We start from the raw sequence: 123,469 nt of genomic DNA, 5'->3' as shown, positions 1-123,469 counted from the left end.
CCTTTATCACCCTGTGTCACCTCCCGTCGCTGCCCCAGGGTCCTTCCCTGCTCGGGGTCCCAGGGTGACAGGCAGGCTGGGGACCTCTGCTGTGGCCAGCCTTGCAGGCACAGCTCCATCTCCAGCGGACCCCCTTGGCACGAAGCACCAGTGGTTTAATACCAAATTACTCTCCCTTTTTGAGCAGTGTCTCACAAAAAGCCCTCTCTGGATCTCTGGATTCAGACTCCAGAAGCAATTAATAAATTATTTTTTTCCAAAGCAAAACAAAGCTGGAGAGCAGTACCAGCCTCTCTCCCTGTGTCCATCCCTGCAGACCTGGGGTCAGGGCCATGCACTCCATGGCTGGGATGTACCCTTATTTTCCCCTTGTTTTGTACCCAGACAGGTAGAGAAATAGCACCTGTGCCCCAGGGGGAGAGCACAGGACCTGACCCAGGCTGAGAAGGAGGAGGAGGGTGAGTCTTCACACTTCCACAAGCCATCTGCAATCTCAGGTCCATGAGTTTTGAGGTGGCAGCAGGAGGGGACCCTGCTGGCACTGGGCTGGCAGCAGGTGCCCTCCAACACCCTCCCAGCTCTGCTTCCACCCATGGCGGCAACACCTGGGCTGTGGTGCTACACAGGCAACGTGAAACCCTGCTCCTGCCCAGCCAGTCAGGTTTGTCAGGATCCTTTGAGGAGCCCTGCAGGAGCGGCTGGCGTGAAGCACCATCCCAGAGATGGGCTGGGGTGTGCAACCTGCTCCTGCCTGGTTGCCGTGGGGCTCTGTGAGCTTTGCTGGGTTCACCAGCCTTGCAGGGGCCAGCACCAGCTGGAGGTAAGGAGAGGAGAAAAGAGTTCATGGCGATGTTTAAAAGATGCCATATTAGTAAGCGCTAATTAGTATGTGGAGCCTGCTGCATCATGGGCACCTGAATCATCCAAGAGGGGATGATTCCCCAGACAGCAGCACATGCGATGAGATCCCTCCGGCTCCCCATTGCTGGGGGCTGGCAGGCTATTTTTGGGAAGCGTGGCTGCAGGATTTCGCTGGTCACATGCCTTTCCTGGGGCTGGCTCTCCAGGCGGCTCAGCCCAGCCTCTCCCGTGTCCCCGTGGCACCTACACCACGTCATTCTTCCCAGGCTGCTGCTGCATCCAAGTTGCCACAACTTGTCCTGTCACTACATTTGGCAGAGTGCCCCTAGTACCACCCAAAATGGGCTGATTGGTGGCACAGGGTGGACTGGCAGGGCCTGGAGATGTGGAGTCCCTGGAAAATTAGGAAGCGGGGGGTCACAAAGCATCAGCTGGATTTGGACATGGCCTAGGGAAGAGGGTAGAAGGCAGAGGTTAGAGCCCAGTGTGCTGGGAGCAGAGCGGGACCACACGCTGCTGCCGGGCTGGGATGCGCTCAGCCCCCACAGACGTTTGGCCATCCAAAAGAGCAGGATTTTCGCTGGAAGAGCAGGGCCTGATCAGAGCAGGGATGCAGGTGTGAGCCAGGCTGAGCCTGAAACTATAATACATCCAGGCGAGCGAAGGACTCAAAATGTACTTGGCTTTTATTAACTCCACTAACTACCTGAGACATGATTCCTGATTTACAAGTGTGCACTGGCAAACACTCCCATGAAAATGTCAGGCAGAAAAGTCTGCAGCTTTCTAATTGCACAAGGACTGAGCTGGGGATGCAACTCTGCTTTAAACAGAAACTGGGCACAAGTGGGTGCCCAGCTCAGCATAGCACTGAGGTCGTTTTTCTGCCTGCTCACCAACAGGGAGAAAGGTTTCTGTGATCTTAGCTTAAAGTATGAGAAGTCATTGCTGAAAACAGACCGAAGGCAGTGGAGGCAGCCAGTGGCAGACTGCTTAAAAATCAAGGGATTTAAAAATCTTGTCCCGTCTCCCAGAAGATGAGGATGTGTATGGTCATCTGGAGTTCACACCGTAAATCCCACACTTAATGGCAGCATCCTCTGTCACCTATTGCATCTCTTGGTCCTCCTCATACATCCCCCAAACTCTTCTACTGGGATTTTTTGAATGCTTTGTATGAATTGGTGCTGATTCAGCCACTGTGTTTCCCAGTGTGACATCCCCAGATTCAAAGCCAGAACAACCATAATTTTGATTCCCTTCCCTTCCCTTCCAACTTAGTTCCAAGATTTGGGTTTTTTTCTTTAAAGTTACCCCTACAGAGGAAAGCAATCTGAATTGTAAGTCTCTCCAAACAACTTGCCCTGGAAGGGTTTGAGCATCCCTGCCATGGTTGGACAGACTACAGGATGTCTCAGACACCCTCAAGAACTGTGGTGAGTCTGGCCCAGCTTTGAGCTCTAGATACCATCCCCAGAGCTCCTGTCTGGGTGGGAGCCATGCCCTAGACCCTTCGATACTCTGTTTCTTCTAACATTTTTCTCTGGGTGCCCATCTTTGGCTGCTGGTGACAGGAGGCTGAATTGGCCTGGCTGGCTTCATCCTTTGCTGTAGCAACCCCAAATCACAGCTCCTGTCTGAATCCTGGGTGTCCATACATGGTCCATGAAATGTTGGAGGCTGCACTTGGAGACCTTCCATGAGGATGGTCCTTGTTGAGGTTTGTTCTCAGACAAGGCACAGCTCAGGCTTTCACATGTCAATGACGCCGGCAGGTGTCACAAGCAGGCAGGTGTCACAAGCAGGAACACTTGCCTGTCCTGTCTGCTCCTGGCACAGCAAAGGGTTACAGTGTTTGTTAGGGAATGGGGTAGACAGATACCAGCATTTCCAAGGGAATGATCCAAGGGCAGGATTTCCAAGGGAACTGGCTCAGGAGAAATTGAGTTTCTAAGGGATATGAGGTGGGGGGGTACATTGCAAAAAAAAGGGGTAGGCAGGGAAGAGCACATGGACAGGTCATAGAATCGTAGAATCACAGAATGTCCTGAGTTGGAAGGGACCCACAAGGATCATTGAGTCCAGCTCCTGTCCCTGCATATGACAACCCCAAAGTTCACACCATGTGTCTGAGGGTGTTCTTCGATTGCTTCTTGAAGAAGAAGATTGCAGAGGCAACACAAAAGGAGGGATAGGGCAGGAGATTCTGCAGTGTCACCAGATCTGTACATTCAGCAGCTGTGGTCCAGCACCTTCACCCACAGCAGCCTTCTAAACACAGCCAGGTAAGAGTGTGCTCTCTTTATTTGCTTTCTCTTTTATTTTGTTTAACCTTTGAGCTCAACCTGAAGTCTCATTGCCATTTTTTTCTCTACAAAGTGGTGGCAGAGCTGCTTCTTGGACAGAAGCAGAAGGATGGGGTGCAGCCCCATGGCAGCAGGAACCAGGGTGAGCTGGGGTGTGCCGGGGTGAGCTGCCGGCACAGCCCCATGGCTCACACCATCGGTACGGCCTCTCCTGCCTGGGCACCTTGCCAAAGCATCACTCACCACATGGAACATCCCTGGACTTTTTATCAGCAGCCTACGACCATGTGCTGCCTTTGGCACAGAACAGTGAGAGGATGGCCTTGGGGTGCAGAAGTTGGGTGCTCATGGTGCCACTGCCAAATTCACACTCGTGGAAGTGGGAAAAATATATACCTCATCCTTTTGGGATTGGGCCAGCTGAGAAGTAAGATTGCTGAAGTGCTTTTGTTTTACAGTGCTCCATTACACAGCAAGGAGTGTGGGTTTAGGTGCAAAGCTGCCTGGCAGTGTGATTTGCCATGAGAAACCCCCAGTTTGAGAGTGAGCATCCCACTCGGCTCTGCAGCGGGTATCTCGTGTGTGTGTCATGCCCTTGTCGGGCTGAACAGTGAAAAACGGAGCCACTGCTCTGAGCATGAATGGTGAGTCCCCTTCGGTGGGTGTATTTTGACATTGTTCTGCTGGTATCATGCACTCGCAGCTGCTATTTCCCCACATTGCAGTTGTTATCTGTTCAGTTTGCTCCAGTGGCAGCACCACTGTAAATCACTCCCTGGACAGACCTGACAGGGTCTGGAGAGGGTTTGAAAGGATAGGTGACAGGACAAACCTGGGTTTCAGTCTGCAAAGGCTCCTGGAGGCACCTGCTCTCTCCTTTCTGACTAATCCCATTGTAATCCTTTCATAAAATTTCACCTGCCTTTAAAAGACTGCTGCTGTCCTTTCAGAAGGACAAACCTGTTTTCCAAACAGTAATTACACTGCCCATCTGCCAAGGGCAGGCATTTCTCACTGCACAAGAGTGATATCAATATATTAAAAAATTGTTTGGAGGGCTATCACATCTCTCTCTCTCTTCTATTTTTTTTTTTTTAATGAACACAGTTGTTGTGGTGGTGACGGGCTAGAGCGGGTCTGGAGCACTTGTACCCTGGATGGCAGCAGATCTCTGATAAATCCTGGGTGATTCCTAAAGGCTTGACTTTGCCGTTGGACCTGGGAAGTTTATGAGCTCAGGCCCAAGCCAAGAAGCTGCTGCAGCTGCCAGGTTATTCCAGCAGCGCTAGTGGGCACCATTAGCTCTCATAGCCCATTTGGGTGCCTGTGTGGGGTGCCCAGCAGTGCCTCAGTAGCTGTTATGTGCAGGTTGGGATCTTCCCACACCATCACCTTCACCAGGACAAGCCATAGTTTGCAGCAGGGAAGCAGAAAGCCTCTATCCATGCCAAGAATCATGGTTATGAGGAACAGCATTTTGTTTTTCAGCATTTCTTTCCCAGCTCTGATACCAGCCTTTCCATTTCCAGATATCCAGGCACTCGTTTTATCATTTGCAACCCAGTTTGGAAAAATAATCAGCCCCTGGCCTTGGCACTCAGCCGAGTGTCAGGCTGTAGGGGCTTGCTTTGCAGGGGAGCTCCATCCCTGGAGATGTGTTATTGGCCTTGCTATTTGTGGTCAGCCAAGAGGTCCCAGCCCAGTGGTGAGCACAGGTGGGGCCCAGCTCCTCACACAGGTGCCCAGCCACTGTTTTGTCAGGATACAGACATCTGCCAACACAGAGCGATGTACAGAGTTCAGTGAAATCTTGTATTTCATCTTTCCTGTTTCACATCTTTGTTGGACACAATTCATAATTCTCCTAATGCCACCACTGAAAGTCTGCTCCATCATCAGAGGTCCAGAGTGTGCTCTCTATGGGGTCGCCAAAACCAGCCTTGGGGGCTGACTGCCAACATGTTTGGGCTTTAAGAGGTCAGGGAAGAAGTGGTGACCAGTCCTCTGTCCCCTCTGTGCCCACAGCACATCCATCAAACAGCTCCTGAGACGCTGGGTGGGGGTGCAATGGTCCGTCAAAGCACCAACGATTCTCCAGATGTTGAAGGCCCAGCCAGCTCTCAGACACTTCCCAGCATTCCCTCTTCCCTGATGACACTTATTCCATCAGTGGGTTATTTATGGGGAAGAATCCAGCATTTCCCTTGTTCAAAGAAAAAAGGGAAAAGGCTTATGGCAAGAAGAAAACCTGAGAAGAGGTTTAAAGAAGATGTATTACTTCATATTTAAATCAGATCATTCTTTCACTTTTTCAAAGCATGGGTAAACCGCATGGGCCATCAAAAGCCTATCTTTATCTTGAAGAGGAAGGGCCAAAGAGGAGGAATGTTGCTATTTTCATTTCCTCTATGATATTCATCTGATTTGTTTCAAATTTCTAGATGAAAGTTTCCAATTCAACCCATGGATTTTGCAAGGACTCATCTGGGAAGTTTTGTAGTCAACATTTGAATGGCTTGTGAGTATCTCTGCTCCTGAGCATCCTTCATTAGAGAGAAGTTAATGAGCTAAACTCTCCCCAGCATCAGCTGCAGGGCTTCCCTCCAGGCCCTCGGCTGCCACCCGTTATTGCTGCTTGTTGTCCCTGGTCCTGAGCTGTGACATGGGACAAGGATTTGCAGCAAGGCCACACGTCCTTCTGTGAGGCAGGTAGATGTTTGCAGCCAAGGGTTGTGTCCTCCTTAGAGATTCTGTCAGAGCTAGAAATTGTGTTGGTGTTCCCTCCTGCTGCTCCTGTCCTGTCCAGCCACACCATTCATCTCAGATCTGTTTATGCTGCTACTTCTTAGAGTTTCATCCTTCTAGTATCCCTAAAGCTTCTACTTTATTTCCTTTGAAATCCCTCCTTACAGGCTACCTATGTGGTGCCTCCTGATCTCCTCCAGCATTCATTAAGCAAACCTGAGCCATGATCTCTCCTTTTACAATGAGGACTTTTTTATTCCCCTCCAAGCCTCCTAATTGCCCTTCCCCACTCTCCATCTTTGCAATTTATAGTTTTCTGTTTGGAGGCCGTGAGCTGGAACAAGCTCTTCTTGGCTTTTACTAGATCTTCACCGTTCACGCTTGGCCTTGCACAGTAGTTGCTACACAGTACTGATATAAAAATAATATAGAATTTTTTCTTGCCCACCCTTAAGGGAAAACACACATATGGTCTAAAACTGCGTTGTGCCAGCAGAAAAAAGCGCATCTCTTGGTGGGTGGATTCACTGCTGAATAAACTTGTCTGGTTTGTGTGGCTCCATGAGGGATGGATGGGATCTGCCGAGGTGGGTGGGGGGATGGATGCAGGGAACAGCCCGAGAGCATGGCCCTGGTGACATGTGCAAGTGGAGGATCTAGTTCTCCAGCTGTTGAACCGAAAACTTTACACCACTCCTAGGAATATACTGACTGATCCTCAGGTTTAGGCTGGTGGATGAAGAGAAGATCGTTTAACATTGCTCCAGGCAGGAAGAACTTACGACATTCGCAGTGTGCGATTTTGTGTGCGCTGGCTTTGGGTTTTTATGTTAAACTCGAGATCTGTGACATCCAACACATTGCTGAGATTTGTGCTTTCTGGCCCGGGGCTGTTAAGATGAGCCTTGCAGGATGCACTGGGGGAAGACCTTAGAAAGAGGGACCCACACTTCCCAAGGGATGGTAGTTTGAGCCTCTTCGGACTTTTGATTACCTTGTGTCACTCCCTGCAAATGGCCTTTCAACTGATTTGATAGGAAATATCCTTTGGATCCCCCTGTGTTTTGATGCGTTAGCTCAGGATGGGCTTCCCAAGGTGCTGACAGTGATGAAACCGCGCATCCCTGGGACCATGCACATATTTTAGCTACTCTGGTGCTTTGTTTTCCCCTTTCATCTCCCTGGGTGTCATGTCTCAGTGAGCTGCCGAAAATAAAGCCCAGAGGAAGAGAAAGGTGGCAGCTTTATGAGGAGAAATGTCCAGAGAGGTTTCAAGCTGTTCTCCCAGAAGATGACAGAGCATGTGGAAATACTGCACGGGGATATATTTGGAGGGACAGGGCTTTGGTTTCACCCTCCCCAGGGCTGTCCCTTCAACAATACCTTATTTCTGCTTTGCCAGATCTTTCAGAGCTTGGACTCATCACACAGTCTGTACAAAGAGGAGATCCCAGCTTATGCACACATTAGTTTCCTGGATTTTTCTAGCTAAACTGGGCTTCACAATAGCTAGAGCTGGTGTTAAGGTGGGGAAATCCATCAGGACACAGCTGACACTTGACTTCGGTAATGGCAGTAATAAAATAATAGTGAAAAATTACCCACTGCTCTTCAAAGGGGCTCCTCAGTTATTCTGAATAAAAGGGTGGATAAAGGTTTAATTTTTAAAATTAATCAAATTTTAGAAGAAATGTTGTGTGCTGAATGGGTCATGCCCAGACCTGGTGTTATTGGTCGCCTGCAGCCAGGAGAAGGGGTCAGTGCCCAGGGAAAGACCACTGGAGCCTGAGGGGCACGGGCTGCTGGGGCAGTTTTTGGGCTGGGGGGACACAAGGATGCTGCTCTTGGCCCCACACTGTGTCATGGCAGGCAGGGGAAATCAGTCCCTGGCCACAGTGCCAGCAGTGACAGAGACTGGCTGGGGAAGGGACCAGGTGACCTGGAGGTGACAGCACTTTTGGGAGGAGCTCCAGTTCGGGAGGAACCTCAGGAGCAGCTGGCGCCACCAGCCACCAGTTCTGCTGGGTTAGTGTGGGAGCAATGCATTGGGAGACAACTCGTGCTGTAATTACAGTTGCCTAATGATTTCCTTCATTTCTCACCAGCATTTTCCTCCAACACCTCCATGACCTGTGGCTCGGCTCACTGGACTTCTGTGGGGCATTGGCAGGCAGGGTTTGACCCCCGGAGCTGATGTAGGAAGGTTTCCCAGCACATCCTAAGAAAAGAAGAAGGACAGCAGTGCCGGGATGCCGTTTTTCTCATCTTTACTTTCTTGGCATCATAATATTCAGATACAAACAGATGGGACCTACTGCTACTCAGAGCACCTGGTGTTGCAAGGGGAGGGTGAACCCAGAGAAGATCTGCTGGGTCATTTAGTCCAACTCCTGCTATTCTGAGCAGCCACGTCATATAATCCCCGTCACAAATTTCCCAGCCTCCCGGCAGCCCCTACCAGTTAATACCTATTTGTTCGTGTGCCAACATTATCTGCGGTTTAAAAGCTGTACTCTCTCCCCAGTATTTCCCTGGGGCTTCCCCGTCTCACTGTAATTAAGGAGCAGGATTGTGACCCTGCCCGGGATCCCTGCCTTCACCCCGGACACCGATGATCATTGTGCTGGCACCACTGGCAAGTCACAGCAGCTCGGCTGCCGTTGTGCCACCCACAGCTGTGCTGCACAGATGGTTTCTCATTTCTCTCCAGACGACTGAGATCCCCACATCTTACACCCACCATATCACAGAAGAACCTGCTGTTGCTGGTCCTGACTCCCATTGTTTGGGGGGAGGATGATGTCCACAGCCCCTTGGCTCCCCTGGGCCAGCATGGTACCCGTTTTGCAGCTCATTTACTAATCCTCACCTGTTCCAGTTCCACTAACAACTTCTTGCATGGCACTGCCAGATACGTCTGAAGAAGAGATATGATCTGTTGCATCACTTGGCCTAGAAAAATAACTGGCTGTAAAGGAAAAACATCAGTGTGATCTGTTCATTGCACTTCTAACCTTCTTCCCGTCCTCTCCACGCCTCTGACGGTTGTTTACCCCAGAACCACAAATGCTGTGGGATCCCCCAAAGAGCAAACTGCTTGCAGAGTAAAAAAAAGATACAATGCCTTGCAATGCCCTGGCTGCCCCCAGCCCAATGTGCCAGAGAGTGGCGAATGACTGCGGGTCCCTGGCAGGGCCAGCCAGGCAGCACCTCCAGCAGGAACCTGTTTGTTCCGTGTCATTGACTTGCTGCCCTGCGTTGGGTATTTCCCTTCCTGGGCACTCCTACAGCCACTGTTCATTCAGGGCTTGCAAAACACTTACAAACCTGTGTGTGTTGACTTCAGAAAGCCAGTGACAAAGAGGAATACAAATTATCTGCTCTGGTTTTCAGACTGCTGAACTTGGTGGGAGATGACTCAGTCCAGACCAGCCAGTTAAATCCGTGGCTGTCATGAGACTCCGACACCAATTTTCTCATCGCCGGCTTCAGCTGCCAGACTGCCTCACCATGAGCTTCACTTTGGCAGTGCTTAAAAGTGCTGTTTTCAAAGGTTCCCATCTAAATGTTCCCTTCAATGCTCCCAGCACCTGGAGGAAGCTGATCCCAGAGATCCTGGTTCAAACCTACCCTTGTTTATTTGGCTAACATAGAGAAAACACTCCGTCCCACAGAGAGTTGGCTCCACCCCTCAGAGCACTCACAGCTTCTGGGGAATGGAGAAAAAGGGATTTATTGGGGTGCCCAGGATTAGCAACAGGATTCGCTGTCTTCAGAACACTTGGGGTGATTCAGTGTTGGAGGCTGAAGGAGGGAGACGTGACCGTGCTGCAGGTCGTGGTGGGTGAAGCAGGATGGGGACAGCAAATCCCGCCCAGGGATGGTGCAAGAGGCTGGTGGTGGAACAGCACTGGCACAAGCTCGATGCCAGGAGCTGGGACACATGGGCGCTGGAGAAGACACCATAGAAAACCAGGGCTGATTTGATGAGAAGCCAAGCTGAAGCAGTGAATCATATTGGGGATGTACAGGACATGGTCACCCAGTGCCACTGCCAGCAGGAACAACCCGCAGTGGCTGGAAAGCACCAGAGAAAAGCAGAGGCAGGGCTGCAGAGGGAAACCAAAGAGTCCTGTGGTCACTGGTGAGCTGACCCAGCAGTGCACAGGGTGAGCATTGCCAGCCATTCAGGGTGAAGCCAAACTGGTGAAAACTCCCTGGATCCAGGCGCCATCCCTGCCGTGTGCCGGTGTCACCCAGCTGGGCAGCCAGACACGGCGGAGGGCAGAGCAAAGACATAATAAATAAAAAGGTTAATGTTTTCCACCCGTCTGTCCCAGCTGCCATGCAGATTGCAGCTGTTTCTCCCCAGTCACGTTGGCCGCAATACTCGTTGGGTTGGTATTTAATTGCCTCTCCCTAACGACACATTAGGCAGGGTGTAATTTGCCAGTGTTGGTCAAACAATACAGATAAACCCGGTTTGCACACAAAGGCAGCGGAGCGAGGAAACTTCACCATCTGATTCTGCTCCCCTTTGGAGCTGGTGGCTCCAGACATGGGCGGGATGTGAAACAACAGACGTCTCGGCCTTCGGGAGGAGGAAGGAAAATGTCAAATAACAGGAGACACCCTCTTGTGCTGGAGTGAGCCGGGGTGAAGCTGTGAGTGCCCCCAACATCACCGGGGCTGGGCTGCCGGGTGCCAGCTCAGCTCAGGGGCTGGCTAAGTGCTGTTACAGCTCAGCACATCCCTTCATTTGGACTTTCCTTTCTTCTTCTTCTTCTTCGTCCCAAATTTCAGGTGTAAGGATATTTTAAGGTTCCTCTCTTTGCTACTTTTTAACCTCTCTGGTGTGAGTGTATATATGTGACATGGCAACTTTGTTCTTGCATGGGCATCACCCAGCTGGAGACTAAAAACCCAACAGGTCTTTAATTGAGGAGGCAGAACAGCTGCCGTAACACCAATGTGGGCCCTCGGTGTTTCTCGGTGTTTGCCTTCAGCAGAACCAGGTGAAAAACGAACAAAAAGGAAAGGCTTCATTCCACAGCCATAAGTTCTTGTTCTGGCTCTGCAGCACCATGATCTCAGAGCACCTCTGCCCTCCTTTGGTTTCCTTCGCACCTCAGGCTGTGGCCGGGGGAAAGAGATTTCACCCAGATGCTATAAATAAATGAGAAGAAGAGGGTTAAAAGTCAGCCTGGCCTCGCAATGCACGTGTTGAAAAAGCAAAGCACAGCACACCCTTCCTTGTACAGGCCCAGACCTGTGTTTATGACCATGTCTAGCACAGCCACACATTACAAAAGAACATAGAAATGGGCAATCACCAATATTGATACAATGAGAAGGGCAGTTCCACAGATCATGGGCGGATTTTAGTGTTCCTTAAATATTTACACAATCTACATTGTTAGTCAGAGTCACTTTTAAAGGACTGCAAATCTCCCACATGCAGTAAGCTTTAAAACACTCAGAAATGAAGTATCGTCATTACAATTAACTGAGGAATCACCTGATTTTGGGCACCCTGAGTGTTTTTAGGGTGGTAGGTACATAATCCTGCCTGTGCAGCAGTGATTCCTGTGGGTCACTCACTTCGTGTGTGGGTCTGTGGGAGCTCTGCTTCACCCCACAGAGGGAAGATTTATTCAGGATGTCACTAGGCTACTGCATCCCATCCCTGGACCACTCAGCATCCTCCTCCCATTTCTAACATGCCACATGCACGGGATGAAACTGGCTGCTTCGTCACTAAGTTGCACATTAACATCCACACCTACAGCACAGGGCAATTTATGGAAAATTGTCAGATAACCTTGTCGTGGCGCCCGGCATCCTGGCACCTGGTAGCTGGGGTGCGCCCGGGCACAGGGGACGCCACCGGCGCCTGTTCGGGCACAATCTGGGGGGAAGCAAACAAACAAACAACAACAAAAAAGGGGCTGCTTGTTTGAAGGTCTCTGGAACAGGAGGAAATCAAAGGTGCGTCAAAATGGAAAAGCACAAAGCCAGCAGGGAAACGAGGTTTATTTATAAACTTCTAGACGGACGGAAACAATGGGGTGGGAGATTTTTATCCCACCCAGAAATGGAAAAAAAATCTGGCACAGTGGGAGAAGCTTGCTGTGGAGCTCCAGCTGAGTGCTTGGCCTGCGGCATCCGGGGGCTGTCCAGGATGCGGCTCTGCTGCCTGTCCAGGGCTGTACCCTTGGCGGCTGGGCATGAGATGCTTGTGGCTTCTTCCAAAGCTCCATCACAACAAGCTCTGCACTGGTGATGGTAAAGAGCTACACAGCACCGTGGTGCATCGTTCCTCCCTGAAGTGGCAGGGAGCACCCACAGGTGGGCTGGTTTGGCAGTAGGTTCCTGTTCCTGAGCAGCAGCAGCCCTGAGTGTGTTTTGGAGCAGGCAGTGCAACAGCAAAACCGCACTCCTGCTCATCAGGTGTCTGGGAACTGTTTGTAACTTACTGCATGTCCTCATTTCTCCTGAGTACAGGGAGTGTACAGTGAGCCACGGCCGGTGGCAAGTCACAGCCTGGTCTTAGTTCTGGCTGCCTCCACCTGCCTGTGCCCCAGAGCAGCTCATAAAGGACAGCGGCATGCCCAGTGCTCCTCCTGCAGCCGCTAAGCTTCGGCGCCTGTATCAGCCAAGATGTGATGATGATGAGACCTGGGCACAGCAGCTCCTGCTCTAACTCTTCTCCAGCCATCCCATAGAGCTTAGGCAGCACTTGCATGGTGTATGACGCTCAGCCACCCCTGACAGCTCTATTGCAGATCTTGGACTTCTGTTCAAAGTTAATTACAGTAAGAATGACTTTTTCGAAGATTGCCAGAGCCAGGATCACAATGGAGGGATAATTTGCAGCCTCTTTTTCAAGCACCCACTGGGCCCAAGGAGGTTCCAGGTGAGCAACATCAGCTCCTGTCCAGCTGAGCGGGAGGAAGGCTCAGAGCTGCCTCTTGCAGCATCCCCTTGTGTTATTAACAATGGAAGTCAGAGCACTAAAGATGCTCAAGATCACAAGTTCGTGTTAAAACATAACAGCATTTCATGATCTTGCCACTGCAGAGCTCCACCTGATTTATTGACCTGTGGGAACAAGACTCTGCGAGCCCATGTCCTCCACAAGCTTGGCATGCTGTTTGCATTGCATATGTACCATGTGTTTCTTTAACAGCCTTTACTCAGTGTGTAGGGCTGCCAGAGGCAGGTGCTACTTTGTGGGCAGTGCAGACGGCATTTACATGGACACCGAGGGAGCACAGTGATGTGTTTCCATTCACCTGGATGCCGCTTTGGCTCTTTCACGTAATATCAGTTTTTCTGAGGAAATGTTTTTTTGTTGTCTGTTTGTTTGTTTGTTTTTTTTTTCTTTTTCTGATTGTCCAGTAAATCAGTGGTATTGACAGCCTTGATTAGATCTAAAGGAGGGCAGGGGCCGTATTTTGGGTCACCCTGCTTTAGGCAGCAGTGCTTCCCTGCTCTGGGGGCAGCACCAGCATGCACGGGGATTAAAGGCTGGATCCACATGTCACAAGGGTGTAATGCAGCATGTGTGGCTTGCCAAAATCCACCCCAAAAAGGCACTTGTGGTCCATGATGAGTCTCAGCAAGCTGTGCCATGTTGATTTGGGGTTCGAGGTGGCTGGAGGTGCCAGCTGGGAGCCCGGTCCCACCAGAGGAGCCTTTGACCTGCTCACACAGACCCTCTGCAGGTCAAAGGCTCAGATGAGATTATTTTCACACAGACGAAGGTGCTGATCCTGTATAAAATACACTGATCTCTCCAGCTACATTGGCTGCCTGTCACTACCCTGCGCAGCATGCGATGGTGTGCACATCCTGGTGTTCACACCAGCACCCACCTGGGTTTCACTGGAGGAGGATGCTGAAAGGAAAAGTGAAGGTTTTTGCACTTGTACCTTGCTTTTAAGCCTAAAATGCTCAACATAAGAAAATCATCAAGAATATTTCCTCTTGTCCCCCCAGTTCACAGAAAGCTTATTTTAAATGAGGGATGCTGTCATTTATTGAAGTGTTTATAAGAGGGTCAGCAGCCCCAGCGAGTGGCTGGTACCCCAGGAATCCTCACCAGACCAGCAGGCACAAGGGTGCTGGCAGGACAGTCCAGCTAACACTGACAATGAGCCTCCATCCTCATTCCAAGAAGACATCTGGGGCATCTCTAGTGCCATAAAGCAGCTGGAGAGGCAGAAATAAAGCCAAATAGAGTAAGTCAGCCCAAAACATCTGGTTATAAGAAAAATCATTGCAATAACCAAATACTCTCCCATTGCACAGACCATGGCAGTGAAAAGTCTGCTCACGGTGCCTCTTGCAGGTAACTTGTGAAGCTGATCCCATTAAATAAATCCAGGAAGGACCAGATGCTCCAGCTGAAGGTGAGTGATCGCATTTAGGTGACTTGTCAGCCAGAAAATCAATGCCTAAATGGATGTGATTACTTATTAGATGTAAACACTGTTGAATAAATCTGAATAAACTCTAATTATTTATACAGCATATTCCTAATGCTCGCTGAATGTTGATTCTTACCAGCTTTAATACAGAACTGAAGCAAGGCAAGGTAAATGATTTCATATCTCTGTAGATATGATTAGCATGTGTAATATGTATATACAAATGTATGTAATTAAAGGTATTGGTGTTTGAGAGAGTTGTCTGGCCAGTGGAAAGAGTAAGTACTAGCAACACTTTGCACTACCTACTAGAGAGGGAAGGACATTTAAAAATCACTGAATAAGAAAGGGGTAGTTCATATTTGGGGAAAGGAGTTACTGCCCCACGTTCTGCCTCTGCTGAGTGGGTTTGACAGCCAACTTCTCAATTTTATTTGTTGAGCTAAAGAATTGGGGCTGGAAGTGTCTGACTGCCAAGGGCAAAGCACTGTGTATGAGCCACAGCTGCTGCAGCATGTTCACACCGTCTTCTGTAGGTCATTTTTGGCATCCAGTGAAGATGTAACTGACAAAATGGTGAGGCTTTGGTCCTCTGGAGCGTCTCTAAGGCCCCAGCACAGCTCCCACCTGGGTACACATCTGCACCCACATCCAGGTGATAAGGCAGAGTCAGGGCTGTGTTTATCACCCCTGCTCTGCCAGGCTCCTGCTCAGCTCACACATCCTCTGCACAGGTGGCTTGCACTGCAGGTCTTGGAGATGCTGCCAGATAACAGGACCTGAGAAAGGCTCACCTGCCACAGCTGCCTGCCCTTCTCCATCCCAAGTGCCTGGCAGGTGGCACACAAGGTAAATGTCCTCCATTTTACGACTTGTCTGGGCTTCAGGTTGGAGTTTTTTAGTCTGGTAAAAGCAAGAATTAGTCCTTGCGTCTGGTCTTGCACAGAGGGAGGCACCACGCAATTGCCTGTCCGGCTGATGCACATGCAACTGCACCTTAATTGCATTTATTTTCCAGTTTTATCAAGGCACTGGCTGCAGTTTCTCTTCACTCAAGTTTGATGTTTGGAGTTGGTGTCAAAGGGAGCAGGTTTTGTGCTCCTGGAGCCTGCAGGCAGATGGCACCTCAGCACGTGGAGGGACAGGGTGATGGCCTCTGACATGCAGGCAATGGTGAGTCCATCCCACTGCCTCAGGGTAGAGCTGGATTTCTTTATACAAATTATTTTTAAAGCAAGCTAACTTCACAGGCACACACAGCTTGGGACTGAGTTTATACAAGTTTAGTGAAGTTTTGAATGTTTGCAGCTCCTCTGTTACTTTGCTGTTACAACAGAGGGAAAAGGAAGGAGGTGATGTCCCAGCAGCTGCTCTGTCGTACCATGAAGCCATCTGTATGGGGACTCAAAACGTCCCCAAGCCTTAGTGCTGTCATGCCAAGCACCCGCTTGAGAGACACAGGGGCAGGTCCCTGCACTGCCATTAACACTCAGAGACCCTTAACATGAAGGCATATTCATTAACAGTCAATTAGCTGCTCTCAACACCCTGGAGACAGAAAACCAGCCATCCATAGCAATCTCCCTTTCCCCATCCCCACGGGAGCATGGAGGAGTGGGGAAGGGCTTGGAAATTGGGATGTTTACTGAGGAACTCAATCCCCGTGAGCTCTTCAAGCACGCCAGCCGGTTGCCATGCTGCTTTTCCCCCTGCAGCTCGGGGGTGATTTGGCTCTTGCTGCATCAAGCCAAGGGCTGAACAAGCAACTTGTTCTTCTGTGGTTCCCCCGGGCACTGGTGAGTGTGCTCAACCCTTTGAGAGAAATCAGGCTGTTAATTCAAGAACATCATTTGAGGCAATGTTTGAACTTTCCATACCTTTGGGAGGAGAAGGATCAGCCTGTTCTTGATGAGAAGGTCAGGGAGCAGCCAGCAGCTGACGTGCCAAAGGTCAAAACCAGAACTAGCTGGCAGAATCTGCTGGGGAGCAGACGGCTCCTGTTTAAAGCTGTGCTGGGGACAACACTGCCACCCCAGAGCATTTCACTTATTCCTTACAGAGTTCAACTACTTGCTGTCCTGATAACCCACAGCACAAGTTTTGTTTTTTCAAATTAGAAGTTTGCAAAAGCTACAGCAGCATCCAGAGACATGCAGTCACACCAATCTATTGCTGCAAATGCAAAATGAAAGGCGCCTGGAAATTACAACACTGATGTAGGCAAGACAGAAAAGTGCAGGATCCTTCAGCACTGGTGGGTACAGGGTATCTCCCACTGGAGAGATGGGGAGCCCTGGGAAGGGTCTTCAGCAGCCCCTCACTCCTCTGTCTGGGGGAGGTGAGGGGCCTGGCAGCTCTGGCACAGCTGGGACATACAAATGTTGACCAGAGATAGGAAGGAGAAGCTAGAAAAGGTCAGGAAAGAAAGATCAAAAAGGAAGTTCTGCTAAACACATGCTGCAAATGTTTTCAGCTGTCACTTCCCCACCCCCACCCATCTTTATGTGCTTCATTTACAGGCAGTTCCCAAGTAAGAAACACATGGAGAACACCTTCCACTTTCTCAAAGTCGAATGTGTCTTTTTCATTCTTGGAGACAATTTGGAGCATCTGTCCCTTTGACCACCATATATGAGAGATATAATACACGAATATATCTATATTATGTATCTATAATGTATATTTTAAAATACATAATAATGTATCTATCTCCATCCTCTCCCTCCTTTCTCGGATTTTCTGTGCACAACAGTTAACAGCACAAACAGCTGAGTCTTTCCATTTCTAAGTTTGACTAATCCAGAAAAACTACTGTAGCAAATCAGGACAAAGGTCCATCTTGTCTAATATCCTGTTTTCCACAAAGATGAAGGGAAGGCACTTGAAGGAAAGCATAAAAACAGGGTGAGCATGCAGTGGTGCTTCCGAGTCCTTGCCCTCAGCCTCCAGCAATGTGGAGTTCAGAGACCAAGATGCCAAGTGTGCCTTTGGTAGAACTTCCCTGCTGAAGAGCAAGCGGACACAAATGGGTTGGCAGTAGCAGAGCACCCTGTTCCCTTTTAAAGAGTTATGAAAATATAGTACAACTCACCGAACTGTCGCAGTTGAACTTCCAAATCAGCAGGTTTTTCTAATGTTTTAAAGTATCCTTCTTCACTGTAGACCTTACCAGAGACAGGTGCTGTGATTTCTAGCTCTCCACTCACACCCCTGCAGCTCACCTGAGGGGCAGATCAGAGAGACCCTGCCCTGACCCTGAGACACCTCTGCAGCTCCTCAGCCCTGTCCCTGTCCTCCAGACCTTCCACCGGGGTCTCCTGCCTTTTCTGCCCCCATCATCCAGGGATGCTGAGAGCTCTCTGACCTGTTGGCAAGGTTGCTGGAGAAAATACTGAACATACAGATATGCTTCTGCTCAGTGGAGCGAGCTTACAAGTGAAAAAAACAATAAAATATTCTTAGCTAGTTGCAACAGTGTGAGCGGATCAAGGGGAGCGGAGGAGTCTTGCCTCCCGGACGCAGCCTGCTCCATTGCTGGATTTTGAAATGAATCAATAAAGAAAATGAGTCCGGCAGCCAGATGTCTGCTTTCATCTTGCTGCGCTGGAACTGGAATAAAGTCCACAAAATCTCCACCAAAATACTTTCTTGGAAAGTTCTTTGTTAATGGCTTTCTGACTGCAGGGAATGAAGGCAGCAAACGCGAAGGTCTGATGCCATCTAATGGCCGCTTGCATTTTTACCGCTCACAGGCTGTGTTTGGGACTTCCAACCACAATTGCAGAGTGTGAACTCTTAAATTTACGTTGCTCCCTGCGGACACAGAAAGAAGAAAGGCACAACCAGTTGTAAAGGGACTTTGGGAACGCATCTAAGGAAATATTTTCTCTCCCCGGCTCAGCATAATTGCCCTGTGTAGCTCCCACCACTGATGAGGTAGCAGGGTTAAATACCTACATGGATGATATCAGAGCCAGGATGGAGACATGATCTATGATCAGGTTTGCCCTCCAGTTCTCATCATCAGGCTTTGTTCTGTTGGCTTACAAGTTGATCACACTTGACTGAAACTTTCCATGCTGTGTGCTGGTCCAAGTGAAAACTGCTTGGGTGTGTTTGCACATACTATCGGCATGCATAGAATATAAAGCTAATGTAATCAAGGCTGTAGAAAAACACAAGTTTCTCCACATTACATTCTGGCAATCTTATCTTCAGAAACCTAAATTGCTGCTGCCTTCACAACTGAGATTAGAAATTGTGGCAAAGGGATGAGTAACCTTTATATAAGGGATGTGCTTTCTGGTATTCCTTTAAGAGTCTGTGTAAGCTCAGCCAATATTCAAGTCTCTAAAAATAGGAGTTTATACAGGCTCTGTGACAGATAAAATGTCAGAAGCGCCCATCTGCACTGATCGCCCTCCTGCCCTTCCTCGTCGGCTGCTCGTGCCGTCTGAGCCGCACACAAGGCAGCGCCCGCAGACAGATGGACCGCGCTCCAGCTGCCCGCGCACACATCCCCGGGCAGACTCTAATCAGTGCTTTTCAATGAGTCCTCCACCTCATTTAGCATACCGGACCTTTGAAAGAACAAACATGAACCCAGGCAACCACCCTGTGGCGAGGGGATGCATCTCCCCACCAGTCCACAGGGAGAGGAAGAACATCGGTGCCCACATCAAAAGTTGCCACCAGACCCGCACGCCTGGACTGGGCCAACACTGGCCCTTTCTCCCTGTCGTTGGCTACTTAGCAGTATGTTGGATTTGAGAAGCTTCCACAGGCTGAAACAGTGAAAACTCAACAGTCTTGCAAACTAGACTTCCAGAAAATACAAAATCCTCAACTACTGAACACCAGAGAAAACAGCAAGATATGCTACATGCTCAATAGTGGACAATAACTCAGCTGGCAAGCAGGAAAATATTGGTCAAAATGGCCTACTACAGCCTTCACCAGGACATTCTCCTATCTAAATCAGCATCTAAATCCTGATCTAAAGTATACCTTGTTCTGCAGTTTTCACAAATTGAGCAAAATCTGGTTTGCCATGTAACACTTGACTCCAGAACAGGTGAGAGTCCATAAAAGAAGTCAGCATGTGATCACCTGGATCACAACACAGATTTTAGTACGGCCATACCTACACAAAAGTGCGGTAGAAAGATGCACAACTTTATAAATCCCTTGTTTTCCATTACAAGGTTCTTGGGTGATAGCTTGCAAGTAACTGCCTCTTCTCTGTATTGCTCTTTCTTGGATTAAGCATCCTAATGGTAATAATTATTTCCTATCGTGTCAATGATCTGTTTTGAAGCTCATCTTTCCAAGGGCTCCCTCTTCCCAAGATTTAAGCCTTAATATATGTTATGCCTGCTATGAACATCTATTTGACTTGCAGAATCTCAGATCCTTCTTGTTAACACTTGAAAGAGCCAGATCTAAGTGAAAACAAAGGGTCTGCTGTGGTTCATATGCTCTGGCGAACAGAGTTCAAAGCAGAAAACTAGAGATGCACTTAACCTCACAGTGTCAGCCCCTCCGTGTTCATCGAGTGTCCGCTTTCATGTTAGTGCAGCACTAAGCAGACTGATTCTGGAGACAAACGATAGTAAGAAAATTACTTGAAGCTTGGTTAAGATTTATTGAAATGCTGAACCAAAATTGTCCTCCCACACAGGGACTGAGTTCATGGAACTGTCTCCAGACTCGGGGGGCTGAATTTTGACTTTCTTGTAAACAGAAACAAAAGGCTGATTTACAGGAAGACAATGAAAATAAACATTTGTGAAGTCCTTAAAGACATTTCACAGAGTTGATATAGCTATAAAAGCACAACACTGCAACTTCTGCAGCCTCAGGGACTCCGAGATACACCATATGCTGGCAGAGCACGACACAGATGTCTTCCAATAACTTTGCATTAAAAGTCTTCTCTACAAAATAACTTTGTTTTCATTAATAGAATTAAAAATAGTAATTTCCACAAGCTATTTCCCTGCTCTGTACTTACACAGACCTTAAACCATCCAAGTCCCACATCTCGGGCCATCACACGTAAACCCACGCTGCAGGGCAGAACACACAACCCAAGGAGCCGGGGAAGCAGCCACGGTGAGAAAACCCTGTGGCATGGACGCAAAACAACCACCTGACAATGCCGCCTGTTTTACCACAGGCCCGTCCTCCTTCATCTCCGGGATCTGTGACACAGAAAACAATTGTTCTCTAACAAGATCAGACTATTTTCTTGCATAGCTTTCAGAATAAGCATAAGCAAGAATCCATCTTTAGAATAAACTCTTGAGAAGTAACACGCATAATCAAAGCATCTTTTCTACAAGCGAGAGACTCAAGAACACTGTTACAAACAAAAGGCTGCTACACAAAATCTATCTATTTAAAATACTGTTTATTTGTGATTTAACATTAATTAGCATTACATCTATGAGCAATTTCAGATAACATTTATATATTTTCCACAGGACACAAGAGTTGGCTGGCTCATTCTTTATGCCAAAGCAAGTAAATAGAGGCATTAGCAAAAGGTGCAAATAGTTCACGGTTGCATTTTAAAAAATATTTATGCACATTGCATTCATTTAGATATATTTTTTAAAAAGTTATGAAAAGCGTAGTTCACAGGTTACTGTTTCTACATATGTTGTAATACAACACAAATAATGTAGAACATAAAAAATAAAGTAAGCAACTGAAAGTTTCCACTATGATTAAAAACACTGATTCCAGTATTTAGTGATAGCTAGAAAATTGTTTCCAGGATCCATTCCAACATTGCATTATCACACTGACACGGTCAAAGCTAACCAGCCCCCAAACATGCTATAATCAACATTTTTGCATGCCAAACCACTCTCCAGCCATATTTAACAATTATATATTGTATAATATTTCAACCGGCAATTTGGGAATCACATGGATCTTTAAAATGTACTTCCTATTGCAATGACTGATTTACAGACAGTTTGACACAGCGAAGAAAACCCTATGTAAAGTTCTATGTTTAGTTTGTATTTACAATACAGTAAAAGTACTAAAATGACAATATCAGTAAAAATGAGCAAGTGGCGGTACCGCCCTTACCCGTGGCACTAGGCTCTGATTTGCTCTGGGTTCATCCAAAGGACAACACAGATTCACGAGACCCTTTTACAATCCAAATGAAAGTGAAGGAAAAAACCCAAAGTGTTGCACTCTGCATGAATCCATACAAATTATTTAAAATGTCTAACATGGAAATGTCACTTTGCTGATTTAATAAAAATACCCCACAATCCATATCATATATTTAAAAAAAATAATCAAACTTTTACTTTCTTTGTCTCCTCCTATTTTCTTACTATTTCACTTTCCCTTTTAACAGTTTTGTTTCCTTCATTTGGTTAAGAGATTATTTTTCTTCATTCATTAGCAATACCATGAGAGAAAAAGAAAACAAACCACAAGTAATTTTTAAACATGAATCCAGTTCAATTTTATATGCTTTTATCCTTTGATTTCTAAGTCCCTGGATTCCTGACTTATATTTAAGTATACTCTAAACCAAGCATTCTTAAATACACTCTACTATTAAATGCTTGGTTCACATGCTTATAATACCTTTATACTGAATGGTATACAAACATTTGAACATATAAAATCTTCTTTTTGTTTTGCCAGTTAAACTAAATTATCAATGTTAAGTGTATAAAAGCCCCTTTCTTGAAAAATAAGGGTTTTCCCCTCCCCAACTGATAGAATAAAAAAGAAGTCTTCAAAAATTATATTTCACTAAAATGAAATATTTGGCAAAAAAGTTATTGAAGAATGGAATTCTTTAGACATCTTGTATAATTCCAAATAAACTTTCTCTTACACAGTTTTTCCCCTAATATTATGTGCCAGTGTATAATATTTCTATATGATCTAGTCTTAAAAAAGATTTAAAGGTGTGCTGTTACTATGCACCCACTCAAAGAGGGGTACAGAAACATAAAATATATGGTCAAAAATCACAATACAAAAATGTATGCTCTGGTTATGAAATGAGACAGCAGTTTTAAAAAGTCGTATGATCACTCAACAGTAACTTCAATAAAGACTTTAACTGTACTGAAAATTTTAAGGTCGGCAAAATACTCCAAGCAGAACTCGCTGCTGCATACTGTGATGGTATTTGATCTTGCTATGATGGTAATTGAGCACCTGCCAGTGTAGTTCTACATGAAACTAATGAGCGTTTCCAACCCTCATAGCAATTTTGGGCACAGTTAGGTGAGAGATGAATTAATTTTCCACTAACATGAAAGGTTTGATTTTTTTTGTCTGTTTGGTTGGGTTTTTTTTAAAGCAAAACCTCTTCCAGTTCCTTTTTGTGTAGGTTAAAAGTCCAGTTACTGCACACCCCTAACACTACGCTGTTAATGGTCAACTGAAACGTTTCAAATGTGCAACGTCTCCTCACTGCAGAACTGCACTTACGCTTCTACTTTCTCCTTCTTTTTACTCTTTTTCAGGAAAGATGGCGTGCGGAACTTCTTCTTCTTCTTTGATGGGGATTTGGAAGGCGAACCTTCAGGGGACAGGGTCTCTTCTATCTTTTCGGAGCTTTTAATTGTGATCTCTACGCTCTCCACAGTACTCGTCGTTAACTGACTGACCCTCCTGGTGAGATCTTCTTCCACATCATGTGCATCTTCCTTGCCGTTCACCACCACAACTGGCAACTCCACTGATATTAGCTTAGCGTTCTGGGTATAAAGATCTTCATGATTTTCTGAAAGAACAGACAATTTTGCAATTATTTATGTCCACTATAATGCAAAAAAACCCAGAATTGAAACAAAATCCACGGGGTCTGGATTGTGATGCAAAGAATGAAACTTAAAGTGCTTAGATGTGCTTTTTTCTCCCTTTATCTGTATTCATTGTAAACAGACAAATGTTGTGAAAATGTCATTAAAGCAAAATGGGCTGGCAAAGCTAACCTTATATCCGTCAGTACACATATAGTTGAAGCTGGATACACTATATACAAATACAGTCTACACAGCATATATGTATATAGTCCCAAGCGATCAGAATTACTCTTGACTGCATTAGACTAATTTAGGAAAATGCAGCCATTTCATACAGAAGTCTTTAGAAAATTACCCTTTCTAAATGCCTTCTTAGACTTCACTGGAAAAGTCTTGGGCAAGAAATCTAATCTTAATGCTTTCAATAAATTTGAAATAATATATCTATTTCCCCTACTCCAGTAATATCTAAGTTTCAGTCTGCCCTGCATTATTTTCAGTTTGTAAGAATTATGTACTAGAAAAAAATGGGAAAAGTAGTTTTGGTAAAAGAGGTCTCTTTTTGGATCAATGGACTTCATGCAAGTGTAAAGAAAGCAGCAGATGACTCAGGTTATCAGAGCCATTGGCATTGTACAGAAAGTGCTTGGAATACCTTCTAATTTGTCTGGGACATTTTGCGGGGATTGAGTTTGTGACTGCATTTGTGACACAGATGAACCGTCATCTGAGAATAATTCCTGTTCAGCATCTGCAGGACAAGATTTGAATTAGTCGCCATGCAAAAGTCAAAAACAAGCAAGAATGTCAGTGCTAGTGCCACAAGATTAACAGCTCTGCTAGCATCGCGTTGCTCATGCTGACAACATCAGGAAGTTACAATACACAGTTTAAACTCTATAGAACTACGGATTTAAACATTTTATTTGCTAGCAAACATTATATATTAGTTCTTTAATAGAAAGAATTGAAAAAAGTGGCAAGGTTGCATTCCAAGTAGCATGCCCTATGGTTTTATCTAGCTGTAAGTCACACAGTTTGCTGTTATAGTAAGGTATTATGCTACACCCTGACTGTGATATATAGGAAAATTTTTTCATTACACAATATTAGTGAAGAAAGAATGCATAGTAGATGTTATTGTTAAAAAACAAAGCAAACCCCCTATGTATAAGGAATTATGAATTATGGAATAATAGTGTTGGAAGAAGATTTAAAAAGTGAAAATAGATGAGTCCTGCACATTGGAAGAACAGAAGAAAAATTAAAGCCGCCAAGACCAAGCATCTCAGCAAACTTTTGCTCAGCTGCGCACAGACCTGAGCAACTTGATTTAACTTTGATATCAACTTTGAGGATGAGGTTGGATTAAGATGACCTTCTCAGGGCTCCTCCAATCTAAGTTATTCTATGATTCTGACAAAAAAGTCATTCTGTTACAGTGCGTTTTTGTTAACCCCATTTCTGAGCAAACCTTTCATTTTAGCACTAAGCAAAGTAAAAAACAAAAGAAAAAAAACACAAAACAAACCAAAAATCCAAAACAAAGAATTCCACCATCTCAAGAATTATTAGCTCTAAAGTAGTTGCCAACAGTATATACTAATAATTAACATATATACATTTTTTACAGTTGATATTTTCAAACTAAACCCTCATTATTAAAATGCAAACTCCAACACTTAGAAGCACATCACGGACCTTCCAACCCTTGCTGTTTGCGCTCAATTGTTTTCTTATACTCTTCCAGTTCCTTTTCTGTGAGATGGCTGAACGGGTTGGGTGGTGCCGGTGGCGCGTGTTCATCATCTTCAAATTGCATTGGCTGGAAAAGAGAAAACCACAAAATATAACAGTTAAAAAAAGCAGCAAGCAAACAAGATGTATATGGTTAATGTCTCTGTTTTGCCCAAAGTTTGGTGACACCAGATTGGTAGGGAATACAGAAGAAAACCACAGATGCATCCAGATGAAAATAACCCCATTTAATAGGCATTCACACAGTAATGAGCACTGAGCTGTAAATCATCATCCTTTTGCAGCAGCACAACTATTATTTGAGGGGTTTTTTTTCTTGTATCAAGGAGAACAGCTTCATAGTAGAGAGCTGCCTCAACAGCTTACACTTCAGGGACTAATATATTCTTCAGAGAAGTGGAAGTTCTTTAACAACAGGAGTTAAAAAATAAGGTTCCCCTTATTTTCTGCAAACATCCCAAATTCTAGGAATTTTTGTGTAGGAAAGTGACTATGCTCACGGTCCAGGTTGAGCAATCTAACTGAAAGAGCTCTTCTGAGACTATTCTTACAATGACAAAGCTAAAATTATACTCACGTTGAAAGAAAACTCATTTTGAAAATATTCTTTTTGCCTGAAGTAAACAAGCAAACTCCATAGTATCTCAAAAGAATACTGGAAACCAAAATGGGAAAACAGATGCACTAATCCGTGGCTGGTTGGAAACTCTCAGGACTACAGAGTCCCAATTAATCACAGTTTGTTATATAACTTTATTAGGGGTATCTGCACTGTTTGGAAGTATTTTTTATTAATGAAAATATTAATGTGGACAGGTAAGAAACTGCAAACCCTCCCAATAAGAAGCCAGTTTCCAATGCAAAGTGCCTTCTACACAGTCCCATCCCAGCTTTTAAACTCGGTTATTTATGGGTGTCAACCACTTTCTTTAGCAGGGGTTCCACAGATGGGTAAACAGATTATTTCTCGCACCATGTATTGCAAAGTTCATCACTCTTTAGCTGAAATGGTTTTAGACAGGGGTCCTACCTCATTGATTTCAATGGCAGGCAAACTTACTATTCATATTTCCATTTGAAACATTTTAAACCTCTGAAGTGAAACATGAATAAAATGTATCATATATGTCATTAAAATAATCAGTTCTAACAAAGCATTTAGAAAGAAAATGGCCCAAACTGATGTTTGAAAGACAGGCAGCCAAATAACCCAAATATTTGTAAATAAATCAATTATGTTCTACTCACTGGACTTGGCTTTTTATCCACAACAATCCCAGCAAGAAGCTGAGACTGTGGTCCTGCTGTCTTTAGGTCATATCGGTTTTGCTCCCTTATCTATAGAGAGAGAGGATAAACAGGGTTAAAACCAGATATTTCTCTTTAGCAAATCCTATGCCCATCAGTTTGCAAAGCCAGTAACACAGGTAGCAGCGAGTGGCTGGAGGATCAAGCTGTATCCTGCTGCACCTACAAATAAATGTCTCTCCTTCTACCTTTGAATGCACTGTATATCTCATTTAGCAACTTCAGATACTCCCAAATACCCAACCTAGTCCCAGCTCCTGCACCTCATAGAATCACAGAATCATTCCAGTTGGAAGAGACCCTCAGGATCATCAAGTCCAATCATAACCTAACTCTAGCACTAAACCATGTCCCTAAGAACCTCATTTAAATGCCGTTTAAGCACCTTCAGGGATGGTGACTCCATAATTTCCCTGGGCAGCCTGTTCCAATGCTTCACAACCCTCTCCATTAATATTTTTTTCCTAATATCCAGCCTAAACCTTCCCTGGTGCAACTCGAGGTCATTTCCTCTTGTCTTGTCACTTGCTACTTGGGAGAAGAGACCAACACCCTCCATGCTAGGACCTCCTTTCAGGTAGTTGTAGAGAGTGAGAAGGTCTCCCCTCAGCCTATGCAAACCAGCCCATGCAAACCAGTATTTAGAAATAAGCTCCAAGGAACAGTATGTCCCTGAAACTGTTCTCTCCATTCCATAAATGACCTATGTTAAGCTATTGGAGAGATCTCTGCAGTCACAAAGTTTGGTAAAGTTTTCCTCTCTGTGAATAGCTCACTATTTTCCCCAAACCAATTAGGCTGGCTTCACATTGTCAGTGCTTAAGAGACTGATAGATCAGATATAAATACAAATACAGATAATTAAAAAAATAATACAGAGCAGAAAAATAGGAATAAACCATCTAATGAGACAGTGACATGCATGAATTTAAATGTAATTGTCTGGGACTTGTATTATTAATCTCTAGATGATTAGACGGTCCCTTTCCAGTTCTAAGGAAGGGAGTTGCTCCTTCTGACTCCAGTTCAGTCCCCACGGATACTGATACGGTGCTTTCCAAGAAAGAAAAAAAATGTAATCAAATGGAAAGTGTCCTGAATATCTGTTAATACAGTTATGCCTAGGGTGGAGTATTTGGCCAGTCTGACAGTCAGCATCTTGTGTGCTGGAAGGGAAAAGCATTGAGATACTTGTGTTTACAAAGAGGTCCAACAATACCTCACATTTTTTTTTTTTCTGCTATTAGGAGGAGGATGGGACCATAGAAACTCCAGCTTAATAAGTGCTAGGAGAATTAATATAGAATGGAGTGAGATTACAGTCTGAGACAGAATCATGCTGTAGATGATACATCACAATTCAGTTCATGTTGATCCCTAATTATCCACTAAATGTAATGCTAAATAGCTGGGACTACTATTTCCCATCTATCATTTCCAGAGTTAATACTCATCCTTCATTAAACTATTGCATTCAAAATTTATATATATGTATACATAGCATATGTATCTACAGACTTCATGTTTATCATACATTTAAATACGTGCCTTTTTGTGCCAAAATCACATACTAAGAAACTTCTTAGCAAGATGAGAACATGTGAAAACATTATTTTACTGCTGTGTTGAATTATTACTTGAACATATAATTTGGAAAAATTACCATTTGCATTTAATTACACTTATTTTACCTTATTTCTCTTTTCCAACACTTCACTTGGGTTTGTGTTTAGAGGAACAAATTGGTTTGGATCTTCAATTTTGATTGGTGTCCCTCCACTAGTCTTGGAGGAGTCATCAGCTTTCATCCACTTAGAGAAAAAAAAGAAAAAAGCTAAAAACACCAACATGATGGGGAGGAACAATCCTCAGTGTTGTCTTACTGCTAAACAGAAGGTATAAAGACAGGACTTTCTGACTTTATTCTCAATTCTACATGACATCCACGAAAGGATCCCAATTCCTTACAAGTCTGTTTGCCCAAGAGGATTTAAGTTGTCTTGATCACGTACCATTACTTTTTGTAAACACTGAAATACATTCCTGAAAAACGCAGTACTAACTGTGCACTAGTGAAGTCATATTTAGAAAGCATCATGCTTTCTAGTAACTGGCACACAGATCCACCAGCTCCAAAGCTCTGGTTCATGCAATTAGCTTCCACCTCTGCTAACCACACATTTTGTCTGTAGTTTTTCCCCTTTGTAAGCAAGGTTCGACATCAGCGGCCGAGTGTTTCTCCCAAACTTCAGTTTAGAAACTCGCTAGCCTGCCAGCAGGAGGAGCTGGTGCTTTTACAGTTGTACTGTGTGACTGGGAGTAGCCCGATAGCAAATAACACGCTTTGTGGTGCCATGAGAGCGACTTCTCTCCAGGCTGCAAACACATCTTGGTGAGTTGAATGAGGAGGAAAAAAAAATCTTGATCATCACTAAGAGTAGTGGCATGAACAGACTCTTTAAAGTCTGTTTTCAGTAGGCTCCCAAAGAGGAAAGGGGCAGTTTGAGATTCATTCACAGAATCACAGAATGTTAGGGATTGGAAGGGACCTCAAAAGATCATTCAGTCCAATCCCCCCGCCAGAGCAGGAACACTCAGATGAGGTTACATAGGAAGGTGTCCAGGTGGTTTTGAATGTCTCCAGAGAAGGAGACTCCACAACCCCCCTGGGCAGCCTATTCCGGTGCTCTGTTACCCTTGTTGAGAAGAAGTTTCTTCTCAAATTTAAGTGGAATCTCTTGTGTTCCGGTTTGTACCCACTGTCCCTTGACCTACCATTGGTTGTCACCGAGAAGAGCCTGGCTCCATCCTCATGACACTCACCCTTTATATATTTGTAAACATTAATAAGGTCACCCCTCAGTCTCCTCTTCTCCAAACTAAAGAGCCCCAGCTCTCTCAGCCTTTCCGCATAAGGGAGATGCTCCACTCCCTTAATCATCTTTGTTGCCCTGCACTGGACCCTCTCCAGCAGTTCCCTGTCCTTCTGGAACTGAGGGGTCCAGAACTGGACACAATATTCCAGGTGTGGCCTCACCAGGGCAGAGTAGAGGGGAAGGAGAACCTCTCTGGACCTACTAACCACCCCCCTTCTAATACACCCCAGCTTGTGTTTCCCTGGTGTAGAGAAGAGAACAACCTATGGGTTATTAAAAACCTTACTATGTTTGGTGGGTAATTAATAGCACAAAACGATATGGTAGAAAAACTGTTTTCTACTTCAGGCATCAGAAGGGCTAGTAACAAAACAGAAATCATTGTGAAAATTTATCATAAACTCTTCCAAACAGTCAATCCCTCTTTTTTCTGAACAAAGGAGGCCCTTAGTACTGATATCACTAAGTCTCCCCAAAGCCTGTTTTTATTTGTTTGATAAACTTCTTTGGTAGTCCTCATATAAACTGTGCATAATTTACTTCCAAGTAGTGCAAAAACTAAGCAACCGTCTAAAGTATCTACCTACCGTGATCTTAGTCCTAGGACTGGTTTCCCCGTTCCAGGACTCCTCAGGCACATTAACTTTCAAGTATGTGTTTGGAGAGTTCAGCCACCTTGTCTTTTCCCTCTGTTGCTTCTGCGCCAGGAATTTCAGGGGGGAAAGTGGGACTGTATCATCTTCAAAGGAAAAGGCAGTCACAGTGGCTGGGATCTCAACGTCACTCTTATGTCTGGGTTTTTCTCTGACTAATGGTTGCCTATAGGCATAGCCAGTTCTATACCCCTATGGAAAAGGAAAAAAATAGATTAAAAAAAAAACACCAAAAAAAAACCATTTTAAAATCAGAAAAATCTATCCAAAGTAGTCATGGAAGTTTTGTGCTGCTCTATATGCTTTAAGCAGGTACACTGAGCTCTTCAGAGAACAGGCTACTGGTGTTGTCCATCATTCTTTCATACTATTAACATTCAAGAGACACATTTAAAATACAGCATAGCAGCAGCTGGGCAGGACCCCACTCACACTTCACCTTCCTCTCATCTTCATGAACACGTGGCCATCAAATGACCCCCTTGCTCAGGTTATGACCTCAGCAGCTTGCATGAGCACATTTCTATCTGCCTTGCACAATGGCACATCCTAGACCATGACACTCCCCGCTTCGTCACTATTTGTATTAAAGGCTGTTCCAGAATTCACACTGCAGTGAATCAGACATTTCAGACAAATAATAAATCATCACCTTATTTCCTAATATTAGAGTTAATAACAAAATACAGAGGGAATCTGGTATGTCAATTTACTACGTGGTGGTTAACATACATTTTTACTACTAAGCTACTATAAAAAGCAAATATGTTTGTGAGATGGGCTGGACAAAATTTAAATTCAAAACATTATAAATTCTTTTCAAGACAGCATACTATTGTCAGATAAAGTGACATAATAGAAACTAAACCAAGCAGAAGAGATTTCACATACAATAAAATTTACTTTGCCTTCATTTTCACACTCACAAAGAAATCAGAAAAAATAATTTGGTTTACAGAAGATAATCCTACACTCTCAGAAGCTTACAAACACCATATGGACAAGGCCATCGACGTGCTCTCACCAGGTTGTCCAGCATCCGCATGAGCGCTTCAAATTCTTGCTCCCCAACTTTCCATTTGTGTTGCAAAGCCATATTAACTCCACCTCCTCCAGTCGCTGCCACGGCGTGTGTGGAAGGCTTGAACTTCTGCAGATCCAGCAGCAGGAGATTGTCTATCCCACCTGCTCCAGCTAATGCATGAACCTACAGACAGCAATGAGTATTACATTCATGGAAAAGCTTTCGGATTTGACAGGAGGAACTAACACATGCTGCAGTTATTTCTCAGGCTAGTTTTCTACTATGCGAAAATGTATTAAAATATATAGCAAGTGATGTTATTGAAAGGGTGATAATGTCTGCTAACAACTGCACTTTTAAAGGAATAGACTCAAACACTAGCTATCAGAGTACCTTAAAAAGGTCTTTCTGCATCACACGACTAAAAATATTATGCTTTTAAATCCATTTCAAAACAAACGAGTGATTGAACGCAAAATGAATGGCAGGGTAAGGAAGCAAAGGAAAGAAGAGGGAGACTGACATTTGCATTACCAAATGCCCACATGGGAGGACAGGATGACTGGGTGAACAAATAAGAGCAAAGTGATGAAGTTTCTGGGTGTGGGCTTAAGAGTTATGGAAGGTGAGGACACTTTCAGGAGTCTTTTGCCACAAGTTATAAATAATACCTAGACACCTAATTAAAGTTAAGACAAAACTGAAACAAGTGATTTGGGGAGTTAAGGTATGTTTAAGTCCCCTACCCTCCACCATTGCTCCAAAGATCTTTTGTTTATTTGGTTTTACGAATCTTTGTGATCATAGATAGAAGCATCTTTCCTTGTCACAACATTCAGCTTTGATAAGATCTCTTGACATCCAGCTTGTTTGAGTCACACTTTCACGTGCAGCAAGTACCACTGAATCTACTGTCTGACAGATTCCCTGCCTGAAGCTCACTCTCCACAGCATGGAGCAAAACCTGTACCCTTTGGAGTGTAACAACACTGACACTCATTCTAGGACGAGTGATACAGTATTTGTGCTGTTCCTTCTATGCTTTCCTGATTATTCCAGTTTCTCTGACTTTGAACTAGCATATGATTACTGCATCCCACAACTTTGAATATTTTGTAATATTAGAGTTCTTCCCATCTGGGATGTAATCTATAACTCAGCAGCATTAATATTTGAAATTAAATACAGATAAAACTCTCACCTGTGTTTCACAGGCCAGTTGAACATTAAAAATATAGTGGAATGCTTCTTCCAGTGTCTCTCCCAGTGCCACCACACCATGGTTTCTCAAGACTAATACCTAGTAAATGAAGACACTACTGTTAAATGGTAGAAACTGGAGCAGTACATGAAAATTGTTTATGAAGTGCGTGAATGAGGTTGAATACCTTGCAACTGGGCCCAAGAACTTTCTGAAGCTGAATTCTCTCTTCCTGTTCATCAAGAGATCCCTGGTAGTTGTAATAAGCAACATCCCCCAGAATCAGTGCCTCCTGTGATATGGGAAGGATGCCACACTTCATAGATGAAACCTGTTTCATGAAAATCGAGTACTGATAATTAGGAAAAAATAAAACTCTTAAACCCCACATCTCAAACACACAGGCCTTAGCAGGATGTACTTTGTATCTTTGCTAGTAGACAGACAAAGTCTCCATAGTGAAAGCTTAGAAGCAATACCTTTTTCTTTTTCAGATTCATTATAAAAAAAGACAAATTATCCCAACTGTGTTAATTTTTGTGAATTTTACCCATGTTTAATTCTCAGCATAAGCTTACTTAGTGGTTTTTCCTTCTTTCCCACATTTACAACTACAAAAATCTAGTATAAAAGCAGTTATCCATTCCTTTTTTTTTTTTTGTCTGTAGTTAAGGAATTAATATATTTGCATTTATACATAAAATAGTATTAAGTTATCTATTTATCTCAGACCAATTCTTTCATTTCTCCTTGCACTTTTATTATTGTTATATAGACCATTATTTACTTCTATATCAACTATGACTTTTTAATAGTGAGGCAAATCCAAACTGAATGTAACTACTAATACTAAGCCACTTAAAAATGGAGTCGCATAATGCAAACGACAATGTATACAGCACGCTATATCGTCTAAAATGCTATAAATGAAGCCCCAGTAAATTATGTACTTTACAGCCTCCTCAACCTGAGCACAATCTTAGGCGAGCTTCAGGTTATTCCTACCCATTTTAGTGCAGTGGCCCAGCCCTCTTTCTCTGCTTATTTGTTAACCTCACACCTTTCTTTACCAGTTAAAAACCAAAATAAAACTGGCATGAGCAGTGATTCAGATTCAGAAATGTGCTCTAAGCTCATAAGGCAAACCTGTTTTCTTTTAATGCCAGAAGGAAGACTTACAGCTGCCGTTGCAGGGGTGTGTATGTGTATTACACATCTGACATCAGGGCGTGTAGAGTAGATGGCCACATGTGGACTGAATCCTGCATTGTCAATACTTAGAGCTGTGCTTCCCTGGTCAACGACATCTCCTAGGATGTTTACTTTAACCTGGAAAAGTTAAACAAAGGAACCATATTCAAAATGTTTGTAAGAACTGCCATTATCTACAAACCACCCTCCCTTTCTTTCTTGGTACCAAATTTCCTTCCCCATATTTAGGGCTCGGAGCACGAAAAAAAGTAGGAGAACAGACAGGAATCTGTGTGTCAATCAGCCCCCCTGCTACCCACATCCTTGATAGTTGTTGGAAGCCCAGGTGTGGAGAAAGTAAAGACAAGACCCTGATGCAACATATATTCATTCCTCTTTGGTCTAGCTGACCTTTTTATTTTTTTTTTACTTTCAAAAATCAATTTTGTTAACATTTCTTACATTTTAAATATGAAGAAAAAACAGCCTCTGAAAAATTTCCTGTAAGAAAACTAAATGCATAGGGAATTTTCAGTTTCACAGGAACATTAAAATAATAATTCCAGGATCAACAAAAAACAACAGCAGGGGCATATCAGGTCTTGTTCTCATGTTTGTATTTTGGTTCTGTGTTTGCTGGTGTAATGCTATCAGTCTCGATGCGCTAGCCCTTCCAACTGGAGGTAGTTTCTATACAGAATCATACTGACATGAAGAACATATGGCAGGTTCTGCACCAAAAGATGAGTGATTTAGCAGCTACCGTTGCCTAAATGCCAATCTGTAACTTCACCCAACTCCTTTGTTGAGCCTGGGGAAGATTATTCAACTTTATTTCCCTGCTTACAAAGATAAGAGCAGATTCTACTAACACTACTCCTACAGAGTCATTTCATATGTATTACCATATTGTCAGGTTATAGGAGGTTGCTGTTACACTGAGGTTATTTGATGAGCTGCACCAGACAGGAAAACAAAACTTTGCTGCTCCACGTTGAAGCTGAAGGCAACGCAACAGAAAGCAAAGCTAAACCCAAAAAGAAATGCTGAGGATAAAGGATGCTAATGTCCAAATCTCTAAATAGTTAATCAGCTTTTCATCTGGCGGGTAAACAATAAAAACCAAAACCTAGCATGATTATAGTTTAGAAGTCCATTTCAGCAGCCACAAACGGATTTAGCCTTGCTGGTTATTACAGCAGGTGAATCACGTACCAAATTAGAAGCTGAAGCTTCAGAAAAGGACAGACCTCTTGGAATGATTAGAATATGGTCATGTTCTTTGCTCACTCTTACCTGGAAAGGAGGAAAAAAAATGGATTACTGATCTATTTTTGAATTTATATCAATCAGGGGGAAAATTAATTTGAATGAATAGGTAAGATTCCAAATAAAGTTTTTAGTTCTCTAAAATACTTACTGAAATATAGGCATTTGGCAAATGTGCCCACCCAAATAAGTCGGCCAACCTATATAAGCTGGCTAACTTGCAACGAGTAAGTTTTTCTCCCTTAACAAACGAGGAGGTATCTATCCCAGGTAGATCGTTGATGGGTGTAATCATTCCATGGCCTGAAAAACATATAAAAAAAAGATGATGGCCATTCAGAAAACTAAATAACTTCTAGCTATATCATGATCTGCCAGAAGTAGTGTATTTAAATTGTTAGCACAGCAGTACCAGCAATTCTTAGACTGGAACTGCACTGCTGGAATTTCTAAGATCTTTACTGAAACCTCCGTTACATTAAGACAGTAAGAACCATACTCAGAATTTAAGTCTTCATCTCTCTTTCAAACACAAGAGAGGTGAAATACAGGCTTCCTTTGGAGTACCACTTGGATTTTGAGCTTTCTCCTGATTCAAGATCCTATATAGGACTGGAACTGCGCTTAAGACATTTGCCACTGATTAAGTTATTTTAACATGTTTGAAAATTACAGGAGAACACATTCCTGCTGGAATTCCAACACCAGTATAACTATTTGAAGAGATGTCTCAGTCTGAGCACTCTAATTTAGTCCTAATGAAGAAGTTACAATTAGTGCAAGAGTTCTCAAACTGCTGGAGAGACCACCTCTTCACAGAGAAGGCACAAAGATCAGTTTATCTCTTTTGACTTGCAACTACACAAACATATGCTTCTCCCCTTCACGAATGCACAATATGCCTTCGAGTGCTACAGCCTTTGCTTACATGAAAGTTAAGACCAGAAGAAGTAAAAGTGATTTTGGTTTTCAGCAGAAAGAGTCTGTACTTTGAGATTAGTCACCCTGTCCGAGTCTCCGAGCAAATGCAGCAGAGACAGCAGTGGGACCTGCAGCCTCAATAACCAGCCAGAGACACAGAGATAAGAGTATCTGGGCTCTCTGTTTTTCTCTTCCACTCATTTTGTTAAATGAACTATGAAAAGCCATTTTGGGACCAGTTCTCAAAAGGTGCTGAATACTGACAGCTGCCACTGTACTTCAGGCTTGTGAGCTCCCATATGATGTCCACCCACAGGACTCACGTCGACTTTAACATTTCAGTGCTTCACAACTTGGAAAGAAGAACTTGGGTGTTAATTGAAAGATCCTCGTGACATCTTTATGACTAGAGTGCATACTACAAGCTGTTTTTAACTGTGGGAGCTGTTTGTGGAACTATCCACCCACTCCTTTTTAAAAATAATAATTTATATGCAAGAGTAGAAAAATAATTTAAATTGTCATGTATTTCACATCTTGTTTTATGCTCATGTTAAAGTGCTAATAGTAACAGGGTGCAGCATTTTTTTTGTTTCCTACCTCAGTTAAACTTCTATAGGCAAATTCTACAATAACTGAGTGTGAAGACTCCAAACATTTTCGATATGATTATATAAATCAAAGAATTCAAAAGAAAGAAGCCTAAAAAGGAAAGTTAAGGTCACCATCTGTTCTACTTCACAGCTGAATCACGCTCTGACAGAACTTTTATTCAAAGAAAGGGGAGATCCCAGCCTGAGGCCTGGTGATAATAAAAGAAAGAGGAAAAAGTGCAATTATATGCATAATTCACTTACTGAGTGGAGATGAGGAAAAACCTGCAAAAGAGCTTGCTGTAATGTATTCAGCAATCTGCTGTAATGCAAGCAGTCCAGTGGGGTTATTGCCCTTCTTCATCTGTTCTTGAATAAGGCATTCCAGATCTTCTCTAAAAGCCTGTAGAAACATTTGAGAATCAAGGAAACCTGGCTTTGACAGAAATAAGATTACTGTAAGTGGGGATGGTAGCTTCACCTGTTGTTAATGTTATACTGTACTTCGCCTCAGACCTTGTTTTTAGCTGCTTATAACTTTGCCAAACTTTAATTATCTGACCTAAACTTTGTGTGCTAAATATTGGCAATTTGGGGGGCAGGAGGAAGGAGTTTGGTCACAGAGGGTTAACTAGTTCCCAGAACAAAACAAGATGAAGTGTATTTTTTTTGTAAATAATAACAAAACCCCATTTTTATCAATAACCTCCATATTTTGGAAGAGGTATTCGAAATTCAATCACAATGTGTTGCTTTTAGTGCTAGATATTTTTTAATTCTGAAAATCCATCTAAATGTGATAAAGTTATAAACAACTGGAAAACTGGAGCTCATCCATGCTCAAGTAGTATCACAGACACGCAAAAACTCAAAAGAACACTGGGATGTCATCTCCTCTCTATTTCTTTCCTTCTCCCAAAGCAAAAAACAAAACAAACAAAGAAACAACAACAAAATAAAAAACAAATCAAAGGAAAAAATGCTTTCCTCTTCACCTGCATAAAATGTCCACACCCCAAAAGATAAACTGTCCTTTTTCACAGTATCAAACTTGGTGTACTATACACTGCGGACAAAGCCTGTTCCTTCTAGATGACGGACAGATGAACCACTATCCACAACAAACGCCTGTCCTAGGACTACTGCTATCTTGCCATTTCTAGATTAAGTAAATTCTGTTCCTTCAAACTTTCTTTAGAGCAGGGGTGTCAAACTCATTTTCACTGTGGGCCACAATCAGCCTCGTGGTTGCCTTCAAAGGACCGAATGTAATTTTAAGGACTGTAATTTTAGGACCGTATAAATGCAGGAGTAGCAGCTTTAGAGGTTACGTTTTCTAACTCTCTCATCATTTCTTGGCAGCACCTTCCAGCTTTTGTCTGAATGAGCAGTTTGCAAAGCTGCATACAACATGAGCTGAGGTGTATTGCAAACGTTCTTGCTGGTTCATTCCAGAAAGACATTTGGTGTCTTTACCACACAGCTGACTCCTATTATAGCTCTGGGCTATTCCCAGTGTGTAATTTCTCCTTTCAGTTTGCCTTCCTTAGCAGAGTACTTGCTCTCAATTTAAAAAGAAAAGAGTTCTGTATGGCAAGTGCAATTTCTTCATTGAATTTTAATTCAGTCCTCCAAAACACCCACTTTGTTGAGTAAAATGCACCAACCTCATGACATAGTCTGTCCATCAACAGTTTGGACTCTAAAAGAGAGTGCTACCAGACCCCCCAAAAAACCTCCTCAAGACTCTACTTGATATGGCCTCTCAGTTGGACAGCTGAGCATCAACAAGTACACTTTAATTTCCAAGCTTTCAGGCACCATTGCTCTTCCTTAGGGTAATTTTGACAGGATTGTGTGTACCTGAGACTTGCCAGATTTCCATAAGTAAAGCCTCTAAATATTCACGTGGACTGACTGCAGTATCTGTTACATGGATCTTTCTGTGCAAATGAGACTATGCACACAACATCCCCCAAAGAGATCAATCACCTCTTACCAGCCTCCATATTTTGGAAGATACATGGGCAAAATTAGGTTTTTCTCATTAGCAGCTGCTGTAGGTAAGATCTATGCAGCAGGGGAATGGAGCAGATGGGGAAAAGGAAAGAAGAAACAGGGAACAGAGTGAGGAAAGGAACCTGACTGAGATAAAAGAAGTGGAGGTATGGGAGGGAGATCAGCACTGGGAGCCCGTAAGGAAAACTGATGCGAGGTAATTATGTGGAAACAATTGCCAGAAAGGCAAACAAGGATTTGTGGAAAACAGCAAGTGGTTGGAGAAAGCATCCTGACTTTGATCCTTCATCTATCAGCAGATGACTGTGGAACCCACTGCCTTCAGTCTGACTTATCTCTGAGGATGGCCATCGTCACCAAGACCTCATGTGTCTCAATGGCCATGTGGGTGCCACCTGTACCAACAAAATAACCAGCACTGTCCCCAGTCTGGAACCTGCATGTGGCCACAAGCCCGGACTGCTGGAAGTCAGACACCCAGAGGATATTTCTTTGCCCCTTTTGCACAGAGATAATAATCCTTAAGTGTACTACAGCTGTCTCCATGCCTCATTTGGCACACAGTGGCTAGATCTCACTAGAAAAGAAATTCAATATTTTTTACTCTTCTCATGGCTCAGTGTGTGGCCCTGTGCATTTTTTTTTTCATGCGACTCATATTCTATTGAGATGACAACTATTATTTAGCTGACAAGATTTTCTCAAGGCAGATAATTACTGTAAATCCAACTGCTTCACAAGCATTAACTTAGTAATCCCCAAAATACGCCTTTAAGGTGCAGCAGGGCCCTGTCATCACTTCCACAGAACAGTAGTGAGCAGGCTGAGGTCAGACGCTTCCACCAATTTGGGACATTCATTTTGAGAGTCCCAGAGCCCCATTTGCAGAGCACTGGGCAGTAAGTAGCTTCTTCCATACTCAAATCACAACTCTTAGTGAAAACTCAAGTGCAGCACTGAGTGTTTGAACACAGTGTCGAAGCTCAGAGTAAGGAAAGGGATACACAGAAAACCACAATCTGAAAAAACAGGAAACAGATGATTCAGCGTCACCCATGACAGCCCAGTTTAAATCCTTGAGGCTGCTTAGTTCCTGAATCTGAGCATCTCTCACTACAACCAAAGTGGTTTTCAATGAAATTCAGATGCATGTGATTTATCCAATTCCCTGTTGAAGACATAACTAGAAGAAATAATTTTGGTGGTCAAACAACTCACAGCGCATAGAGAAAGGAGCCAAGGTCGAACCTTTATTTTCTACCAACCTGCCTGAAAGCGTATAAATTGTAAAATAACAGAGGTACTTCCTCAGTGCTTTGTGTATCATACCCCTCACATTACAAAAGGCTTTTTATGCCCCCCTAAAAATCCCCAAAACACATAAAACAGACTTTCAAGCACCATCCATCCCAGTGCCAGCTGACTTTTCTGCTAGTGGTTCACCATATGGCTACAGTTTTATGGCACTTTCTCCTTCTGTTACTGGGATCTATTAAGACTGAAGAGACAATGACTGGCCAATATAGTTCATCAATAAGCTGTACGAACACTTATTTTCAGTTTGTCATTCCAAAATATTCAGTTACTTCTGAAATATTCCTGCAAGAGGCCCCCTGGAAGAAAGCTCTGCCATTTCACATTCAGCAAAGCTGAAATGCGCTTCCACTCTTGTTTACAACCCTTATAGAAGGAAATGGTGCATTTGTGGTCTCCTGGGGGCTACATGGAAGATAGAATTCATGAAATTTATGGAAGTATTTGCTTGAGAGGAGATGGAGAAAAACAGTTATCTGTATTATAGTAAATCACTCTCACTTCAATTCAACAAGGACTATAAAAAAGATCTGCAAAAAACATTCACAATAAGCTCTTAGTCATGTTCAAACTTTTTTTAAAACTTGTATGAGTAATGTTACTTCTACAGCAGTATAAAAAGGTAGTACAATATATTTTAGGCAATATTTGGCAGATTTTTAAAAATTTCTTACTGCATTTTTAATTCTTCTTTCTGATAATGCTACTTTCATTCTTCTGAGCTCAGTTTTGCTCTCTGACGCTAACAGTAGTATATTATACACTTGCTAAGACTACTACAAATGAGGATTTAGTGTTGTATCAATGATTTTGTTAAACTGAACAAGCAGCTTTCCTTGAAAATAATTTCAGAAATAACAGAAGATAGGTAAAAGCCAGGGCAAGTAGAAAATAGGGAGGTTTGGGATGAGCTGTAAAGCAGAGGTGAGGATATGGATGAAGTGTGTAAAATATTCAATTTATCCACATGCCAATGAGTAAATGTTTTCTAGCAGACTGCGCCTTCAGCGTGTCACGCACATGACTCACACACATTCCTCCATGCATATTTATGAACATTTCAATACCTTTTGTTCACTGCTACAGACCTTTAAACTTGGATATGTATGTCCTTAGATAACCATCTCACATGTGCTAATACAACCTTCCTCTGTTTCTGATAATTCCCGATGGGCTCATATGAAGGGCACCACCTTCTTCTGGAGAACAATTTACCTTAAATATTAGCCATTACACTAATGATATTTATTGGAACTTCTGCTGTGCAGTACTTCTGTAAAACCACTACCATGAAGGGCTCTGATTTTGAGATCTGCTTCTGAAAAACTAATGTAGCCTGGTATCCAAGTGGTGTGGTTTTGCTTTCATTCACAAGACTGTAACATATACATGGCATTACACTGCAACTGACCACAAGTGACCAAGTAAAAGTGATGCCTGAGAGAGATGTTTTCAAAAAGACAACAAACACTCTGGTCTAGCACAAGAGCAGATCTTTTTCAAGCAGAAAGGTCACTAGTAATTTCAGATGTAGTATTTGACAAGAAAATGCTGACAAAGGAAAAACTGTACTGTCAGATGAATGAAAAATTATGTTATTCATCTGTAGGCTCAGCATTGCTCAATAAAGTTTCAGCTCTGGGATTTAAATAGCTCTTTGGGTACTTGTGGGTTTTAGACGTAAGATGATACAATAAGAGCAGGGATGTTTCACAGTGGGATACTGAGTCCCAAAGCAAGGAGCACAGTGCCTCACAGCTGCCCGTGCTGCCCATGAGCCCCGCTGAACCACATCTGGGCTCGGACATCCCACCTGTGCCTGCACTGGCGCTACTGGTGCTGCCACCTGGATCACCCACCCACCAGAGCTGAGAATCAATTCTTTGCACAAGCATCCTCCTGTCTTCAGTGAGTTCACCTGCCCAGCCAAGCACCAGTGTCCCTCTTTGTTTGTGCTGGAACAGCATCGCGAGCATCCCACTGAATGCCATGAAAGCTGAGCCCAGGACAGCTATTGAAAAGGACGCAAAGCAACACTTCAGACAAGATGCACAACTAGGAGAATGCTGAGTAGAGCTTTTATTTGCCTGGCAGCAGAGAGTCAGTGATGCAAACAGCTTGGTAGAATAGAATGTCCTGAGTTGGAAGAGACCCACAAGAATCATTGAGTCCAACTCCTGTCCCTGGAGTGTGAACTGCACAGTTCACACTGTGTGTCTGAGTGTGTTGTCCAGTCTCCTCTTGAACACTGTCAGGCTTGGGGCCGTGACACCTCTCTGGGGAGCCTGTTCCAGTGCTCCAGCACCCTCTGGGTGAAGAACCTTTTCCTAATGTCCAACTTAAACCTCCCCTGGTACATCTTCCTGATCTCAGTATGCAGCAGTCTGCAAACTTCCCTTCCACTACCACCAGTTGAGGGTGTTCTCTTCAAAACTGCAGTGAATTGAACCACATCATGTTACACCAGATGAAAACATGGTTTTGCACAGACCACAGACCTCAGCATCCCCTGCACTTCCAAGCCTGCCACAGCTGCTGACCGGGCTGCCCTGAGAGGGCTGTGTCCATCTGCTCTGCTGCCCTCTCACCCACCTTCTGAATGCTGCTCCACTACCTGGCACTCAGACATGAACATCCCCACAACTCACCAGTACAAATATGCAGGGCAGCTCAGCCTGTTTCTAAAACTCCATCCAGCTCTTCTACACCAGCCTGGACAGCCTTACATGGTACTGCAGCATGCAGAACAGATACCATAGATGCAGTTTTTCTTGATACAGTCACTAGTTACATGATTAGGTCAAGGTCTTTCTAATATCATAAAATTACTTCTCCAGAAATATGTGCAATCATTTTCTAAACACGCATCATAAATTCAAACAGTTTAGATGCAAAAATCTTTCAACTTAGACCTGCAAGGGCTCTCTGAAAATCAACAGTGAAGTTACAAGCCTCAGTTCTGACTCATTTACTTCCATTTTCTTTCAGGACAACGTAAGTGTGAGGTGACAGGGTAAATTGGGGGTTTTAAGAATCAAAGCAATATCCATATATGCCAGTTGACAACTGGTATTTTTTAGACAACGTACGCAGAAAAGCTAGAATAACCAACTTGCTAAAATAACCTATTTTACATGAATACACATCTATATATAGCAGAGAATAATAATGTTGAGAAAAATTTAGTATTAATCTCTTCATTTTGGTAGGCAGCTCTCTGAGGATGTTAAGAATAATGCAGGCTCATAAGTATTTTGACTATCTTTCTATGCTGCTTCTTGTTTGTTGACCATCGATTTCCCCATGTAGTCCTTTTCCACACAAAAGAAGTAGAAATAAAATAATAAGAAAAAAAATTCACTGTAAACAGAGCAAATAATGACATACAGGTTATCTATGAATACTCCACACCATTCCAAACCTTCAAGAGGAGAAAGCATGTGCTCACATCAGGGCTAATTACATCAAGGTCCAAACTGATAGGTCAGCCTCCAGGAAAGTAGCTAGAAAAGACATGTCAGGTCCCTCCATTTAATAGCAGCTCTGCTGTTAACCTCAAAGCTGCACAATAATACAGGAAACCCCTTCATCCATTTTCACTTTTGCCCATTCTTAAACAGTTTATATATCCATTTTTAACAAGGTTCTAATTCAACTTATGTACATGTAAATGTGCCCACCCAGAGTCTCTAAGCCATATCACCACCACTGAAGAAAAGCTACAAAACTTAACTGGAATTTTGTTCTTGAGAGCGAAGAGATGTCAATTTTAACTCCCGTGCTGTAAACGCAGCTGCTCACAGAGAGGAAGAACTTCACCGAAACAGCCGATATGGCCTCGTCACAGGCTGTTTCAAGACTGGAGTTCAGATACAAACAACCGGTGCCCTAAGTGGAAAAGGGTGGAGTTGGCCACAAAAAAACCGCCAGCGACTTAAGGCTGGCGGGGAAAAGATAAGAGTCACAAAAACTGTTTGTTAAAGCTACAAGAAAAAAAGGGAGTGGGCTACTGTCTTAAGACAGAAAGAAACAGGCTCAGTAATAAATATGGGGAAGCAGGTAAAGTCATCATAATCTCTTCACCTGCAGTGAAACGTGTGGGTGCCTGGGCTGGATCCAGTGACTCCATTGACAGAGCTCAGTCCGCGCTGGTTTTTCCAGCTCCTCTAACCTGGTACTCACTGACTTCCCTCCTCAAACGGAGCAGCGTGTTTATTCCTGCGATAAGCAGCCCAGAAATACCCTATGATTAGAGCAAAACCTGAAGCACTGAGCTCATTTGCAAAGCCCATCTTCAGCACAGCCAGCTCCCCAAGCCCCAGCGATCCCCAGGTTCGCGCAACTGCTGCCACGATGGGTGGCCTGGGTCAGGAAGAAGAAATCAAATTTCAGCTTGTCATGGGGTCTGACATGTTTCCGAGCATGATTAACTGTTTTTTCAGTAAACGCAGGTATAGAGGTGGTGGGAACACGTGGGGTGGCGATGCACCAGGCCAGACAACGGGCAGAGATCTCGCAGCCGGAGGGGAAAGTCATCAGCCATGACTTTGTAGGATTTTCCAGCCACTGTTAAGAGATTTACTAAACCAAAGGATTATTTAACAGCCAATGAAAACAACCAACCAACCAATACAAAAACCACACAAAAACACCCCCCAAAAAAACTCACGCACAACCAAAAAACAAAACCACAAAGTGAAAAACACACTAAAACAAAAAACACATGAAAACTCATAAATTAATACAGCTAATTAAGACCTTTAATTGTTATTCACTACTTGTACTGTAATGGAAACCCCTCTCCCTGCTCTCACCAGCTCAACTTGATGCCTTTGTTGGACAGAATTTACAAGACTAGCAAATGAAAGAAAAACAGTAGATTTCTTAACAATGCTTTTTATTTTATATCCCTCTATCAATTTCTTACAGAATTAACCCAGAGTGTTATTTACAATTAATAGCTTCAAATACAGGTAGGACCATAGGAAAGTCATCAGGCAAAGGAGGATGGGTCTGATTGTTCAATGATTTGAATAATCCAAAGAAGATGGTGCCAGAAGTACAACAGGATCCACAGACACCCCCAAAATGACAAAAACCCAAGCAGTTCACCAACCAGTAGAAAGATTAGAAACATAGGTGTGAGGAGGGAAGTCATTTTGGAAACTGTTGGCATGTATATCTAATGAAAACCGCCGTTTAAACTCAATGAAAAGCAGCAATATGGAAATAAGAGAGGAGTTAATGGTAACTTTCATTTTTTAATGTAAGAAAGCAGTGAACAGCACAACTCCCAATTGTATTTGCAGTGCTGATGTGTCAGAACATGGATGTGAATTGACCTTGCACCATCACCACCACAGAAACAGAGTTTAGGGAACAGGATTTCTTGGTTTCTCATAGAGATCTAGTGAATGGCCTTGAACTAACACAGCATTACCCTGAGCACACAATTCCCTTCACTTAAAACACTGAACTTGCCCGGCCCCCCATCTGTCCCAGGCTCAGCAGGATATTGTCACGGCTCAGATGGGATCTTTAAGGGACGTTTTCTGATGTGTCTTAAATGATGTGCCAAGTTGAGCTCATCTCCCATGGTGAACAAAATGCTGCACAGGTCATATGACAAAAGAATGCGATTAAAAAAGCCACTGGATGAAAGGAGAGTCATGACTCCCCAGCAGGAAGCCAGGAAGACGTCAGAGGAGACCACAGCCAGAGGAAAGACCTAAAATGCGAGAGGCTGCCCAGCAAGGAGGTCCCATGGGGAGGTACCAGGTTGTGCGAGCCCTTCCCGGCCAAAGGGTGACACTCCTGAAGGATCTTAAAGGCTTTTGAACTTGTGGAGAAAGAGCCGTGGAAGTTGAAACACGTGAGGAACTGAAAGGACTTTGATATTTTAAGAAAATAAACGGCTCCAAAAGGGAGTGGTGTTGTGAAAATACTGAATGTTCACTCAATAAAAAAAGCCAGACAACTGCAAAAGCTGGGGAAAAAATAAATCAAACCATCCTTCATCTCTGTCCTGATGGTTTGAAAATAACACAGCCAGGAAAAGAAAAAAGAAAAAAAATGGAAGTGTGGGTGGGTTTGCTTGTTTTTGAGGAGAAAAATCTGCTTGCACGCTGCATGCTAAGGCAGAGCTCTGAACAGAGGAGTTGCTAAGCAGGGCTGTTATCTCCCCACTTTTCTGGGCAAGATCAGCCAGCGTGGGAGGCAGGGGCGTCTGTGCGTGGGCCCGGCAGGAAGGAAGATCAGCACCGGAGAGAAGTACATTTTTAACCTCTGCATTAAAAAAACCTTGATTTTGCAATCCAGCTGGCTAGAACTGAACCAGTGCCCTCAGATAATGGCAGCGCTGAGCCAGGATCGCTCCAAACACCCTGAAGAGTCTCGATGGATTGGTAGGTGCTCTCTACATCCAACATGAAATTAAAGCAAAGCCCGAGGAGATCCTGCCAGCAAACTGCTCAGCATAAAACCAAACAGCCTCCAAATAGCTGCGTTTCATATGTAAAAATAGCAAGTGCATATTCAATGGGTCTCAAAAAGCCACACAAAACTTTCACTGGTAAATTCAAAACATAAACCGGGCATTAAAATTCCAGGAGTCAGGCATTTCTACGTTTACATATTTCAGCTGTTCAATTCACCACTTTATACACGAATTTGCCTACTCCAACTTTTCCTTACATCAGTAAAAATAATGAAATATAACGAAATCAAATAATATAATGAAATAGCAGTATATCTTATGTATAAGAATGCATCCTGTTCCAATTCCACTCTGACCTGCAGCTTTTCTGCAAACACAGCACTATAAAGTGTGTGTAAGGTACTCCTCAATGCAGTTCCAGGAGCGACCCTAATTTCCCACCAGGTTACACACACAGTCCTGTTCGCTAAAGCCTGTAGTTAGCTCTCCTGCTGCTGAGATCATTGTTTTGCACCATCTCACTTCACTGGAAGCCACGCAGCACAGCCACCCCCAGAAACACCCAACAGCACCCTGGCCGCTTCTCCCTGCTCCATGTTCATCCAGCTCCTTGATGCTGAACAGACTGGTCACTCTTCACACGCCATAACTGCACAATCACTGCTTTTTTAAAATATTGTTTTTAAACAGTGTTTTTGAAGCTTCTGTTTGCCATCATTTGCTTCTGCTTTGTTTCCAGAAGGAAATGAAGGCCAGGAGGACTTCCACACCATAACTGAAATAAGGGTTTTGATCTTACAACAGATAAGTGTTACTCTTTGAAAGCGGTAGTTACTCTGCGTAACAGGCAATAGATGATTTTTTAGCAAATGACAAGATAAAACTTTTTAAAATTCAGAGTTAAGGTGGAAAATCTAAAAAAACCCCATATTTTCAAATTTATATTTATATTATAGGTCAAGTATCTCAGAACCAACATAAAGTAACAAAATCAGTGCACTGTATAAATGCAGCGCCTTTCCTTTAAAAATAATGATGCAGTACTTGAACCTTCTGAACTTGCACACATTACTGAAATAAACGCTTTTATGGTAAAATTGGCCAGCAGTACCTCTGGATGCTACCAGGCTGCTCAGTCCTAGCTCATCTTAACTCCTTTCCATCTTTCTAACAGACACAGAATGACAAACATGCAGGTCCCATCAGATTCTCCAGGCCATCATGGGTCACACGCACCATTAAGCAAACAGGTCTCAGAATTCATTGATGATGTCAGGACATTCTTTGCAGACAGTGGTCATAAAACTCCTATTAATTTGTCTAAGACTTACTGTGAATAGACTCTAAGACATTAGCAGACATCAGAGCTAATGAGAATAGCTTTTCAGTAGCTTTTAAATTATTTGATTTAGGAAAGGGAAACCACACATCAGAGAGGAACAGTCAGATTGCACATCAATGTGTGCATCAAACAGCATATCAGAGAGATGCAGCAGTTTGATGTCTGAAGATGTCTGGTCAGGGCTGTAGCCCCTACAGTAACATTCACTGCACAAAATATAACATGGCTCCTGAAATATATTTTTGAAATTATTTTCTTGCAAAGAGATTTAGATTTTCCTACTTGAAAGAAAGAAATGAAGAAAAAAGCTTGTTGATAAAACAGATTAAATCAGTACCTCACCTTCCTTATACATGACAGTCATTGACCCTTCAGTTTTACACCATAAACATTTGCTCAGAGGAAGTGCATGTTCAAACAAGCTCATCTCAAGTCCATACATTCTTGTGTATTTTTAAGAAAGGTATTATCCTTACTACATACACTTCATACTTACTAGTATTTACTAGAAGATGAGTCAGTAACTATTTCCCTGATCTGAATGCACATATCTAGACTGGGTGAAGATATGAATGCATTTATCTAAGACTGGGTGAAGATTTAGCAGCAAGCGAGCTCTTCTTTAAAATGTGTCTGATAAATTCTCTTAGTCTTCTTCCAAACACCTTCAAACTATTTCCACCTTGTTAAATGGAATAAACCAGAGATACAACAAAGCTCTATGCAAACTTCTACTGCAATGTAATTCTGCAGCTATAGAACAAAAACATTAAGCACAATTCTCCTTAATTCAATCCCAAACCTGTGTTATGCAGATTGGTAACAGGAAAAATGCTTTATGGCTCTTTTGTAACAATTATTATGTTCAGGTAAATGTCCTGACTCTCAAGAACACTATGGCACATTCCAGCTGAAACCTGGAAGTAGTAATGCAGTTTCTATCCCCAATGATGAATTATGAAATTTGCTTGATGGACACAGTCACAGATATTGTATTAAAAATACTTTTGTTGCCTCACACAATAAATCATAGCAGGGTTCCTCTAAATTTTCTATTTCAAGAAAACAGACAATAAAAGGAAATACTTAAGTGAGGGGAAATGGTTGTTCAAACACCTTCTCTTGGTTCCTGATGGCACTCGGCTCCCACGTTCCCGTTCCTCCCTGTCAGATGCCAGGAGCCGGGCAGGCGGCAGCGCCCCGGCTGATTTGAACAACTGTTCTCTTACACAACAAGAACTTGCAACTTACTGGCAGCTCCAAACAGTCACTTTCCAAGAAGTGCTGGGCTCAGCTTCTCTTGCAAGACACTAACATTAGCCCAGCAGCTCTTTGTCCCCCAAAATTCTGTTAAAAGAGTTACCGACACTGAGCATTTGCACCTCTTCATCCCCCTTCATAAAATCTGCAAGCTGATGCTAAATTTATAACAACAACAACAACAACAAAAACCCACAGTGGCTGCAGCAAAGGGACATTTATTATGTTGGGCAGACTTGGCAATAGGTCCTCCAAAATGTTACAGAAATATTTACGTTCATCAGATTCAATACTGCCATCACAATGACCAAAAAATACCACACATACAAATGCAAACAAGGTCTCTCTAACTTATTTTTATCTGCTAGGCTAAAGATCTAGTCTTTGCTGTGAGTCCTGGCTACTCAGAATGTGAATATTTTAACAGGAAGGAGCAGACTCCAATCACATTTTACAATTGAGTGTTTAACATGAAATTATCATGATTAAAGCATTATGCAATACCTCCTTAGAGCATTTTCTTTATAAAAGAGCTTGGCTGCAAAATCAAGCTTGCACAAATGGACTTGAAAGCAATAAATTCCTTAGTCAACAGGTTCACATTATACTCAGAGCAACACAGAGATCCAAGAGGCACTCCAGGACAACACTTTAGCAAACAATCCTGTTATTCATGGATGACTATAATAGGGTGATTACTAACAGCTGTTTGCAATCTCATTACATATGGAAAAGCTTAAAAAAAATTACAGAAGGAGCACCCCAGCTTACAGAGGAACTGAAGAGAAAAGGGTCTGTAAAGCTGCTTAACTCCTTTCCAGTCCCATTATCCTCACTATGTTACACCCCAACACCCCCAAATGCTCACCCTTGCAGTTCTTACTCACTCCCTACAGCTTCAAAATACCCAAGGCAATAGCATTACTTTCCAATGTATTCATCAGGTTAAACCCAAAGAATGCATGTATTAAAATACAAATTAAAACTAATTTGAGGGTGGTTCAATAGACTCAATAATTTCATATGCAGCCTACACAAGTAATGAACTTACACAACCAGTAGATGATTGCAAATGTGGCCAAGTACGGGAATGATCACCCTCAAGGACATGAAAAGAACACAGTCTAGCTTTTAAACAAATTTAACCCAATTAAAAATGTTAATTAAAGCATTCCTGATGCAAATGATAGGTTAATATTCAAACACAGAAAGCAGAACACTACGTAATGCCCTAATTTGTTCCTATTTGACCGGTGACTCCTTCACTTTCTTCCCTGCCCCTAAGGCTTAATTAAGTACCCTGCAGCCAGCCAGATATTTTTGTAATACTGCAGTGAAGCATAAGAATGTAAAAGCACCAGGAGACAAAAAAGCTCACAATAAAACCTGCTTGTTCACAGACAAAAAGTTATGCAAACAAAATGCTGCATAATCTATTGTGTGACTCTTCTTACAAGATGGTCCAGAATTATTCTAGCTAGCTGTGATGTACGTTTCTTGTTTTGAAGTCTTATAAAGTTAATTGTGAATCTCAGAAAATAACACTTGTTTGTTCTCATCCCCCCTTAATCCCACTTACAGGGCTCTGCAGTATCTGAGTGACCCGCTTCCTTTGCTCCATCATGTTGAAGTCCTGTCTCAGGTCAGGAGACATGTTTCTCTCCCGAATATACTCTGGGTCATTCTCATTGATGCGATCGAAGTACCGCTCTTTGTGAGGCATCGTGGCCGAGGGAGGAGTAGTGATCACCACCTGACTGGCATCAGTACTCATGCTTCAACACTGCAGATGGGAGGCTTCAGCTGGAACAAATCAAAAAGAGGGAAGAATGATTAATCATTAAAAATAGGCATTGAATATAACTTGCAAGTCTGGACACAAATAACGTTCTTGTTCATCTCTGAAGGACAACATCAAAAATGAAAGAAGAACAAGTGAATAATTACCGTAATCAGAAAACTAAGGATAAATTCTAGAAAAATATTTTTAAAACATCAAGAAAATCTCTGGTGGTGTATAACCATCTCTACTCAAGTTCAAATAAAAAAATCCAACAGCATACAATTAAAAATTATTACATTCAAAATGGCCATCATATCTTTTACAACAAACTGTCCCATATCATTTTACATTGCATTCATCACTCCCCCATGGTTTTCATACAGCTGCCCTTCCTGACACATTCAACCAAACACACCCAGAAGACGGGGCCTCTGTTTAACATCAGCTGAGAGCTGATCTCCCAACTTGAAGGAAGACATTCCTCAACTACCGCATTTCCGAAACGTCTCATAACTCCAGCTCAAAGGAGGCGCCGGGCCACTTTGAGGCTGCCAGGAACCTCCGCCGAGCGCTGGCTGGTGCCTGCACTTTCAGGAGACACTTGGAGACACCGAGGGATCAGCAGGAAAGTCTGTACATTGGGTTCCACAGGATTGCGGCTGCACCCACGGCAAATAGCTGAGTTTTAGCTTTTTTCATCTTGTGTGCAATTTTATGGAAAGTTTCTCACAGAAGCTCATTACATTCAGAATAAAACAAACCAACCCAAAATTTTCATGTCTTAGTAGAGAGCCACACTTAAAATTTCATGTAAAAAAAACAGATAAGCATTTGTAAACACAAACAGAACCGGATCAAAAGCAGAAAAGCAGACATCTGAATTTTCATATAAACAATCAGGCTCAGAAGCACACTTGGGAGCACCACTCCTCAAACGGGTACTGTAGAGGGATGTTTTCTCAAGTTTGAAGAACAGAGAACCAAGATTTGTAGAAAGAGATAGCGTACTACGAAATTACATTTTAACATGCAAATATCTACGTTCAATAATGTACTTAATATTAAAATGTTTGCAAATGTATTTGGCATGCAAATAATTCACCTCTTCAGAGGAAAAAAGCCAAGAACGAAGGAGCAACAGTTGTCAAACAGTATTAAAGAGCACGGTTTGACATGATATCAGCAGTGTAAAGTGTCCATATGCTGTAGCACAGTTCACCCACCCCTCCTTTGGGTCAGTGCAACTACTATCCAGGAACATCTGTGAACTCACATGGAAGATCTGAACTCTTTCAACTACAACCTTGCACAAGTTCCAGATAAAATATTTGGGGAAATCCCTGTTGAAACCAGCTTCAGCCACCCAAGCCCTCATGCTGCCTGCAACGAGCCCTTTTGGTCCTTGTGCTGCAGCCTCCGCGGTGCAGCCGCACCACGAGCCAGGCTGGCAGCAGGATGGAAATTGGTTTTCAGCCAGTTTCCCACACTGACGCCCAAGCAGTTTTGCTGGCACGCTGCAAGGGAGAGCATGAGGATCAAATCCTGGGGCACTACAGCCCTGCTACCAAATATGAAACCTCAGACAGAAAAACAAGACATATATCACCTATGGAGCTGGGAAATCATTAGCAGATAAAATACAAGAAATCCACATCCATGATTTTCATGTATATTACAGATTATGATACAATTTGGGATTGAGATGAAATACAACTTGCAACCTTCTTAAAAACAAACGCTATGGGTTGTAATTTTTTTTTTTCTTTACAGTTTTTGTTTGTTTGTTTTTTAGGGGAAAAAACACATTCTAGGATGCAACATTATCCAGCTGCATGTGCAGAGCTTACAGGAGGTATCTGGCATGCTAGATGAACATATCACATTCTGGGACGTATAATTTGCATCCCGGGTGCAAAGCTCCATGACCTCTGATGGCTTTGTTACAGAGGCAAGTTTTGCATTTGCTGCTTGGCTGCAGTCTGAGCTTGTTCAGCATTTGCTGGCTGACCAGTGGGGAGCCTGCTAAATGCAATCAGCTTGGGGATGCTGGGGAGAAGACAAGGGGCTTGCTTCAAGGAAGTGTAGGTTTGGGAATGTCTAGTAGAAGTATAACAGGAGTTTAAGTTTTTCTAAAGAATGAACTGTTGTCTTTGCAAACTAGGAGCACTGAAGCAGAAGGATAAACCTTGTGGGACAGCATTTTGGGGATATGAGAACAGCTCAGCTTCCCTCAGTTCAGGTTAGAAGAGATACCCTTATAAATATAACCATGTATTATGTCTCATCTCTCCTTCCCCCTACATGGCAGGGTTTAAGATGCAAAAAAGAAACAGCATGATGAGAAGACACAAGACCACAAGCTCACTGTCCAAATGCCACAAGGAATGAAGAACTTGAGATCAGACCCCTCAGCCTACACTCTTCTCCATCTGAGTCAGAACAGACATGCTCCAGCACCTGCTGGTAACTGGAAGCAGTCTAGAAATGCAGATGGCAAGGACCTTGCTTCAATCAGTACCCAGTTGTGACTCCTGCTCCACAGTTACTTTGTCCCAGGACTTGCCTTACCCAACTGTTTTTCCCAAAACACCCCTGAATTCCGTTAACCCTGAGGGACACACTGTTGCTCCACTGCTGACCAACTCGGCTGGTTGGACCAACTACACGCATGTCTGAACTTCAAAAAAACTTTTATTGTTATTATTGTAGGTTTACAGGATATAATTAGTTCAAGTCCGTTACATTACAATTCATTCTTACAGTGACAGAACAGCTCATTCATCTGTAAAAAGACACAAACGTGGCTGGCAGTACCTAAAATCCACAAAAGAAATTTTTCTAATTGCTTTAGACTTCATTTTTTTCCTCTTTCCTTTCAGACTGGTTTGTTACCTCTAGCCATTAAGATTACAACATTAAAGCCCTTGTACTACAAAAAACCTCCCGTACTGGACATAATACGGGTACTGGGTCCAGTTGTTCTTACGAGGTCTGGTTCAATGCCCGCTCTGTTGGGCCCAGGCTGACATTCATACAACCCCTACTGTTCGGCTGGAAAATTTTCAAACAAACCAGCCATTCTTTTACTATTTAATTGCATCTTACATTAAAATAAATAAATAAATATATATATATATATTAGAAAAAAATCAAAGACACTTGTTAAAAATTTGCTCAGTTTTGAGGATCTAAAATTCTGTACCTACTTCTCAGCACAGGACTGGCAATGACATAGAAGTATCTACAGAAAATCCAGATCTCAAAAGCTGTGAATTGTGGCAGAGAAGTCTCTCTCCCTCCCCTCCCCCCTCTTTTTTTTTGTGAGATTCTTTTGCCTAAAAGAAAATGTGTTTTGCTACAAAGCTACTTTTGGCTTTCACCCCTGTCAGTGATGTCCATGAATTACAGAGAGTGAGCCATCATCTTCCTATGTATGCTATACTGCTTGCATGGGGGAGATCTGTGCTCACAGAGACCAAGGCACAGGTGAAAATGATGGATCATATGGCCCTATAGCAACCAGGCACTAAACCTAGACTGGTTAGAAAGGATAACCATACACTGAAATCAAACCTAAACTGGGATCTGGTTTTGTCCAGGGGAGAGCCATCACTCTTGCTCAGCTGAGACAAATACTTGGTCCACATTTTGGCTCAAGACACATATGCTGTCATGCCAAAGAGAGATTCAAAGTATAAAGAACAGCAGTTTTCTTACCTATGGTTCAACTGGTACAATGAGGGGCAAAAGAAACTAAGCAAAGCAAGTCAGCAGATAAAAGTTTTTTTAACCACCAAACCTCCATCCCTGCTGAAAACACTCCAGGGACCTGTGAAACAAGGAATCTCAAAGGCTCTTGCTACAGAGTAACTTGTGACAAGGTAACTTGTAGCTCTGCTTTCCCCTGCCATGGTCTGCCCTCCTGGTTCCGGCTGAACAGAGCTCTGATACTGCTACAAAAGAAAACAGGTCATGTCCTCTCATGTTTTGATGCCTTATTTAGCTCACGGGTTTGGCCTCCACATTCTGTTCCATATTTTATAACCGTAACTGGGCCACAGGGAGAAAGTAGAGCACTCCACCTTTGTCAGGAGGACATGCACCTCTCCACTTAGAAGTACGTTCATTTAACAAAAGCTTCCAATTTATCCCAGGAACTTGGAACTGTTGATTTTAGGCTGTAACATTAAGTCCTGAGCATCCTCACCTGACACTTTGTAAAGTCTAAGTAACATGCCACGCTGCTTCTGTTGGAATAACTTGTTTTCAATGTCAGATCACAATAGCAGCTCAAAAATAATGAGGTCAGAGAAAAAGAGGAGTACTGAAGGGGAAAAAAAAAAAAAAAGAGCAAGAGACCAAATGCAATAAAAATTTATCTTGCCAAAGAACACTCCAGATATCCCTGACTTGATGTATTTATATATTTTATTGTACAGAATGTATATTGAAACAAACAAGCAAACCACACACACACCATAAGGGAAAGACTGAGCAACAGAAAAGGGACCAAACCATCCGACCCCCTAGCAACAAATCATTAACCTACCTTTCACGCTGATTTTTTAGGGTTGCTTTCAGACATTCCCATTTTCTCTATGTAGTGCAATCCACCTGTGTGAGAGCTCCCAGCGTTGCAGACCAGCAGCGTGCACACCGCATTGTTAACCACTGACTGCAGGTCTGAGCGCTCCAGCCAGACTGCACCACATCAGAACGCTGTTTCTTTTAAGAAGCACGTTGTGTTATTCTGCTCTCGCTCTTTCTCGCCTGCTTGTTTTTAAGGAACAGTCTGCTCTTTTCTTCCCCTCTCCAGGATCTCGTCTGCCAGGAGACTTGTTGGAAGCAAACTGGGTGTCTCTTGATCTCAGTTCCAGCCTCCCTGTGAATCAGGCAGGTTCCAATCTGAATCAAAGACTTGGCTTTAGCCAACACTGTCAGCTACAGAAGTCAGCTGGCAGAAAGAAAAACACTTAAGGAATATGGGGGAATGGCTGAGAGTGGCAGGAAAACATGTAAGAGAATAGTAACTGAGATAAGGGTCACCATTGCTGTCTTCTGGCATCAGAAAGTCACCTGTCCATTCTCCCTCCTATAAATTTTAGTAATGACATGCAATTGCATGATAGCATCTGTTCTATGGCACAAAAACTACTTGGATGAACACCTCAAATTTCAATTAATTTTTTATTCTACTTATCAGGACACCAAATACCATAGAAATCTAACAATGCATTGACAGATAATTATTTCTTTTTTTTTTTTTTTTTAGTATTTTGACAGGTTTGGGTTTCATTTATGAGATCACTAAGGTGTATACTCAGATGTCAGTATTTTCTAAATGCAATTTGTGTAATGGAAAATACCGCTATGCTAGATAGGTAGTACTTGTTCAAAATTATATTAACTGATTTTAATAATATACAGAGATTCTGTCCACTAACACTCAACTTGTCAAACTACACCCTTAAATTGACACAAGGTAGTATTTGAACCAAAAAAATAAAGCCGCCACACCTTCTTCCAACTTTCCCAGCCATTCAATCTTTCTTGCTGTCTCACCTCCTCATATTCATGACAGCAGATGTTTCTAAGGTCAGATGGTGAAATGGGAAGGATAAACTACTCTTTCAATGATTTTACATTTTTGTGCTGTTTTTTAAAAAACAGCAAAAGTTAAAAGTAAAAAAATAGATTTCATTTTCAACTGTATCAGTTCCCCCAGCCAGTTCACTCCGTATCTACACAAATGTTTATTCTGAAAATGAACCAGTGATTATACAGGGGTGTCTAAGACTGCTTCTCCCGGTAGCAATGCAGGCATAAACAATTTGTCATAGTACAGCCCAAATTGGTTACAAATCAAATATTCTAATCTGGTGTTGTGCATTTAATTTAAGTCTTTCTGCTTTTAAACAGAGCAAGCTAATTAAATCATCATCATCTCCTTTCAGACACCACATTGAAGAGGCTATGTAGTGGCAGTATACATTTTTTCTAAGAAAGAAGAACTTGAGTGTATTTGAGCCTTGATTTTGTGTTTCTGTGTTAAATCTAACACATTATTTTTGCCCAATTATATAGTGCAATATTAAAGTCAATGTAAATACTCAAGCCGTGCGACTCCAACGAGTGTAAACTGGAACTGACCCAGCTACTCTTTACTGTCAAAAAGTGAGATAACACAGTGTGTTGCTGACAGCCACCCAAAATATGAGGGCTGAACCTCTAACTGAAGATGCTACATTTCTTTCTCTGTTAAGGAAGGCTCCTCATCATGCACCCATCCTGTAGCAGGTGCAGTCTGCAATTCCACATTTGCAGGCAACCCTGCCAACATTTTGCAGCACAAGCAGTGGCGAAGGGACAAAAAACAACACCCAAGCCTAGAATGATGTATCCAATATGTTCTACCACACGGACATAAGTGCTATTTGCATGTGTTAAGTCTCATAAATGAACTTGAATGTTTTTTGACACAAACTACTTCAATCATTCACATTTTGGTATTCCTTCACTGCTGCATGAGTTTTGAATGATGGAGAGAACTTCTGACGAGCAAGTTATCCACTTGCTATAATCCAGTAACAGCATGATACAACACAAAATCAGTCTCAAAAAGAAAACCTCTAGTTCGGATTCAAGGTCCATCAAACCTCCTATGCTGAGAAAAGGCTGCATGTAACTGGGCTGTTTCCATCACTGTATTGCAGGACCCTTAAGCAGTCAGCAGCGTAGGGGCTTTGTTGCTTCACTGCATAAAGTAATGTTTTCCTGTTTTACTAGCAAATTGTTAAGGTTGTGCAGACAATAAGAACATTTTGAGATTATGCTGCTCTTCACACAGAACATTAAAGTTAGAACAAACCCAGCCATACAAGCAAACCAATTAGAAGAAGCAAGAGAGGAGGAATTCAGAGTTTGTTGGTGAAATGATGGACACAGGTGCTCCTGCATCGCAATGCGATGGGGTGGCTGCACCGCGAGAAACACGAGAAAGCACTGAAATGTCAGAGTTGTAAAGGGGGATTCATGTCACAATTTTATTATTATCAAGCCTCTTTTACTGCTGTACACAGTTCACCACACTGGATATTTGTAACAGTATGATAGCAGCAAATATGAACTATTAATTTGAAACTTTAAAGAGACACAATAGATTGTGTCCCTAAAACCTCGCTTTAAGAGAAGGTCAGTCACTCACAGCTATCATATTGGTTTGTTTTTTTTCCTTTTCCTAAACTTGTTCCTTTAAAAGAAATCTGTTTGCACTAATTATGCTTCATCCTTTTATTTATGTTATTTTTAACAAGTACCTGATTCACTGCAATTTACCAGAAACAGTTTTAAAGCTGAGTTATATTTTGCTCATTTGTAAGTTTTATTTACACATGTAAGTGTATACAAATATTTTCAAACAACATCAAGCTGCACTTCGGAGTGCTGATAGTTGCCATCTCTGCTGGGGCACACAGGGTGAGGGGTCCTATGAAATGATATGGAGTCTGTGGATGGAGGCTATTTCCAATGCAATTGAAAAAAATCACCTCCTTAAATAGAGTAAAAACACCAGAACGGCTAATAAATTAAATCATTTGGTAAACTGCAAATAGCTTCCATACTTACTAAACTTGACAAGTGTGTCAGTCCTACCTCACACCCACTTTTCCTCTGTGTTTCTTTCATCTTCTGTGTTACACTGAAGTTCATGAAAAAGCAGAGCAAAAATGAGCTTTATGATGAGAATGTAACTTTCTCTTGGTTTAAGCTGTTTTTCTACAGCAGCGTTAAAATTTCACACACAGGATATGAGATCACTTAAAAATATCTGACCACCGAGCTTAAATAACCTGCTTCTAATCAAAGGCAAGGTTGCTGTCCGGGAAATGTCCTCATAGCAGCAGAAAGCGAAGGAGACTTACAGGAGCTGCCAGGGAAAAGAAAAACTCTCCCCATGGCACATGCAAGAAGCTGCTTCCACACAAAGCACAGATGCACTGAAAAACAATGTTAGAAATGAAGTTACTTCGCTCTCTTTAACATTTTTCTGCTCACTCCCACTTTGCTCCAGGGTAAAAATTCAGATGCCGCTTGCAGAAACCCCCAAACCCACCTCCTTAGGTCAGGGAACACCTCAAACTAATGTCAGGGAGCTTTAACCCCAAATGTATAACTCAGTTTTATTTTAAAACCAGAAATGAAGACATAAGACATAAATATCAGTTTTTGGTAGGAATAACTACTTGTCTTTTTTAGTTTTAGGGATTCTGATGAAACACAAATGCTGCAGCACCAAAGCAGCTTCAACTTGTGGTTTTCATGGTGCAGCTTGAACACAAGTTGGAATGGGAGAGTGGGGCACAGTATTTTCAATTAACCTAGTTCCAAAGATAACTGGGATGTTGCTAATGAAAAATGTAGTATTTTCAAAAATATCGCAACATTAAGACAATAAAAAACTTAAAAAAAAAAAAAAGAAAAAGAGAATAAGGGACTTATCTGTGCTTATCTACATAATCACTTGTGGCTAAGTTACCTAAAAATATTTCACGAGTCAGTAGATAGCAGAGAGCCAAATTAAAAGATTACGTTCTGTTAGTACTTATCTGTATTAAGCTGCGAAAGTACGCAAACACAAAACCTCCACACACACAAGCAATGGCTGAAAAATCTCCCTAAATCCTTTCAAAAAGATGAAACCTGTGTTTCTCTGCAACAGAAACTAAAGAACTTATATGTAAGAAAAAACCCCACACATAATTGGACAAGCTGATTGCAGTCAAAACCTTTCACATTTTGCAACACACTGCCTCTCCCTGTCCTGCAATGTGAAGCCTCCAGTTTCCTCTGGTGACCTTTTTCTTGGGCTTCCTCTGAACTGCACAGATACCGAGGAAAACAATTTCACTCTTCATGGAGACCCACACAGAGTTACGGAGCAGAAGAAATGAGTTTGTTATGTAAATATATATATATTTTTAAAAATCCCACTGATTTACACCAACACAGAAGCACCACTCGGGGTTACAAGGACTCCTGGCAATCTGCAAGAGCCCTTCTAGGTCACTGGTACAACACGTGACATTGGATAGCAGGGAAAATGCCTATTGATCCAGGGGCACATCAAAAGCCTTCTTGATTTATGGCAGTTGGATTCTGTTGAGAAATGTCATGGCCAAAGCAGCTGCCTCCCGGGTTTTGCTGGAGGGTCAGAGGCTGCGATGGTGGGCAACCCCAATGATCGACACGAGGCAAATGCTGGATTTTACAAATGTTTGAACGAACAACCAATCTCGTGCATGGCAGCACAGAGCCAAACCTTTTTATAGCCCAAACCCCTGGAGTTCCACCTCTTCACATCACATCCTGACCTTCATCATCACCGATAGCTCAGTGCAGACCACATGTAAGACCACTGCCATGCAGTGACCATACACAACTGCAGCTCAACGCCCTCCGTAACTCGTAAGCGAGGAATGGGGAACCTGGCCAGCAGCTGATCTCAGTAGGGACATTTGTAACTGGAGACTTGAAGAAAAGATGAACTTGCGCCAGGCCTTTGATCATAAAGTCTTCAGGACAAATTGTATCCTTCTTTATATCATGTACCATACCCTGCACGATTCCCCCCAGTTCATCTTGGGATCTCTGAATCACCCTACTATAATGTTAAATAAGGAACAATAACACAAGTCACATTAATACGCCAATATCAGTCTGACCATGTTAAAATAAGTTGCCTAGCTTCTCAAAAAAGGAATTTCAACAGTTTACTGACAGGTACATACATTTTCATACTAAACAGAAAACAGCAGCATTTCAAAAAAGCTGATTTACGATGAAGTCATAAACTAAGAATGTTTAAGACAGAACAACACAATTGCATCCGTAGATTCCATATATGAAGGACAAGCATAGTGGGAAGGTTATGTTGTCTTGAGGTTTTTAATAGTAATTTAAAAAATAGTAATTTTAGGGATCAATGAAAGTGGAAAATGATGCCAGCCAAGCCCAGGCCTGACTGTGCAGCAGGCACATTGCTGACAGAAAGCACCCCAGGCATATTGAGAAAAAAGTAACACATTTACTCTAGTAAATGCTCCAGAAAAAAATTGCTCTAAGTTGAGATGTACAGGGAAGGATCTATTGGTAGGACTCTAACAGCTTATATCAGCAAAGCGATGGCATAGGGGACAAAAACCTGTAAAACCTATTCCCAAATTTTGTGGACAGTGTCTTTTCCCACCTCATTCAAGTCTCCAAAGGGTCTTGCTTTTTCATCCATAACCAGAAATAGTTTTGCCTCAACATATGGGGCATTTTTCTCCTCCTTGGTCCATTTGCAAACATAAATGTCAATGTATGTTAAAACATAACATGTTTTAATGTGATGAGAAAAGTTAACAAACATGCAGAATTTGATTGAGGTTATGGTCCCATACCTAATACATATAAAATTACTGTCTTTAGAGGACTTAAGTACATCTTATGTTACAGTTTTTGTGCTTTCCTGGCTGGCTTGAGGCAATCCTGCCCCTCTCAGCCCACTTGTTTCAGCTCCCCACCTCCCAAAATGCCATCCCCTGGCTGGGCCAGCACACCTCTCTGTGAAACGAGTGTCTAAACTGGATACACAGAGATCAGGGTTAAAAATAATTTGGGAAAGGAGGACAAGGGAAAGTATGGAGCAGAGAAGGGCCACATGGAAGTTCGGGGGCAGCCAGGCCCTCCCTTCTTGAAAGTTTAAAAGGCAGCTACTTAATTAGCTGTGTTCAAAGCACGTTGCTTTAATTATCCTTCCCAGGGAAATCCCCAGGATTTACAGTGGTACAGTAACACTGTTTTTGTGTTTATCTACATTGTTAGTATTGTCTTCAGCTTGCTTAAACATCATTTCAAAACCCCAACCAACTACTTAATAAATACAAAAAGTTTAATTTGCAGTCAAAATTTAACCTGTATAAATATGTACATTTATCTCAATTGACTTGACTTGCATTTGACCTGTTTCTCTTCTCTACCACCCTTTGCTCGTGGTACTAGAAAAGCAAATCAGATTCAGAAAGCCAAAGGTCTTCCACACCTTCAGGAATGGAAAATTACTCCACTGAATTTCAAGCACGCCAGTCTGAAGTCAGCGGATCATTCTGAACTCAAGAACAGCACTGAACAGAGCAGCAGACATCCCTGAACAAGCGCAGAAGATTTACTAACAAGAGCTTTGGTAGGACACACAGTGAGGGGTATGGTGAATCAGCATCAAGCACAGTAGAAAGATTAGGGTTTTTTAAAAGCCAAAAGCAAAATTTCTAAGTATTTCATAATTAGGTTACTATTATTTTTCAGTACAAGCAAGCAATTATCTACTTTTATACCATCATTCTCCTCCTCCATCATCACTTGTAAGTACTGAAAGTCTGGATAAAATAAGACACTCCACAGCAGACTGCTCCAGTATCGCAGAGCACAGATGCATCCCGGCATGCTGCACAAAATCCTGGGAACTTGCCAACATCTGCAGTGGTTGTTTCTAGAGTGTAAAACCAGCATGACATTGAACACTTCTCCCCGAGATTTAAATTATCCTCTCTTTTGTCCTAAGCAGTTGCATGAAGCATAAATAAAACTGGCCGATTTTCATGTCTAAAGAGAAGCTGGTCCAAGGTACAGAGGACAGACTTTCCTGGCAGCCAAGGTGGCACAAACACATCCGATCAACCACAGACAGCTTCAAGAGACCTTCACTTTCTACTAAAGCATCACCATGCAAATGAAGAAAAGCTTCTCCGTGAGTTCTCTTAGAGGAGAAACAAACCCAGCACTTGAATGAGTTGCAGCACCAGTGACTCAGAAGTCCAGTTCCAAAGACCGCGGTTATAATCTTGAAGGCACGTGTAGTCTTTGATCAGTCACTCACGTACCATGAAAGACTCTCCCTCAAGACTTCTACTGGGTTTTTTTTGTTTATTTGTAACTTCAAGAATGTTCTGAAGCCAACAAACATATTAGATGAATCTGCCTCTTACATAAAACCGTTTCAATTTAATGTATTATGACAAAAAAAATCATAAAATAACATAAAAGTTGTTTTATTTGTATTTCCAAAGCTCACTTATAAACCTGGCCTGAAAACGGTATTTGCCTGTTTGCAGTTAAACCTGCTGATGTTTATATTGAATATAAGTATCAGACATGTTACCCATGGGCTGGAGTTCAGAGTCTGAGTGGAGAGAGATGTGGAGATAAATTTTTCTCTCAATTGCATCATTATGAATCAAAATCAAACGCTCTAAGAATTAATTAACAATTGCTGTAAAACTGACATTGTGTTCTGAGCTCTGTTGATTATTACTTTTGAATAACTCTTGGAAATCATCCTAGGTAAACATGGTAATTCTGTTTATACCATAACAAAATGACTGATGACACAAAAAATCATCTAATGCTACACAGGTTATATCTGCTCAATGAGTGAAAGTAAATTGCACCTTTTCTATGGCTTTCAGTTATCTTGTTCACTTCTGTGTTGGATTATTTTTTTAAGACATCTGTGACAATCTAGCATTGCTAGAATTAAGGATCTCTGTATTAATGTAATAATATGTCAAAAAACACTACAAAACTTGATTAATAAAGTGCTGAATAACAGATGATAAGACTCCTGCCAAAAGCTCATTTGTGACAGTTCCACAGACAGGTTGGAATGGACGACACCAACCCAGGGCAGCCAGAGCTCTGCATTTGCCACAGCGGGGATGCGGATGAACCGCATTGTTTTTGGAGCTCATTTCCTAATCCAAAAATAAAAAAAGGAATGTGCAGGACAAAGCTGGTCTCAGGACTCTGGTCTCAAAGGCTCCTGAAGGAGTAGCAGTGGATGCTGCTTTTGGACTTGGGCAGTATTTCAATTTCTTTATTATATTTATTTATTTAAGATGCATTGTTCTAATTTGCTAATTTATTGCGTTACTTTGGGCAGGGAGATAACCGGATTTCTATTTTTTTATGTTAATTATTGAGTGATGCTTCCAGTATGCATTGGAACAAGCATTTAAGGTGCCGTTTGTGGGTTGCTGTAGGGTTTTTGTTTTGTTCTTTTAAATTCTCTGGTAAATTGCCATGGGATTTTGACTCCTGCCTCATCAGCATTGTGTTCTCTCTCTGTGATAAATTATCAAAACTGATTAGAGTTTGTACTGCTAAGCAGTCAGAAAGAAGTGATGAAACACATGCTAAGTTTTGTGCTATATGAACAGACTCTTTCTTAAGACACCTGGATTCAAATTTGGAAAGCTGGAATTCATATTAAACATTCCTACCTGGTGCACAACCCCTGTCCCCCACAGAGTGCAATTACACAATAACGCTATATGAAACCTGAAGATATGGTTTTGTTATGTCTATCGTGTTTATTTTCATGTTGTAGTCAAAGTGGTTTTTGTAATCAGCTGACATTGAACTAGAAGACCAAAATGGACGGATCTTTTTCAACTGGTTAATTTTTTTGAAATTATTTTTAACTGTCACGTTAATGAGGCACTGGATACAAAGCTTTTAATAATTATATATATGATATGTAAATAACCAAACATGAAACAGCAAAAGATAAACAAGTAAACAAACAAATGCACCCCTTCCTGGCCTCTCTGGCACAGTGCAGCAGGCTCTGGTCATGCCTGGCTGCCCAAAAGTCACTCAACAGCTCTCCTGAGCTAACGTTGCCTTTCACATTTCCATTCTATACTAGAAATAGTGAGTACTCCAAGTCAGCTGTTTCATCCTTGTATGGGACGTACATAAAAAGTACTTATGAAGTGCTGCTTTGTGTATTCTGATAGCACAACCGTGAATGCTTTCAAAACTATCTCATTTTGAAATGCAACTAATGCCTCTAAGTTAATTCTCTATGTTAGATGGGAACATCTCATACACTTCAAGAGGTTTTTCCACTTTTCCCAGCAAGGTGTAAAACATTTTAAAATTAAGAATTTAAATCATCTTTGGTTCTGCAAACTTGATCATGAGTTCAATTAATTATGTACATTTATACAAGACTTTGCTCAACTTCAGCATCAAAATCCTACATCTTTCTCTTCTAACCAGATATCAACTTTTCTAATGCGTAAACTAATTATTTTTTACCCTTGTACCAAACCTGGCTTGAAGTAACCAACAGGTTCAAAAGGTGAGGTCTGGTTTTCACAGAGCATCAGATGAAGGTACCTGGACCTCTCACTGACTTGCATCATGAGCCCAGACACAAGCACAGACCCGAGTTCAGTCATTTAAGAAAAACTCCCATGAGAATGATGTTCAACCTATGAACAAGCACAATTTTGCAAACACCGACAGTCAAATGAGAACTTGGACAATTATATAGAAGAGCCAATATTTCTCTTTTAATAATAAGCAGTGTTTGTGCCTGTGGTGGTAGTACTTCCTGAAACGTGATCAAACAATAGATACGTTTGGAAATTTAAATTTGTAGTATTAAAATAGCATAAACTCTCAACGAGTGCCAAAGGCCTAGCCAATGTTAAAAGTGGTGTCGATAAATAGCACAAGTTCATACTTCTGAGAGGAGACGAGCATTCAAAATTCCCCAAGTGCCAGTGAATGATGACTCGAAAAGAGTTTGTTGTCCCTGAGCAATAGAAGCACTCAGCAGAATTGGGAATTGTACTAGTAGGGGAAGAGTAGCTTGACTTTTTTTTCTTTTATGCTGTGTTCTTCCATTTCCAACTGCATCCTTATCACTAACAAAAAGATAGGTAGATAATGATATTCAAGTGACTCTACGTAAACAACAACAAACAAACAAACAAATACCACAAACCCACATCTTCATTGTTATTCTTGCAGCACATCTGACATCCTCAGTACAACCATGACAAATGCTAGGTCAAAAAAATCCCTCCACAAAACAAAACAAAACAACAACAACAACAAAACACCACAAAAATCAGCACAAATTGTTGCATAGGCTCAGAGTATCAGTTAAGAAATATAGCTGCTCTGAAACATTTAAAGAGAATACAAAAGAGCCTCTACAATAGTATAACCTTTGCCTCTGTCTGCTAGCATCACAGTTTACACAGTTTCCATGGAAACCCTCTGCAAACATATGAATGTGCTTGTTGCATTAGATATTGAACAGCAAATCCTTTGTGGCAACTCTGGAGGGCCATGGCCAGTGCCAACCTCCTGGCGGAATAATGCCCTTCACTGTGCCCTCCCCAGCAGGCTCATGACACACTCGCTCACATGGCACAGCTGCTGCCATCGCTTGTTTTTCCTCAACTGATATAAAAAACCCACAACATTTTTAAAAAGGGTGCACATCCTAACTATTAAATATTTCTTCCTGCATGGAGAACCCATTTCTTGTTCCCGTCAAACTGATGGCAAAGCCTCCTGCACTGGACCCTCGGATGCAACGCAAGAGCTGCAGGGTGAGGGCACTGACTGGGAGGCTTCCAGTCAGGGTGCTGAGGAATACATTTACATAATGAGGAGGCAACTGCCCAAGAAAGAGGATGCCATGATTCTTCTTTATTACATATTTTCAGAAAAACATATTAAAAAAATATACATAAAATTCTCAGCATGTGACAGATACACCAATCCAGAAGAGAAAACTAGTTTAAACACCTTGTTGTTTCTCATCTTGGAAAAAAAACAAACAACTGATCTACAAATAACTCACATACTGGATGGGCTCCTCCTCCAGTCCCAGAGGCAGGAAAATTCTACCCAAGACAGTATGAAATGCCATCAGGAAGGCTGGTTTCTTTTTGTTGTTGTTAAGGGTATGTGTGCAATGGAAGCTGAGGGACTAAGAAACTAGTCTCCGTTTTGCAAAGGAGGAGCTACAGGCAAACACCTGAATGTTGTGTCCCATCTAACTTTCCTCAAAAATATACGTCTACTCTGCAGCTCTGCATATTTTACCAGCATTGAAATAAGAGTGCTGATAATAAAAGTGCACCTTTAAGACTAATGGCACATATAGCTGGAGTGTACGTTGTTTGTAGATTAAAGCATTCCCCTGTATCCTTATTCTGAAACAAATTCCTAGCACAGCAAGTTTGATTCTAATTTCTGAGATATCAATGGCATAATTAATCTAATTGCTTACAGATGTGCACAGTCTCAGGAAGAACAACAGCTCCAAAGGCTGCATGTTCAAGATAAAATCAGGACTGCAGACTCCGCATGGGGGGTGACAGCCTGCCTGTCCCCTTCTACGTAGAACTGGGGAGGTCGGCACCTTTTTGCTTGTGACTGGACAGCCCACCCTCAATTCAGCCATTTCCAGATGCTTCCACAGTCACAGTGACAAAAATCAATGAGGTAATTGCTTTGTCTTAAAAGCTGTAGAATGAACATAGATTTTGTACCAGGAAAACAAACAAACCAGCCAACCAACCACCCACTTATTTTGCCAACACTCTGTTTCTATGTTTGTTTATTTCCCTTTCACAGAGGACAGCCCTGAGGAGAAGCTCCAAGCTCTGTGATGGCCATCCTCACCTCACAGCCACCACCAGCTCAGGCCCCCACGCACCGGCCACCAAATTACCTCTGAGGGCGGTAAACCTCTCCCTTTTAGCTTCGCCAACACAATGAAGTAATGAGGAGGTCAGCCGCAGCCCCGTTGTTCTAACGTTCTAATAGCCCATTGTTCTCTTGAGTTGCGTCTGCGAGATAAAACACCAAAAAAGCCGGCTTTTCCTGAGGGGAAGCGAATTCCCACCGTGTGTTGCAGGACGTCGGCCAAGGGTTTGGCTTCACAGGGGCCAGCCAGCCCCACGACTCGGCAGGGAGACAGTGAGTTTGGTTTTGTTAGCGAGTGGGTTGCAGGAACATCTGCTCAGTGAAGCGGCGGTGTGGCTCTTGCCCATCACGGCCCACAGGCCCTTCCCTGCCAATCCATGCACAACTCTCTCCACACTATAAAGATACTAAATTGACAGTCCCACAGCTAAAGTTAGGCTCCTACCTGATCAGTGTTTATGATCTGCTCCCTGCCCTAAATTGTAGAAAGATTGTAAGTACAGTGGCTGCTACTGAGCTGTGGTTAAGTTTCCCAGGAGCAGGGAGCCATGGCGGTGGGGCTGGAGCACCCCCAGTGTCACAGCGTCACATCCACCACGCTACAGGTACTAATGCTCAGGTGATGGGATGGGAGAAAGGACACAGACAGAAAGTATTCCAATGATGCACGAAATGTTACGATTGAGAAGTTAATTTTATATTTTCACCACATCCTATTGTCCAGTAAAGAAGTGCACTGAACATCATTAATGTCCCACTAATGAGACATCCGTCTGCCCAGAACACAGCAATAATGAACGTGAGCTCTGTTTCTACCAAATCTACCAGAAAGATTTGTAAGGGTCTGCTTTCCCGCTGACACGAACACATGACTCCCATTAGCCTTAATAAAAGATGAGTGCATTCATTCCCAAGGTTGCATAACTGAACTGTGGCATGCTGCAGACACAGTATAGACCGCTAAGGGAAAGGTTAGCCACCCCAAAACTACAGTGACTGGCCAAATTCCTTCAGAATTTGCCCATTAATTTGTTCAACTTTTATCATAGTTAGCACTTCCTTGCTTTAGGCCAGTGAAAATATTCAGAACTTTTCTTATGGCAAAATTACGGAAAAGCAAATCAGCTCCTATTTTTAGGCTGAAAAACATAACTCCAAATAGGCACTTACTTTTTATCTGAATGTGTTATCACTTTATACTATTCTTGACTCCATGGTGCATAAATTCTTACTTCTGTAACAATGCAAATCTGTTGACAGGATGATAGGTTAAAGTTTATCTTTCACGCTGCTTCCCTTGCACCAGTCAGAAAAATCTAGTTCTGTCAATTTATGTCCCTTTGAGTGCTCAGCGAGGCGAGGAAATGGAGTGGAATGCCAGAATGGGGAAACAATGCAAAAAAACCTAATGCCAGAACTGAGTATCTGACTCCTAGGCTAAGCTCTGCATGACCTCACAAAACTTCCAGATTAATACTGCATATCTCAAAACTGTGTTTAAGAAAAACCTTAATTCCAGATGTTGAAAGTATGATTAACCTACTGAAAGTTAGAAGCTTTTTCTTCACCTTTTCTCCCCAGTTCAACTTTATGTATTTTAAAATACTTAGGTGTCTTGCCTTTTTTTGGGGGGGAAGCAGGGAGAGTGATGGTTTTATTTTGGTCACCATAAAATTGAATTTCATAGCAGTTTAAAAATAGTTGGTCATGTGTTTATCATAAAAAAAAATAAAAAACAAAAAACAACAATCTGATGTAATCCAAGATATTCAATGCTATTATAGTATATATTAATGAAGGCTACTTCACACATTCTGTTATACCTTATCTCGCTCTGCAATGACTGATACAGGAGAATATCTAGTCTGCAACAGTTTATACACACGATAAAAGTCCATCAGCACACATACTCACAGAAGTTGAACTAGTTTGATACAATAAACTGAGACAGGGAACCACAGTGCAACAAGTGCTGTAGCTGTATGACCAGTGCTGTGCTGTATTTCAGATCCACGTGTTAAAGTGTATTTTCCAATTCAATCAAAATTACCTACCTATTCGTATGCAGCTGTAAAAACAAATAAACAAACCCCAAACCAACAAACAAAACAACCAAATCCAACCACAAAACCAAAGATATTTGCTTTATTCTATTTCATAGAACTAAAAATTAAACCTTGAAGGCCAGTAGAGCAAATTGTGGTACTGCACCACAGCAGAATCAGCCCTGGGCCCGGTGTGGTCATTCTCACTGTAGCTGCCAAAACATACCCAAAATTCTAAGCTCAATTTTAACAAAGCTAGCCTTCTCCTTGACTTAAGCAGAAGCAAAATCAGATCACATATTCCTCAAAAAAATGTAATATAAAGAACTAAGGCAAAGAGATAACTGATTTATAGATAACACACATACTAACTACACTGGAAAACCCCATTCAAACACAGAAATTGTAACTCACCAGTCATGCCATGACATTGATGATAATCATGCAAGTCTGAAACAGAAGACAATCAAAATACAAGACAACTTTCTGCAGCATCCATCCCCAGTCATTCTGTCAAATACACAACGGCAATAGCACAAAGCATCTTTATGACAGGAATAAAAGGCTCTTTAAATGCCTCTTTTATTTTTATTGAATGAACCCACTCTTACACAAAGTTCACGCAACGATGTCTCGAGCTTTAGTGCTGCCAAATCGTTTCTCTGATTAGTCAGCTACGATTTGTAAGTCACACACAGAACAATCTGAAATATTTATTAATTACATGAAATTCATGCAGCAAGTTGAGTAGTTGATTAAGACACTGAACTTTTTAGTACATTGAGATATGTAGTTGTCAGGAAGACAAACATCTTTTTGATGTTTCACAATAACTGACCAAACACTTCTCTGCTTCAAGTCACTGGCAAAAGTTGAGGGAGTTAAGAAGCAAAGCCACAGACTCCTCCCAGCTACAGCATTAGCATTTTGTGTGGCTGACTCTTCTCACAGAATTAGTAATCTTTACTAACAGCATTCCTCCCTCCAAGGAAGCACATTGCACCACACCTCCCAATTGTTTTAGAAGTACATGTATACAAAGACCATAGCTGAAAAAGATATCATCAGATGTGGCGAGTCCAGAGAAATCTTGTCCTAAATATTTTTCAGGTTTATTCATGAGAAAAGGGTGGAGTAAAAAACCACAGCTACAAGATTCACAAACATGAACTCATTTGCAGGTTTGCAAAGCAAATCATGCCACCAACCTGTCACGTAACCCATAGGAAAATGCAGCTGCAGACTCTGTGGATCAAGATATTCACTGCTGGATAAAATTAGATTGCCCAGCTACTATATCAGTTCTAAAAAAACGGTTGTTTTTTTTGCCACTTTTAATCTTTCAGCCAGACAGGCACTAGATTCAAGTGAACTAAGAAATAACGTAAAGCCAGAGCAGAAAGCAACCAGTTCCTAAACTTTAACACCTTCTTGCACTCTGGTGCAGTTAAGAGCCCTGTTCTCACGCATTGTTTAGTGCCTTAAAATGGACACAGTTGGTTACTGGCCATAAAAACAACTGGAGCTCTATAATTTCTTAAATATTTACTAATAAGATATACCAGAGTACAAAACCCAGAACTGTGTTTCTGATATTCAGACCTTTCTGTCAAAACAAACTGACAAAAAGATCTGGTAAAACACACCAGAAAGGTTTTACACTTTGATTTTAAAGTACAGATCTGCCTTTTTTTTGTCCTCCCTCAAACACCACCCACTCTTCCAAACAAATAAGTCATCCAATGTTACACAGGAATTTTAATTGTTTCCATAACTTCTGCTACCTGCCAAAAAAGTACTCAGCATGACATATACAGGACAGGGCGCCTATGATACATGTATATTTGAAATAAAATATGAACATACATATATATACACACACATATATACATATGTATAACATATGACAACTTTTGTATAGCTATAAAAACTAGAAGCCTTTGAAAGAATCAGCCTTTATTCTTTGAGTAACAGCCGCGGTTCAAGCATACTTGACTCTCTGGCTCAGATTTACAATTGAGTTACTACAGCTGAACTTCCTGCGTGCCATGTGAGCCAGGCTTGGTTTGGTGTCTCCTTGCGCACTATTAGCCCTGACAGATGCAAGTTCACAGCAGAAATCCCTTTCATGAACGGCCCAACGAGGATGCGCTCTTTTGTATCTGCTGCACATAGAGTGACATGTCTCTGCAGCTGCCTCTACCGGAGCTTGGCTGATGTGAATGCTGTGATTGAAAGCCTGGCTGCTTTCAAGAGTTGTGTAACTTCTTATTTCATTTTCTAGGGTTTTTTGGTGTTGTTTTGGTTTATCTATTTATTTATTTATTTATTTTAAGACCTTGGTCTGTCAGCCCTTCCTCACTCTGCACAGTATAAATAATGGCCCTGGTTTCAGTGGGACCTTTGAAATACTCATCTTGTGGTAGAAAGAATTGCACAACACAAGCTGGTGGGGACATTTTCAGCATAATTTTACAACTTCATTTATTATAGTTATTAGGACCAGGTCTTAAAACAACAAAAAAATATCTAGCGTCTGTTTAAATAAACAATCAGTTCTATGAATCAGACTATTTATAAACATACAATACGCAATTTCTGTGTATCAGTAAAATCCTTAGGATGTTTGTAGATATTTTAGCAAAAGAGCTTATAGATGGTCCCCTGACTAAACTGCATGACAGCACAAGCCTGCTAGTAGGGGAGGCTGAACAATTTCCATTAAAAAAACAGTGCATTTAGAACAATTTAGTAAACAAGGGAAAAAATATCTGTGGGATTTACAGGGTGGAAGCTAGAAAAATATTATCTTCGACAACAGACACTACACATTTTTCCAGTGATTTTACAACTAAAACCAGCAAGCTGCAGCTTCTGAAATCATTAGCGCTCAGAATGTACTTTTGACAGCAGTTTTTGATTTGTGATGGGTGGTTTGTTTTCGCATTGTTATGGGCTGGGTGAAGCCTCAGGCAGACATGCAGCCCTGTTGATAACATGCGTATTTTCCAACTCCGTGATAGATTTCCCATAACTGCTGGCCTGGAACACAACTTTCAGCAACTTCACTGTTTCACTTTTGGCGAAAGCAGCATCAGTCCATTTGGTATAATAGCTCCAAGACTAGAGATGAAGACAACCATTTTCAGAATGGATTACTGTCAACGCTCAGCTTCAGAGGCCTATTTTCAGAAAACACTAACTTGCTTTCAGAAAGCCAAATCTCCTGCTAACAGATTTTTTTCAAGCTAGAAATCCAAAGTCAGAAAATACTTTTGGAAGGTGCAGCTGAAATCTGAATACCAACATCAACAATGCTGGTTGTTACAGCTTAGGAGAGGTTTTATTTGTATGCAAATCCTAATAAGTGGACATATTTCAGTACTTTTGCACCACTACCGCTGAGGTCTGTGCTGTTTTCAAAGCCTAAAAAACTTGCCTTTCACAGCTGCAAAGGAAATGACAACAGAAGGAAAACACAGCCAGTGTATATCAGCAATTAATTCCATCCACAACTGCCCAGCTGTTTGCTCATGGAGGAACTGGACTGTTTCCTCTCTGAGCTTTTGCCACTGAAAGCTGATACGGCGCTTTCAGAGACACGGGCTGTGGGTAACGCGTTAGGAATGTGCACAGGATCGCATGGAGCTGGACAAGAAGAAATGAAATCCAGACCAGCGAGCTGTGTGTGATGAGGATAAAGTTATCTGGGGGAGAGGGCAGCGGGAGGGGGACGGGATGGGGAGCTGCTGGCAAAGCCAGGCTTAGCACGCAGGACAGACACGATTGTCACTGTCAGAGACCAGGTGGGACAGTTGCAGAGACCCTTGTGTCTATATCAGCTCTGCAAGATGTTTTTACCTTGACTGATGCCAAACAGGTAGATTTGGGGGCACTTCACAAAATCTGTTTCTGTTACTTAAGATCAGCGCTTTCACAATGAAGTTGCTGGGGACTTGGCTCCATGTACACAAGAGTAAGACTTACTGCTAAGTAATTACTACTTCTTGGTAAAGAATCTTACCAATACTTGCAGCCCTGAAGCTCCAGAACTTAAGGCAGAATTCAGCTCTTTAGAGTCTTTCCTATGCACACAATCCTCTAAAGCCACACTTAGGATTTCAAGAAAGGCATCGAGTATATATTAACAAGAGGAACATGCTATCGGTAGCATCTACAAACCCTGCCCTGCCAAGCACCTGGAAATATCATCCCACTCTGGAAAAAACTCACAAAACTACATGCAAAGTTCATATTTTTCCTGCAACATATTTAAAAAACAAAAATGTGTATTTTTTCCTTCCTCAACTCATTTAAAAATTCCAAATTATAAATATGGATACCTTATTGCTGGGTAAAGCCACACACAGCAAGCCTCTTCTAATATATATTACTACCATTTTTTTCTTCAGCTGCACCACACCAGTTAAAAAGAGCTCCTTTGATCTTTAGTAGCAGCAGGTCACCTTTTGACTTGCTGCATCACTCAACCAGAGGAAACAGCTCAAGCTGTACAGGTATTCAGAATAATAACACTAATAACAAAATATTTGCACTTAAGACCAGTACCTAAGGTAAGAAGTAAATATAGAAGGGCTATTCCCACTACAAAAAGGCACGCTGAAGTACCATCTTGTGTATTTTGCTGAATAAATAGAGCCTGCTAAAACTACAGGCTTGCGTCCTAGTGTGTGGAAAGAAAAACACTCTGCAGAAATAAGATTGATACTGTGTCCATATAGTAATGAAACTAAAGTGAGAACAATATTGTTTTAGCAAACAAGATTGATGAGATATCTAAACATTACCTTTTTAAATATAGACCATTAAAGATTAGATCTATGCTTCTGGAAGACTGGTATAATCCATGAAATACCTACACAAGCATGTAGCATTATCACGGGGAAAACACAAAAGCAGAGGTCTTTCGGTAATTTACAGTTTCCCAAGGAAAGTAAACCCAAATCCTACGGTTGGCTGGAAAGTACGAATTTGTATGAATTGGTTACAATACCTTCTCTTTTTACTCCCTTGGAACCAATGACTCAACAATGGGTAAACAGAAGCAGCAGCATTTCTTTAATTCAGAAGGATAGCACACTTTAGACTGCAAGTAATCTCACTATACTGTTGCAGGAGTAGTTCCACTGCTGCTTGAAAGCAAGAACCGCACTCATCGTTCTTCCCATAATTTCACTTCAAGCTGCTCAACATCAGGCAAATCCACCGGTGGATGATTTTGTACATCACTTGCTGTCTGCCACAGCAAAACCTGACTTTCTCACATATTAGACGCATACACAGAAAGTTTCTGTATGTGATGAATCCAGCTTTACTTTGGGATAGAAGGCACAGGGGGAAGGATGGGGAGGCAAGGGACACAGCCAAGCTGCACTGAGCAGTCCCACCACCTCCCAGGCACACAGGCCAGTGCTCCAAGGTTGTTAGTTCTTTTCACATGAAGGGCTGCAATACAAACAATCATAATATATATTACTTATATATTACTTAGCCTAAATATTGGACAATACAAAGCAAAACTATTTGAACATCAAAAGAAAAAGGAATTTTTAATCTAAAATTCCCAGAAGGATGAAAGGCTTGATTAAACCTACCTCAAAACCTAAGATATTTCAGCAAACTACAGATAAAATGACTGTCACTCCACCCATACTTATTAGAAGGGGTATTAAATCAGCAGTTATTGATTTCAAGACTGCTTCTCTGGCTCAGTTTTCAGTTGCATTTTGCTAGAAGGCTGTGAAAATGTTGATAGATGATAAAGTGACAACAGAGTAAGTTTCACTGCATCAGTAAAACTCAGGTGAGCACTGCAAAAATAAATCATTCAAGTGAATCTTGCAGGTGTATGTGTGTCAACTGGCTGACTAAACATGGCCATTGCTGACTAGTTTCTTCTTTATTTTTCTCCAGAGCAAAATTATTGCTTGTGCAAACCTATCCAGGATCTATGCAACACAAAAGCATGGAAGACATGACCCAGAAATAAATGCCACTATTCTTCTGCTCTTAAGGATTTACCATTTAAATTTAGGCATGATGCTTCAAGCTGAAGATAAATTTAAGTGACTAAGGCTAAAATTCACACAAATAAAGGGTTGCAAGCCTGTGTACCACTTACATATCCCAAAATAGACTCATGGGTGAGGGCAGTAGTGAGGTTTTAAGTGGTACATAGCTCTCAGATTTGCTACACAGCAAAAGAATTTAGCACTAAAAGAATGTAAAAGGGGTTTAGAAAATCCCCAGTTTCCACATTCAGGAAGTTGCCTTCACTCCTGCGGAGAAAGGACCTGCACAAATGAACAGGCAATACATATCACACACCTTGGATTAATTACTGAAATATGGAAGGTGCTTGAGAGTGTCTAGAAATACATTACATAATGGGTAAGGATAAATAGCATTACCTGAACTTGCAAGAGGAGCTTAGTGGGTGAATTACCAAATTTAATACTTAATTGGTAAATAATGTGTGAGTTACTTGGGATGACTTCAGTTTTTCTCTCTCTGGAATTTGAATCAGGAACAAAATTGCCCAACATCTAAAAGTTCCCAGTCTGGAAGGAAAATTCCTAAGCCCTAAAGTAATAGTTTTCATTTATCATTCATATCATGTATGAACTACTGAAACTTAACATTTTCACGTTCAACATTTATGTTCAGGAATTCATTAGAGTGCTATTCTTTTTGCCTAACTTTAAATATTTACATAACATTTGAATTAATTGTCTAATTAAAGTCTCACTATAGGATGAACTGAATTTTCTAAACTTCATTGCCTGCACCATAGACTTACAGTGATTGCAACAGAGGCACATAATTCACAAGCAGACATCCCCATAGCTGACGTCAGGTTACGCAAGACTCACGCTGCTCTAAACACTTGCAAGCTACATGCAAGACTGAGGAAACACATAACAAGAGATCACTTTGCTGCTTTAAATACCAAAGGCAAATGGTGGCCTACTCGTTAAACTCCTGCAATCTGCACAGCCCAACAACACCTTTCGGCATGCGTTTTTTCCATGCATCTCACTATCTTCAGAGGAAAAGGGTCTTTTCCATTGCTCCAGTCAACAAGCCATGTTACACACTCATTTTCTGCACTGCAGCACAACACAGTAGAAAACAAGTACCTAGTGGTACCAATCAAATGCTGAAATCTGGCAACAGTGGTGTGAATGTAGACTAAAATATGCTGTGAGAAAATGTCACCAGGCACAAACAGGCTTTCAGAATACCAAGTGCAGGAGCTGCTAACATAACAAACATTAAGTGAAAATACACGTCTGATTCCTTAAAAATATATAAATAAAAAACCCTGTCAACATGCAGGGAAGAGAGTAGGAGGAAAAGTGAGGGGAGGAGTAGATTTAGATTTTCTTGGGTTTGTGATCAAAATACAAATTTACTTGATTAGGAAAATGAACATCCATGGAGACTACTACAAAGCAAACAAGTTTAAGCAGAAGTCGTGTTTAGTGAGTTTCATAGAGGATTTTTAAAGCAACTAGAATGCTTTCTTTCCTGTTCCCAGTAAATACTTGGAGCTAACGTACATTTCAAAGATTGTCTTCTGTATTTTACTATTGCTGTCAAGAAAAACAGATAAGCCAGAGTTAGCAAATGCATTATACACCTCACACTTCTGGACCTCAACATGGTACTGAAGTCTTCACATTTCAACACTAGTATGACACGTAAATAAACAAAGTACTCCTTTATACTAAAAATTCTTTAACAGTCCATGTTGAAAGCTGAGTTAAAGCAACGACAAACCCCTCACATCCACCAGCCTGCTACAAGAACCTTGCTAAACTCACTGCAATACAGAGTTTACAGCTGATCTGAAGTCTGTTTGGTAAAAGCTAATTGAAACTCGCCTCCATACACCACAGCTAGATCTTCTGGGGCACGATTCATGGCAAAAATGCAACATCGTAAGTTATGGTGAAGATGAAAGGATTTTTGAATACTTTTCTAGATCATGCAAGCTTATCAGCACCCACCTACGAACATATGCTTTCTTCCATGTGACACAAGTCTGCAAAATAACAATGGTGCAAACTTTATGTTTTAAAGAGAATAGCATAAAATTATCTACAGTTCACCTCCCCAAAACCTGAAGGACAGATTAGGTCAAAGAGGTAACCTGACCTCTTTGGTAGCCTTTCCTCATCTTATGATTCCTTGGTATAAAACCAGTACACAGCTGACAGATGCAGAAGACCTTTCAGCTGGTAGCCAAATAAATCTGTTTCACTTCAAAGCTATTTCACCATCATTAAGGTATTAACTTTTTTTTTTTTTTAACAAGGATCAGTGTTGATGGGTTTTTTTTCCCCAGTTTCTTATCTTTTCAAAGATTCACAGGTCATCAGCAACTTTATGCACAACTGGTCAAATGCAAGTTCTTCCTATGCAAGTTCTTCCTGCTTAGGAAAAGTAGCTAAAAAAAAAATCCTCAGAGCACACAGCCTTATTGCTTTGTGCAACTGTTCACTCCTTTGAGGGAGATGTCATTGCAAAAGTGTACAAAATACTTTTTGTCTTCATCAGGTCTTTTATTCTTTTGCAGAAAATGTGAAGTTCATAAAATGCTCATTTCCTCCTTCAGTTCATAAATTCACACACTTATGGTCAATTCTCGAGAAAAAAAGTTTAATTCCAATGTGAACTTTTTACACTGAAGAAACTTAAAATATATTCAATCCACATACAAAGTCAGACACCTTAAAGAGGCTGTACCTATGGAATAACTCGCAAGAACCCACTATTAGTTCAAAGCACCTTTTTTCCTGAACTTTTGTATCTGATGCACAGAAGACACTACACCTTACTTGGTTTGTATCCTCCTATCATAATTTGTGTGTCACTAGGAATAAAAAAAGAGCCACATCCATCCAGTCTGATGTGTGCCAATCATATACAAAGACAGGAGAAAATTCAGACTGGGCAGGTTTCATAGGAGGTGACTTACTGACCACAGCACATCTGCCACAAACAAAGATTTACCTGCATCTTGTGGTCAGAACCTGACCAAAGCTGACCAAATATTCACATCTAAATTAATGTATGTTGGCAGTCACAGATTTTGACCACAGACATTTAGTGTGCTTGCTGCAACACAGTTAATTTCAGCCCACTGCTTCTTATGATCTAATTCTTTATTGACATTCATCCAATTTAACAAAAGGTTACATGGTGGTATAGTAATACTGTTTCTACTTATTAAGTATAGTCTTCACGATGTTACATAATTATAGAACAAACAATTGCTTTTTTGCATTTTATATTTGAACTAAATTACATTTCATTTCCATTTCTGCAAACTGAAGAGGAGGAAAAAGAAGTGACCCCATTAACTGCATGTCCACCGTAAGGCTAAATACCATCTATTTGAAGTGTACATGTGCGCTGTTCTCCAAACACGAGATAAACAATGTATGTGCGTGTTTAGAATTCTGTGGTTCTTATTTGTTTCCAGTCACACATACCAACTCGTCTGTACAAACCTGCTGGTCTGTGGGACCCTGACTGTTTCTGGAATGCTTTTAATATATTGAAATTGCATTTGCCTGTTTTCCTGACTCTGATCCCAAGTAACAGACCACAGTTACCAGATCAGTGTTGTCACATGCAGTTACCTTAAGATCACTTGGGCAAATGATACCTACTCCTGGCAATTTGAATATTTTTTTTAGGTTCTAAAAAAAAAAACCAACTATATATTAAAAGAAAATTTAAAAATCTACCAACATTTCAATTTGAGACCAGTTCTTAAAATACCACCTATGGAGCAAAGTTCCTGCATGAAAATCTTAAAAGTCTTGCAGGAAAGTCAACTTGGAAACACATGATTTAGCTTTCATCTGCACCTTATCTTCTCTGAGCAGTTCTTTTACACTTCAGTCATCTACCAGCTCCTCAGTCTGTCTGGCACGACATTCATTTCTGATGCACTTGAAATGATTTAATTTAAGTGATTTATTGTAGGCTCTCATATCCTTAGCAAATTGTTTCTCAGAATATCTTTTGGCCAGACTTATTATACTTTAAAATTTAATTTGCAATAGCTGGGGTTTTTTTTCCTTTCTATTTTCTTTGGACACAACTTCAACTTTTGAAAGATGTCTCCATGTTTTGAAGAGGTTCCTGAGCTCTGCTATAAAACTCTCCTTGCCCCTGAAAAAAATAAAAAGTAGTGACAAGGAAAAAAAAGGAAGTTTTAGATAGGTGGTATACATTTAATTCGACTTTGAATTCGGTCTTTGAAGAGTCACTTTGCTACCTGCAAACTTCCTTATAACAAGCATTCTCACTTTCATGACTAGCAAAGACAGAAGGCCGGCATGGGGACTACAGCATTCAGCTCCCTGGCTCAGGTGTTACCAGTGAACTTCCAGTCCAGCTCTACAAACATAATCATAGTTCAGACTTCTTACTAGAGTCAGGTAAGAACCAGCTTTGCTATCCCAGACTCCATATCCAATGCACTGCAAACAACACTGATGCTTTCTTAAGCCACTTCCTTCCACAAATGTGAGACTGGTATCAACAGGCTTCCTCCTCTGAAAACATTCATCAGGTCAGCTCCACAGGAACAGGTTAGTGCTCCAAACATCAAGGCAATTTGTTAAATGTATTATTAACCAGGACTGGAACTCCTGTGAGTTACAGTGTTTCACAATGTATTTTCTTTAAGAAATACATAGTCAAAGACTGCAAACAGAATGTAACCAAAGGAGTTTGTTTTGTCCTTGTTTAATCATGACATTTGGGGGCTTCACTACTTCAGTTTATTAGAAGAATTAACTCTATCTTAAGTTACAGCCTATGCCAAGTATAAATTCTCTATTGCCATCCTTACAATTAAAGATGGTTAGCTGGAGTTGGAAGGGACCTCTGGAGATCATCCAGTCCAACCCACCTGCTAAAACAAGTTCACCAGAGCAGATCGCACAGGAATGTGTCCAGGTGGGTCTTGAATGTCTCCAGAGAAGGAGACTCCACAATCTCTCTGGGCAGCCTGTTCCAGTGCTCTGGAACCCTCAAAGTAGAGAAGTTTTTCCTCACATTAAGGTGGAACCTCCTGTGCTTCAGTCTGTGCCTGTTGCCCCTCATCCTGTTGTTGGGCACCACTGAAAGGAGTCTGGTCCCACAGATCTGATTCAGCGATCATCACTTACTGATTTGTGTAGCTGTACTGCTGTTAATCTAGAAACACAGATAAATTTAACTTAAAATTAAGAGAACTAATTATAGGTTGCTCCAAATACTTGTATAGACAAACTTCAAACTGAACCGTTTGACATGAAACTCTGCCTATCTCCCTCTCTACATTGAGTTGTGGACACCAGGCAACAGTAGCAACTGTTGACCACTGAAAACAGTTCCCAAATGCAGATAGAGCATAAAGAAGTCAGACTCACACTACATTTGTGATTTTCTTTTACCCCCATTCCCCCTTGACTAAGACTCTCAGCCTAAAGATGCCACAACACAAATTCCGCTTCCCAGTGGTCCATGCTGAAAACTGCCAGGGATTGTAGCGTTGGAAAGGCTCAGTTAACAGCTAAAGCCCTTTAGAAAGAACAGAATTAAGTGAGCGTCAGCTGCAAATAACTCAACTGACACTTTTAACCTGATATGCCAAGGTACACAACTAAGCCAAATCTTAAAACTAGTTCCCCATTTAACGGATTCTTTTCTATGAAGAGTCACTCACTGTTCATTAGCAGACACAAAACCCTCATGTTATTACAACAGAACCATTAAAAGTAAATTCAGCTTCAGCAAAGGGGAAACAAAAAGCTGTATGTTTATTAAACTGACTTTCTAAATATCAACACTTGCTAAGCAGGTCATCATTACTGCATACAGTTCAATGAATGAAGGTGAAAAAAAATCCTAAAAACACAGGCTGTTGTTGAAATTATTAAATCAGTATTGAGTGGAAGAGAGTTTTGAGACTTATAACTACTTTGGAAAAAGTTCATTTTTTAAACACTTACTCTCCATTCACTCTACCCAGCTTATGAATAAAGCCAAACCAGACCAGGCTGGATAAAAACCCAACAACCTCCACTGTAAAGTCACAGTGATGAGCCGATACACATCCAGTTACAACTTTTATGCTCACAAACATTCAGCATTTTTAAATCATCAAGCAACGACTTACTCCTAAGCTAAGGAGCAATTAAAAAATTAAGTACAACGTGGTAAAGATAAGGTGGCATATTTAAATCCATTTTGTTAATAGTTATAACTCTAGGAAAATAGAATTATTTTTGCCTTTTGGAAACAATATTTAATTTTAAGCTAGATCTGTTCTCTTAAAATTGTAAGCTTATTGATTTAAAACACCACCACTCAACAATTTTGAATCAGCATTCTCAGCTTTAATTACAGCATCACATAGAAAGAGCTGAAAAAGTCTGATCGCCATGTCAGAAGCTACTGAATAATTGTATCAACTCTTTTTCCAGAGCTGTCCTTCATTAATTCAAAATTACCAGGGTTTGATAACACAATCTGTACTACTGACATTCTGTGACTTGTAACAGCCTGCTTGTGTCAACTGGAAAAGGATGAGCTTCTTTGTCTGGTGAACTCCAGAGCTCCAGCGCTTCTCTCCCATGCTTGGCAGCACCCACTCCCTACAAATCCTTCTGGAGGTGCCCACCAAGCTCCTCTGACCCCTGTTGCCATCAAAGACTTCCCATGAACACTGTCCTTTTCCTCATCCTGCCTCACACGGACCTGCTTTATCATATGGGCTGAGGAATTTGACAGGGAGCGAGATACAGAAACTTATCTGCTGCCAGCAAACTGCTTCCAGGATAGGGGCATTGGAAAGGGAAACGGGTGAAGAGCGATTCAACACTCTCCAACACATTCCAGGCACTTGGGAGGGGTGAGGGGAAGAAAGGCAACACCAACAATCCAGGATTTTAACATAATGAAAATAATGCCTTTAAAAGATATGCTGGCTGGGAAAGCTCGAATGTCTTTTTCCTGAATCCACAACAGAAGGAATATCTACAGAAATTCTGCACAAGCCCAAGGCTCAGCAGCGTGCCTGAAGAAACAGGATCTTTGCTTCAAGTGCCCCATTCACATTTTAAAAGGCTGCACAAATTGCGATAAGCTTTCCTTACTACCGTGGATCATAGAGGTAGCAGCAATTCTGAAAGTATCCTAGGGTGATGTTTTCCTGTTTTACTTTAAAAGCTTCCTCATCCTCAACTGCTAAGCTCTCCTCCTCCAGCTTTCCATCATGGTGAGAGAAGCAGTGCAAGTGCTCGAGCTTAGTCCAGTCATGCCAGAGAAACAATGGTTTGGGCTCTTTTGAGACATGACAATTATCAGCTTGGTGCTACGGATACAGAGAATTAGGTTCTATTTTGTCTAGGCAAACTGTTGAAAATCATGGTGGTTTTGAAATAATAATTAAAATCAAAACACAACGAACAATGAAAAAACACTTTCACATGTGTCATAAAGCAACAGGAGCTACACAAAGCAAGTGCTTTTTCAGGATAAAGGCAACAACTGCAGAAACACTGAACAGGATCTCCTTTTATCTTTTTTTATGCATATTCTCTTTGATTATTTTAGCTTGCACAATATATACCCTACATTGTATTTTATTTGTTTATGAGTATCTGGGCAGAGCTCCAATGCTTTGATGCAACTGGTCACAGCGAACAGCACCCCTGTCACCTCCAGCACTCAGAGGGGTTGAGATCAGCCAAGCAAAGAGGAACCAAGTTCCAGAAAGTTTCTTCACCTCAACAGGGAGGAAAAAGTCCAGCAAATGAAGGACTTCAGAAAAAAGCAATCATTTTAGTGATGAATGTAGTTATCTTACTCCAATCTTAATGAGAAAAATGCAGCATGCAGATACAGCATAAACAAACGTTACTGTCTACAGCTACAAGTATTTATTGAGAAGACTAAGTCAAAGATTCGGATTTTTCTGCATTGAAACTTCTTACGCTAGGAACAAAAACAAAGCTTAAAACTGATTCACTGCAGAGAATGAGGTATCAGATTACATGGTTTTATGAAACGTGCATGAGCCCAACTGTGTGTTTAATTTTATTTCTGTTACCAGACTGCAAGACCAATTTTTTTTTTTTTTTACCATTATGGACTGGAAACAGGCATTTAAGGCAGAAATACACTCATATCACATATTCTGCTTCATCATTCATAAAGATAGGATTATTTAGAGTCACTGACATTTGAAGAGCCCCACCTGCACAACTTCAATGTCCCCAATTAAAAAACTGACCAATAGTTCAACCTGACCATGGGGCTCTGAGAAGACAATAAAGTCACATTCCACAGGAGGATCCCAAGCCTCCAAGACCCTGAAGTATGATCAGGGCTGGTAACTGATGGAAGACAGAGAATATAAGCTTCCCATGTTTGCATAAAATGTCGTATATCTAGGAATAAACACTTACTAAACAGTTTCTGTCACTCAAGCCTGGGAAGTGGCGTGCCTAAACTGAGCTCAAGCCAACATTCACCTCAGTTCCTCCTAAACTAGAAGGGTGAGGGCCAGTTGAACAAGTGAGACCTATACTTGGTGTTGGCAAAATGGACAGATGTGTTGAAAGAAGCATTGGAGGGGAAAAAAAAAAAAGGCAGCACTCAAGTACATGCTTAAAATAGTCCCACAAGCAACACCCAGCCTCTCTCCAGGCTTAGAAAATCCAGGGGCCCAAAAGCACTGAAACCAGCCTGGTTAGAAACGTGACCTTCAGCAGGGCTGCTGCGGTCATCCTGCAAAACAGATACGGTCACACATCCTGTTTGTGCATCCAAGAGAACAAGACATTAGGGTCTGATGCTTTAATTAGGGTAGAGACAAAAATTTGGGTTAACTTTAAATTGGTAATAAGCAACAATACTTTGGTAACTGTCCTGCTCTGCCCTACCTTGACATCTTCCCCAGTACTATGTGTAAGGGGATTTTACAAGTCTAATTTTTACAACAAATTGCGTAATGCTAACCAGGACATAGAAAAGTGTTTCGTATCATAGAAAGGAGTTACCTACTGCTCTCAAAAAACATTAAAAAAAAAAAAAAAATCAGCTTTATGAAGTCACTGAACCTGAAACTATAATTTTGTGAGATGGTTTCAGAAAATGGCTCCAACAGGTCCTTGAATATTTTAACGATTCAAGGTCTGAGCCCTCCTCACACAAGCCACATGGGACAGCAGAAAGTGAAGCTTGCCAGCTGAGAGCCAAGTCTATTATATTTACCTAGGTTAAATAGTTGGGTAATGCTGCCATACTCTGTATTTCAGGGAAGGGCTGGGTTTTTTTATTCAGAAAAATCAACCCAGGTGATAAATTTGAACACAGATTTTGATTAATCTTCCATCTTACTGTATTTTTGTCCCATTCGCTTTTAGCCTGTTCCTCAGACAGAGCAGGAAATAAGGAGGCAGTTGTTTTACTGTGTTCTCCTGTCCTTATAATGCGATGCACCAGATTGGAGTTATTGAATAAGCTCGTAAGCCCCTAGGTTACATTCTTCTTCATCTGCAATCTTGCCTTTCAAGTCAGCTCTACTCTTATTAAAAGAACCAGAGGCTGTTCTCGGGCACACCCCGTCTTTGAAGACGAAGCCCCAGCTACATTTTATGGAAAAGACCTCTCAGTTCATACCTCTGCCAAACTGCATAGCAGGTTTAAACAATTACACAAGACAGTGGATTTCGATTCCAGGCTCCTCTTACTCAGTCTCAGGTTTTAAAATAATATTTTGCTTTCTGCTAAGGCACTCCTGAAATAAATGTTCCGAAGAGTGATGATCCAAAGGCATTAAAGAAAAAAGTTACAGCTTAAACAGCATGACAGGGATTATGAATAAAGAATCTCTTTCCATATGGAAAAAGTTTTTAAAATTTGACATTGCTTTTCAGTATGCATTAATCAGAAAGACAGTAGTGAATTCTGACTGCGTCAGAGAGGAGAGAATCAAAACTGTTGGGACATATTACAGAAAAGAACAATTGCAAAGAAGGAAGAACAATCCTATAGCTTCTTTTAAAACCTAATGATTAGCAGTGTTTTCTTAAATGGCTGGGAAAGTCTGCAGTTTGGAGTCAGCCACATGTTACTTATCAATGCTTCAAATGCAGGGTAAGAAAGGCCATGTCTGGTTCCTTTTGCAATGGGGGGAAAAAAAAAACTCTTTTGAAGTCTTTCTGAGGGACTGATGGGGGAGAAAGTGTCAGGAAAAGGATCTGACAGGTTTTGCACAGTGAGGGGCAAAAAACCGTCTGGAGTAAAATCTCTTGTCTAAATTGAGCAAAGAGATAGAAACCTCTCCTTCAGCACTGGAGACGCCAGATAAAAAGTTTGAGGCTCCCTTGTATCTTTTTTTCCAGCCACACATTAATTCCTTTTTATGCTTTTTGCCAGGTTCTCATGTTACCAGGAGCCTGCAGGAGAGGCCAGTCCAGCACCGAAGGGAACGCAGCCACGCTGAGGCTCCATGTACAGCAGCCTCCCAAGTTCCCAGCAAAACTTGTATTTTAAACACCCCAAGCACCACAGAGACTTCAATTTAAAGGTGGAAGTGATCACCTGAATGAACTTAAAGCAAAAGTTGAAGGATCAAGAAATTACTCTGTTTCTTGACATGAAAGGCATTATAGATGAACATGTCACTGCCAATATTGCTGGTTTGCTCCGGGACAGGATTTCTCTCCTCTATTTTCAGTTCCGTGCAAATAAATAACCTGAGAAATTCTACATTGCCCACAGTGTAAGTGTAAATACCCACCAGCAGGTCAAGAACTAGACACGTTTCATTTTTCCCAGCACTGTAAGTTGCTCTGCCCTTTCTTTTAAATTCCCCCAGTCTTGAAGACACCGATCAAAAAGAAAACACACATTATTTTTCTCCTCAGTCACAAAGATAAATTCTTGATATAACCAATCTCTAAAAGCTGCATTAAAAGTAGAAATTTGAGATTAATTCTATATAAATTATACTTCTATCTGTATCAAACTGCTTTTGCATGTTAAAAACAGCTAAAAATATGCAAACTCAGCATTAACTCAACAGGGCAGAAAACTCTAGAGTTCACTACATCATCACTCACAAGTAACAATTTCATGTTGTTTTACTGGAAATAAGGCAGCTCGTCACTGTTCAATTTGAAGTAGACAGATGTGTGCAGTAAGCTTTTATTAATAAAAGCCATTGTCTTTGCACTTTGATAAAAGTGTTTTGACTCCTCCCTCGCTTCTGCCTCATGGTGTTGCATTTGCAAGGTATGTGTGGCATTTCATGGGTAATATTTCACAGCAAATAAAAGAGAAAAAACTTTCTCTGGCTGAAAAAAAAAACCCACAAAGAATCCTATCCAGGTGTTAGCAACGGGATTATTTTAATATAGTCCTTTTAGTTACATAACAGGCATGAAAACACAAGTTGTAACACACTGTCTTAATCAAGGACTGGGGAGGTGTGGAAAACACTGGTAGAAAAAAACACCCTTCAGATAAGAGGTTCGGCATTAAAATCCCTAGAAGACTGCACTGCAAGCATGTTTGCTACTTATCATAAAAATGAAAACCATAACACAATATGTGCTAGCTATACCATAGTAACTCTGGCAAGACATAATAGTCAGAAGTTTCTGTAAAAGGTATAAAAAAAACCAACCCCAAAACAAAAAACAGTTCCTCACTTGTAAAACAAAGGCTACTGCTCGGGTTCTGCTGTCTCCGTGCTTCATTTGCATCTTTAGAAACTGTACACGTAAGGGTTAAATAACGTACTGAAGTCTAGTAATTACTGTTATGAATTTCAAAGCTGCAAGCAACACATTCACTCATCTTTGATGATACTTCTCATCAGCTGGTCCCTGTACCCCCTTGTACAAACACGTAATAACCACCTCACTGTGGCTGGAACTTGCAGGAAACCTCGATATCCTTACACATAAGAAGTTCCATTACACAGAGTCAATATTATGCAGTATTGTTCAGACTCTTGCACATACACCCAAGCCAAGGTACGCTTTCAGCCACAAAAGTATTTTGCACAACATTAATGAGATTAAAGCTGTGTGGGTGTTTGTTTGTTTGTTTTTGTCTGTGCTTTTTAATAAAACCACTTTAAAGTGATGGTTTGCTGATTCAATTCCCCTTCTCCCTCTTAAAATCATTACACTAAATGATGAGCAAGAATACGGCCAAGAATTCAGACAATAAAATGTTCTGAGTACCTTGATTTCTTTTCCACAGCTCTCCTTGCTTTAGTAATGTTGTGGACCTGTAAAACAGAAGAAAAAGATTACTGACTCCTGGTAGGCTTTTCAATATTGCTGGAATACACTTTAAACTTAAGAAAGGAGTAACACAACATTTAGTTTCTTAAACTCTTTCAGAATGTTTTATTGAATTGCGTTTTACTTTGTTATCATATAATGCATTTTTCATATTAAAAGATATCAAAAGAAAGCCTTACGTGATAGCACCTAGTTGGGAATCCCACCATTTTGCCTCATGCATGCTGGATTACAAATCAGAAAGTGAAATCCAGCCTACCTGCTGCATTTTTAAAGTAGAGCATAGCAGCCACGGCACATGATTCCTCTGCTAACCCAGCAGAAGCTGAAGTGGGGAGCAGCCGCTGTGCTGCCGAGCGGGTGGGGAGCCGGGGAAAGGAACACAATCTGGCTCTTTGAAGGTTGACAACTGGTGGTGGGCAAAGTTCATCAGGAAATAACTGCCTTGCTCTGACCCCTTCCCACCACCGAGCAGCTACGGCTTCTCCTTTTGCCTTCAACTTCCAACATGAAAGTAAAATGAGTAAATAAAATAGCAATTATTTGCTTCCATGGTCTTTCGTCTTTTCCGTCTTTGAGTTTTCTAGAGTTAAGCCTGACAAATCTATTTTCATCATCTTCCCTTTTCCCTCAGCTGCTCCTCCAAGGAAAAACAGTTATTTCCTGGGGGATGAGGGCCAGACCCCTTGATTTCATACATGCGTACAAAACATATGCTACATTTTCCTTTTAAGATCTATACATTGCAAATTAGACATTTTATGCATTGTGAAAACACTGAGCTCAACCCACCATCAGGCACAGGCAGCACTTCTCACCAACCTGTTAAGCCCTTTTTATTCATCAGGTTGCAGCAGCCTCTTTCAATCATCACCAGCTTTTCCTTGTTATTCTTTCATGACTTTAGCATAGTACCCTCAATCATTACTGCTTAGGTCTTCACAATTTACGTGTTTCAGCAGGCTGGCTATCCCCTATCTCTATCATCACTAAAGGCTGGATTATTCAGTATTCTCAGTGAATTTCAGCTCCAAGGAATTGACTTCCAAAACAACAACATGCACAGGAAGAAGGCAAGTAGAATTACACAAAATTAATGCAAGACATCATTGTCACAAGATACTCTGAAGCAAAAAACCCCAAAACTTCCAAAAGAATCACAGTTAAAATAACATCATTGCACGTGTGCTGAAATCATCTGTTTTCCCTGAATTACTTTTTTAACAGAATGTCAGTTCTCACTCACTTGAGAAAAAAAGTTGCCATAAATATGGTACTGTTTTCAGCAAGTTTGCACTTAGGAATGAACAATGTACTTATACTCAGTACTAACAGAGGTAAACAGCCAAAAGACAATTTCATCTAGATTTAGACCTGACAAGAATACAGATTTAGGGGACAGAATCAGCTCTAGCCAGGTGCTCTGTGTGGAGTTTGGGCATATTTGCTTATTTTGCTGTCCTGCCAACTGCTCCCTGGAGCAGCACACAAAGCCATGGCAGTGACCAGGGAAGAGTGTTGGCATCAAAACGCCATGTCAGAGCAGGAACCCTCCACAGCATCAGGAATTTAAACACTTTAATGTGACTGTTTATTCTTGGCATGAGTACGCTTTATTTTTCATCTACTTCACACTGCTAGAGATAAGGGAATGCTATTTCTATGCAAGTTCCCGATACGTTATTTTAAGCACAGCCATCACTCACACGAAGACATCCCATCTTGCAGGCTAGCAGCTCCTGTTTCCAGAGGGCACCGGCAGAACACTCCCAGACAGGAAAATTTATTCTTCCCAATTTCAAAAAAACCTCTCATTATTAAAAAACAAAACAAAAACAAGAAACCCTTGACAATTGTGACACTACTATGACATTTGGTGTCATGACCTAATTCATTCTGCTTAATCCATCGGGGTCTTTTCATCCCACTCTACCCACTCCTTGACTACGGGCCAGAAACTCTTTTGATGTAAGCAACAGTCAGCCATCATCTTCATTGCAATTAGCACTGTTTAGGATGTGTTCTCAGCTCCTATTAATTCACTAAATGCCTCTATAGGCAAAATAAAGTTATACATCCAGTAACAAAGGATGCAGATCATATCAATAATGGGAAAAAGAAAATCTGAAAAGGAATAACAGTGATACAGTAAGGAACCAACTCAAAGGCAGCCCTCAGATCATGGAAAATAATAACTGAAATACATTCTTTGAGGAATACAGATATGACAGCAGTAAGATAAATATTGAATGTGAGCATCTTCAAAAAAATTTTGAATATTCTGAATTAATGCGTATATCAGAAATCAGACATATTACACAAATCCTAATAGGATATTGAAAATGCGTGTACGAATTAAATGTTAAATGAAGGCTTCAGCCTGTAGGACAAAAGTATTTGTGTGTCAGAGATACCATCGCGCTTCTTGAGAATTACAGAGCTATCTTCTCCCCTGCTCAGAGAAGCAATATTTTAGAGCTGCATCCAGAAACTGTGAATAATCACAATGACAGATAGTCAAGGAACTGATGGGATATCCCAAAGAAACACCCGTTGGAATGAAAACAATCTTCTTCAACTACTTACATTATAATGGCTGCTCAGTATGCATTAGGAAAATACACTTCTGGTTTGAATCCAAACCTTGAGTATGGAAAGCAAAGCCCTAGTAAATATTTAAGAGAATTTTGAGTTCCAAACTAAAGAGCTGGCAACTAATTTCTTTTTTTAACAAACAAAACCATCAAAAGATTGTGCAACTCTAAGAGCCCTTAAGGAAATAATTGGGAATTTTTCATAACATGGTATTTCCTTATACCACTGACCACAGGAATGCAAACAGTTCCACCAAACAGAGATTTCTTCATTGGAAACAACTGACAATCTAACCATGTTTCCATCTTTTCCACTCTTAGCGCTCAGCATACAAAATAGATTATATAATAGGATACAGAAGCATCATACCAGGGCCACAAGATACATTTACTAAAACACAGCACCTGAGAGGCTTTACAAAAATATATTTCCTAAGGGTTAAAGAGAACTTGTGCTTAATTATCAGGCATTTTTGTCTAATGAAAATTTATTTTTCTACTGCAATTTCTACTTATTTGCTAGATTTCCCCAAAATACTGTTAGCATCCCTATCAACCAGGAACAGACTCCTATCCCCAACCATAACTTAGTAGTTTATCAGTAACAAGACTCAATCCTGCAGCGTTCTCTGACAGTAAAACAGGTGATACTAACAAGGAGCACTGGTATGAAAACACTGGTTGTTACTCAACTTGCCAAGTGGAACTAGAAACAATACTACTGGTAGTACACCTCTTGTGCCTTATACAATATCTGCCAAGTTGGGGAGGAAATCTTTTCATTAGACTAACTTCTCTGTTTGTGATTATTTGAGCAATGTCAACTGACACTATGAATCCCCCCAAAGGAACCCAGAAATGTTGGTGGATCTGTCTGGGCAATGGCACCCTCAGTACTCACTGTCTACCAGCCTCGAAACGCCACACAAGGAGACCAAGTATGAGACATATCCCAAGAGAAAGGCAAAACAGGCCTTACAGAGGCATTTAATTTTCTTAACAGCTAATTAATAAGTCGCTATCATGGAGAACGCAATTCACACCCTGTGCCGAGCTGCATGCTGCAAAGAGAGAAAAAGAGAACAAAAGCAACTGTAAAAACAGAGTATTGTCAGAACTCAGGAAGGCACCAGGAATCCTACAAGGTACCAATCATCTGCACCCTGACAATTATCTGTCATTGCAAATTTGCAACTCAGTTAAGCCAAGATTTTAATCAGGACTACAACTGTACTTAATTCTCACTGTTGCAGCTAAAGGAAAGTAAGGGGAACAAGTCATAAAAACAGAACAACACTGAAATGTGCTACAGAGACCAAATTGCTTTCAGAAGGAAAAACCAAACCAAACAAAACCCATTAAAGAAAAAGCATTGAGTTAGTGTGCCGAACAAGTCAAGAATTTTGGATGGTGGAAAAGACAGACAAATGTCTTAACTTCAGATAGAGATGTTAAAAGACCTTGCTCGTGTGGGAGGGTGTTTACAATCTACGGCAGAGGGATTATTACTCTGGTAGTCAAGGAAACCACTCTTACAATTACAACAGTTCAAATTTTGGAATTCCCCTTTTAGGAGGGAACATGCAAAAATCATCCGTGCTATTCAAAAAGGAGAATGGGATATGGCTCTTGTGTCCCACATGCAGACAAACAGGGCCAAAAGCTTTGACAAATTTGTCCCAATGGCACCATGGATGAAGAGGGCACCATCACAAATAAAATGGGTCTATACTGTACTTTAGTCTTCCAAGATGATAAATGATAAAATGCCATTGCAATTCTCCACTAAAAAATTTTCCACATAAAAAAACATTTACCAGGACTTACTGAACAAGAAGCTAAAAATTTCAAGCAAGGCTTTATTTGAACTACTGCATTTCTTGACTTTTTCTTTCAAAGAGATGCGCACTGAACTCTCAAAGTGCTGAGCTTTTGTTCTTGGTCTTAAAGAACTCAGCTTTTCTGAAGTTACAAACATATGAATCTTTGCCTCCTTTTAAAATTATGCTGAAGATCTAAACATAAATTATAAAATGTAGCAGCTTAGTTTAATTACATATAATACTGCAAAAATAATTTTTCCAATTATCTTAACTAGATAACAAAAAAAAACAAACTAAAACCCCTATCAGCTGATTTGCCAAAGTCTGTGCTGAGATGTAGAAGACTACTCAAAAACTATTTTTTGTTTGTATTACTGTCAGTGTCCTCGATAAAGACATGCACTAAAAGGTTTTCAATTTAATCTTATCGGTGGTGCTACAGAGAATGCCTCAAACCCTGCAGACTGTGATGCTAGGCAGTAGTTACAACACACCACATATTTCCACAATTAGAGCATAATATCAAGATACTCAATAAATTATTTACTGGTTCTCATTAAAATGCAGAGTTCGTTTTTATTTTTTCCTACAGTTGCTGCACCAAGATGCCTGTTCAGGAAACTACTGGGCAGAGTCCATGCAACATTCATACGCAGGTTGAACTGGCGCTACAATCAGTGGAACCTTTGGTGTTAATAAGGAAGCAGAGATAGAAAAATGTTACAAGTCGAATATTCCATTTTATCTTTGTCATCTGATAAATCCCACTACTAAAGCCTCAACGCTCAACAATTCAGTGTTGTAAAGAACAGAGCTCATGTCTGGTATCTACTGCTCCTCAACAGTAAAAATAGTTTAAGGTAGGGTATCTTAAGTACCAAATTAATAATTTTCCATATATAAACAGTGGTAAATGACAGTTTAAGAATCATCTGAATGGCCCTAAAGATCCAGTAGCTGGGTACAGTTCTGCAACAGGCATCCTAACTGGTCTCAGGAAAATAATTGGAGCATTGCAAACCTCTGCTCCCCCTGTCCCCTTAAAATGAGGTGAAGTCCCCACTGAGCCCAGCGTTAGTCAATATGTGTTTATTCATATTCATCAATATATTGCATCCCTTTCAGTGACAGGTACTTCAAGGCAGACAAAATATAAGCCCTAACTGTGGCTTCAAAAAGCTTGTCAAGGTGAATGGACAATGCTCCTTTAGCCTTCATCATGAAAACTGAAAAAGCATATGTTAAAGCTACACACAATACTCTTAAGCAAAATAATTTTCAAGCTATGTCCAAGGTTTGGGTAACTGAACAAAAATATACCTAGCATTTTCCATTGCTGTTTAATGCCTCTGGACTTACACCCTAATCTTTCCTCCATCTCTACATTTTTTGCCTCTGTCCACGTATATTCTGGTATTCAGACTCTTCAGATTTTTAAATCTCTGCTGGAAGAAAAATATATCTATCTTTTTTTTTTTTAAAAAAAAAAAAAGGAAGACAAATGTGAAAGCCCAGCATGATTCCTTTCTCGCCTTTTGTTAGCACAGATCTCCTCCTTTCTTTTTGTCCCTGAGATGAAATCTTTCTTATTTTCTACCAGTGTTTCAGTGTCAACTCCAACTCAGAAGCTTTTGCTACAATCCCATTACCACCATCAGATTTCACCCACTAATATGTTGTATTCACATTTTAAAAGTTGCTCTCAGCTTTTCACCAGAAACCATCCACTCCAACCACTCCTACCGAGTGGTTTGCAGGATCCCACCCCCAGCAATACACACTCGTTCCAAAATGCCAAGCTGATGGCTGCAAGAAATCCCACCCTCCATCCAGTGCAGCTCACTCCTCCTGTGCTTTGCTCCTACTCCTGCATTCAGTTTTCAGCACCATCCCCTGCACTTATATCACTTGATCTTCAGCTCGTTCCTCCTCTTCCATGACCAGGTGTGCTCTTGGTATGGGAAGTGTCCCTAAGCATTGCTTTGGCTAAGCTCCTATAAATCATAGATATACTAGTTTACGGCTAGGAAACAGCCCCACAGCTATTTAGCCCTTTTTACTCTTGATCTGACATCCACAAGATAATATTTTGACATTTTTAATCACCTCAGATTTGCAATCAGAAGCAACTTCTTGGCACTGTATGCAGCCCACTTATCTCCTGCTGTGCCCAAGACACCCACTATGGCAGTGAAGCTTTAAGAATGGAATGGGCACTTCAGGGAGCAAGAGTTCTGCTCCCTTGGGCTCCATCTCTCACACAAGGAAACAAGATCAACATCCCAACTCACTCAGGTATGTGCATTTGATACACCATTCTCAGTAGATCTGCATATAAAAAATACACTTAAGCATTTGCAGTTATAGTACCGGTGTAGCAATAGTGGTCCTGCCTACGGATAAAAGTAAAGCAAGTTTCACAGGGAATCTTGTCACATTTTTCATATAAAGTGACAATGAGATCTAGAACATTCTCACACCATATTTCATTGCAGAGCATGGTTTTCACAAACTGTCTTTGTCGCTTCACTCCTAAAAAAGGTTCATTCAGGCAATTTTTATCAAGAAGCGCTGCTTGCTAACTTGACACTTTCACCACCAAAGCAGCCATTGATTCTTTCTTGATATCATATTTTCCTTTAATACTACTTTGTTTCTATTTATGAGACATGAAATCTACAGCACCCATACACCTGCACTAGCACACAGCTCGCTCTCTTTCCACTATGAAGCTGAAGTGTTATTCCCGTTCCACTGCAGCAACATTAATTCTGAGCATTTCCAGCAAGGTTACCAGCATTCTGCATCCCTTTTCTGTGACCGTCCAAACTTGTCTGTGCCCAAAAAAGATGAGAAGAATGGAAATAAAAAGGAAGCCCAGCAGCTGAAGTTTTGAGGGGCTTGACAGGACTTTCCCCACACTCCTGGTAGCAACTGAGGCAATCGCCCAACTCACATCCTCCCATGAGGAATCTCTGTGCCTTGACAACAGATGATCCGAACACATTTCACAACATAAACTTCGAATATATAGGTCTATTTTCTTCCAGTATTAATTTATGGATAAAGTCATAGCTGGATTCATGACACCACTATTGCTGCAAAACTGATAATGTTCAGTGTACTTAGAGATCTTTAAATATTTATTCCTCAGCTACAAAGTAACAAAACCCTTATTTATTGAAACAAGCTGTATTTGGAAGTTAAGATTATGATTTGTTTACAAACTGACAAACTCCACTGGTGAAAGAAAATCAGATTTTTATCAGTATTCTTCCTACTTTATTCTGATATTCTAAACAGAAAATTTGCCTCTTCATACTCTTTAATGTAATCACTGTCATGGAAGGCTCAATCCAGCCTCCAAACCTGAGAAAGAATAGAAACCAACTATTTTTTTTTCTTTTTTTTTAAACTCTCTATCTCGCTTGTTCTCTTTTGACTTTTACAAAGCTTAATTCATCCAACCTCCACCCTCACCCCTGGGAGCATCTTGTACTTTCCAGCCATCTGGACTGTATTTACTTTACTGAGAAGAAAGTTAAATTTGTTCATGAACAAAGAAAATCCCCTTACTCTCTTCCCATCCTGACTGTACAGTTGTTTTCTAAGTTCTTATTTTCTCAAAAAGAAAATTATTGTGCCCTCTGGGGAGCTCACATAATCTTCCTTTTGACGTCTACTGAGGCCAAACAACTTCTTCATTTAGCATTATGTAATATTGCTTTTTCTTCTTTCAAAAAAGTGAAATCACTACTTTCCCCCTCAATTTTCACCTTCTTTTCCCAAAAGCCCTTCAAACAGCATGAACGGTCACATATGCTGGATTAGGACAGTAGCGATTGTACCAAAGTCATTGTTTAGACAGTGAAAGTGACAGTTTTGCAAATAAACTGAACTATTGCCAAACTAAGAGCAGAGACAAACTTTAGAAGGAACATACACAAACCACGTCCCTCCCTCCCAGCCCCTGCAGCTCAATCCCTAACATTGTGATTCTGTGACGGCTCATCTCTGCTCCTCCATCTTTCTGCAACACATCTGTGCTGCAGCCCTCCTCCCAACACTGCAAATACAAACATACCCAGGAAGACTTGCAAAAAAAGTGCAAACTGCACAAGACAAGCAGCTACCTCAAACTGTTTTTTTACTTTCAACCACATGTTCTTAAAACCCGCCTACTTTTATCTGGTTTTATCTGAGCTGCGGTATAATGCTTCCCTTTCAGTGCATTTTATAACCTTGTTTTTGAAGGTGCGCTCTCTCTTTCGATCAAAGGTAGGCAACTATAGCTTATCATTAAAAGCCATTTTGCAGTTTTATTCTGCTCCACTTGACATGCACGAGAAACATGCACCAAGTTGCAATGAAAGCCAGATTGGCCCCTTTGTTACAGAGGAAATGAATGAAAACAACGCACAATGCATGACATGCAGCTAACTTTTTCATTAGGAACTAAAGGTTCCCAACGCTTTGTGATGCTTGACCCAAATATCTGATTAATTTCAAGATTTAATTCAGTTTAACGACCTCATTTCATACCTGTGATATGAGAAAAACACCAATGTAGAACTATACTGTAACACAAATCAGAAAATAGGTACTAAAGAAAAATATCTTTCTAGAGAGATGATTGCTTAAAGAGAACTACTTGTTTATTTTCAGTTTGCACCTCTGAATTTTTTTCAAAGAAGCGACCCTTCAGAGGCATAATCATTTTTAATGATCATGTCAAGTATCTTGTTTCTTCAGCAGCTCTTCTGGAATACCAAGGAGCAGAAGTTCAATCACAGATGCACGGGAGGTTGCATACCACAACCACAGTAAATTCATGAGAGTAGGAAAAACACAGTATAGAGATGACAACAAATTAAAAATGTAATTGAACATGTCCATGTGAAAAGCAAACAAACACAGAAACCAAACAAAACAACACAAAACACTATTGGAATAACTCACTCAAATGTCACCACATACAAAAACAAATGCAACATAGATTTTGCATAAAGCTCCATGGCCACACAAATGCTTAGACTGTAATAATTAAGGGGACCAAGCCAGGACAGAAACACTTCCCTTGCCATCATCTATGAAATGAGGACTTAACAAAACCAAACATTGTTTCTTTGCATTTGTACTTGCCAGTTTCTAGGCTGAGTCAACATTATCTCTTCCCAGTTTTTGCCTCCTCATTTCCAAAACCCACAAAGGACCATCGGTACGTTTTGTCATTAAAATTAGCTGAAACATAGTGAAGATGCAACACATCTCTGCTTTGGGGAAGCATTGCCAAATTGTTTATCAGAAACAAAACCCCAGGAGATCAGTTACCAGTTGAGCAATACCTCCTAACACAGACTTTTTTCCCCCTTTTATGCAATTTCAAGCTGTTCAAGTTTTCTCCAGAATATTTAGTATTTTTTGTTTTGGAAGTGAAGACATGGACAATAATCAATTAGGCAACTGAGCTTCCTTGGATTGAGACACAAGCTGAACATTTAATGAGAGCTACTAAAAATAAGTTTTACTTCCAGCAATGACAACTCCTTGCAGCTTAATCAAAGGAATAGGAATCACAGCCTAATGGGCTCTGTTCTCCAGAGCATCAGAGCTGAAAAATGATCAGCAAGAGAAGATTGACTGCAGAGAAGAACCTGCAAAGAAGGACGGACCAATATACTTGCACCTAGTGTGCATCGATTTGATTTTACATGTTTCTAAGAGAGAATATGAAGTGACTCGATTCTTAGCGCACAGTTATAGTATGAAATCAGTTTCTAAGGAAACAGGGCAGAATCTGAGGGAAGAAAATTTCTGGGTTTGTGCTGCTTCTGTAACAAACAGCATCATCAGCTGCAGAAGACACATGAAGCAAAATACCTCCAAACCGATTAAGGAATTGAATCTCGAGCATCCTGAACTAGTAATTTAACTCACTGGTGAGGCACACCCATGTGTTTGAGGAGGGAGAACACAGAGGTGTGAGCAGGATGCACACCCGCTCACCATCAGTACCAGCTCACCGCCAGCACCAGCCTCTTCCTCCCAACAACAGTGCGGGAGGAGACGCTAAAAATAACCGATAATATAGTTGGCACTTCATATAGCCTGCTCGTTCATGTGTGCCACAGTTCCCCTATGACTTCTTAAAAATCTGACTGCCCACATCTCATGGTTCCTCTTTCAGGGGGAAAACAAATGCTTAACCAGCGAGGCATCCAACATTTGATATGTTTTTCCCCAAGAACTCAAAGGGGGCCTGGTAAAAAGTGCTGATTTCCAGGATTTTACACACCATGAACCCCAAGCAGGTTTTCCTGTCGTGATGAGTACTGGACTTCAGAGAGAGTCCCCCCCTTAGCCTCCCTGCCAGAGCTGCTGACACGGGGCCGTTTCAGATGCGCCCCCCAGCCCATGTAGGGACCATGCTTGGGACACAGATAGACCCTCAGGGCTGCTACGCCAGGGAGCTCCGCAAGATTGGTTCATCTAGGACAAAATAATCGGAATTCTTTGGAGAATTTAAAACTTCAGAAGTACGTGGTGCATTTCCGAAACTTTGAAATGAAACATTCCTTCTATCAACCAGACACATAACCCACTGCTTAGCAATGGAGGTCAAATGCGTGTACGCATCTGCAAGAGGCAAAACAGATCTTGTTATCCATCATTCTCACAACACAGAAAGAATTTCTCTCTGGGTACACAGAGGGTTTTAAAGACAAAAGAAGTTAACTTAAATTCACATTTTGAAACAAATCCAGATCTCTTTTGCATTCAATGAAAACTAGACTCTTTCTAAAGCAGTTTCAATACAGGTGTTCAAATGAGGCTATTTCAACTCTAAAGACAATGCTCCTCAGTTTACATATGTGCTACACTAGTTTGGGCAGGGTCATTTCTTTTTCCCCTTCACACAACTCTGTTTTTTTTAAAAGAAAAACACCAATGCACCTCAAAACATCAGTGTTAACCTTCTTCCAAAAGTGTTTGCCTGAAGGCCAGCAGCCAAGAGATAACAGCCAGGCCTGAAATCCCAAATACAGGTCATGATATTATTTCATTGTGCTATTTCACTGCGGACTGCATGTTCAATAGCCATCTTTATCTATACATCAATGGAACCTATTTCAGGCACAGAAGCTTCAAAATAAATCCGTAAGACCCACCTCCCAAATTAATTATGCAAATGCCATACGAAAGTGCACAGATCATTACAACTACAAATTTTTAAAGCCCTTCACAGATACTCTGAAAGGGAATGAAAGTAAATGCCTAATTATACACCCTGAATAATCCACATAATGGCTTGTCACATGCATCACTCTGAATGCAAATCAGAATGATAGTCTTAGCTGTAAACACAATGTGGAAATGTCAAAAACTTCGATCTCATCTTTGGCAAGAACACGCTTCTTTAAGATACCATTCTATATTCAATGGGATATATATATATTTAGCATTTTTTTTTTCCTTTTGAGCTTCAAAGCTTTTCCTTACAAAGCTTACCCTACAAGTATATTCCAATAGAGATGAATAATCATATTTCCCCAAACAGAAGAATGCTGCTACTTATTGCCTTGCTAAAAACACCAGGAGCAAAAATACTCTGTTTACCGCATTATTGCCATTCAAGCGGAGCATGATTGGTTGTGTATTCAAAACGTCCATAAAGGAAGGCTGTAGTCAAAAAGATCCTGTGATGAGGGGCACTTACTGCTTCAGAGAGAGGAAGAAAGGTAAAGCCCCAGCAAGTCACTAATCTCCTAATGCCTGCTGTGGAAATGAGCCCCTCACATGCACTCCAGGCATGTTTAGCAGGTAGGATTTTCTTCATTTCAGACTATGTCTTTCTTACAGAGCAAACAAACAGAAATTGAGAGACATATGAGAGGAAGGACTAAAACCAAACAGGCAGAAGTAGATGAGAACGTCCAAGTCAGAAATGCCAGGGAGGCACCAGGATCCACCGCTGCCTTCTTTGTGCCTGGTACTGGAGAAACTCCTTATGCCACTGCCCATGCTATAAAGCCAAATTTCAGCATTTCAAGACAATGCTCCTAAGGGGAGATTAGGCCTTTAATGAGACAGTTCCACAATTCAAATTTAGGCTATCAGTTGGAAAAGAACAGAAAAAGAATTTCAGTGGCTACATGATGACAGTAGCTATTTCAGGTATAAATGCAATAAGAATGTCTATCTGCTGTAGGACACAGCAGTCTTCACTGCCCCCCAACACCCAGCTTTGCTTTCTAAGAGCTTTTGCTACTTACAGGTAAAACACAAGATGCTAGATTTCATGTTGAGATTAGATTAGTTTCAAGGTATGAAGAAATTATATTTAATTATCAATACAGGAAAATAAATGCATTACTTCATAAATGATGATAACTGAAATAGGTTTAATATTTTCCAATGAAAATATTGCTGCTATACAGTTTTGCCTGGTTGGATCACCACAATGAGACAAAACACAGATCCTGTCAGATATTTTAGCAACAGCTACTACAGCAAAGTTTACTGATGCAATCCTTGTTTGTCATTCACCATAGGGATCCCAGTTTTCCAAAGGGGAAAAGAAACAAACAAACAGGACCATTAAAACTATACATAAGTGTTACAGTCAGTTTACAGAAGATATAAACAAGAAAAATACCCAAATGTACTTACATTCAGAAGACAAATCCCTACTGGACCATGCAAAGCTTTAGAAGATTGCTCAATTAGTTCAGCTTATTCTGCCATCAAAAGCAAAAGGAAATTCTTACATTTCAACTTGGGAGGAGACTTCATTTCACAATACACATCTAATTGTCCAAGTCCCAAAATCCCAACTCTGAATCAGTATGAACACCGCAATTTAACACAGGTCAAGCGTTCTTGAAAATAGAAGCTATTGGGGCACAAGAACATGAGCAGTAAACCTTTCTTTCCCCCCTCAGAAATCAAGGGGTTTTTTCCCTTCCCCCCCCAGCCTCTCTCTCCTCTCCAGTTGAGACAGAACATTATTTGCAACTTAGTCAAACTGACTCACTTCCACAGGCTCCTCCAGCACACTTCTAGGAAAGCCCTTTTGGGAAAGGATTGTTTTTCCTCCTTCAAAACCATAAGACGAAATGATACTCAAGTGTACAGTTAGAACAGTAAAAATGTAAATTATTGCTATGAAAAAAGGACAGTGTTTAGTTTTGTGTGTTCCTCCCTCACGAAAGGAAGGATGAGATCTCATTTGGCTTCAATTCCTCCCTCCCAGCTCTTGCAAAGTGAAGTCAAACCATGTTCTTCCCTCTCCTCACCTCTTAGTAGCCGACTTTGGAACAAGATCCTCAGCTTTGGCTAAGGGCATTTATTGTACATGGCTTGATCCCTTCAGAAAATAATACTTTAAAAAGGGAGAAAAACACGCACTGATCAAACAGAGCACTACATGAAATGGCAACACAAGACCGCACAAGATATATGTCGAATATGAGCAGAATTAATCTAAGCCGAGATCTAAAATAAAACAGTACTACAGAAGTGTAAGATTTCCTGAGAATATGCACCTCAGTCAGTTTACATAAGCCCTTACTGATCTTTGCAACTTGCTTGCTTCTGCTGCTGAAGCTGCTCAAGAAACAAAATAAATAGCCACTTTTATATGTTGCTTCTAAAACACTGCCATGCTGAGATATTGTACAAATTCAGTAAGAAAAGGAAGCTAAACTAGCATAGAATTGACTGACATCTTCGGCTTTAGTTCAAGTATTGAAGGTTTCAATTACTCAAGTCTAATCTTGAGGTTTTATCTAAGCTTCTCTTTTTACCCTTCTATAATAATATTTGCCCATTCAGACTGGGTTTGGAAAGGTAAACAGAAGCTTGTTACCTAGTTAAACAGAAATCCTATCCAGTGTAACATTTTATTAAGTCAAGATGCTACTTAACACACCATCCATATCCTCCCCTTACTGTCTCCCCAGCCACCTGCTCCTCCTTCGTTTGCTGTTCTGTTCAACAAGCTCTTGTTGCTTATTCCATTTCTGTTCAGTAAAATGCACAAGTTCAGGTCTGTGTATGAAAACAATCATAACTGCCTGACAAGCACCTTTGGAATTACAAGTTGTAATATCATAACACCTCATGAACTTCCTCCTGAGTTTGCATCAACCTATAGGATTACCAGCTAAGTGCAGTCATGGACCCACGTTTCCTGGTTTAATACTCCCCCTCCTCTTTATTTTTAAAGTAAGATTATTCTCATCCTTAGAAACAGGATGTCATTAAGTTCAAAATGTTTATACTAAATGAAAACATACATATTGCCATGACTGCTATTTAGTGACTGTTGGGTGGTCTCAATCTGAATCCACTTTCTGACCAGCAAGTGCTTCCCTTGGAGAAATTATCAAAGCACAGTCTCAGAGACCAAGAATTGGAAAGGTATAAACATCAGCTATTATAATTACATTTCGGGATTTTTTCTTAAGACTTTAACATACCCACAAAAACCTCTCAAACATCTGTTTTCAGTAAGTATTTAAATAAATATTTTCCCAAATTATTTCAGAAATTGGCTAGTGCTGTATGTTTCTTGGGATGAGGTCAGTAAAGTGCACTAATGCAGCACCTTTGTTGCAGTAATTGGCATGTTTATTTGTGCCAGAGTGTGGCTGAAGAGGGAAACTCATAGTTCACTGGCATCCTCCCTCGTCAACCTTCAGAACATCATCTGCAACAGCCCCAGCATCGCCAACATGCCAACTTCTGCTCATACTGTTCTTATTCACAAACTCCCAAACTATTTCAAGTTTCCTCTTAAATTTGACAGGCATATTAAAAAAAAAAAATCTTCAGTTCAGTACTTTGATAACAATACATTATTATCCAGAAATATTTCGCATATGCAGATCATCTGACTATAACTCTTCCCAGACTAAGAGAAAGAACCTGTCACGCATGATTTGAGTTTACTGTCATACTAATCCCAATTTACCACAGCTCGCCTTTTGCAGATATAAATTAGATTCCAGGAAAAATCAAACTCTGGTCCATCAGTAGAAGTTTTCATTTGCTTTTTTGACATCAACTGTCCTTATTACAGGAAAATATACTTCCTCCCAACCTTAAGATTTTAATTATTAAATAACATTTGGAAGAAGTGAAGAACCCTCTTCTCAGAAGAGAGCTGCAAAGCAGTTCCTCAGTAATCATGAGCACTTTCAGGAAACCTGAATGCTCCTCCAGCACACCCACTTGCTTCCCGTGAACAAGCTGTGTTCACAGAATTATCTGGAGAGGTCTTCCAAAGTGCTGAGAACATAATTTCTGTGCATTTTGATGCTCTATGAATCACGAAGAGCAGAACATGAAGCCAAGAAACAGTAAAACATGCACATGTACAAACAACAAATTGGAGCTGCTAGGACGAATATCAGACCTACCAAAATACATCCCAAACATATCAGGAGGAGACCAACAGGAGCTTATGCCACGTTATGCCACTTCCACATGAGATTCTTTACTTTTGTTTAGACCCACAGATCAATAGGAGTGCCAGGAATTAATAAAGCTAGCAGCACAGCTCAGCTCTCCAGAGACCAGCCACATCTGTTCAGCAATGCCAAGCTGCCAGCTGGAGAGAGTCCCAAAAGCCTTTAAAGGGTCATCATGCACAGCAAAAGCTTGTACTCGGCTAAAAAGCTTTTAGCCTAGCAACTAAAAAGGTAATAGGTATTCTGTTAATTACATTAAGTAATTAAGATGTTTAGCTCTGTTAATTAGGATGCCTAATTTTAAAAGGTCTAATAGCCTCAGTATTTAAATTCTCGTTTTGTTCTAGTATTGCAACAAAAATCTATTCTAGACAACTGTCATTCTCATGATGAGTCAAAAAAAGTTATGCTGTTAACAAATAAGTTAATCAGTTGAAATGAAAAGAATCCAAGAAAGTATTACTTGTTGAATACTACATATTGTAAGCAACTTTAATGTATGGATGACCAATTAAGAAATCCAAAGTGAAAGACACCATTAACCACACAAGGATATTTTATCTGGGTACAAATTGTCAAAACATCCTTCCCTTGTGCACATTTGATCGGAGCCTGTTAGAGGAAGAAATAAGCCCTACACTATATGACATGTGCCTCTCCCTCCAGTATGTCCTTCAGTGACACATGAGCCTTGCAGGGTACAAAAGCTCCCATCAGATTTTGGACACAAAAAGCTACTCCTGAAATAACTGTCTGGTGGCCTACATAGAAATCGCTCCTTCCAAATATCTCAAAATCAGAAGTACCGGACTGTACATGCTCAGTTGAACACTGCTTTATCTACAGCTTTTTCCACAGCTTCAGGTGGCTCAGCGACTGACACCCTTAAATACCTTGATGGGCATGTGCTGAAGAGATCTGTTGTTCAGGATTATAACAGCCTCTGCATAGCTCCCTCTGCTCTGAGGACATCACAGCCTAATACTCTTTTTAGCACACAAAATCATGCCTCTGATGTTCACAAGGTATTAATATTTCCAGTTCTTATCTTTTGGATGTTTCTCTAGTTGAACCCGAAGGGTGAATCCAGGCTGGACCTCTTCAAAAGCCCCCCAGAGAGTGCTCATTTTGTAAGTGAAGCCACTTTTAAGAGTGTAATTAAGATCAAGCTTCTGCAATTAGTCTGAACAACTCATGCAGACAAGCACTGTGCAGTCTATTTCACTAAAAGCAAATCATTGCTCCCAAACTTTACTCATGGCAGTGAGCAGCATTGGGGGTTTGCCGCTAGTCCTAAAAGGCACTACATTCTGTTGAGGTTTGTCCCTGCACACCATTAATCTTTCCGACCCTAGAGCAGCTCCAGGAGTGCTACCAGCATCGCGCGACCACCACAGGATGCAGGACACTACTCATGAAGGCATCTGGAATTATTAGTCCCCATTCGATTAGCAATTCAGCTACTAATTTTATATCCCTTTAATCAGGGCTTATTAACCACACTACACAGTACCCCAGACCGGCCATCTGGAAATGCAGATGTCATCTGCTCACCTTTGTAATCTGCTGTAAGGTTTTTCAGATGGAGACATATTTCATCTTGTGGTGCTATATAAATAAACTAAATATTATAAACAATCATTTTTATTTGACTGGGGTTATGTCATACAATTTGCTTTCTTTATGAAAGAAAACACGTACATGAAGTGCAACCAGATGCTGTTGGCAGAGAACCTATTTAATATAGATTGATTTCTAAAAACATGATTACAGATGTGGCCTACATCTTGAACCCAATGTTCAAGGAAAAAAAGCAACATTGTAGGTTAGAATTAAGCCTAGACGGAGCTTCTTTACTAAAAAGAATGCTTACCTAGGACTGCACCTAAATTGTAATTTGATTTTCAAAGTGAAAAGTTGCTACTACCACTGTGCTCACAGGAGTGGAGAAGCTTAAGACACTTTAATCAATTATTTTAGTGTTTTGAGTTGAAGAAAAAAAATATATTCAAAATTGGTAAAGTCTATATAAGAACTCATTTTTTTCATGTTTGCTGATTTATAAAATCCTATCAACTTGCCTCAGGAAAGTCTGAATAAAACAAACTCTTTTCAAAACAGGATAGAAACAGCACAGAAAGATGGACTGCATCATTCCATATCTACACCCAAATTTTCACCATATTTGATATCCAGGTATTGAAGTATTTAAGAACAATCCTTCACAAGCACACTTTTGAACACCTACATTTATTTGTAAAGCTCAGGTATTTGATTAAGCTGAATTATCTTTTCCAAGCAAGGTATTACAAATGTCACATGAAATTACGAAAAAGCTGAAGAATAAAATCAAAGCAGGGAAGTGTCCTATTTTTACCTAAGAAATAAAATTTCAGATCATTTGAATGAAGCTTCAATTTTAAAATCCTCTAACAACCAGCTAATTTCTAATTAACAGGTATGTAACTGTATTTGCTTCTGGAGGCAGGAGGACCAGACAACTGGATTCTTTCACAACCATTAAAAATGTCCCAAGTAACCTTTAGCAAGGACTTCAAACATGTATTACATCTGAATTGAGCACAATTTTCAACAGTATTTGAAAAATGTATATATAGTCATATAAACACTCACTTCAGTGATGGAATCAGATTTATTTAAAGTGCAGTTAGACCTGACAGGTTGTTCAGAGAGGAAACTTTGGCAAGGATGGATAAACAAGGCAATCTGAGTCCAGAGGTGCACAAAGCACTTGTTTCTGCTCCACAAGGAAAGGTTTATTTCGGCAAGAAAGGCCAACAGAACATCCAAGAGCCGAGGCTCAGCCACGCTCTCACCCAAGCGTTTCCAGCTACTTGGGTTAGGGTGGGTGATGCAGGCGAGCAGCTCTGCCCACATGCAGTCTGTCTATATGGTGCCTAAAAGCTACTCCAGACTTCAACTGCTGCAGCCTCCCTTAAGATCAGCAGCCCTGCTGGGTAGGTGGACTTACCTACTATTAACAACAGGAGCCTTGCCAGCAAAGCCTTTTCTTCAAACATAAAAGAAACCCCAATTTAAGATTGTTTTGATTTGACCGATTCTGAATCCTGCCTATGGATGGGGAGGTAGGAGAAACAAGCGAGGATGTGTGTGCTTTTGTTTATTTTCTTAAGAAGGAAGACAAACAAACTGCTTGAGAATCAAAAACACAGAGGTGGTTTCTGGACACGTTAATAAACCAATGGCAAAACCTTCACTCGTTTATCAGGTACCAACTGCTTCACATAAAGGGTTTCACTGTGCGCAAAAAGGGTGAAGACCAGTGACTGTCACATCAGTATGGGATAAAGTATCTTAAGAGAAGATAGATAACATATTGGAGCATTTGCACAGCTTGTATTTAAAGGTTTTTTTAAAAAAAATCTCAGAGCCCAAGTCTTTCCAGACATTAAGCCAACATGCAGACAGGATATTTAAATATGACAGCAATCTGAATAATGAGCTGAGAACTCAGAGAATTGTTATTCGTGTGCTATCTGCATGGAGCCAAGAGGACCACAGATCCAGGCCCTGCTGTACAAAGAATTTGTATACAGGCCTAACAACCTAAGTGTGCTAATCACACTACTGCACCGGGGCAGCTTAATTAGCCAGCCAAGCCTGAGCTGGGCTTCCCTTGTTTTAAGGCTTCCGGCATCCATAGAGAGTTCTCCAAAAAGCAATTCAAAGCAGGACTGTGATTAAGGGGAAAGCCTCAGCTGGCTGAGCTGAGTGGTGTGAATACCTCCTGCCTGCCCTCTCCCTTACGGACCGAGCCAAAGAAAGATGTTGTGGCTCAAGAGAAAGCCCCAGTAGCTCTGGATCCAAGTCCAGTGCAAACTTCCCCAGGAAATCAGTCCATCTCACAACACAGACAGTTCTACCTTCATAACCCCCCTGATTTATCAAACACATCAAAGAGAGCACTCTAATTAATTAGAAAGCCGCACAATTGCACAAGTCTGTGCTAGTTCGGTTTACCTCAAAGAACAAAGAACTAGAATATCAGGTCCTCATGCACTGAATACTGTCACTCAGACCTCTCAGGAAATTTCACACAACTTCAAGGTACATAAATAATTCAAAGATGTCAGTTGTAACCTTTTATGATTTTCACACCAAGTTACACAACTTTGCAACCCTCAAAATCCACAGGCTCCTGTAGACGACTATGATTTTACAACGCATCCACACTCACCTCGCCTCTGGTCAGAAGTGGACACTGCAATAAATTTCTAGACAAACAAATCCTACTTTTACTTTAATAATTTCGGTACTTCAGGGCAAACTTTTTTCTTTCTTGCGTAATACCCATTGCTGTAATCCACAGAAATATTTCTAACAGTTTATCCTCAGGGCAATATATAGTTTTACCCTTTCTGTCAGCTTTCCTTTTTTCATCAAGCAGAATCTTACTGTACCACGTGCATGTTATGGTACAAAAAAATAAAATGCTATGTTCATTAAATTTGACCATAATGCACTGTGCTAATGCACTACAAGTGCTAATCTCAAATCACATACTGCTTTTTGCTCCATGAGGAATCCAGTTTTCATCTTTCAAAGAGCTACAGGATTAGCCACTGTAAAAGGCTTTCATTTTTACCAGAGTGGCTAACATGGTTAGTAAGTAACAACAGAAAAGGAGTTAAAGTTATGTGGTTGACCCTGAATAAGAGAAAGATCATGAAGAAAGTCGCTCCTAAATTTGTATGAATAAAGAAGTGGATAAGGTACAGTGAAGACTGTGTGCAGAAAGAGATGGGGAAAGGAAATGGTTTTGTGTATTGGGTATGATTTGACTGTTGCACCCAATTTTACCAATGCCCAAAAACACAAAAATTACTGAGAATAATAAGGGAGAAAAAATACCCACAAAACATTCTAATATAACTAAAAGGACAATGAAGCAATGGCTTCAGTTTTGACTTCAGCAGCTTTACTGTGGTATCTATTAGTTTGTAAATGTCAAAGTAAATACATTTTTTCCTCCTCCCTTCTCCTTGAGAGGTATTTACAGAAAACTGCACACACTCTACCCTGAAATATCAGTGCTCTGGCATAGCAGAGGCAGTGAGAAATGGATTCAGCACATCATTCCTCTTCCGGCAAAGCCCAACATCAGAAAAAGAAAACCACCGGCACACTCTGCCTTCTTGCTTCACACCGAATGTCTGGCTGAGGCGCACAGTCGTTTATTTATAGAATTTCTCAGCAAATTCGCTTGTATCCTGAAATACGTTTTGATGATTCTGTCCCCATTTTAGCATATTACAATTAATAATATTTTATAGCTGTAGTAAAAGGCAAAAGATACCCTTAACAGCTGGCAGACGGTTCCAGCGAGTCAGAGGCAGCAGCAAGGAAGGTCAGGTACTCACAGTGCCAAAAAGCAGAGCTGCTTCTTGCTGAGCACGAGCTGAACGCTTGGAACAGGGTTTCAGGAACCTCAGGCACAGCCAGGTCTATTATACCATATTCAGATATAGTCCTTTCAGTGAATCTGGATGTCTCCTGTTGAATTTACTGCTCTAATGGTATTTGAATCAAAGAGACTTCCTGAGTAAGCCTGAATTCAGAGTAAACACATGAAGATAGGACACAGTGATTAGTATTGCCCAAATCGTCTGCTATTGGTCTTTCAATTACTTCAGGCACTCAGGCTGCCTCAACTTTAAACACTGCTTAAAGCAAAATGAACAAATGCCAATAAAAAAAGTTGATGGAAAATCCAACATCAGCCAAATCTGGCATTGTTTGTTCCTACTATATAGAATCATTATGTCCGGTCTTTGGATCCGCCTTATTATACCCTCATTTCCCCTGACTGAAGAAACCTCTGTAACAGAAAACCCTCAGGAGCCATAATTTAACAAAGACACCATCCAAACTTGATACAACGACTGTATGAATGAAGTCAGTAATCTGGGTATGGTTAGAGTTTAAAAAAAAAATAAATAAATAAAAACCAAACGACAAAATGAAAAACTACATTTGAAAATAAATCTTCTTTTTATGAGTAACCTTAATACCCTTCCTCTTGGTATAAGAATGTAATACTATCTTCCTTGCCAAGAAACAGAAAAGGACAGAAAACCCACACAGAACAAGAACCATAAGAAATGGAATAAACATCAGATACACATAGTATTTTCAAAATGTTTTACCTTCTTTTTAGGTTTTTTTTGGCACACGGCCTATGTCTTGTTAACCAAGACTTCTTAAGAATACCAATGCTTGAAATTTGTTTTCAGAAAGACAGCAGAGTCAGAGCCAAACCAGGGCTGGGGTAAGAAAAGACAATTGCATGGAAATGACTACCAAGCTTCTCCACACACCTTACTATTACAAGAATGCAACAGCCTACACGTGCAAGCACAGCAGTCACATACAGACAGACCTCAGGTTGGTAGAGCACACACACCAGCTTTTTCCTACAGATATCAAACGGCAGAGAACCCAAAACTACTGAGCTTAGATGAGGACGGTGTTTGCACCCAACCCCAGACGCCTCTGTTCTGATGATCTGAACAAGAGCAAAGTGCTGATACTCCTGTTCATGCATTTAAACAGTGCCCAGTACAACAAGCTCCCTCTGCAGCCATTTGGCTAAAAACATGTACATTCATGGGCTCTGTTGTGGTTCATCTAACACCAAAATGCTACCAACAGAAACCCAGTTCACATTGGGGGCAATATGTGTGACAGGCAAAGTAATTTTCAGCAGCTCTTTCCGTTGAAGTCAGTATCAGGTCATCCAACGTGCTGACACAGCCAGAGCTGTTATTTTTAAACGCAGCCATAGTCTATTTAACTAAAGCATCTTTACTCTGACTGAGCCAGTATTACTTTGATAAGACTGCTTAAGTATCTACACTGAAGCCTGCACATCACATCAAACAAAGAAAACAAACTTTTGAAGATGATGCTTCATTGCAGCTAAGAAAAGAGAAACAAGGGAAAAGAGAGAGGTCCAAGAAAAAGCTCAGAGGACTGAGCACTGAAGACCCTGAAGTGATATCTGCAGGACAGCTCTTCACACCATGAATATGTATCATTCACCACCTGCACAGGGACTAACTGGAAGAATTTCAGTCAACTTAAACAGCAAACAGCTTTCTGCTGTTGGAAACTCAGCATTACACTTCTAAAACAATCCTCCTGCCAAATTTGTTGGTAGCAACACTATGTTTTCTTACACATCATTTAACTGATGAGAACCTGGATGGAAGGAGGAGAGGCAATACCATTTTCAAAGGCATATAAGAGACTGAAAGCTATAGCTACAGAGTATTTTGGAAAGCAGGTTGAGCTATGCTAAACAACTTATTTGTACATGTTTTCCTCAATGTTAAGTCTTACTTCTTTATACATAAAATTGTCTTGTAAACATATCCATAAGCTCATTACTATAACCAAGTACAACCCCATCCTTTCCTCTCCCCAAATAATTTGTTCTATACATTCCTGAACATATAGGCACTGCGGTCTACCTGATGCAATGAAGTTTTCCTACAGTGATATTTAGCCTCCATTTCTTGTACATAACTATGAAATAGAACCATAAAGTAACAAGAGCAACAATACACACCATTCAATAGTGAAAACTTTTTATTTTAAAATAGAAAAGTTAGTTGTGTCTTGCTTTGTGCACAAATACTGCAGGCTCTGGAGACAAGGGAAGGCTGTTACAGAAAGCGACCCCAAGCACCCGACACCTCCATGTCACCCAGGACTGTCACTCACTGGCAGCCTCATGGAGCAGGGATGTACGTGTGTGACATGTGAGCCAAAGAGCAGCTCCCCAAGCATGCTGAGATTACTTTATTTAAAATAATTTTGAAGCCTGCATAGATTCCTCAAAAGGTTGCATATATCCCAAAGAGTCTCCCTTTAAGCATGACCATTCCCCTGATTTTGAGAGTATTGCAAGAGCAGGGGGAACCTCATGACCCCGTGGCTGCGACAGCACATCTCAAAGCCCAGAGAAACAGATTTTCATAATTTCCTACAAACAAGTCCCCCTGCAGAAAGCTCAACTCACCAAGACCTTCCGCTTACATTTTCACATTGCGAGTGGGATCCTGAAGAGCTGTCGCCACTGAAGGATTAAGGGACTGGAGTCAACCTGAAGCTCAGTCCCATCTCCCTGTTCCCCTTATTGCCCCCCAGGTTCTCACCGCTGCCTTTGACACTTCACAGCGCTCTGGTGCTCACTCAACCCTCTCAAGCTAATTCAACTTAAAGAGAGTTAATGCAGCCAGGGGAAGGAGAGGAAGTATTCTGCTGCAATTCACAGTGAATTGCATAAGTTCAGAAACCAACAGGACTTTCACAAGAGAGGATGAGAAGGGACCACATGGCCAGGAGGGAAGAGCAGGATGTCTTGCTTAGTTTGGTTGTAAGGTACAACACAAATATTTTAATCAGATGGAAATCAGAGTCCTAGAAAAGAGCGGCAACATTGAAGAGGTGATTATATTTATCAGAACAGTGACACACAAGTTTCTTATTTGATTGTGTTCCTACATAGGATTACAGGGCTTAAATTTGTGTCTTTAATTTGGTTTTGGAGAGACCGTACCCCAAAAAAAGTTTATAGAGAGAATGGAATAACCTTGGAAGGTGTACACTACATTATGCCAGGTCAACCATAATAGTTTCCCCAGTACAAATAAATGCTAGTACACATTCTTCAAGTTAACTAATAAACAGAACAGCCATAAAAAAGAATTACACTATGCATTTGCACATTGTAACTGGTAATTCTGTAGCTTTAATTTCATCTTTGAGCTATCAGTTATATTGATAAGTAACAGTGGCAGTAATATATATTACAAAAGGAGTAAACAAACGACATTTGTCTAACTTTAATAACGTAATAAAGGGCAGACTCTCTTTTTTCTTTAAACTTTCTTCAAAGAGAGTTTTATAACCAACTACCAGCAGGGTGTGGGCTGAAGCTAAAAACTTTGAAATAGGTCCCTGTGAAATCTGAAACCAAAATACAGCAAAGGTCACCTCCCTGGGAAGAACTGTCTTGTCTGTATATATACTATAAGCACAGCTCTGTTAGCTCAGCCTCGGTAATAACGTAATTCAACTTACCCCCTGGGAACAGCAACAACATCAGGTTTCTACTACAAAGATAAATTTACTGCACACAATACCTGTTACTATACATTTGCAATATCTGATAGTAGCCAGACCCTAGTGTTACATGGTATACCTCAAGCTATTTTTTCTTGTTAAAGGCTAACGCAGATTATAAATATGACATTGTTATTCTTACTTTCACCATTAGCTAATTCATTTTAGTCAACATTTCACATACAGTAGAGTCTAATGTACCGTTTTAGCCAATATTAATAGGAAAGGATTAAATACATCTGATAAAAAAAAAAAAATAAACTATTTTTTCCCTCCAGGGGAGAGCATTTCAACTCTTCTCAACACAGAAAGAGGAGAATTTTTCCAGTGGAGAGACAAGTATCTGATTAACACAAGTATTGGGACAATAAGACTACTATACCTTGTTCTGTCTTGTGGGGCTCCTGTGAAACAGTTCACAGATCCAAGCTTAGAGACAAGTGACATACAGAAACTGCGGTTCTTGAAGAAAGTTGCCCACACACACAATGATATGCAGATGTATATGGGCTAAGTCATCTATTTTTCCAGCTACAGGAACTGCTGGGTGAGCCTGGCCTGCTGTTCATCTTGCAAACAGAGCAGAATGCTCCCACCTTCCACAGCTCTGCTCAGAGCCCTCCCTCCCGGTCGCTCCGAGTTACATCAGATGCGTTTGCCAACCGAGATGGGGCAATCTTTGCATCTAAGCAAAGCTTTCGTAGCATAGGACTGAAACACTGACCGCCATTGCTACAGAAGACATCCCACTGCACTAAATGGTCTCCATTGGCCCACTTTGGGTCCATCACTGAAGAGAGGTGTCCTGATCCAAGCAACTGGAGACTTTCAGACTGTTTTGAAGCACATGGGATCTCACCTGGCAATACATTAAAAGCCACTCGACTTGATCAGAAGCAATGACATGCAATAATACACTCTTGTTAGGAAAGGCAAGAAAGAGAACATTTTCTGCTGGTCAGCCAGCAAAAATTTCCATTTTGAATGGTGCGGTGATTGAGAAGAACTATGCAGTCTTTGAAAACCAGCCCTTAACCAAGAGTTGTCTTAGGGCATGTAAAATTATCTAAGCTTGAGCAAATGCACACGCAGTGTAACCTGTATACAACAACAATTTAAAGAGGAAGCAGTACTTCAGTTTTTCCCCAAGTGCTTGGCTCACAAGAAAACATCTGATGTAAAACAGGAACACAGGCTGCCGCTCTGCCACCTAAGGGCAAATTACCCAGGCACCTATAAAAAAACCCCTCCTGATGTTTTACAGCTTAAACGTTTTATATAGTTAAACTGAGTAGTCTTGAGTTCACATGCTTTATGTTATTTGATATGTTTTAACTAGGAAGCTACCTGGATCCATTTCAAGATTTTATTTTTTAAACTAACCTGGTTTTGAGTACAGACTCACTCATGCTGGCCCTACACAGATGTATTCAATCTCTCTGCATGCTGCAAAACTATTTAAACAAAGTTTGAAACAGAGTAAAAATGGAGGGGGGAACCTGACTGCCAGACCACTAAGTTTGGTTTCTGGTTGTTTTTATTTATTTTAAAAACCCACAAATTTCTACGTATTTGCAAGTTCTTTTATGCATTTTTTTACTCAATACCAGACCCATGATTTTGATCAGGTTGATAGGGAACAAGCCAAATAAATAAAGAAGGCTTTACTGGTGAAAGACATACTTTGCTTTATAAAACATTGTACCGGCCATTATTAAAGCACATATCACAACTTCATTTTTATTCCTCAGCTGTTTAGGATTAAATCTTTGCAATAAAAATGTTTATGAAAATTTGACAGAGCAATCTACTTTGGACACTTTGCCTTAGAAGATGGAGTTTTTTGTTCCAAATCATGCACATGCAGAGGTATCTGCCAAGCTCTCCAAGTGTGTCACTCCAGTCCTTAAGCCATTTAACACAGAACATGCACGTGTCCTTTGAATGCCAAGTCAGCTACACGTCAAAGACAGATAGCTCTGGATAGTCAATCCATAACAATCACACGTCAGTAAGAAATCTAATTTGTATTCAGGATTATGGTCATTGATGGGAATGGGAAAAAAAAATAAAAATAAATAAATAAAAAGAAAGAAAAATCAACACATACCCAGAGATTCTTTCATAACCTCAGTAATTTCAGGAATAAGAAAATTACATACCCTTTGGTGTGAAAATACATGGTTTGCCCTAACAGACAACAGCTTCCATTTAGTAAATGAATTAAAGATCACAAACATCTTTGCTTTCTGCCTTATGCCCTGACAGTTGAGTCAAATAAAAATGTAAGTCACTGGCATAGTTTTGCCTTTGCATTTACTTTTAGACAAACAGGCATTTAAAGACAGCTGCCATTGAAAGCCAGAAATTGTGCACGTTAACTGTGGACACCACAAAGACAATTGCTCCTTAACTGGGTATTTAGCATGATGCTTCATATGCAATCAAGATCTGAAACAGGATGCCAGGCTTGTTGTGGGCACTATTACCATTTAATCGTGATAACAGAAACACCTATTTGTCTAGTTATTCATTTATTATGGCAGCAATACTACATCAGAAGGGCCACTGTTGTAACCAGTTATCAAAGGAGTGCCAGATACTAGTTTTATACACAGCTTCTTGCACCCTAAATTTCAGCACCATCATAGAAACTGCAGATAATACACCTGAAAACAATCATAAGAGAATACTCAGTCTTATCCTCAACAGACTATCATGCCATCCCCAAATAAAGTTTGTATGTTCTAAGACTTAAGGTTTATGTGTTTGGTTTTGGTGGTTTAGGATACACAGTAAAGAGAGTGGGTTGTCTGGTGTGTAGCAATAATTGGTATATTAAAAGAGAGCTGGCTGAAAATGTGTTTTGGAATTGACTAGGAGACTGGAGAAATTGTTATGCAGCTCATTAGCACTCCTAAAAATGGTTGTGTATCTGAGTCAGGAAAACACAAAGGTACTTGTGAGGTCACTACTTTTGTGTCATTGTATTCAGTTTTAAACAGAGCTGGATGCACTACCCAGTATTGTCTGTTGTTTCCGTCCCAAAATCCTATTTTCAGTTTCACCTAATTTTTCATACGTTAGGCTGAAGGTTGCCTCTGTTAAGTGTCTGCTAGATCTGAGCATCTACGCCAAAACACTTCTACTCTTCCTGACACAAGGGCTCATAAGTATACTTTCCAATTATATAGCTTAATTTTCATTTTTAAATCCAGAATATTTTCTTTGGAAAGCACTACCCAGCTTTCAAATACCTGACTTTGTGGCCTTAGAGACTTACTTTATAAATATAGAGTTTCTTGTATATAAATCCATAAACACTAAAATGTAATATGGGTTGCAAAGGAAGTACTGGGATACTGGATTATATGAAACAACTTACATTAATATCAGCAATCTCTCTGAAGCCAACCAACTTATAATTTTCATTGATCTAGAAATTATTTACTTGAATCATACAGACAACTTCAGTATCAAATCACTTCGGCAACATTCTATCAAGACTTCTAGAGCTGTCAAAAAAAGGCATTTATTCAACAAAAGCCAGTCCACATTTGAATATTATGTATTTCAAATGATAGTTTTCCTTCCTTGTTTTTACTGTATGAGAACAAGTAAAGCAAGCTTTATCCAATAAGAGTGCAAAATAGAAAAGCTTACTATCTACCATCAGAAGGACATGCACAGGAACGCCTGGTTAAGTAGCAAGCACCCTGCTTCCAGAACTGACATTTACTGTGCATCCACAAATATGAGATGCAGATCCAACTGGCCTTTAAACTATGTCATATTCAGTGTAATAGCTATGGATGAGATGCATAGGAATGCTTGTGTTATCCCCAAAGAAAAATCATGTAATAATTAAACACATGCAACATTAAAAAACAAAACAAAACAAAAAAAAACCAAACCACACCAACACTTGAGCCAATTATTACAGATACTGATGAAGATAACAAGCACAGGTTTTCACAGCAATTCAACAGAATCCGTTTGCTTGGGCCAACACAGCAGGTAGCTCAGCTCTCGGCTGAAGTGCCAGCCAGCATTAACACCAGCTCTGTGCTAGGTACCCGTTCAGGGCAGCAAGAGCAGCACGAAGCTGCCATCAACTCTATGGTATGCAAGATTGCCACATACTTCAGCTGGACAAGTAACTTCAGGAGGTACCAGCTGCACAAGGGAAAAGGGATTTACCAGCTGTCAGCTGCCACAGGTCAAGAAAACACAACGTGAAAAGCTACAAAGCAAGTGGGACCTCTCACACCAGTTTGAGATTTACTGATCTTCACCTCAATCTGCTAACTCATGTGAGAACTACCTGCTGCTCTGATGTCACTACGATTTTAACACCTTAAACAACACAAGGCAAAAAAAAGAGTTTCTTGCTAGCCAAGACCAGAACAGCTTAAGAGACTAGAGCAATGAATGAGGCTATTATAATATGTCCCTAATTAGCACTTTGTACTAGCTGATTGAATCCTTGTCAAGCAGAATTGACATTACCACCATAAAACATGTATTACGTTTAGTGTGCTCCCAGAGTCCTAACTAAATAGATGCCTACATCACATTTACCAAATTGCCAAGATCCAGGGCAGGGGTGGGGGGGAAACCAACCAGGAGCCATCACACTCTAACTGAGGTTTGAAGCTCTCAAGCATTCTTCCACTATTTAACTTTTCAATGAACCCAAAGAAAACCTCCACTTTTTAGTAGTAAACATTTTCCAGTTTACTGATTATTTTCAAGTGACATACCCACTCCATAGTCTGGATTATGAGCATGCCATAGAGATACTTTCTTATCTAACCAAATTTATTAAGATTGGTTTGTCTTAACTAATAACCCATATGACAAATTATCCACACAACAGCCATGCATTTGCTAGGATATCTTTGAAAGACCTCTAAAATCTCATCTGTGATGAGGTACAATGACTTGTGTTATCACGAATACCGAAAAGAAACAAAAGTGTTTCCCCATATACCAACTGACTCAAAACTAATATAGGAAGCAGAGCAGACTCTGCGGCAAACAAAACTAACATTAACATACAATGCGTAAGTTACTACTTGTTCCCTAAGGGTCAAGTAATCATCTTCATCTACCAAAAAATGCTGCACAAAAGACAACTACCTTCCCCAAGAACCCTACCAGAAGCCACACCACCATATACCACCATCTCTCATACAACAACCAGCATTTCAAACACAGCTTGAAGAAAAGCCTGTGATGTAATGGGAAGCAATGTTATTAAATAATATAGATTGCATTCTTCTAAGTCAATACCAAAACAATGACCGACTCAGTTTTTAAAACAGCAGCACTACAAAAATGCAAAATTGATTTACAAGGAAAAAAATAGCGAAGGGTTGCTATGGCTGCTAAAGTTGGCAGACATTTTTTAAGGAAACAAACATTTTTATCCAGTTTAAAAAAAAGCTAGCAAAGGCAATTTTATGCACCATCTCAAAGTCACACAAGTTTTTCTCCTAAATTAAAATTGGTTTTGTTTGTTTGGGGGTTTCTGTGGGTTTTTTTGTTTGTTTTGTTTGGTGTGTTGTGGCGTGATTTTTTTTTTGGTTTGGGGTTTGGTTTGGGTTTTTTATTTTTTGCTTGGTTTGTGTTTGGTTTTTGTTTTGTTTTGGGTTTTTTGTTTGTTTTTGTTGGTTTTGTTTGTTTGTTTTAGTATTATCATCCCAACACCATCCAGAGTGTGGCAATGACGTTTGCTGCAGTTTTAACTAGCAACAATGATTTTAACAAGGGAAAAACTAGCAGCCTTCTTTTTCTGTCCTTTTTTGATCTGTAAAACATTCCACTTGCAAAAGGAAACAAACTAACCTTTGCCTGTCTTAAAATATTTCTCATTTTTTTGTCTCTTGCATGTCAATTTCTGATGAGTTTCACAGCAAACAAGGGTCTCACGCCAGGTCCTTTGGCCTGTAACAAGTTGAGCTGAACAAAAGCAGGCAGCCCAGCCTGCAATGTCACCTCTAGCATCACATGCAACAAGGACAGTTCCAGCACAGCCACACTGGACCCAGCTCGGCTCACCCAGCCCAGTTAAACAATAGACACTCATTTCATAACTGGCAAAATGTCGATAGAAGAGCTGCTGTACATCTCACTGACTGACTGGGAAACATCATCCCACTTCACCCAGATCACTCAAGTCCACCCAATCTCCAAGCAATGCAAAGTCTCTGCTGTGAGAGGCACCACCTGGACCTCCTCTTCGGGTTTGATAATCACAGTGTACGTGACAGCCTAACTGCACCACCCTAAAATCATCATTTCCTTAAATAAAAATGTCAGCTGCCTCAATCCTCAGGCAAGACTCAAGGATAAGGACTGATTTAACCAAGAGACCATTAAATCCTCAGATATCCTAAGGCGTAGCAGCACTCCATCTATTGGTCAAGAATTAAGGACGTGTTTAATCATCATCATCATGCACTAACCTCAATCATTAAACACTCAGCCCCTAAGTATCCCACCCCTTCTTCCCTGCATTGGGCTTCACATTCTCCCAACAAAAACTAAATGCAAGTATTATAATAATGTCTTCTGGAGAATAATGTATCTCTAAAAGGAGTAACATGAACATTTCTAAAGCTAAGACTGGTATACACCATTACTCACACAATTATTGTCTTGTTTAATTGAAGAACTCATGCACTCCCTACCCAAAGTAGCACTGAGAAGCTCTTTCAATAACAGCCAAAGAGCCCAAGGCATTCCCAGAGTTCACACCTTCTTCACCCGTAAGTGCTGGATGCCATCAAGGAGGCTCAGATGAGTTCACACAACGTTTCCAGCCAGGCCACATAGGTGACAGGGTGTGCAGACCAAAGAACCCCCTGGTTCAAGAGACGTGCCTGCAAACCCTGGCAGGAAGGTGGACAGAAGCCTTTCACAACGGATCTCCTGCCAAAGCAGCCACACGCAGAACTGCCCCGGCTCACATCGCTCCCCCTAAAGCCACCACTCCACCTTCCCAGCAGATCACACACAGCCAAACATGCACCACACCTCTGCTTTATTCCAGTCACCACCAACTGGACCAGGAGGCAGGTGAGACAGCCTGAAGCTGCCCCAGGCACACCAAAACCCTTTTTTAAAGGCTGAGGTCACATTTATCAGCTTCATCCCTCTGGTACCAAAACTGATTTAAGTAACAACTTCTCCCACACAATTAGTAATTCAGCAATTTCATACAATCATGCTTTTATAACCCTTGGCCAATTATCTTTTTGCCCAGATATTCATTGCCACTGATTTTATCTATTTGTTTTAAAACTTAACTCCTCCACATAGTGGTATCACACAGATGAGGCATAATCCCACATTTTTCCTCTACTTGATATCACATTATTACCCGCAGGACTCAAGTCCAGGGCTTGTGGATGAAAACCAGCAGATTCAGCCTGAACCCACCTGTAACATAACAATGCTGAGAACACAGAAGCAGAAACAACCCAACTCCACAACCAGCCGCAGTGGTTATTGCTTCCTCAGAGCCAGTCCAAGGCTCCCCTGCTAAAATCCCATCGTTCAGTCATGCAGACCCTGCCTGCCTGCCCTGAAGTCCAGCACTCACACCGATTGAGAAAACCGCTCTGAATTTCTAAATAAGCTTTTAAATGCGAGATACAAACTCCCAAAAGGCCCATCATAACCCCCATTTCTAGAGCCTGAAGTTCAAAGCAGCAATCTTGAATGTTGTCCGTGCTAATACGAACACACAATGAAAATAATCCCAGCGCATTAATCGCACAGGGCGGCCGCACCGCATCCCCCGGGGCAGATGCCCATCGCCGGTAGGTTGGCACAGCCGTGACCAGAATCCGTGCGTCTGCACTGGGAAATCACATTCCTGGGCTCCCCGCACCATCAGCCGCGGCAAAGGTGGAGCCCGGCGCAATGAAACACAGCGAAAGGCTGGAGAAAATTATTTTCAGGAAGTTTTCTGAGGCTCGTGGGGACTTCGGAGCATTGCGATGGACGGAGGACAGTCCATAATTACAATAATTGCTTGCAAGGTTTCATTCGATTAGCAGAGCTCCCGAGCAGTGGCGCATTATTTAAAGCCCTGTCCTTCCCAGCCGGGCGCCGAGGCAGCGCTGCAGCATCTCCCCCGGCCGGAGAGCTGGCGCACACCCCCAGGGAAGTTCCCCCCTCAGCCCTATGGCCACCGCAGTTCCCCCAAAACCTCCGCAGCCCGCTGGCAGCCGCGGCCCCGCCGCCGCGAAGCGTCTGATGGAACCGGGTGGGGAGCGCTCCGGGCCTCCAGCCGCCCCTTCCCCCCTTCCCCAACCGCGGCAACGCTTCGGCCGCAGCCCCGCAACGGCCGCTCCCGCCCGCGTTCGGCGGGAAAAGAGAAGATTCCCCCGGCCTCCTCCTCCTCTCCCCACACCGCGGGAGCGTTACCTCGGCGGGCCCGCGCCTTTGTGCTTCAGTCCATCCCTCCTCGCCGGCGGCGGGAGCCCCAGCACCACCACGGCGAGCGGGCGGGCGGGGAAGGGGCGGCGCACTATGTGGCAGGAAGGGACACCTGAGCTCCTCCCCCCGCGCCCGCCCGCCCGCTGTGGCTCACTATCTGGCAGCGAGCGTGGCCTCACCCCCCCGCACCGTCGCCCCTCGGCCAAGTTTGAAGCCGGGGGAGGGTGAGGGGGGGCAGCGGCCGCCGCCCCCCCTCACCCTCCCCCGGCTTCAAACTTGGCCGAGGGGGGGCGGTGGCACCGCCAGTGTCCTCCATTGTTGTCCACAGCCCAACTCCCCACGCTTCGGCCGCTGCGCTACCTGCAGTGGCAGTGCCGCTTGTCCCCGGGGGTCGCGGCGATCGGGAGGAGATGGACTCAGTGCGTGGCTGGGGTGGGGGGAATAAAACGAGGTGTATGTGGGAACAATGAATAAAAAATAAACACCAGCTCCCCCCCAAAAATAAAAAAAAAAAAAGATAAATTCTAAGAGATTTTAACAGTCTTCGGGGCTGAAAGGCAGCAGAAGGCTTCTCCAGATGGCTTGTGCTGCTGAGGAGAAGGCTCCTGCGCCATCCGCGGGGAGAAAGCGGCCCTGGCTAAAAAAAGCTGCATAAAATGCAAATCTCATTTTGGCAAAAGCTTTTTCTTTTTCTTTTTTTTTTTTTCTTTTCTTTTGGCTTTCTGTAATTGTTCTGCTTCGTAGCTGAAATCATCTCTGTTTTGTTTCCCCACCCAATGTTACTGGTTTCTTGTTTTCGGAGCTGGTTTGCTCACATCTGGGTGGTTCTGACCAGCCCTTTGAAGTTGCAGAAGCACTGGGTGATAGTTGTCCTTTCTATGCAAAAAGCATATATCTTTTAAATTAGATTTTAAATTATTTCTAATACTCAGAAGTTGTCTAAAATGTGTGGAAAATGCTTAAAAGTCCCCTTTGAAATCAGCAATATTGCTCACAGGTGTAAAGTCACCCACACAACTAGCTTTGTGGGAGTTTGGGGACAAAACCTTTTAATTCTGCTCAAAGAGCTCCCTTGGGGACTGTGATCATGGGGAAATGAGCAGGGCTGGAGCAAGGGCAGGGTGAAGACATAATGTGCCTGGGGACATCTCCTGATGGAGTCACCAAGGAGGCTCCAGCTCTGCTGGCTGCTGCCACCACATCAGTACAGGAGCTCACAGAAAGACCTCTCTGGAGCTAGAGAGGTCCTCAGAGAAAAAAGGGCTTAAGGCACCAAACTATCCAGCCATGGGCTATTTGATTTGAAAAGGGAGAGGATGAGGAACATGTTTTAACTTTGCAAATTTATACCCAGCACTGAGATGGCTCCGCCTGACCAGACCAGTGCTATGGGAACCTAGAGGCACCGGGCAGTAATAATGGGATGAGGTGGTACAGCATCTGTTATTTAGATGTTATAATACAAGACCTCAAACTATCTGGTGGTTGTAGGAAATTAAAACTTAGGCACGGGAAGAATATATACTTATACGCAGAGTGGGCTATGGAGGTTGAAGCAATTGGCTTTCTCCAATTTGCCTATTTATTTGGTATAACACTCATGGAATTAGTAGGGCTGTTCTTTGCGTGTTCATTTCCTCTTGTTTGTTTCCTTTGAGAAAAAAATACAGCTGTGACATGTTTAATAAACTTTCAACATGAAACAGACAAGAAATTACAAACTTTAGGTGTGGTTTTGAAAGTAAGAGTGATACTGCAAAGAAATCCAAGGGTCAGAACTTCTGCGCTCTGGTCCAGACAACTGCTTAGCTTGATGGTGCTGGCACTGGAGCAATTCGGTATGACCTGGCTGGTATGACAAATTTAAGCTGGAAATTAGAGAAGGGTTGTTAACCATTAGAACAATCAAATTCCATCTTTTCCAGGTGAAGGATTTGGAATGGAAGAATGTCACTGCTTTTCAGATTAAGTTTATTAAAGTCATTGTAAGACACATTGTTTGCAACAGCAGGGGACAGATTAGATGTCTTAGGAGCTAAGATGCTGTGTGACATTGATCATACACCTTGAGGTTTTAATTTCAGAGGCAGCAGTTGCTTATCTCAGCAGAATGCTTTCAGACATGTAAAGATGCCTTTCGTGTTTATTGTAGGGTGAGTTTTCTTCTCCTGGGCATGTGGATGAGTTTTACTTTAGTCCTGAAAAGATTACGGAGATGACAAGTCCTCATGATTCAGGTGATTACAAGCAGGATCAAGAAGAAACTTTCCTGCATGGGAGAGACTTCTCCCCTTAGTTCTGGAGGTTTTGTTCTATCCTTTGAAACAACTCTCAGGTGCTGCTGGAGAGTCCCTGGCCTCGGCTACTTCTAGTGAGGCAGGTGTCGGTGCTGCGGCTCCTGCAGATGATGCAGCAGAGATCTCTCCCTGTGCTGCCTGTGAGCTCCTGTGGTGCCTGGGGGCTGCTGCACAGACACTCTTCTGTGGGGTACGAGAAGCAGCATCTAGAGTAGGGAGGACAGATAATAGCCAGGACTGTTCTTTTGGGGCCAGGCTGTAGCTTAATATTAAAAACAAAAACAAACAAACCAAACCAAACTAAAAAGAACAACAACAAATACCCCACAAACAATCACAAAAACCAAACCCCCAACACTTAACAAGTGAAACCAACCCCATAGTAAGCTATTATAGCACTACATTTTTGGAGAGTGGATCCTCAGACATACATCTGACTCTGTTACTCCCTCTGCAGCATTGTTCCCTGCCTGCCATGTCAATGAAACCCTCTCTTTGTACATTCCCTGCTAAACACATTGCAAAAAATCCACACAACAGGTAAAGCATCTCCTTTTCGGGGACCCGATCTGGCAGAAATACTTTGCCAATTTACACTGTACTGCAGCCTTTTC

The 123,469-nt window shown here is 41.4% G+C and overlaps 1 protein-coding gene across 3 annotated transcripts; it reads right to left on the bottom strand.

Moving 5' to 3' along the window:
• Positions 1–21,876: 21,876 nt before the first annotated feature.
• ADD3 (adducin 3) lies at positions 21,877–120,569 on the bottom strand. Of its 3 annotated transcripts, none has more exons than XM_080347417.1 (16): positions 120,547–120,569; positions 86,983–87,029; positions 49,887–50,110; positions 36,201–36,339; positions 34,574–34,725; positions 34,369–34,449; positions 33,142–33,291; positions 32,150–32,293; positions 31,963–32,061; positions 30,762–30,944; positions 29,672–29,929; positions 27,900–28,019; positions 26,149–26,238; positions 24,844–24,967; positions 23,798–23,893; positions 21,877–23,120 (listed from the first exon to the last, which is right to left on the bottom strand). In XM_080347417.1, exons 3-16 carry the CDS (start codon positions 50,079–50,081, stop codon positions 22,822–22,824), a joined length of 2,130 nt encoding a protein of 709 aa, XP_080203543.1. In that variant the 5' UTR covers positions 50,082–50,110; positions 86,983–87,029; positions 120,547–120,569; the 3' UTR covers positions 21,877–22,821. The 3 variants fall into 3 exon arrangements, with proteins under 3 accessions (XP_080203543.1, XP_080203542.1, XP_080203544.1); XM_080347416.1 differs by lacking the exon at positions 120,547–120,569 and adding an exon at positions 112,490–112,686; XM_080347418.1 differs by lacking the exons at positions 49,887–50,110; positions 86,983–87,029; positions 120,547–120,569 and adding an exon at positions 43,003–43,109.
• Between the last annotated feature and the right edge of the window lie 2,900 nt (positions 120,570–123,469).

The sequence above is a fragment of the Nesoenas mayeri genome, assembly GCF_963082525.1.
Source record: "Nesoenas mayeri genome assembly, chromosome: 7".
Classification (NCBI taxonomy): domain Eukaryota; kingdom Metazoa; phylum Chordata; class Aves; order Columbiformes; family Columbidae; genus Nesoenas; species Nesoenas mayeri.
The sequence above is the reverse complement of the archived record's forward strand: the minus strand, read 5'-3'. Positions and strand labels throughout refer to the sequence as shown.

Coding starts and splice junctions, on each gene's coding strand:
- ADD3 (XM_080347417.1), bottom strand. CDS start 50,081: ATGAGTACTGATGCCAGTCAGGTGGTGATCACTACTCCTCCCTCGGCC. Junction 36,340..49,886: donor CTCAGATACTGCAGAGCCCT/GTAAGTGGGATT, acceptor ATGTTTCTACAG/GCTTTTAGAGAAGATCTGGA. Junction 30,945..31,962: donor AACTGGCCTGTGAAACACAG/GTGAGAGTTTTA, acceptor TGCTGTCTGTAG/GTTCATGCATTAGCTGGAGC.